Below are 144,179 nucleotides of genomic sequence, written 5' to 3'. Positions count from 1 at the left end.
TTTTAAAATAGGCAAGATGAAATCATAATTTTAGGGCTACATGCATTTGTTATTGTTATGAGTTGAATTGTTCCCCACAGAGTTCCTCTGCTGAAATCCTAGCCCCTGGTACCTCAGAATGTGACCTAACTTGGAAATAGTTATTGCAGATACAATTATTTGAGGTGAGGTCATACTACAGTAGGGTGGGCCCCTAAACAAGTATGACCAGTGTCCTTATAATAAAGGAAAATTTAGACATAAACATATAAGGGAAATGTCATGTGAACATGAAGGCAGAGATCAGGGTGCCATAGCTACATGCCCAAGAACTCCAGTGATTCCAACAAACCACCAAAAGCTAAGGCAGAGCCATGGGACAGATTCATTCTCATAGGCCTAGAAAGAATCTTGGCATCTTGGCACCTTGATCTAAGACTTCTAAGACAATGGTATGAAAGCAATATGCATTCAACGGGGAACTATACTTCACATTTTGAATATTGATTTTTTTCCAGGGCTAGTGGCATGTGATTCATACTTTCTTGTGAGGCAGTGGCAGTGAGCCATAGCTGTCAGTCAATCATGCAATCATAAGGGAGAACAACTGATACACTATAACCATTCTGTATCCATATAACCATTCTGTTGTGCACCTTCAGCACAGTTTTCAATAAATTATATGAGATGTTAAATGCACTATCATAAAATAGGCTTTGCCCAACTGTAGGATAATGTGTTGGGCACATTCTGAGCACAGTTAAGATAGGCTAGGCTAAGTTATGATGTTCCGTAGGTTAGGTGTAGTAAATACATTTTTGACTCTTGGTATTTTTTAATTATGATGGGTTTATTGGACATAATGCCATAGTAAGTTGAGGAAGGTTTGTATATACATTTTTATATGTATAAAATTCTAATATATTTGTAAGACTATTTTTTAATTCAATGACTTTTGGGAATTTTATTATGATAAATTATTTATAAATGATTTTGAAACACTTGTGATATTATGAAAAATTTTTGCTCTATACCAGAAGAGAAAAATTTGAAAAGTAATATAGATGTCTATGTAATTGAGATAATAATTATAACCATCTCAGAGTTTTTTCATGATTAAATTAGTTGATGTAGGTAAAATACTCAAAAAGTGCTTGAAATACAGTGCCAGAAATACCTATTAATATTATGTGTAACAACCATAACGATTATTATATCAGAAGAGAAAAAACACAAAATATTTTCAACTCTCAAATTCGTAATTGATTCCATGATATCATATAATATACAAGCCATATTCAAATATACCTACTCATGAAAGGATATCCTTTGAGCCTATTTTTTTCATAAGGGGACCTTTTCAAGCAGGGGGTTTCCTGTGTTCTTTTGAATACCTGAACAGTTTTTGAGTACTTCTTTACTTTTGGCATTAAAAAAAGGTCCCAGAAAAAAATAAATAAATAAAAAATAAAAAATAAAAAAAAATAAAAAATAAAAAAAGGTCCCAGGATCAACTTCTGTTCAGGTACACACCTGGAATCCATTATCTCTCTGTGAAGCTCTGGTTTGTTTTTTTGAGGAAAGCACTTAAAAACGGTGATATGGAGACTAAATTTGCCCATTGCTACTGGACTATCATTACTTCTAGACCCTTTTGTGGACAGAATAGACAAATATACATATATTTTAAAGTCCTGATTGAATTACATTTCCACCCACAGTGAAGTAACAGGTATTGGATGTAACCTCTACCTTAAACAACTATAAAACCGAGCAAAGTATATGACATAACTGCTTTTAAGCTTTGGATAACAAACAGCATTCATTTGTGATTCCATGTGACAAGGGAAAAGCCTGAAGTGAGCCTGAAGTACCCAAGGGCACTTTCCAAATCACAACAGGGATAATGAAACCCAGAGAACAGAATTTTTCTGGACAGAAGAAGCAAAGCCTAGTGCTTGCCAAAAAGAGAATGGATGAATCCTCATATTAATATAATGAAACTCGACGAGTAAAAATGAATAAACTTCTGATACAGACAATGTAGGTATCTCTCACTGGCATATACTGAATATAAGAAGCCAGACATAAAATAGTACATATGCATGATTCAATTCATTTGAAGATCTGGAACATACAACAGTAATCTATGATCATTGAAATCAGAATGATGGTTGCCTATGTTGAGAGAGAATTGAATAGTAAGATGCACAAGGAATAAGGAAAATCCATGCTTTTCTCACTATAAGAATTACATGTTGCAAAAAAAAAAAATGAAAGCAAAAATAAAATCCTGAGTTCATGTTGAAATCTCCAATTCAATCTAATCATCTAGAGTTTGTTGCTAATTTTTCTTTTCCTTCACTTCATATCTTCTACGCTGAAAACCGTATTTCCCTAAATCACAAATATATATATTCATTTTCTTTCTTCTTCAAACACAGATAATACTTTCAGAATTACCAGTTTCATTAACAACATTAAACTTACTAAATTAAGTTTGCCTTTTTATTGAGATTATTTTTGTCCTTGGAAGATATCTTTAAAGGATTTTGTTAGACTGTAGGATACACAATTTATTTAAATTAATAGTTGGGTGATTTTGTGTTTTTCTTCTAAACTTTGAAGTTAGTATTTATTAAAAGTTGGCTGTGTTTATATCTATTCATTTTATCTTTTCTCATTTAATTTTGTTCTTTTAATATGTGATACATTTATTTCAAGTCAACTTGTAAAAACATGTACTCAGAAATGTCTCACTACTGTCCCTCTCTTCTCTAAACTACAACCCCAACTATTCTCTTTATTATACTTTTTTCATCCTGTTCCAACTTATCTTTGTTGTGTTCTTTTTTCAAAAAAAATATTTTAACATATTTATAAATAGTTACATGTTTCCTACAAGGTATATTCTCACAAAGTCCTATAATTAATTTAACAATTTATTTTCAAATTTGTACTGGACTAGTTTATACTGATCTCCCACAGCTTTTTCTTTTTTCCAGCTGATTGCAATCTATTGGATGGATGTGTCTTAGTTTAATCAACCAGTCTTTCCTAGACGGACATTTAGGTTGCATCAACTTTTTGCTAAAGAAAATCATGTTATAATAATTATCCTTATAGATATATTATTTTGTATGTGTTGATTATATTATCAGGAAAATTCCTTAAAATGGGATATAGATTGTAAAAGTAATTGCATATGTAATTTGGTTAGGTATTTTAACGTTCCTTCAAGGAGCTGGAACATTTTGTATCCTATCTGCAATGTATGAGAATGCCCATTTCCTCTACAAAGTACATTGTCAAGCTTTTTAATTTCTCCACAGCCAGATTGTAAGGGGAGGATTTTTTGTGGGTTTTTTATCGTTGTTGTTCTTGTTGTTGTTTTTTTTCTAGCACTTGCACATCTTTATTTTCTACTCATTTAGAGTTTTTTTCTGATGTCTTGTGCAAGAAAAGGATCTAGATTCTTATTTTCTAAAATGGTTATCCTCTGGTCTCAATACATCTGTCATATTCTTAGTCATTTTAGATTCAAATTTTATCATATATTAAATATACATATGTACTAGAGTGTATTACTGGGCTTTTCATTCTATTCCAGTAGTTTATGTCCCCCTAATACACATTTTACTTACAATCATTTGATACAGAACTTTACTCTCTGGGGGAGTGATTTGTCTCCACACTCCACCACTGTTCCCCTTTCTAGATTTTCCTAGCTCTTCTTGGTATATTAATCCCCATATGAACTTTAGAATCAACTTACTCAGTTCCACTAAAAGGTACTGACATTTTATTGATATCTTATATCATATATTAACCTTAGGGAATTGGCATCTTTATGATATTGAGTGGAACTGTTCAAGAAAAAAATGTGGGGCAACCCTGGTGGCTCAGCGGTTTAGCGCCGCCTTCAGCCCAGGACCTAATTCTGGAGACCCAGGATGGAGTCCCATGTCGGGCTCCCTGCAGGGAGCCTGCTTCTCCCTCTGCCTGTGTCTCTGCCTCTCTCTGTGTGTCTCTCATAAATAAATAAATAAATAAATAAATAAATAAATAAATAAATAAATAATCTTTAAAAAAAGAAAAAAAATGTGTCCTGTATCTGTTGAAAACTATTTGTGTGCTTTATGGAAGTGTTTTAGAATTTCTTCACACACATTTTTCATATTTATTCCAATATGTTTTGTTGCTATTATAAATTATTTTCCTGTTATATTTTCTAAACAATTATTATTTGTATATGACCAAATAATTTGCATATTAATTTTAACATCCTACTAACTTAGTGATTTTTCTTTGTGTTCTTATCATACAATTTCCAGATACATAACAATACCATCTGTAAACGGTAGTTTTCTAAACCATCTTATTCTTTTCCAATTCTTATGTTGTTATGTTTTTATCTCATCCAATTTCATTGGTTAAAGCTACTAATCTAGTGCTTATTAACCCGAAGTGGTTTCATTCCCCAAGGAATATTTGGAAATTTCTGGCGACATTTTTGATTGCAGGGTACTGGTGCTAATGGCATCTTGTGGGGAGAATCCAGAAATGCTATTTAACATCTTAAAATGTACAAGAAAGCCCTCATAACAAGGAATTATCCAGCCAAAACTTTAGTAGCATAAACTAAGAATTTCTGCTCTAATATAATGTTAAACAGTAGTGAAAATATTGAATATTCTTATCTTGTCCTTGACTCCATGGGAATGCCTTTGTGTTTTTCTATTAAGTAGAAACTCTGACTTCATTGGTGCTATTGTTGTCGTAGAAAGTTTCTTTTTTTTTCTATTCTCTGGAAGAGTATAAATATCATTTGGGATTATCTGGAAATTGAAAGTTTAGTAGAGTTGCCCAGTGAAACCCTCTGGACCCATATGAACCAAATGTTAATATCTCTTGGAAATCTCCCTAGAAAGTAAAATTGTAGGGTAAAAATTGAGAACAACTTAAGATTTTCAACATCTAAAAAAATAATTTTAAGTAAGAAACTATGACCCGGAGTTTTACTAGGCCCATTAATCAAAGGATATGTGTATGTGTGTGTTATACATAATAACTGTATTACATACATATGTAATTTAACTCTGCATTTGGACAGCATAGCCAATGATACAGAGCTGGATAGACATGTGTCTTCTGTGATTCATGGATACTAAGAGACTTTTCTTGTTTACAATAACACTTGACTAAACTGTTCATTTTATGCCTGAAATATAACCCAAGAAAAGACTCGTCGATTAAACTAAGACACATCCATCCAATAGATTGCAATCAACCAGAGAACCCAAGAGTCCCTAGTATCTTCACACATCAGAGGATTATCTCTTATAATCATAAGGCATAGTCAGCATCATTATTCAGCCTAATTAGGGAAAGTCTAATCCTTTTACCAAGTATTTCTGAGAATCCTCAGGATGTCTATTTATATCAAACTGTTGTTCTGAAGATTACACATATTTTTGAAGATCAAACTACTTAAACCCCATGAGTCTGTTCCAGATGTTATTAATGTAAATTCAACCATAGAAAGTCATTGCTATGAAAACATTAAAAATCTAAAATTAATTTCTTCTGATTTTTGTATATTACACTCAATATTGATAGAATGAAGACAATGGGGTATCCTAAACGTCCACTGAGATATCAAATAAAGACTTGATAGTGCTCGAAATAGTTTACATTGTAAAACATTTTATATTAATTATTTTAATTATTACACATGGTAAATTATATGTGAGAACTCCATATAACTGATGAGCATCAGTTATATGCATCAGTTAAATCAGGCAGAAAAGCTAAGAATTTCGTTCAGTTTTTAAGGCATGAGATGCATTTACAACCAATATTTTCCATGATTTTTCAGTAGTCATGTACTTCAAAAGTTAGTAGAAAAAATGATGTGCAGCAATAATATGAATGCATAATATATGCTACCCTGTTTTATTTTTGAACCTCTTTCTTTAGCAGTTATTTGCCATGTCTTGATAATGATGCAATAGAGTGAGTCTAGAAAAATCTCCATCTACATTTCATGTATTATTCATATTAATTTAAAAAGCAACTAGCTTTCAAAGGGTTAGCTCCAGAGAACAAAATTTTATGGTCACCTTTAAATTATATTAACATAGCCAGGAGCTAAGGACTTTAGTTGTATTAAACACAACCTAAAGCAAATTCAAATCTGTTTGATAAATGCCTCATTTCCTCGGTAAAAGCCTTTTCTAAATCTCTTATGATATTTCAGAATGCAGATAGGGGGACTATGACTTCAAAATGGATAGAATGATGCTAATGTCCTTTCATAATTTTCCTCTGCACACCCAAAGAAAGAATGAGATCCTAACCTAGTAATATTTTAAGCGATCATATGATATAACAAATTACTAAATTGCGACTATTTAACTTACTTGAGAGAGACTATCTTGAAAAATGTTCTGTATAAAATGTTTTAAGGAACTTTCTTCATCTTGAGTGGCAAGTCAACACTGGATTGGTAATATTTCATTTGATTGAGTCCTAATTTCTTAAAGCTAATAGTAGTTTATCCAACTGGAGATTAAACATTGCTGTGCATGCCAGAGTCACTTAATGAATATTTGCTAGTTTATTAATGACAATATTTTAGGGTGAAATGTTTTATATATGGGTTTAAAACCAGGCATTAATAGATCGTTTAAGATCCTTGGCTGCAGATAATAGAAAACTTTGCCAAAGAACAAGCCCTAAACAGAAGAACAAGGCTGGCTTCGGCAAGCTCCATTTGGTTTCAAACTCTATTTTTGCTATTGTTTCTCCTTCTGGGTATTCTGTTTTCTCTGTGCTGGCCCAATTTTGAAAAACTTTTTACTGTCAGGCTGCCATGCTACTTTCTACTGTCATGCTACGGTCATGCTACCAAGACATCCTAAGTAATATCCTTTCATTTTTACATCCCTTCATTTATTAATCAGAAGTGAGTCAGTAGGTCCAACTGTACAGAAGGGACAAACATTACAACAGGGCATGAGTAAGAGGAGGGAGGAGATTTGAGAGCCTTTAAGAAGCTAGACAGCCATTAAGCCACAGAAACTCAGACCAAACAGGAGCAGCCAGAGAACTCTCTGTGTTGATGGAGGTATGTGAAGATGATTGCTGTGTGCTGCACAATAAAGTCTTCCCCTTTGCACTGAAGTGTTAGGAAGAAAGAAAAAAAATTATTAAAATTCTTTAATTGCACATTATTCTGGCAATTCAAGGAATGGCTTCTGAGTGGAATACTGGTGATTCTTCTTTTCAGGTATTTATACTTTTCAAATACCACATAATATGTATGTCTTATGCTTTCTTTTATTTTTTCAGAAAAAAAACTACATAAAACTCTTAAAATAACATTTAAAGTCAAAGAAATTACTTTGTGTCTCATACTTTGGCAGGTGTTAATTTATCTTTCATATTCTTTATGTGTATATGCAGGCTATACACTTTGCTTTTCCATATGTTTTCACATTCAATGCACACAACCAATTTTTTTCATCCTTGGGTGAGGAAACTGAGACCCAGAATGTTTAAAGTCGCCTAAGGCCACACAGGTAGTAAATTGGAATGTAGGGTAATGGATTTCCATCCTTTCTATACCCACTCTTCCCATCATTTTAGGCAGTAAAGCACAATATTAAGGCATAAGTTCTAGACTCACAACTTAAAGGTCTAAACTTTGTTCCAATATTTATTATCTTTAACAAATCTGGGCAACTTACATGACTCTCTGTGTTTAAGTTTCTCCATCTATAAAATGCAGGTAATAATAGTACCCATTACATTAATTACATTAAAAACAAAACAAGATGGTACTTATGAAACACACAAAACACTACCTACATAATAAAATGTAGATTTATTATGTATTTATAACACTAAATAAATCTAAATCTCTTATGATTTAGAACACTAAACACATAATAAATGCAAGCTCATTTTAGGATATTATACTAAGGGCATTTATTTTTCTCATTTAAAAATTAAAAGAAAAACAAAGGCAGGTAAAACTATTATTAACATATTAGAGATAAGAAAAGAGAGAGTTAGATAAATCACACAAATAGCCTTAAGTTGTATCACTGGCAACCAGTTAGCTAGGATTTGAACCCAGGCAGTCTGAATCAGGAACCTCTAGGCTAAACTAAACTATTAGCTAACTAATAGCTAATTCTATTAGCTCTACTTGCCTGGTGTCAAAATCCTTCTTCTTTTCATTCTATTACATTGCCTTATCATCTACATGACTTTCACTTGTTCAAGTAGTCCATGACTTATTTCATCTTTAAGGTATCTTATTATTATTTTTGTCCTCATTTTGTAGGTCCATTTTGTAGGTAGAGAAACTGAGATTCAGTTAAATTAAATGTTTCCTCAGCTAACCTAGTTCAAATGTAGCAGAACCCCAGGCTTCTGAAACTTTGCAGAATGACATCCTTGCCTTGTACCCTCATGTTCAAGTGTTGGCTGAGGTGTCACCTGCCTCCTAACATGGAAAACCTTTGGCTTCTTCCAGGGGGATCAGCTTGAGTGAGAAACAGATGGAAAGAGACAAAAACAGACTGACATATAAAACAAAGTGGCTGTGGGATCCCTGGGCGGCGCAGCGGTTTGGTGCCTGCCTTTGGCCCAGGGCGTGATCCTGGAGACCCGGGATCGAATCCCACATCGGGCTCCCGGTGCATGGAGCCTGCTTCTCCCTCTGCCTGTGTCTCTGCCTCTCTCTCTCTCTCTCTGTGACTATCATAAATAAAAAAATAAAAATAAAAAAATAAAAAAAAAAAAAAGTGGCTGTGTGACTAAACTCAGTATCCGGAAATTGCTCTTTCAAACGTCTGCTGGAATTTATTACATTACAGCTTAATTGAGTCTCATACTATATGGCTGAGTTTTATGACTGAACAATCACAGGACACAGAGGAAGAGTGTTGAAAAGGCTAAAAGAGATAACACGTGACTGAAGATCATGTTGAAAATGGAGAAAGAGCTTCCATCTCTCAGGAGGTAAAATTATTTGATCTTACCACATTTTTATTAAAATAATCTACAGTGATGGCTTTCATTTAGGAAAACATGGTGCAGGTGGATATTACCCAAACCCTCTTCTAGAGCCTACAGGATATAAGGAAGAGGCCTCTGTCCATCTCATTTCTCTCTGTAAATGCTGATGTCTTGAACAATTCCTACCACATAGTAGGTACCCAAATAACTATTCATTTAATAAGATAATTAATTCATCTGAAAGTTGTGTGCAGGCCTTTTCCAATTGTCTTGTGGTTAGAGAAGATTTCCAAATACTAACGCATCCTTGTTGTCAAGCTGGGAGACTGTAATTTGCTCTAATGAATTATGTATTCTCTGCCAAATCAAAACCATGTAGAACAATTCCTTACATGTCTATTTTCATTACTTTATGCAGTTATGAAATCTTGGTTAAATCACTTGATTTGTCTTAGTTTCCCACTTTAAAAAATAGTAAATACTTTTATTTGTATTAAATCTAAGAGTAAGCATATTATGAAATGAAACTAATGATAGCACCATTTCACAGAGTGATCCTGAGGATTAAACAAACTAATGCAGGTAGAAGCAATTAGAGCATTGCCTGGCAGACAGCAGGCACTCAATCCACGTGGATTATAATAATATGATAATCAGTATGCATTAAAATAAATTATTATATCCATTAAAATGAACTTTTAACATGCAAAGAATTAAAAACAGCAGGATCCAGATAAGGATTTGACAGCATGGATATTATTTTGTCTTATTCTTTGTCCTACATGTGTAGGACATAGAATGTGTAGGAATATATTCTAATATATATCTTAGAATATTAGAATATATTCCCCTCAGAGACATACATGCTTTTGCTATACTTTTAAACCATTTAGCAAAGTATCTTGCACGTAGATATTCAGTACATATTTCCTGTTTAGACCCTTAACTAGGAAATAAATCTAAAAGTAAGTGATCAAAAAAACCTTTTTAATATCCGAAATACTCACTAGCACAATGTTAGGCACATGACACGTTCTCAATATATTCAAGCTCACTTTCTTGAACAATTATCTCTATTTATATATAATATGAATTGACTTAGTTACATGAGAAAATGAAAGAGGCCTAAAAGCATATTTATATTAAGTAATGAAAGGACTCTAATTTATAATGAAGGTCTACTAAATGTCAGTGACCATACAGTTGGGAGTATGAGGGGAAAGAAAGTGAGCAGCCAATGACATAAAACCATAACTTGTTACTGCTAATTTAAAATTAGCTTCCATGATCTCTTTGTACTCAGTAGAAGAAAAACATTAGACCTGGGGGTGGCAATGAGCACCAGGCAAGTTTTGAAAAATTAAAGGTACAGTGGCAATTGTGTCTTTCTTCAACTTATAATCCATAACACAAGGATTCTCATTACTGTATGCCATGATGTTGATGAGAGTCAATACTGGTGAACCTAAAGCCCTTGAAAATCCAGACTTTGATACTGGAAAATAACTGGTAACTCACAATTCAATGCAATTTATTTGGAAGAAGAGGTGGTAAAGAATACTAGACTATGTTATAAGAGCCTGGGCAAAGAAAAACTATGTAAAGCCATAGACACCTACGCAAATTTTATTTCAGCAAAGGCTGAGTCTAACATCTTGTGAGTTCTTGTTTCAGGGTCTGTCAATATAGTGCAACTCAAAACTATCTGTGGTAAAAGATCTTATGTGTATGTGCTTCATTCTCAATCCATATGGACCTATATATTGTCCAAATGTCCATGATTTCTTCATAGTTTGTACTATGTAACTCATTATGTATACTGAAAGTAGTTTATATCTAGATCAATGAGATAGGGGTAAGGATCATATATTTGTATGTCCACGAAATACCAAATTGTTATAAAAGTTTTTATGTGTTTTATCTCAATTTCTGTAATTATCTCATCATGGACCAGTGAGTAACATGGAATTTGTGGATCAGGACTGTTTCATGAAGCACATTTTCAGTGGCACTGTAGTAGAGGACCTCTAGTGCTATGACCTGGGCAAGAGAATTGTGAGACAGAAATTAAAACAGGAAAGTCAGAAATGTTTGCAGGTTACCATGAATGCAACAATGGAAAACACACTATGATAGAAATTCTTGAGTTTAACTTCAGTCTTGGGGTAAAGTTTGTTAAAGCAATGACAAAAAATCTAATATTCAGGGTTTAAGCTAAGGAAATTATGCCATAAGTAAGTATGCTTAGTCCATTTATCTATGCACAAACGCATTTTGGATGTCCATTCCATGGATATCATTGATCAATTGTTAAGAGAGCTATAAAGAACTGTGGTAATCAGCAGTGGTCTTCAAGGTACTTAAAAGTAGAGCTAGAAGATAGAAAATGAGTGTTTAAATAATAATATAAGAGCTAAACACTGCCCTTCATCAGGCTCCCTCACTCTCTCTCTCTCTCTCTCTCTCTCTGTCAAATAAATAAATAAAATCTTTTAAAAAAAAAGTTAAGTACTAATACCAAATTAATAAAATATATAAGAAAAGACTTTTCCATATGACATTTGAGATTACTATCTACTGGAGCAATTAGATGTTTAAAGCAGAGATTGAAAGAGGAAGCATAACCAAAGGAGCAGAAGTGTGTGTAAAATGATGACCAGACTATAGCAATGATCACAGTAATCATTATTTATTGAAATAATGTTATATACATTCTTTCTTTTTCCATATTTCCTCTGATTTTATTCAACATTTATAATACAAGGTACCAAGCTATCTCACATGGTGAAGGGACTACAAACACAGACTATTGAAAAAGAAGTAAAAAGCCCCACTGGATGGAACATAAGTGTGAGCCAGTCACCAGATGCCCAGCCTTCACTGTTAATGTGACAAGTAATATATCAAGATATTAGTATTACTTTTTATTTCTAGTTTCTTTTCCTTAAGTATAGTTGACACACGATGTTACATTAGTTTGAGGTATATATGTTATATATATATATATATATATATACACACACACATATACATATGTGTGTGTTTCCCACTAAGACTATTACACAAGTATTGTTATAAATACTTTAGAAGAATATTTTATTTAAATTTATAATAATGTAGAGAATTAAATGTTATAAGCCTCATTTAAAACTGATGCTTAAAGAACTTAAGTTGAAGGCCATGCAGCTGGTAAATTGTGTAGACAAGAATTGAACCCAGATATGTTTGACTCACAGCTATTATTATCATAGCCATGAAAAAAATTATATAGGAATCAAAATATATATTCTAAGGGTAAAATAAAACTTGAGCTGTTAATTCCAGGAGCACTTGTATTTTTGAATTTATATGTGGATACAAGTAGTTATACTTGCAAATTGAAAACAGCAACCAATTATAAGATCATGCTGTAAAACTTAACTCAAATGAAAATAGAAAGTTGAAGAACTTAATCACACTTTCCTTTCTTTTGATTTTCTTTCAGTTAGAATCAGTCTTAGACATTATTCAAATGTCACATAAAAGAAGTCTGGGAGCAGACATCTCAGTGGTATTGTGGTTCTATGGCTATTAAAGATCTATTGATTCCCAAGTTCTAGCTGCTAGAACTCCAGCCATCATGTATGAATTCCAGAAAGCATAAAGAAACTTAGTTAACTCTTTTTTAGATGCTTTCCTCAAAGTCCCACCCATTGAATTCACTTTTTTCATTTCATTGAGTTAGGAACACAGACTTGCATAGCTACAAGGAGATTGAAAATGTATCTTAGGTGAACATATTTGCTGTCCTGAATAAAATCAGGATGACTAAGAAGAAAAAAAATTGCTATGAGTAAGCAACTAGTTTTTTCTGCTATAAACCTGCCTTTGTTTTCTATTTCATTGAGAGAGAAATAACATTCTAAAGTATCCAGACTCATGTATTCACTAGCATATTAGTTATCTATATATTTCTGGGATTTAGACCACAATGTTGTTCCCTTATTTAAGTGTTGGGTTTCAGTTATTTAATACTAAGTGAAAATGTCAAATTTTAAAAAGATGGTATCCATAGAGATATGATTCAACAGCCTAATTATGACTATACAAAAGTAAAAAGTAAGAATAGCACCGGCTTGTTATCATTCAGGCTTTTCCTAGATGATTGAAAGTTGTCTGTCCTACCCTTCACCCCATGAGAAAAATTAAAATGATAAGCCTTGCAGGCTCCATTAGAAGGAATATCTGAGTATTAATTCTGCAACATTTTAGTTACATAGAAATATTTTTATTAAGAAAGGGAGAGGAATTTATTTGTAAGTTTAAGAAGATCAAAGAAGAGGTGGCTAATTTACCAGTCAAAGACAGAGAGGAACTGGCTATTATTATACATGCCATGTATGTTGACATGATAGAAAAAGAAAAAAAAATGATTTGAGACTTTGAAACAGTGCTTCTCAGTTGTAAAAAAGGATTTTGGATTAAAAATGGTTGGAGACCCAAATAGTCCAAGATCTATGGCAAAGACTCTCTCTGAGCTGTCACAAACAAATATTAGAGAAGAAAGAGCATAGTGTGTGAATACAAACATACTACAACATCAAAACAGCTCCATAGAGAGCACTTTCCACAAATGACAGGTGATTTGCTATATATCGAGAAAAAATAAAATTGTTGAAAATAGTGAAGAATAATGCTGAGGGAAGAAATGGTCTAGAACGAACTTGTCCTTTGCCTCCTTTATTATTCATTATTACTTGTATTAAATGTTTAGGAAAGTAGAACTTCATCCCCTACTGCCATAAAAATCTAGGAAATATACTCATGTTTTTAGAAAAATAAGTAGGAAAGGGAGTAAAATAATACATTAAAGGGTCAAAAATATTAAAGTATAAAATTAGTAGGTTCATTATGGAAAGTGCTAGATGAGAAAAAAGGTAGGGAGGTAATTCAAAAATAGTAAGAACAAATAATTATGCACTTTCTAGGGGAAATTAGCAGGTCAATCAAAAAGAAATTTTAAATTTTAAGATATGGCTCTATAATGATTAAAATGTGATTCGTGAACAACCATCACCTACTTGATGAACTGGACATAAAAGATAAAACTATATCCTTATTGAATATGTTTAATGTGCAATACAAACCAGGTAGCCTACAAAATGAAGAAGCTGAGACTTTCTACATAGTATTCTTAATGAGCAAATTATCTAGAAGGGTTCTAAATTTGTTACAATTATGTATAAGTAAGAACATATTAAAAATATTCACATTCCAAAATTTAACATGAATTAGAATTTATTTTTTTAGTGTTGTGTTAACTTTAGGAGGAAAAAAATTACAGAATAGTGGTAAAACCCCAGGTTCAAAAAGAAATACCATAAATTCATACCATTTTAGAAGATGAAGCACACAATGCCTGTCATGACTTGAAACTACTATAGGAATAAAAAAGAAAAGTAGGAAACAAAGATAATTGAGAGAAGAAAAAGAGAAAGACAAGTATCAAAGTTAAAACAATTGTGGAAGCAGACTGTTTTACTAGCTAATGAAAGCAGGACATTGCACAGTGAAATGTGATAGAAATTGGGAAACCAAAGATTGGTATTTTGCACTGATTCTGAATTTGCTACAAAGCAAATAGCAACCACTGAGTTTGAATTCAACAATAAATTCAACAATATGGTTGAAGTTCAACTACCTGTGAACATGGTCCTGTCAGGTTGAAGACCCATATGGAAAAGTTATCCATGCTAACTAAGGTGTTCACAGTCACTGAAGGAAAAAATGACAGGTTGTTTTCTCTTCTTGTTGAGGAGAGGGAGACCTTTCGTATGTGAGCATGTATTATTTAGTAATTTTGAAATTTAAATCTTTGATTTATCTGAAGAAAATAATTCACTTTCATCATCAACTAAAGATATTTTCTTTTGACTAATTAACCCCGAAGCCTATGTTGCCAAAGTGAAAAACTAAACGATATAGACGTTTAACACACCTGTAAAGTGTCTTGATCCTTGCTGACCATTTGACTTCACCTTTACCTTTCACTTAGATGTATAAAATCACGTATCCCTGGTCTCTTCCTTTCAGAGATTTAGTAGTGTCTAGAGGAAGTGTTTAATGTTTGCTTCACTTCGTTTAATGCCCCCATTCTGCTCTATTAATTTCTTGATTTGTCATGCCTTTGTTTTCTCTTCCTGTATCCATATTCTCGTTTCAATATTTCTTTAAGTAGTGCCCACTACTTAAAGCCATTCATCGACTGGCTAATCTCTTCCACTGGCCCTTCAGTCATTATACCGCTTGTTCTGCAATTCAACCAATTACATCTGTTCTGGTCCTCGTATCTTGGACTTTTTTCCAGGTTTAGGAACTCTTTGGCTTCTACTCTTGCTGCTATGTGAGGACCACAGCTTTTATAGACAAGCTCCTTGAATTTTGCAAGAAAGGGTTCTTAGAGTAAAATAAGTGTAGAGAGAATCTCTGGATGTCCAGCCTCTTTTCCATTACCTGAATTTATTTACATTTCTCATTTTGTCTATTTTGTCTATTTTCCTTAAAGTACTACACTGACTCAATGACTGCTTAATAGTACAACTTTATTAAGATACCCTAAGTGCAAAATAATTTGAATGCAGAGCATTGTTTTTTCATGGGAACATTTGGCATTAAGAACACTTTACTGTAAGATAACTAATACTTATAGAAGATAATGAGAGAGTCTGTTAGGAAAAGAAGATCAAGAAATCCTTCCTAAAAATAATAAATATTTCATTATTTTAATGATGTAATCATATGCTTATTTCTCTAGCAGGCTACCAGCATTCAATTAATTATGAGAAACACTGATAATAACCTGGTCTCAAGTCTACTATCGCTTTTAGAGATAAAATAAGCATAACACATGAGGTATCAATTTTTCTAACAATTGGAATGCTTTGATGTGAATATATCATCTTGGCATCAGAATTTTTTCAGTTACTTTTCACATCAAGCATACATTATTCTCTAAAAGATAATGTACTAAAACAAAGCAAAACAAAACCCTAAAGCCCTTAATTTAGAAATCCAAACAGGTATTGGACAATGTTAACAGAAATAGGTTTGGAGAAGGATCAATGGGCTGGGTAGTTGTCAGGAGAACCTGGTTCTAAGACTGAGCATTGCCCACTACACACTAGTTTTATAATTTTAGGCAAGTCATAGCTCTCCACCCTCAACTTTCTCATCTATAAATATTTTAAGGATCCAATGACAAGATAAACATGAAAGTATATGAACTAAAATGTATGACTTACAGATGATATTGAATGGTAGGCAATCAGAGGGAAGAGAATCTACCTGTCTCATCTGTGAATCCTCTGCGATGCTGATTATAATGCCTTCTACATGGCTGGAATTTTAACAGTAATCGTTGAGTTTAATTGTTCCAGCTATCTCTTAAAGCTGTCATTTCTCATGTGTTGCAAAAGCAGTTGCTTACCAATGTACATTTTCTAAAGGCATGAGAGAGCAATAATAAATGCAGAAGTCTGAGTCATGGGCCACTGTACAATACCAAGAAGACCTCTGTTGACCTCTCTGCAGGCCAGCCAGCTAAATTCCAATGTTAGGCTGGCATAAAGGTATCCTTTCTGGGCCTACGTATCACTCTAGATAAAGCAGGGATGACTCAGAGGAAAGCTTCCTAAGAAGCCTCAAGCCATGCATAAGTGAGTATCTATTCATCAAATGTGCCTTCTATGAAGAAATCCTACAACTATAGGATATTGTATCAGGTTATTTTAGCCATGCTAATGAGGATGACTTAGGAATTGCTGGGAAAAAAAAAAGCATCTAGTGCCAGTGCCACAGTGGTTGTAAGATTGTACTGGGGAGGTAAAAATTTTCCCTTCTTCCTTTCTAAGTTAGTGGGCTGGCCTGATAATAAAATTGACATAAGACCAATTAACAGGAGTAAACAAATGTAATTACATATGTAGGAGAGCCCCTCATCAACGAGACACTCAAACATAGGCAATTGAGGTTTATATAGCATCTTGAGCTAAAGGAGAAGGTCTAGGGCTTCAAAAGGGAGGAAGACAATCCCAGGAAGATAAGACCAAATGTTTGGTAAACAAATGTGTGCCATATCATACGGATAAGTCTTTCTGACATAAGGTTATTTCTGGAAATAGCCTTTTTCCTGGTACAGATGCACCATCTAAATTCTTTTAGGCAGTTAAGGAAAAGTTAAAAGGCTTTTCTGAGTCTGCTATGTCTTAATGCCTTCAGCTCAAAACACTCCACAGGCTGAGATGGCACATTTTGGCATGGCCGACTCTGCTCCCCTTCAACCGTGATTTTCTGGATGTGAGAAATAATTATTTTTTAAAGGTGATAATGAAGCTTCAAAAACTAGGCCCAGTGACTTTTGAAAGCCTAATGGAAACTGGACAATTGGTATTCAATACTTGTGTTGCATACTCAGTAATAAATGGCTCTAAAGATTACATATGCAGAACTAAACAGTTTAATATATGAGGTCAAAGGGGAAAATAACAAAAGGGGAAAGATTAAGAACAATTGAACTAGACACTATTTCCAATAGCTAAAAATTCAGGTTTATATTCAAAATACTGAAAAAGAGTCAAGCTCGTATTACATTATTTAGCAGAAGCTAATACAGGCTTCCAAATCCCTTGACATAAGGAAGGAAAAATAATGGTCAAAAATTATGTGATACAAATCCAGAAAATGTACCTCATATTTAGGTTAGATATCCCAAGACAGCTCAAAATCCAACTTTGCTTATCCAACCCTGGTTCTGCAGCTGGTAGTTCCACACCAGTTACTAGCAATACATAGATCGTCAGTCTAATTTATGGCTAAGGGGCTTCATTTACCTCAATTGAGCATAAGTAATTTGTGGGCAGGAATTTTTCTGGGCTTGAACCATTTGCTTCTTCATCTTCAAGGTCATGGTCATTCTAAAGGGATGGAGCAGATTGCCAAAGATGCTCTGAAGCAGATGCTGAGGGAAAGCTGACTTATTCAGACTTACCATGTTCCTCATCACCTGTGTGGCTCCACTTTCAAATATATTCAGCACAGTGGAATTATTTTACTATGGTGAACACTTAAAATCCATGAGCCAGATTATGCAAATATGTATGTAATCTCTAGTTTTTAAAACTGAATTCAACTCTGCTCTGGTTAACACCCATCTAAAATGGCTAACTTGCACTATTCCATTCCTGGCTACCCAGTCTAACCCAATTATATTTTAGCCAGATTCAGGTAGCAGTATTTTAGACAGTGTACATGTGACTGTTCAGGCCCTTCTAGGAAAGGAGTCTTTCAGGAGTCTTTCAGTCTTTCAGTTTCTGCACTTTTCTAGGCTGGTGCTTCCTTCTTGCAAAGATCTGAGTTTTGGAACTGGTGGGGAAAGAGGCTTTGCCCATGTTCCAGGGAAGGAGCACATATCTGGTTCTTCCTGGTCTCATTCAATCGTCTCTTGCTGATTGATCTGAGTCTGTTGACCCTGTGCTGGTAGATGTGGAGGTAAAACTGCCCCTGCCTGCACTTTGGAATATTGTGCTGCCACCTACTACTGATGATAGAGGGGGCTGCCACAGTCTATGATCTTGGGAGATCCCTCCATTTCACAGGACTTTTTTTTTTTTTTCCTCAAAAAAACCTCTTTGTGGAAATAGTTTATCAACAATGACTGTTAATGTCTCAGAATACTTCTAATTACAATTTTGGAGAAATGATTGAAGATGCACATACACTTGTAAAAAATAACTCGAAGAGATTATTTGTATGCTTTTCCTAGTTTTCCCTAGGGGAACATTTGCAAAACTATAGGTTAATATCATAATCAGAATGTTGATATGGAAAAAAAAAGAATGTTGATATGGGTATAATGCACCAATCTTACTCAGATTTACCCAGTTTTACTTATATACATATGTGTGTATATATTATGTTCTATAAAATTTTATCACCTGTGTGGGTTCATTTATCTACCACCAGTCAAGATGCTAAGTAGCTCCAAAATCATAAGGACTCTTGTATGTCCTTTTACACTACACCCATTTTCTTCTTGTCCCCATCTTCCCATCTCTAATCTCAGGTAACCACTAATCTGTCCTCCATTTCTAAAACTCATTATTTCAAATGTTATAAAAATGGAATCATAGATAATAGTTTCAGGTTTTGGGGCTGTTTTGTTATTTTGGTCAATAATATTCCCTGGAGAGCGAGCGATTCAAATTGTTACATGTGTCAATAATTTGTTTCTTTTTGCTGCTAAGTAGTATGCCATTGTGTGTGTACAACATAGTTTGTTAAACCATTCATCAGTTGAAGGATAGCCGGGTTGATTGCAGTTTTTGATTATTACAAATAAAGCTGCTAACGATATTTACATAAAGCTTTCGTGTAAACGTAAGTTTTTATTTTCCTGGGGTTCATGCCAAGAGTACAATTTCTGGGTCTTACCCTACTTCCACGTTTAGTTTTTTTTTTTTTCTAAGAAACCGTTTTCGAAGTGATTGTACTATTTTACACTTCCACCAGCCATGTGTGAGTAATTCAATGTTTCAGCTTCTCTTGCCAGCATTTGTACTTACAAGCTATTTTATATTTTAGCCATTTGATAGATATGTAGACCTAGATCACTGTGGTTTTAATTTACATTTGCCTAAGGACTAACGATGATGAACATCTTTCCAAATGCTTATTTGCCATCTATATATCTTCTTCAGTGAAATTTCTATCCATGTCTTTTGTCCATTTATAGCCAGATTGGTTCTTTTTCCTTTACTGTTGAGTTTTGAGAGTTTTGTATATTCAAGATCCTACCCCTTTGTCACAGAGGTGATTATCCTATACTATACCTTGCCATTCATCTTCCTCACATGGGCTTCCATATAGCAAAGTTTTTAATTTTGTTAAGGTCAAATTTGCTGACTTTTCCTTTTATGGGTCACAGTTGTTTTTGGTGATATGTCTAAGAACTTCACCTAGAGTTGATTCTGAAGATTTTCTCCTATTTTCTAAATTTTTACTTAGGGAATTTTACTATATTTTTATAGGCTTACATTTTGCACTTAAGTCAACAATCCATTTTGAGTTAATTTTGTATAAAGGTGAGGTTTCAGCTTTCTGGCCAATGGATTCCCAGCACCATTTGCTTGAAAAGTTTATCCTTCTTACACTTAATTGCTTTTGCACACTTATCAAAATCAGGCATATTTTACTGATCAATTTCTAGGTTCTCTGTTATGTTGCATTGATGAATGTGTCTATCCTCCTGCCAAAGCTATACAGTTTTGGTTACTGTAGCTATATATGAAGTATTTTTTATATGAAGTATTAATATCAGTGCAGTATTTGATCCCACCTTATTCTTTGTCAATATTGTTGTTTTAACTACCCTAGGGCCTGTACCTTTCTGCCTATATTTTAGAGCAAGTTTGTCTATATCTTTTAAAAAATAAAAAAAATTCTGGGATTTTGATAGGAATTGCTTTGAAACCATAGGTCACTTTGGTGAGTTGACATTTTTACTATGTTGAGTGATCCAATCTATGATTCTTTCCATTTATTTACTTCTTTAATTTTTATCAGAATCTTTTATTTTCAGCAAACATATTTTGTACATGTTTTGTTAAGTTTTGTTAAGACTCTCATATCTATAATAAGTCTCATTTGGCTGAAGGTATATAATTATTTTTATATAATGTGTGATTCAGTTTAATAATATTTTAATGAGACTTTTTTGCATCTAATTTCATGAACAATAGTGTCCATAATTCTATTTATTTTTTTATACTGTTTTTGTTTGGTTCTTAGAATCAAGGTAATAGTAGCCTCATGCAGAGTTGACAAGTTTTGCCCCTTACACTTTCCGGAAAACAATGAATAAATTGATGTTATTTTTCCTTTAAATGTTTAGTAGAGGGGATCCCTGGGTGGCTCAGCGGTTTAGCACCTGCCTTCGGCCCAGGCTGATTCTGGAGACCTGGGATCGAGTCCCAGGTCGGGCTCCTTGCACGGAGCCTGCTTCTCCCTCTGCCTGTGTCTCTGCCTCTCTCTCTGTGTGTGTCTCTCATGAATAAATGAATAAAATCTTAAAAAAAAAAAAATGCTTACTAGAGTGAAACAATCTGAACTGAAAATGTCTTTTTTTTTAAGTTATTTATTTATTTATTTATTTATTTATTTATTTATTCATGAGAGACACACAGAGAGAGAGAGAGGGAGAGAAAGAGAGAGAGACACAGGCAGAGGGAGAAGCAGGCTCCATGCACGGAGCCTGACCTGGGACTCGATCCTGGGACTCCAGGATCACAGCCTGGGCAGAAGGCGGTGCTAAACTTGCTGAGCCCCCCGGGCTGCCCTGAAAATGTCTTTTTTGGGGGAACTTTTAGATATAAATTCAGTTTCTTTCATGGTCATAACTATTTAGATTGCTTATTTCACCTTTGTTGAATTTTCAAGGAATTGGTCCATTTCTTTTATTGTCAAATTTATGAGCATGAAGTTGTTCATAGTATGTCCTTATTACCTTCTCAATGGCAGCAGGATCTGTAGTGCTAGATCCTATTTCATTCCTAATATAGGTGATCAGTATCTTCTCTCATTTTATTTTTTTTTGTCATTCTCACTGTAGGTTTATCATATTTATTGAATTTTTAAGACTTTCTTCTTTGTTTTTTACTTTGTTTTCCTATTCGATGCCCTTGATTTCTGCTGTTATCTCTATTATTTCTTCCTTCTGCTTGAATGGGTTTATTTTGCTCTACTTTTGTTGAGGTACAGGACTTAGATAATTGATGTGAAAATTTTCCTTGTTTCTAATGTATTTAGTGCTACAAATTTCCTTCTTAGCGCTGCTTTAGTTGTGTTCTATAAATTTTGATATGTTGTATATTCAATTTTATTCAATTCTATTTATTTATCTCTATTGAGGTTTCTTCTTTGATCTCTGGATAATTTATAAGTGTATTGTTTAACTTCCACATGTTTAGAGATTTTCCTATTGTCTTATATTCTTAATTACTAGTTTGATTCCCTTATGATCAGAGACCACATTTTGCAGTTTCAAACCTTTTAAATTTTTCAAGGTTTGTTTTATAGCACAGCATATTTTCTATTGTGAAAAATGTTCTATGAGCACTTGAAAATATATATATTCTAGGTCCTGAATGAAGTGTTCAATGTATATTAGTTTCCACTGGTTGGTTATGTCATTCATATTATTTATACCTTTGTTGATTTTGCCTTGTAGTTCCCTCAATTTCTTAGGGCCAAGTGCTAAAGTCCTCAAGTATATATACATTTTTTTGCCTCCTTTTAGCTCTATTAGTTTTTGTTTCACATATTTTGAAAAAAAAGCGTTTTATATATATTTAAAATATCGTTCACATATGAAATATATTTTTTTGTTTTAGAGTCTACTTTACCAGATATTACTATACTATTTGTGCTTTTTAAAAAAAATTGTATGTGCATATTGTACCTTTTTCCATTCTTTGGCTTTCAATCTATCTGTATCTTTATATTTGTAATGAGTTTCACAAAGATCTCATTCGGGTCTACTTTGCTAATCTTAGTCTTTTGTTTTGTATTTTAGATAATTTTCATTTAATATTTGATATGTAAGCAGTTAATATATTTTATGTTATTTTTTGTTTTCTATTTGTTTCTGATGGTTCATGTCCCTGATTCTCTTTTTTTACCTTTCCGAAGAGTATTAGAACTAGTTTTGGCATCTGATCTTGATTTATTCTTCATGCTCTGTATAGTTTTTGTAGTGGCAGTTTTGGGTACTTCAGTATTTTTTCTGACTTAAAACTGTCTGCTAGTATTAGCATTTTACCACTTTGAGTGAAGTATGGAAATCACACTTGCTTTTTGCTCCCTTTCTTACCCATTTTTACATATTTTCGCCCTAAGTATTGTCTGATGTTATAATATTTGCTTCAATCATCAAGTGCAATTTATTAAACTCATTAAAAAAAAGGCAGTCTATTGTATATTTTCATAATTCTGATCTTTCTGTTGGTTTCTTCTTCCCTGATGCTCCAAAACTTATTTTGTTATTTCATTTATGTTTTAAAAATTTCCATTAGCCAATCTTTGAGGGTAGGTCTGTTAGAGATATTTTTTAATTTTATGTAATTAGAAATCATCTTTATTTTATTTCATTTCTAAATGATTAGTTACATAAGTTATAGGATTTGTTTTGACATTTCTTTCAGCACTTGGAAAACATATTTTACCTTTTCCTTCTGGCCTTCGTTGATTCAAATGAAAAATACACTGTCATTTGATTTAGCATTTGTCTACAAGTAATGTACTGTTTCATTCTGGTTGCTTCCAATATTTTTTCCTTATTTTTAATTTTCAAAAATTTACAGATGATGTATCTTGACATGAATCTCTTTGAGCTTAACCTGTTTGGGGTCCACACAGCTTCTTGGATATGTAGTTTTGTGTGCTTCACCATATTTGGGGAGGTAGTACCCATATTTATTCAAATGCTCTTTCAATCCCACCCTCTTTCTCCTGTCTTTCTGAGACTGTGATGATATAATTTTTGGATCTCTTATTATTGTTCCACAAGGGCTTGAGTCCCTCTTCAAGTATTTGTTTTTGTTTTTGTTTTGTATTTGCTTTTATCATCCATTTTCTCTCTGTTGTTCATATTAGTTTATCTGTGTCGTTTTGTCCTCATATTCATTATTCTGTTGTAGCCTCACCAGTTGGCCACCGATAAGAGTGAGTCCCACTTAGATAACTTTCTGAGGAGTTACTACCCGCTTGAGCAGGTCAACTTCATCAGAGTGGGTGGCCATCTAACCAATCTGCACAAGATAAGGACCCCCAAAGCTGGCATCACAGAGTACCTCTTTGACATATTCACTCTGGATGATGGCAGTGAGAACTGAGACTGGACCACTTTCCCTGTAGCCACCGAGCAGCATCATGGTCACCGTGCCAGGCATGTATATTGCAATACTGCCTTGCAAAGTGTTTACTTAAGTTTTGTTTTGTTTTGTTTTGTTTTTTTGCTATTTCTTCCAATTAAGTTATGTGGCTCCAAGATTTGAAAAACAGAAGTCTCCTACTGAGCTCATCCAGTAATTCTTTTTATTTTTGTTATTTTATTTTTCAGTTCTATAATTTTCCTTAGGTGATATTTTTATTACTTTTCTGAAATTTTAATTTTTTCATCATTTCAAGAGATTTTATAATGTATTGTTAAAGCAACATTTTAATAGCTGCTTCACAATCCTTGACAGATACTTCTAACATCTAATTCATCTCAGTGGTGCTATCAGTTGATTCTCTTTTTCAAGTTTTTGTTTCCTGGGTTCTTAATACGTTAAGTGATTTTTATGGCATCCAGAACATATTGTCTATTACTCTTTGAGGGTCTATGTCCTATTAAAATGTTTGATTTTAGCAGGAAGTCTCTCTGTTTAGGTGTCACATGGGACTCGAGGTCTTGACCTACTTTTGTTCCGAGGTTCCAATAGCAGTTTAATTTTCAGAGTTCTTACAGTATAATTTCGGTCTGCTTATTTTATTTTATCTGATACTGCTAGAGCCCTTATTGGTCCCTGCATAACGGATCAGAAAGGTTTGCCCAGGCTGGGCCACCACTCCCAGAGACTGCTTGGATGTGTGGATTCAGCCATATTGAACATGTTATGAGACTCCAGGTATTCCAAGCTTTGCTGAAGGACTGAGGAGAGAGACTACTGCTCTTTCGCGTCCCTAAACTTAACTGAATATTTCCATCACCTAACCATTGGTTAAAACTTAGAGGAGGAGGTAAGGAATACAACAAAGATATTGCCAGATCCTGTGCATTCCTGCCTTTCTTTCCTCCTACCTACTTCTCCCCCTTCTCCTAGTTCTTACTTTCCTAGCAAACTGGTGATTATAATACAGCCTTCTCCTTGAATAATAGCAGAAAGGTCAAAAATGAGGCTTGACTCTATTTTTACCTTATTGGGGCTCAGACATTTGATTGTTTTATAAAATCTTTTTTCCAATAAAATCTCATTTTTGCAAACCCAAAGCTTCAATCCTCATAGATGCTTAAATATGAGAGACCATTTTGTAAGGCAAAGCCAAATATTTAATTTCTTGTTCCAGTCTACAGCTACCTTTTTCCTGAAGTCATAAAAACGAGTGTATTTCAATGGGTGCAGAGCTGGATGATAACTAGGAATAATTAGTGGATTACTGGAAATGAAAATACTTTGGTTTAATAAATTCATCTTATCTCTGTGACACATCACTGAGTCTTGTAGGAATATTTTCCATTCATCCTTATTTATTAAAATGTGCCGGACAAACAAGAATAGAGGTTACATTTTAACCCTGTTTATTTTTATGACACAAGCTAGATTTATCAGGAACTCTAGAACTGAATCTCATTGATTTCTCATATAACCATGTGAGATCCTGAACACAGACTGTCCGGTGTAGCAAGGAGGTGTTGATTGATTGTACACATCTCCCAAGATAAATGGACATGGAAGACGCACTAGAAGCATGTCTTTTAGAGGACACATTGGCAAACTTTCTTTAACAGGTCAGATAATAAATATTTTACAGTTGTGGGCCATAATGCCTCTGTGGAAACTACTCCACTCTGCCACTGTGGCGCAACAACAAAGCACAGACAAGATATAAGTGAATGGCTATGGCTCAATGCCTATATAACTTCATTTATAGACACTAGAGTTTAAATTGTATATAATTTCCACATGATGTGAAACATAATTCTTCTTTTGAGTTTTTTTTCAATGATTTAAAATTTTTAAGTCATCCTTAACTCCTATGCTGCACAAAAATAGATGATGGATTTGGTTTGACCCATAAGCCCTAGCATGCCAACCCCCAGTCTAGAGCCATCTAGCACTGGCTTTGTACTCTATCTCTGTAAGAACTATTAAAGCTGTATTTCGAAGGAAGTAATATGTCTTCCATGAGTACTTTAGCCAAGTTTCTTTATCACATTAGAATACAAAGACACATATACAAGAAAAAAGATGTCTCTTACTAGTTAAAACATTTTCTAACTGACTGGCTAAGAATAATGCCTATGTCAAGGGATACTGAAATTCAGTTTTAATGGTTTTATTATTTATATGCTATCTTAGTGATTCTTTCCTTTTAAGTTCTTAAAATAATAAGCTATAAACTTTTGTTATTAAGAAGTAGACAATGAAAATTAGATTTTGCCTTAACAAAAAATGATTGCAAAATTTCTTCACTGTTTCAGCTATCCCAATAAAACACTGATGTTCAGTAATCAGCTTCCTTGAGAAATACATCTTTCTCTTTAGTGAAACCCACCAGAATCTCATAAACCAACCCATAATATAATTCTGAAATTTAGAGTGCTTCCTTTTAATTGCTAAACTTATCTAGTGACTACTAAAGTGCTATACACTGTGCTAGCTTCTAGGATTCAGAGGGGAAGAAAGAGCTTCTGCTTATACTGAGTTGTGTCAAGGTAATTTGCCATATAGATTCATAAATACATACATTCAGAAATACAGAGATTCACAGTCAGATGCAGATATAATACAAAACAGATATAGGACTAAGAAAGTGAGAGAGTGTTAGGGAAGCATGCATATACAGAACTGTAAAGAAGGACTAAATATTTTCAGAATGAACTAGGGGAAGAGCCTTTGGGGTACAGCAAAACAGACTGACCAAGTCCTGGGAATAAGGAAGTTTGATATCCTCAGGGAATACTGAAGGTGCTATCATGGTTAAACCTAAGTGCACTAGTGCAGTTTTAACATACTCCAATGACAAATCCAAATCTACCCAATGTTTTTGTAAACAATGTTTAAAAATAGTTTTAGAGAATGAAATAATATGGTATTTGTCTTTCTCTGAACTTATTTCACTTAGCATTAGATCTTTTAGGTCTATCCACGTTGTTACAAATGGCAAGATTTCATTCTTTTTTTTTTTTTGTGTGGCTTAATAATATATATCACATCTTTATCCATTCCTCTAAATTTCTCCTCTCTCCTCACATAATAGCACTGGTATCCTAGGGTAGATATGAAGATGACTCAGAGAACTTTATCCCCCATTCTGGTACAAGAAATCTTAGCACTGATAAAAGGACTCAATTTAGGATGTAAAATTTTAAATGTTAGTGTACACAGGTTCTGGGTTTCACTGTATTAAATTGGAGATATTAAACTAGTTTAAGCTCTAGAAGAGAATGCAGGAATGAGGCATTGTATGTAAATATCTACTTAGACTTCAAAAACATCAGCAAAGATAGAAAATATGGTCTTTGAAACTGTGAGCAGCAAACAGTTATATGTTGCTTTAGGGGATGCATGGGTGGCTCAGCGGTTAAGCATCTGCCTTTGGCTCAGGGCATGATCCTGGGGTCCCAGGGATCAAGTCCCACATCAGGCTCCCTGCAAGGAACCTACTTCTCCCTCTGCCTGTGTCTCTACCTCTCTCTCTGTGTCTCTCATGAATAAATAAATAAATAATCTAAAAAAAGTTATATATGTTGCTTTAATCAAGAAGAAAAAGATAAGAAAATTATGGGAGAAAAAAATTTGTTTTCTTCAAACAGCATGGTATGATCTAATAAGAGTATTATCTTTCCAATGAGACAAACCTGGGCTGGAAACCCAACTCCACAACTTATTAAATATGATAACCAATAAACATGATAGTTATTTATCTCTGTGCCTTATCTGTAAAAATATCTACCTCATAAACGTGTACAACTTAAATGTGTTTATTGTGTTTATGAAATAATTAGCACAGTAGATGGTTAATAAATAACATTTACTACCACTCAAATTCCTAAAAATGTACAACCCACAAAATCCGGGGATTAATTAGAAGAAGAGCTCAGACTCTAGCTTTGTCCTAGTCATGCAGAGCTGAACTGAAAATAGGGGATATTCTCTTAGCTCATTAGGAGGGTCTATATTAAAAATATGGTGGAAAATCACTTAGAAAACCTTACAATGTTCCTTTGTAACCCAAGATTCCACAATATTCCAGAGCCAGAAAATGAGGGAGCCTTTCACATTATGTTCTCACAGTTATGTCTTTGCTGTATTCATGGTTTGCTGCATCAAAGATGGAGAGGTTAAAGGCCTGGCAGCACAGTTCAGATTGATGGCCAGCCCTGGGGCAGAAGTCTGACTTGTCAGAGACGATGTTCTCACCTAAGTTTGGAGATCAAATTCAAGTCTAGATGTCTTGGTTTAAAAAAGATCAATAGTACCTGAGAGGAGGAAGGGAAATATAGTTCTCCTCAAGATTCTTCTTCCTCTTTTGGAATTACTGAATTTTCATCTTGTGTATATTTTCCACTTGTCAAAGTGTTCATACAAAAGGCAAAGCAGGTGAGTTAAAACAACCACTGCCTGGAGGTTTTTCCAGAGAGACAGCCTCTGAAACAAGCTGTTCATAGTTGAATAAAAGATTATTCAAATAGTTCCATCCCCACCTCTCAACACTAACCAGCACTGCATAGGGGCCTGACTGCATGGTTATGATGCCTGCATGGATAAGGAGAGTCACATGTCTTTGCTTTCAGCAAGGGTCAGATGACTGCTTCACTCATGTCTCAAAGAAATTCCAAAAACATTTAAAGATGTATTTATTTATTTGAGTGAGAGAGAGTGGGCAGAGGAGAGGGGCAGTGGGAGAGAGAGAGAGAGAGAGAGAATCTCAACCAGACTCTCCACTGACTATGGAGCCCAACTTGGGGCTCAATGTCACAACCCTGAGATCATGACCTAAGATGAAATCAAGAGTCAGATGCTTAACTGACTGAGCCACCCAGGTGCCCCTCCAAAAACATTTAAAAGCTCAACAGTCAAAACTATGAAATGTAGGACTTAGGGGGTATACTAATGCTTCTGAGTAAACAGAGTATTATCATCAGAGTCTAGTGGAAAAGCCTTGGTTCACTTCTAGGCTTTACCAGCTAAAGGACCTTGACCAAACAAATGAAAAATTGAAGTGTCGATTTCCTTACCTGTGAAACACACAACCACGATTTTCCTACAAAGTTAATACAAGCTACAAACTATAAAAAAAGATTTTGATTGGCACTGACTCATGAAATATAAAAGGCAGTAAAGCAAGAATTTGCAATAAGCAGAAAACTCATGTCTATTTCTTCATTGTAATACACATACTTGCCATACCAAATCAAGTGGTATCAAGCTCAGCTAAGGTTGCAAAGAAAGACATGCGTCCTACAACAGATGAAATCAGTCATCTTTTTTTTTTTTTTCTTAAGCGATTCTTGGTAAATCAGTATTTCCATCTACATGGCCAGTGGAGGGTGTTTCTCATATAGGCTTTGAGTGAAACAATGAAAAATTCTAGTGAAGTAAAATGCTATCTCCCTGAATTGATAGGGTCCCCAAAGGAAGTTGTGCCTGCATTATAATAAAATGTATCCAAATGAGAAACTAAAACTATTAATCATCTAGACTTTCCCCAAATGACATGTGATCTCTGAATAATAGCACTGAAAAATATTCAGATTTTTGCAACTATTTGTAGAGTGGAAATATAGTGAAGAATGTATCAAAATCAAACCAATAGCCAGAAATGTGCAGTCATGTTCCAAAATGTTTAGTATACTAGATATACTGGATGAGTGGCAACAATGCAGCACTCTTGATCATCTAGTAAAACCAATAGTGTCATGGGTTTGTCAAATACCAGTTGGCCAATCTATATCTTCCAACTGTCTGCTGCATTCCTAGTACACGAAGTGAGACATGTAAGTCCCAGAGAACAAAGAAATGTCTAGCATGTTTCATATGATGCTAAAGAAAAACCTAAAGAGCTGATAATTTTGATAACTCTCATGTCACCAAAGTAAAATGAGTACTGTGAAATATTTATCCACACCTCTAGTGACAAATGCAGCAAATAGGACCAACTTTCTTATTCGGGCCAAGGTAGGGAATTGTTTGGTGGCCAACTAAACTTGAACCTAAAATATATTATTCTTATTTTCCTACAAAATAGCCATGGCAGGCTCCTGTGACCTTGTCAAAATTTCTTGGTTAAATTAATGGAATCATTCTTCCAAGGGAAATCCCCATGATATGTGCTTGAGAGGGAAGAGAATTCTGATCCACCAAGCTGCCTATCATGTCTCCTCCTGATGCTGAGTAAGCAAATGAAAGGAGATGGCCCTTGTGTCTGACACAAGTGACAAAGCTCAGACCCCTGCTGTCATGTCAGACTGCTTAGATTTATCCATCTCTAGCAGTGAGACTGAGTCAGTGTGAGACCTCTTCTCCACAGTTAGACAAACATCCCGGTTTGTTAGACACCAGGGTGTGTTGGGGAAGTAGCTACAGGTAAAGAGAGGTCAGGAAATCATCGTTTGGGCGGGGAGGACAAAGAATGATAATTATGACCTGAGTGCCCTACACATCCTGAAAACACTAACAAATTGAGGGCTGCCTGGGTGTCTCAGTCAGTTGAGCATCAGATTCTTGGTTTCAGCTCAAGTCATGATCTCAGGGTCATGAGATCAAGGCCTGCATTGGGCTCTGCACTCAGCGCAGAGTCTGTTTCAGACTCTCTCTTCCTCTCCCTCTGCCCCTCCTGCTCATGCATATTCTCTCTCACTCTTTTTTTTTTCTTTTCCCCTCTCTCTAATAAATAAATATATCTTTTAAAAAACCACTTTCAACTTGAAAGATTGCATATATAAACCCTAGAGGAGGAATATAGAGGAGACTTAACAGAGGCATCAGAGGCAGAGAGCTTCACTTTAATGAAAGATTGTCTGCAAAAAGATACACCCTTCAGGTTTCCATTCAAAACAGAAAACAGATCCGTGTAATCCACCTTTGTCAGAGTAGCAGAACTCTGTCCATTTCCCCCTTTGCATTTTAAGTCCTGCTGTCAGACATGCCCCAACTGGGCTTGTTAGCTTTTAATTTGCTTTAGAAACCATCTGCTATCTTGACCACTTTAAAGACATGCTATATCACAAGCATGGGTTTCCAATTAGCTGGGATGCTGGATCAGATTCAACACCCCCCCCCCAAAAAAAAAAAAAATCAATTTTACATCTGCCAAAGCCAATTGCTGGGGACAAGAGGAATCTGTATGATTTAAGAATTTTATAGTATTTGTAAACCCTGGAAAGTTTACAGCTCCCTTTAATTGGCCAACCTTCACTCTTCACCAAAGTGAAAATGATACATTTAAAACATGACATGGAGGGCCGCCCAGGTGGCTCAGTCAAGTTAACATCCAACTCTTGATGTCGGCTCTGGTCACAACCTCAGAGTTGTGAGATTGAGCCCCAAGTGGGGCTCTGCAAGAGGCCTGGTTGAAATTCTTTTTCTCTCCCTCTGTCCCTCCCCCACCTCTCTCTCCCACTCTAAAAAAAGGAAAGAAAAAACATGAAAAGGAGTATTTTCCTTCTAAAATATCGTATAAAAATTAGTTGAATAGATTTATCAATATACATATTTTTCTGAACACCTGTAGATTAACACACAGTAGCTGAAAACTGGTTGGCGTGATAGCACTAACATGAACCAAATATGTGATAAGTTCTATGATTAAAATTCACTAATGTTTATTATTGGATTTCCAGAGACTACAGCATCTATACAATATTAGTATATTTTAAAATCTATAGTATGATTATATTGAGTTTGATATTTTTACTCAAATTTATAATCCTCAAAGTAGGGGCGCCTGGGTGGCTCAGTGGTTGAGCGTCTGCCTTTAGCTCAGGTCGTGATCCTGGAGACCCGGGATCGAGTCCCACATCGGGCTCCCTGCATGGAGCCTGCTTCTCCCTCTGCCTGTGTCTCTGCCTCTCTATGTCTCTCATGAATAAATAAATAAAATCTTTAAAAAAAATAAATAATCCTCAAAGTATCTCCATTGCTAGAAAAGTAGAATAACACTTTTATATCACTTTTTTTTTTCATTTAGTGATACAAGTGGCCTAATTAGGACTTAAAAGGATTTTAACTAACTTTTTTCCTCTATTCCCTGACTTGCAGCATTTCCCCTAAATTTGAGGCGCCTTGCCCACTACAACAAATTTCATTTTGACTTGTGGAAACTCTACTGAACTTCAATGATTAACTTAAGATTTTTTAAGTATTTCTTTTTCATTAAAAGCTTATCAGAGTAACTACCATAGTTTTGCCTATGTGGTATTATTATTATTTTATTAATAATAACACCATTTTCCATTTAGAAAGGAAATTTTAAATCTATAATATCAACGTAATATTTTCTTTCTACAAGAGACTCACTTTATTATTTTCTGTGTGAAGTTTAAGATGTATGTGCGATAATTTGATACACGTATATATTGTGAAATGATTACTGCATGGAGTTAGTTAACACCTCCATCACTTCACATAATTACCTTTTTAAAATAAAAACATTTAATATATACTCTATTAGCAACTTTTAAATATATAGTACAGTACTGTTAACTATAGAGACCATGGTGGACATTAGATCTCCAGAATACATTCCTCTGAAAATTGGAAATTTGTACTCTTTGGCCAATATTTCCTCATTTCTTCCACCTGTAACTCCTGGCAACTACCATTCTACTGTCTCTATGAGTTTGATGGTTTTGGATTCCACAAATAAGTGATAACATACAGTATTCGTCTCTCTCTCTCTGGCTTATTTCTTAGCATATGCCTTCCAGTTCCACCTATGTTGTTGCAAACGTCAGATTTCTTATTTCTCATGCCTGAATAATATTTTATATATATATAAATTATATTATATAAATATATATATATGATTTTTTAATTAAATGTATTTACACATAAAATAATTCTGACTGGTAAGGACCTTTAATTCCATTTAATTAATTGTTTTCTGGATGTTTTATAGTTCTTTTATTGCTGTTCCTTTATGACTTAATAATTTTTTGTAGTGGTATGTTTTGATTCTCTTTTCTTTATCTTTTGTGTATTACTGTTGGTTTTTGCTTTGTGATTACAGTGAGGCTTACATAACACATCCAATAGATAAAACAGTCTATTTCATACTGATAACAGCTTAACTTTGATGGCAAATGAAAGCTCTATACTTTACTCCCCTCCTTCATATTTTTGATATCATAATTTACCTCTACTTTACTTATATTATGTATTTATTAAAAAATTATGTAACTATACTTATTTTTAACACTTTTGTCTCTTAACCTTTATACTAGAGTTATGGGTTAACACACCATCATATTACAGTATTAGAGTATTACTGAATTTGACTATACACTTATTTTTGCCAGTGTGCTGTATACTTTCTTATATTTTCATGTTACTAACTAACATCCTTTTCTTTTGGCTTGATGAACTTCTTTCACTGTTTCTTGCCAGGAAGGTCTAGTGGTGATGAACTCCCTTACTTCTGAAGGACATCTTTGGCAGGTGAAGTATTCCTGGTTGGCAGTTTTTTGTTTTGTTTTATTTTTCCAGCACTTTGAATATATTATCTTACTCTCTCTTTGCATGGTTTCTGCTGAGAAACCCATTAAAATTAACTTTTTTTGGGGGGGGGGGGGCTTTCCACTTCTGTGAGAGAAATCTCTTTCTTGATGCTTTAAAAAATTATCTTTCTGTTGGTTTTAGGCACAAAAATGATCTTTCTGTAGGTTTTTATTATAATGTGTCTTGGAGAACACAATTAATTGAAATTTTGGAATGATCTGTTGTTAGCTTTGTGAATTTGGCTTTACAACACTTTCCCCAGATCTGGGACATTCTCAGACATTGTTTCTTTAAGCTTTCTGCTCTTTTCTCCTGGACTCTTCTTCCTGGACTCCAGGAATTCACAGATTGTTTCTCTCACTGGTATCCCATAGTTCATGTAGGCTTAACAAATATATATTTTATCTTTTTTTCTCCTCTAACTGATATTTCAGAGATCCTGTCTAGTATTTCATAGCTTCTTTCTTTTGCTAACCCATTATACTGTCAATGCCTTCTATTGCAGTTTTCATTTCGTTCATTGTATTCTTCTGCTCCAGAATCTGTTTGATATTTTCTGACGATTTCTATCTCTTTTTTAAACTTCTCATATTGCGTATGCATTGTTTTCTTGATTTAATTGAATTGTCTTTCTGTATTTTCTTGTATGTCACTGGAACCACCATAAAACAGCTACTTTGAATTCCTTATCAGGTAAATTGTAGATCTCCGTGGTTTGGGGCCTGGTTTCTGGAAAATTATCGTTCCCTTGGTGGTGTCACATTTCTTTGGTCATGTGCCTTGAGGTTTTGCTTTACTGTTTTCACATTTGACATAGCACTCATCTCCTCTAGCATTTGACATAGCACTCCTCCTCCTCCTCTCACTCATCTCCTTTATCAACTTTGTTAAAACATTTGATCTTGGATTATTTTTGCTCCAACAGTGTGCTGGAACTTCCACCAGACTCATGGATTTTCACAAAGCCTCTCTCACCCATAGTGGTTGTCTAATTCAGTGTTCTTCAGGGGCTTCTGGACCATGGCGAAGGGGACTGGAGACAGTTTATGGGGCAATTCAGGATCTACTGTCAGGATAGAGATCTGTATGCCTATTACTCAACATACAGGTGGGCAAGACTCTTCCTGGGTCCCTTTGTATATAGTGCTGGCAATAGACCAAAGCCAAATGGGACTGTAGACCAAAGCCAAATGGCACCTCAAGGGTGTAGAAGTGTCTTTAGGTTTATCACTGGGACAGTGGTTGGCAAGTCAGCAACCTAGATGCAGATTTCTCTTCTCAATATTGCTCTCCTCATTCTTGGACCATACTGGGGGTTCCTATCTGAATCCCACAACTCTCACAAAAGCACTTTTGTCTGTAGGTGGATGCCAAATTATTGTTAAGGGGGGCATATGAGCAAAGGGGGCCTCTTTCAGCTATCTTGTTGACATCCCTCCTCAGATGTAATGCTTTTAAATTCAACCTCCAATGATATAAAACTGAGTTAATACCATCCCAGGGACTTGGTGCTGAATTGGCAATTGAGACAAAGAAATCTGAAATGTTAGTGAAGATCATGGGTAAAATCAAGTCAAAGGGCCTATAGGGGCCACATATTGCCCCCCAGTCTTCCCATTAGATTATTCTGTGTGGTGTTAAAAATATGAAATTGAGAGTATTGGAAATAGCACACTCTGTCACTGTCATAACTACCACCACTACTTATGTTAGTTTAACTCACCGTGGTTAGTCTATAAATATTAAACAGATTTTCTTATCAAACTGAATTACCATGTATTGCCAGAGACATGACTGTATAGATTGAGAAGAGTCATCAGAGTTTTCAAATGACTAAATCAATCATATGGTGAATTATGAAAAAATTGACTATGAAGTATTGTACAGCTTAGCTACACATGAGACAGCAGTCCTTCAAGACTAACCTTGCAAAGTGATATTCTTATTCCAATGTAATTTTTATTGTTCAAACTACTTTACTCATTCTCCTTTTGGATTTGCCTCCAAAGGCCACTTCACATCCAGTCCTATTATAACTAAATCACATCGAGATATTCAGTCACCTGGCAACTTCCGAACCTGATCTCCCATCTTATAAGAGTGAATCCTTAAAGTTTTTGGCAATTTGCTGTAATCGTAGTCTCCCTTCCTTATTAACGTGTTTTGGCCTCACTGACTGTATGTACACTGCTCCTTGCTATGTATCTGCTCCCGTCCCAAACATGAGGCATGTGAAGTTAAGGTCAAAAGGATGGAGTAAGAAAAATATGTTATAATATATTGACTGAGCCTAATATAATATATTATATTATATAATTATATATATAATATAATATATTAACTAAGTTATAATATATTCTGACTGGAATGCAAGAAAGAAAGATTCAAGCAACTTTTATTTCAGTATCAGAGACTAAAGGAAGCACCTTCTCTGACTTGTCATTTTGGTTTTTTTTTTTGTTGTTGTTTTTTTTTGACTTGTCATTTTGGAAAATAAAAACTAGAAGGAATTCCTTTTTCTCTCTCCCAGATCTGTTGTGATCCTGTTGCAATCAAGAGTCTGACTCAAAAATGCCTTGGGGAGAGTGTTCTTTGGAATTGCCATGAATGCAGCAAATGCTTATTCTATACTGAATCGAAGATCAGGGGTTTAAAATGAGAGAGGGACTCAGCGCCTCTGCTGTTTTCCATTATGACAGATAACAGGGTTTAAGAATTCCAACACACATAGCTTCTGCTTCTCTCTTATCCAGTAGGCCTTTTATCCCAAGCTAATCAGGGCTTCCTCTATGGGTGAAAACTGATCCTTAATTATTTAGAAAAAAGAATGACTATCAGAGATAATTCCTCCACACAGAGCTTTTGAAGATTGTTCAAATTTAGCATAACATTTTGGTCTTATCACTGAACATTTTCAGACCAAAAATTAAAATCCCAACATCTTCATGTACACTATTGCGGAAGTAGAAACATCTTCATGCAGTAATTGTGAAAAATATACGCCATAGAGATATTTTCAAAATCTTTAGAATAATAGAAGCCCCACAGGACTAAATTTCTGAGGTGACTTTTAATGACAATGAGCAACCTGAGGAACAATCATTAGAAGATATGTCATATGACCATATATTGTATTTTTAATAGCACTCATTGGTTAAAGACACTCTTATAATCTCACTCAGTGGCAGGTAATCATTTTGTGACTTCTTCTTTGTCAGCAAACACAGTCACACTGTGGATGAAAGTGATCATTGTCCACTATCATCATTTGGGTGGAACACAAAACCAAAATAAACTACTTATCCTGCTATGTTTGTATAAATTCATAACACTGAGCTGCCAAAATTTCCTAAGGAGATACAAAATAAATTTTGAAGGAAATGAGTTTTGTTCTCATATTTTCCCTTACAAGCAAAATAGAGAGACAAACAGATAATCCATCCGTACCAGCATTCCACCTCTTTTATATCATCAAGTGTCTCCAGATTGCCCCCACTCCTTAAGGTTTTTTTTTTCTTCTTTATCACTTATTAGCTGTTATGATCCGTGCACATGCTAGAAAGAGTTTTATTGTATAAAATATACAGAAGCACATTAGACCAAGAATGTTATTGATCAAAAATGTGAGTATGTACAAAATACTGGCAAGCACATGCATAAGAGCTTAAGATTTAAAGCCAAGAGGATGAGTACCAAAGGTGAGTTTACTCATAATAAGGAGATGGTTTCTGTGCAACTGCCATTGTCTCACTACAGAGAACATGTCAAAGGATGGCATCTAATCATTCAGATATGTTTATTGCCCCCCCTACCACCACTATCTACTAGACTTGACCCAAGCCCCAAGCCCCAAGATAGAAAGCCAGAGTAGAATTTGGAAAGCCTTGGTTATACTGTAAAAAAAAAAAAAAAAAAAAAATGTTAATAGCTAACTCTGTTGCCATACTCCTCTCTCTCCTTAGGGATATTTGTATATGAAGAGAAAACCAAGCTCAGTCCTACCTAATAGGTAGTACTTATTAGGTACCTAAGAGGAGTGGGCTCTATACAATAAAAAGAAACTAGAGAGAGAATACTTGGAAGAAGAGTGTCTCTAAACTTTCCATAGTATCTTAATTTCACAAACACAAATTGAAATGCGAAAAATAAAAATTCAGAAAAGAGCACCTACCCATATAAGGATCATAAAAAGAATAGAATACATTTCTGGGCTCATGTCTAAAACAGAGACACAAGCACAAAATCATCGTGAATTTACAGTACTTGTGCCTGCTGCTAAACTTGTCTGACCATCCCTGTCCTTCTTGCAAAACAGAAGTAATATTATCTAAAGCATATGTTTGTGTTGAGGATTCAGTAAGAGAATCCACGTAGGGCACTTTGTGACATAGTAAGGACGCCGTATATGGTAGGGAAGAGAAAAAGAGGAGGAAGACACCAGCAGTCAGGGAAGGAGGCGGAGGAACAGGTGACTGGCAATTCAGAATGAGGCCATTCATGTCTGCACAAGATCTCTGTCTGTCCCACTCTTGAACATAAGCTTTTTTCCCTCAATTCTGATTCCAGAGATTCACAGCCCTTAGCTGTCTATCAGAATCACCTGGGAAGGCTTAAAATCCTGGTGCCCCAATTGCACTCCAAACCAGTTAAATCAGAAATGCTAGGAATGCAACCCAGGCAGCAGGAGTTTGTGAATCTCTGTGGGTGATTTCAATATGAGCTAAGGCTGAGAACAATGACTCTGTTCCATTCTTCATCTTCATATTCGTAGCCACTGCCAGCTGTGTGTCTGCTGGCTCTGGCATAGCACTTTAAGCCCAGTAAATCCAAAACATGCTGGAAATGAGTTTTTAAAAATGAGTATATTCATTTGGCAAAGGAGAATAGGGTGTATTAAAATGCATACTCTTAAAACTCTCTGGCGTTGTTCTTATGTTAGGCTTATTTTTAAAAAAAGGAATGAAGTTATCCCATAACATACTCACAAATAAAAATGTCCTGCCCTATTTGGAGAAGAATATATGATGTGTTGTCAAGCTCAATGCTGGCCTCCTCTTTAATGCTCATGTGCATTTCCAGAAGGAAAAGTTTCAAAGTCTGGACCGATTTTTCCTAATGCTCCTTCAATAAAGCCTTGCTCTGAATGACTCAAATGCTTGAATGGAAAGTGGCTGTTTATGGTAAAATTATGTGCCATAAAATGTACTTGTAAAATTACACGACCAGGCAAGAGTTCTCAGAATCTCCTCTCAGAAATACCGTATGCAAATTTTTGTTTCGCTTGATGCTGATTTGAGTAAAATTTATTTCTCTCATCAATTAGAAAAATGCAAATAGATCTGTTTTGAAAGGATGTTAAAAAGGAGAAAAGAAAAAAAATCACCTACCTGAGCATGAAGGAAAAAAAAAAAGATTTATGTTTTCTTACCACAATGGGAAAATGGTTACAATTATGAACAAGCCATTTAAGGTAATAAATGAATTTTTCATAAGACGTCATTTTTCCTAACTGTTATAATCATCTTCTCCTTATTGTGTTCTCAAACTTGCCAATAACATCATTTTAACATTCTTATGCAACAAGCCATGCTCCACTATGTGGCCTAATATTTCACTTTAATATCCATTCCTTTTCAACAGCTCAGGCTCTCGAAGGCCTTCCAGAAGCATTCTGTCTCTGGTGAGATGTCAGTTTAAGTGTGATGTATTATTCAGCTTGGTAAAGGAGGTGTAACCACTCAGTGGCAATCATGGGAATCACGGGGAAAAAAGTGTACAAACATCTGGAACCCGAAAGTCATTTCACCGGCTAATAGTGTCTGGGCCTTGCTAATGGATCCTATTTAAAGTGCAGGACACTATTTATACATTTTTTAAAACCCTATATAGCACAACTAAAACGACATTCTGTTTCAATTACAGTATTGTACATAGTGAAGAAAGCAAGGCCCCCAAAGGGAACTATTGGTCTTTCTGAAGCTGGTATCGCAGGGAGGTTGCCAGGATCCTCTCTGATCACAATCCAGATGCTCAGTGTGCATGCTAACAGGTATAGGTGACTGTCCAGGCTATTGTCCCCACATGGCAAGAAGACAGTAGAGTGTTAAAAACACAGGCTATAGACTCAGAATGCCCAAGTCAAAACCTAACCATATGACAGTGGGTGAATCTCTTAAGTGTTCAGTGCCTCATCTTCCTCATAGGGCTCATGGTACTGTTGCTTAAAATATTTGCTGCTCTAAAAAAAAAAAAAATTGCTGCTCTATCTGGCAAAGAATTATATCCTCCTGCCTCATTGTCTCAAGTTCGCATGTGTGTCTTGCTATACAGTTATTATAAAGTCTGGCACATGGAGAGCATTTAGTGTTAGCCGTTGTTATTAATATCACAAATATATCTAAGTCCAGGATGAGGTTGTAATGACAATACCTCCCCTTTACGAATCTGATACTTTTATCCCTCTTCAAAAAACTCACAAACCTGGGTTAGATCTTATCCTATCTGTCCATACAGAAATTGTTAATCCATTTATATTCATTCACTGATAAAACCACCTTTGGGGACTAGATAGCGGTGGCATATTTAGCAAATTACAATACAGGATCACTGGTTGTGTTTTAAGTTCGGATAAACATTTTTTTCAGATAAGTATGTCACAGCCAAATATTATATAGGCCAGATTTATTAAAAAGAAATTTTCTATTTATCTGAAACCCAACACAACTGGTATCCTCAATCATATTTGGCAACTATAAACTGGAAGAATGTACATTCCTGGTTTGAAGAGTCACAATATGCCCTTTTTCACTCTTTTTTCTTTACACATTTAGATACTGAAATATGTAGAAAAATTCTTTGAAGCCATAGATACATTTGTTTGTTAAAATTTAACTGAGTCAGAAGGGTGCCCTGAAAAGAAACACTGAATCAAAGACTAGAATATTTTGGTTGTAATCTGAGCTCTGTCACTAAGTAGTTTTGTGTTCTTAGGTAAATCATTATACTTCTCTAGGCTTCAATTTCTCATTAATTAAATTAGGTAAGTTGGATTTTAACATTTCTAGGATTTCTTTTAACTTAAAATTTTAATAATCTTCATATTTACAATGAAAAATTTCCTCTAAAATTATAGGAGTTCTCCTTAAATTATAGGAATATACTAAATTCCATATCAAATTGGAGTTCTTATAAGGTTTTCTATGTTTTAAAGGCATTTATTTATTTATTTATTTATTTATTTATTTATTATTCCTTTCTTTATTTTGACAGAGAGAGTGTGTGTAAGAGCCAGAGGAGGTGAAGAGGGAGAGACAGAGAGAATCTCAAGCAGACTGGTCAGGGAGCCCAACACGGGGCTTGATCTTGCTGGGCAGGGAGCCCAACACTGGGCTTGATCTTGATCTCACAACCCTGAGATCACGATCTAAGCTGAAAGCAATAGTTAGATGCTTCATTGACTGAGCCACCTATGTGTTCCATCTTATAAAGTTTTCTAAATAAAAAGTTACACAATCATGCCAATTAAGTCCTAGACCACTATGATCTGTTCTCTTTACCTATGTACTATAATTAACAACTGCTTCAATGGGGTCTTTCCATGCCAGGCACTATATAAATATTAACTGATTTAAACCTTCTAATAAGTCTATAAAATAGATATTGTCTCCATTTTACAGATGAAACTGAGACCAGAGAAACTGAATAACTTATATAGGATCTTGATACGTAGGAAACTCCAGAATTTGAACTTGAATCCAAGTTATCCAGCTTTAGCTTCTCTGTAGGATAATATTACACAATCTTTTCACCTAAGCATAAAAACAGACAAATAAATAATAAGGGCAAGCCTTTGATAATAATTAAGTTTGATGGTGAGAAGAGCGGATACTTTTTAATTTGAACAACTGACCTTCAGTATAATTGAATCACACCAAGTGACAAAGAAAGATCTGGAGTTGTGCTTTGTTCTGGGCATTAAACGAATGCTGACAGATGAACATTTCAATCAGTTAACAAGGCAGCTTATAACTTGGGCTGATTTCCACCCCCCCAACTCAGAGTCTTTAATCTTTTTACTAAGTTGTGTAGAAACCTTGAAATTTTGTAGAACAACTTTACATGGCAATTATGGTGTATCGTATGCAACGGTGCTAAAAATGAGTTTTTGAAAATTCTCAAAGGGACATCTATTCAGAATCAGAGCCCATCTTTAATTGCATTTGAGCCATGAGCATCTGAAACCATGGCCACTAGTTTTGTTTTCTGCCTCTCCAGGTCTATGAGGCCAGTGATAGAGACACTTAGTATCAATGCGTATTTATGCTAGCTTGCAAAAGGCCAAAGCTCACAGTGAGATTGTGATACGATACACATGGAAGAATGGGGACACTATCAAAAACTGAAGGAGGATTATGGAATTTAGGGACACTCCTGGAGGATACATGGTGGCAGCAAATGAGGGTGCCTTTGTGTAAGTCAGTATTATTACTGTGGAAATGAAATTAACTCTACATTTCTCATGAATTCATCTCATGGGATGGGTATCATGCTCTAAGGTGGTGCATATGTGCATCCTGAGCGCTGTTAGATCTTGCGGAGTCTGTGATCCAGGCATCAAAGATTATCTGTATCCTAAATACATCACCTGTCTCATACACATTGTTACAAATACTTGCATTCTGTTCATTTGCATGCTGTTGTGGTTAATGAAAGAAATATTAAAATTAAGTTATTTAGAGAAAATATTAAAATTAAACTACCTAACATTAAAAATAAACTTTTTAGAGAGTTTAGGGAGTCATTTTCCATCCAGTTTTTTTTTTTCCCTTCCACCCATGAATACTAGTGCCATGTGGAGATCTGATAATTCTCTCACTCCTAAAAAGACAGAAGCAAGACTCAAAAGCACCCAATATTAAAGATCTTTACTGTGTGCTCTGTTGTGAGACATTTCAAATAGGACCATTGTTCAAAGATGGTCCCCAACCCAGGTGTTTGAAATTTCACCATCAGAGAGCTTCTTACTGCTTCTTGGTGACATTTTGGGGGCAATCAGATTTAAGGGATTGCAAATTTTCTTTAGAGAGTCAGGACACATGTATTATAACACAAGTGTAATTTACAAGTGTAAATTTTGTTGTTTTCTAACAATTTAAATAATGGGTTATTATACAACCCATTTCATGCCCCCCCTTTTTATAAGGAACTCATGTGTGTGCATGTGTAATGTATTGTTGCAAAAGATGTGCTTTCTAAATACCCTAGTCTTTTTTGACTATCTCACATTTGCCAAGTGGTTTCCGAACCAATTCTATCAAATCTTGCTAAATTCCATGAAGGAGTAGATGTTAACACCTTCATTTTACAAACAAGGATAAAGAAACAGAAACCAAGTCTGGCCCAAGGCCTTTTTGGCTCGGTGATAGAATCAACATTGACCCCAGAGCTCTGAACTCCTTCATCTTTCCACAATTTACTAAGGCAGAAATGGGCTGAGGGCCATACCCAGCCCACTATCTTTTTTTTTTTTTTTTTTTTAAGATTTATTCATTTGAGAAAGAAAGTGTGTGTGCACACAAGTGGGAGGAAGGGCAGAGGCAGACTCCCTGAGCATGGAGCCCTGCATGACTTGAGGCTGGATCCCAGGACTCTGAAATCATGACCTGAGTGGAAATCAGGAGTCTGATGCTCAATCAACTGAGCCACCCAGTGCTCCCCACTATCTATTTTTGTGTCACCTGCAATCTAAGTATGACGTTTGCCTTTTTACATAGTTGTACTTGAAATGGCTACCGAACTACATATCTGCCATTCTTTTCTCTTGGTCAGTAAATATCTACTGGCTGGCTCCTTACAGAAAAAATTTGCTTATTCCTTATTTAAGGCTGGAGAGTTTCAAACAGCACTGTTCCTTAGAAATACAATATGAGCCACATAAGCAATGCTTAATTTTCTGGTAGCCATATGTTTAAAGGTAAAAAGAAACAGATGAAACTAATTTTAATCCAGTATACACAACATGCCATGATGTCAACATGCAATCAATATAAAAACAATTAATGTGCTATTTTACGATTTTTTTTTTGCATAGTAAATCTTCGAAATTCAGGGGTGCATTTTACTCTCATAGCACATGGCAGTTTGGGCCAACCACATTTTCAAGTGTTCAGTGTCCATGCCTGTCAATGACAGCTATATCGGACAGAGGAGATTTAGACGTTATTACCACTTTGTTCTCACTATTCCTCCTTTTATCAGTAAGGATATTTTCTCAGTTTCTCCATTAAAATTTTGATGCCAATAGGGAGCCAAATATAACACTAGCATTTCCCTGGTATCATGCTATTGTCACATTCTCTCAAGTGGGAAATATTTTTGTTACCATTTCTTTTGTGTCAACTTGAATAGAAATTAAATGATTTTACTAACGTTCTTTAAGTTGGTGTTTAAGTTTTTTAAATAATGAACCCAGATTATCGTCTGATTTTGGTTTTGGGGACAAGATTTATAAAGCCCATTAGCCACTCTCTATTCCTTTACCCTGTTTTAATTTCTTCTCAGCACCTTCCATTTGGCCATATGTATGTATATTATGAAATCTGAGTGCTGTTGTCTGACTTCCATTGGAATGTAAACTCCTTAACAGCAGGGATCTTTAAGGTGTTGTTTGCTTCTATATTTCTAGAGCTCTACAGGCATAGTTCCTGTTCAAAAATTTTATTTTTTGACAAATAAATTATAAAAAGGATCACATATATAAAGGAAGATAAACAAAAGATATCTCTGGAAAGAGGGACATGGTAAGGGATTAGCACCCTAGTGTGAATTGGTTTACTTCGTCAGTTTGAATAAAACACAGACTCACTGGGAAAGAAAGAATTTTAAAAGGAGAGGAAGGGATCCCTGGGTGGCGCAGCGGTTTGGCGCCTGCCTTTGGCCCAGGGCGCAATCCTGGAGACCCGGGATCGAATCCCACATCAGGCTCCTGGTGCATGGAGCCTGCTTCTCCCTCTGCCTGTGTGTCTGCCTCTCTCTCTCTCTCTCTGTGACTATCATAAATAAATAAAAATTAAAAAAAAAAAGGAGAGGAAAAACTGACATTAGCAGTAATTTTGGGGGTAAATCGGTTTGGTAATCTTCTTTTTAAAATTTCATTTTATTTATTTATTCATGAGCAACACAGAGAGAGGCAGAGACGTAGGCAGAGGGAGAAGCAGGCTCGCTGCGCAGAGCCTGATGCAGGACTCGATCCCATGACCCCGGGATCACTACCTGAGCGGTAGGCAAATGCTCAACCACTGAGCCACCCAGGTGCCCCAAAATCTTTTTCTAGAGCTAACCAGCCAGTATGTCACAAAAGTAAAAGATTCCAAAAATAATACTGGTCTCATGTTTATGGACCGCTGGCATCTATTTTTAATTAGATTAACAAAATTTCTACCATCAGGTCCTTCCATAGAACAGCAGGTGGGGAGAGAGCTCTATTTTTTTGTTTATTATATTCACCAGCTATTTCTTTTCCTATAATTTCTGCTCGCACTACATGGTGAAGTTAGACTAGCAAAATGGAAGTTACATTTCAATACCCAGGAGAAAAGCCTTGAGAAAACTTCACAAAACAAAAAGTTTAGTTTTCATTATATCCACCAGGCCTGCAGGTTCACCTAAGATTCCCCAACATCCTTGGAGACCTTTTAAATGCAGTAAAATGCCTGCCTCAGGTAAAATTGGCAACACTTTAGAACAAAGGTTTCGTAAGTGGTGGTTTATAACGCATGTAGGATTTGGAAAGTACATTTTTCGTTGTCTTGAAGATATGTCTTATTAAGATGGCGTACCCCCTTGGAGGCAATATTACTTTTTCAATAGTTCAAGCTTGCAATAACACTATTTCTTGCGAGGAAGCTGGAGTATTTTTATCTAGAATAGAATGATGCTATTTGAACAAATATTATTTCAGGAGATTGCAGATTTGCAGGTAAAAATTGCTGGTCAGATTTTCAGCACAGGGCTGTGCTAAAAAGTAGAGAAAAAGGAAAGAATCTGTTAGACCACTGACAGCAACACTCTATGATGAAAGTCAATTAAAAACGATGCCCACATCGGAACTAAACCTCCTTAATGCTAACATTTTCTTCAGGATTCTCCTCACTGAAGCTCTCATGGATGTGTTTGAATTTTTCTTAAACAGCAGGTATGAATCACATAATAAGTAAAAACTACCTACCAAGTATGTTGGCAGTTCATTCAGACTGCCAAAGGCTCATTTACTTATTTATTTGAAAGGAAAAAACAAAAACAAAAACAAAAACAAACAAAAAAAAAAAAAAACAGGATGAGGGGTAGAGGGAGAGAGAGAGAGAGAGAGAAATCTCAAGCAGACACTGCACTGAGCCAGGAGCCTGATGCAGGACTCGATCTCAGGACCCTGAGACCATGACTGGAGCCTAAATCAAGAGTCATATGCCTAACCAACTGAGCCACCCAGGTGCCCCTCATCCTAGAGAAGCATAGCCATTTTTAAGAATCTGTGAATCCAGATTTTATATATGTTTTATATCATATATTTATGATAATATATCATGTTTATTTATATATATGAAAGTATTTATGCATCTGATGCCTCTGTCTCAATGAAGTAAAACTTTGAATATCGCATTATAGTCAGTTGGTGTACATGTATATATGTCTATATTATATCTCCACTCCACTTCAGCAATTCCTTGGATCTTGTCAAGTGCTGGTAATAATCCATCTTAGAAACCTTAATTTCAAATTTTTAATATCATAATAACATAATTAAGATATATGTATCCCTTAGGAAACTGTGCAGTTAATTTTTCTATCTAATTACCACTAAATCTTTCAATAAACTTCTGGTTTTATTTTATTCTTTCTCAAGTAAAGATCCTATATATGGTAAACCTGTCTTGCCAGCACCGTCCATTCCTTTATGCCTTTGTCCTTCCATTGATCCAAACCTAAAAACCCTAGGAAATCATCAATCCACTCACCTTCTTTCTGCATCTATTATTGTATTGATGTACATAGCTGGAGAAATGCACAAGAAAATGAGCAATTTGCCCCACCAGACTTTTGATATCTAAAGCCATCTGGGTTCTCTGTTTTGTTGGTCAGTCCCAGTTGTCCATGACCAGTTCCAATTATCATTATCCCCAAAATCATTATAATCATTCCTCTCATTTCTTTCAGCCCCATGCCTGTGTTTCCTAATTTATAGAGAGAATGGGCACTATCATACAAATGCTCTCAACCTCCTGCCTCCATTTACAAATATGTTAACACTTGAGTGTCTGTTTAGATCTTTACTCCTATTTCCTATGCAAAGTGAATTATTTTGTCTATGTCCTAAACATTCCTTTTGTTTACTCTCCATTCATTATTTTATATTACTTTCTTTTTTCATTTTTCTTTGGCTCCATATCTTTCAACATAAAAACATGTTTATGTCTCTTTCATCATTTAATAATCATGTTGCCTGGAACTATTCAGAGCCTAGGTACTCACTTATTTCTTCAACAAACATTTTTTGAGCATCCATTATGTGCTAAACATGGATGTGTATCAACCTTTCCTTCAACCATGCTTTCAAAGAGTGGTTTATCTCTACCTTGCCTATCTTGCCTTGTATCCAGGCATTCATACCACCTAAAACTATTCTTTGGTCCCCATCATGGTACTGAAACTATTCTGACAATGCTCAATACACTGAATACCTTTTAATTTGTTGACTTTAACACTATCAATTACTTATTTGTCGACATAAAGAATAATCTTTCTCCTCTTCATTCTAATTCTCTGTTCACTCCTTCTCACATTTCTTTAAAACTACTTCTCCTGCACTCCTTAGATATTATTACCCTGATCTTTGTCTTCCATACTTTTCCTCCTCATTTTGCTACTCATCATAAGCAACATTTTCAAATACTGTGCCATATTGATTAGGATTTTCAAAGCTAAGACTCTGCCTATTTCCTGAGCTCCAGGTGTGTATGCACACTGTCACAACACTCAAACTTAAAACCAACATCTTCCACCTTTTTCTCCTATTTAGTTCAATGGAAATCTCATCCACTGAATGCCCAAGCCAGAAATTTAGGACTTTCCTTTAGCCCAACATTTACTCTATTTCTTAAAAAAAGGAAAAAGAAAAAAGTAAATCAACCAGCAAGTTATATGGATTCTACTAACTAAACTGCCTCTCAAATTGTTTCTCCCACCTATATTCAAGTCCTAGCTTCAGACTTTCCCATCATTTGGCTCCTGAGTTACTGAAACATCCTCTTCATTAGTCTACGTCCCATTTAGCCCCTCATAATCTAATTTGTCTACTAATACAAGTTAAATACTTTTAAAGTGTTAATCTAAGCATAATACTTCTCTATTCACAGACTTTCAAAAGAAAACAAAAATCTCTTACCATTCCTTTATTCATTCAGTCACTAACTACGTATGAACAGTTAGGAACCAGAAACTGAACTAGGCACTGCATATGCAGTGGTCATAAAATTGTACTGGTCCTCACCTCAGGAAAGTATACATACTGGACCCTGCAAAATTCTCCACGGTTTTTTTTTATTTGTTTTCATTTTAAGATTTTATTTTTTTATTCATGAGGGACACACACAGAGAGAAAGAGGCAGAGACAGGCAGGGAGAAGCAGGCTCCCATGCAGCCTGACATGGGACTCGATCCCAGGTCTCCAGATTCAAACCTGGGGTGAAGGTGGCGTTAAACTGCTGAGCCACCGGCCTGCCCAAAACTCTCCATTGTTAATGCCTGACATTCTCTTCCACCTAATTAACACTCCAGCTTTACCTCAGGCAAAGTTCTTAATGCATTTTAATGTGTGTGTATGTGTGTGTAACTTCTCACAGACTACAGCTCCTTGAGAGCAGTGAGTTTATCTTTTAATTGTCAAGTAAGTCTTTCTTTAGTTCTCTGAGTCCTAAAAGTTCTGTACCCTTAACTTCTCTTAAAGCCAACATAAGCTATGATTAGCTTAGTGCCTGAATAAATAAAAACACTCGTTAGTCCAGTGATCTCTCTCAGTAATCTTTAAAAGTATTTTGCCTATCGAAAGGAAGACCCACAGTTCTTACTTCAGATACTGATGCTTCAAAGATGGAATTTCTATTATTTGGTCCCCTCAACCAGGTGCCATAAGGAAACCAAAGGAAGTATTAGATATGTAATCAACAATAGGGAAATTGACAAGTGGGGGAAAAAAGAAAGCCCAGTTTATCAGAAAAAAACATGAAAGCAGGTTCATTGTTCTTTGATGGCTTTGATTTTTATGGTAATCAGGGCGATTTGATTCTTACACTAGGCTTCTCCTGTCTTAGATCTGAGTTCTACCTTGTAGACAGAATCAATCGTGCATCTCCTCTGTCTTGAGATCCTACCAGACTAACTAATTGGAGAAAAATATTGTAAAGGAAACAAGGAAAATGATTAAAATGTACGCATGCAAAATCTTTTATAAGAACCTAAAATATGATAAAAACAAAAAAATTAATTGAAGAAAGAAAAGGCAAAGATTTGGATAGGCAATTCAGAGTAGAGGCTATCCAACATTCTTAGGGAAATTAATATTAAAATTGAAAGTGAAACTACTCTTTATCATGGTAGTTTCATTCTTGGATTATCTACTCCACTATGGAAAAGAGTAAGTCAATACAGATGTTCGTATAGAATGTATATTATATTGTTTTTAAGGGCAAAAATATAAGCAAACTAAATGCTCATTAATAAGAAAATGAATAAACCATATATACATTGAAAATAAAAGGCAAATTTTAAAAATGAATTAGGTCTCAGGGCCATTTGTGTGGCTCAATTGGTTAAGCATCCGACTCTTAATTTTGGTTCAGGTTATGATCTCAGGGTTGTGAGACTGAGCCTGGCATTGGGCTCCACACTCAGAGTGGACCCTGCTTTAAGATTCTCTCCCTCTCTGCTCCTCCCTCTGCTCCTCTCTCTCTCATAAATAAATAAATCTCTTTTTTAATATTTTGTTTATTTATTTGAGAGAAAGAGAGAGAACAAGCATGCGTGTGCACAGGTCAGGGGAGTAGCAGACTCCCCACTAAACACAGAGTCAGAGGCAGGGCTGGATCCCTGGACATTGAGGTCATGACCTGAGCTGAAACCAAAAGCCAGATGCTTAACGGACTGAGCCACTCAGGTGCCCCAAATAAATCTTAAAACAAACAAACAAACACACAAACAAAAACTAGCAATGAATTTTGCAGCATCCGTTGACTCTTCTTTTCACAATCTCTCTGCAATGACATTGCTGTTAAAAGCATTTTCCCACAGTAGAACCCTTTCAAAATTGGAGCCGATCCCCTCAAACCCTGTCACTGCTTAATCACCTAAATGTATGTGATATTCTAAATGCTTTATTGTCACTTCAATAATCTTTACAGCATCTTCATCAGGAGTAGATTCCATTTCAAGAAACCACTTTTTTTTTTTGCTCATCCATAAGAAGCAATGCCTCATCCATTAAAGTTTTATCATGAGATCGCAGCAATTCAAATGTAATAATGGAAAAGTTTGATATATTGCAAAAATTACCAAAATGTGACACAAAGACACTAAGTGAGCAAATGCTGTTAGAAAAATGGTGCGAACAGACTTGCTCAGTGCTGGGTTGCCACAAGCTTTCAATCTGTAAAGACATAGTATCTGCAAAGTACAACAAAGTAAAATGTATGAAAGGGAGACCACCTAGATGCCTAGATTTATTGTTAAGTGAGAAAAGCAAGTTACAGACAAATGTATAGAATGAGATCCAATTTTTATAAACAAAACTAAATATGCAAAATGAGAACAAAATGAGAAAACAAATCTGTATAGGTATGATTGTATGTATGACTAAGTCAGCCTAGAAAGAAAGGTAGTCTCATCAGGTAGTCTCAGATGTGAGTGGTAGTGAACCCAATGAAGTGGAAAAGGATGCAGGGCTGAAGGGCCCACCAGAAAATCATGTTATAGATTTAATCTCATTTAATAAGAAGAATAATAAATAAACTAATAAATAAATATAATCCCATTAATATAAAATTGTGTGTGTGCTCAGAGAGAAATGTATGGAGAGTGCTAAAGAATATGTTCATGGTGCTATATTTAATTAGCAAGCTTTCAAGGAACTTTGATTTCTTCTTTAAATTTTTCTGTATTGGCCTGCACTGTTTTCACTTTTTTTTTTTTTTTTTTTGGTTTTTACATTGAATATGTGTACAATTAAACAAACAAATCAAAACAGAATGTGGGTGAACCTATAAATGGACACCTAAAAATCGTTACTGTCAGTCTATGTTTGGTAAGTCAAAGCAAGACAACATATGGGGAACATTCTCTCCATTGCCTAGAGATGGTCTGCCCTTCTTGATACTGATAAAATGGTACCAAATGTTTTATTAATGCTAGAGTAGAAAATAAATCCATCTAACCATTAGAGAAAATCCAACATGAGTTAAGTCATTGAATTTCATGGCATAGAAGCAAATATCCAGAGGAATAAATTTATTTACCAAGGGCAAAATGTAGAATGTTCACAAAAGAGATGGAAGTATGTGAAGGTGAGGATCTTAAGGCCACATTCTGTAAGGTTTTTTTGTTCTAAAATTTGCTAAGATTTGGAATTTCTATTCGAATTCTTCAAAATTAATGGCATATTTTTGTATAAGAATAAGTAATTATATGTACACTTTCAAGCCTAGAATGCAGATCACAAAACTGAACCCCCCCCATATACATTACCATATATTTAATCATTCTTTATTCATGAGGGTGAAAAACTAACTTGAATAAAACATTAAACTGATAAGCCTTTGAAGGAGCTCTTCATTTAAATCCTCTTTCAAAAATTGCAAGACCTAGCTCACCATCACAAAATCCAAGATAGAACAAATAAATACCTAGGGAGCAATCTTTCTAGCCTTAAAAAACTATGTTTGTATCAATTACTGACATAAGTCACCTTCAACACTTCATTACAGGAAGTATTCATTTCTGTGCATACTGATCTCTGTCAAAGGGTTCAGTTCTTCCTTTAGGATAAAATACAAATGATACTGAATCTCTTGCAAGTCTCTAAGCTCATTCATTATGTCTGAAGGACCCGGGGATTGGTCTAGGGGGAAAAAACAGCCTTGGAAAGAAGTGCAGGCTGTTATGGCTGGAATACACTATATTCATCTTCCCCTTGTGGTGTATCCAATGACAGGGAGCCGCTCCTTCTCTGGGATGTCCACGTTAAAGGAAGGATACCATCTTTTATTATAAAGAGAATGGCTAGACACATAGTCAGATTATAGACAAATGATAGATGATGATGATGATAGATAGATAGATAGATAGATAGATAGATGATAGATAGATGATAGATAGATAGATAACGGAAGGAAGGCAGGCAGGAAGGAAGGAAGAGTAAAATCAAGAAACAGCATTTTTTTTCTCCTGTGGGAGCTTATAATAGCATTATCACTTTTTGTAACCTTTATTTACATATTCAAAGCAATCTTGCAATTTTCAATAAGGCTATAAACTTCCTGCTCAGTTTTTCAAGTGTCTTTGGTTTTAAATGGGTCATTAAAAAGTTACTTTTGCTTTAATTAAATAAACAAAGTACTCATTTCATTCTTACATGAACCTCCAGGATTTTCAATTAGTTATTTCTGCATTAAGCTTGACTGAGTTGCTATGCTAATGTGCTTTTATCATTTTGCCAAAAATAAACATGTGACTGGTTTACAGGAGGACGGGATGCCTCCGACTTTCATGTCTCCTGTCATTGGCATTCTGGATATAAGTACGACTTCCACTGCTCAGTAAACACCATTAATCTGCAGCTTATGCAAATCAGAAACCTATTATTTTAACTGTTTTAATAAGCAGTGAAATCAGAGCTATTGTTATCCCACTTATCTTGAAGAGAAGTGTTCTGTAACTGTAAAATATTATTCCACTATTATCAATGGCATTGTTGTTATTATATTAATAAAATATTACATGATATAGAGAGATTTCTGTATGAAGTAAGATTACACCCAAGATGATGTTCTCTTTCAAGAGCAAAGGTAAAGAGGCTACAGTGATAATGTCACAAACACTTTGTTTATTTAATGCCTTGTTGTTTGTGGCTTATTAAGACATTTTATTTGTCTTTCTTTCCCCCTCATTATTTCTGATTCATTCCATTTTTTGGAGTGGACAGGAAATGAAAAGACAGAAAGAAAAACTTTAGTTAATTATTATTTTTTTTTTTACTTTAGTTAATTATTATGTAGAGTCTGGTAGAAGACAAATATTGCTTACAATGAAATCATTGGACCATCAAGAGACTTCAACTGCTATATTGCAATAATGGAATATTGCCTGAGCACTGAAACATTGCTATCCTTTCATTTATGAAAAATGTAACAGCAAGCGATATGCTGAAGATGCCCATGTGTGGCCCATAGATCCATAGATCCTTAGGACATTAACAAATACATCATTGCCATTGAAAACAAAATCATTTCTCTACTCAGAATAACATGGTAGATGTATATTTGACTGATAAAGTCCATGACTATGTGCATTTCAGGCCTGGTGTTACATAAGATATTCAGTCTCCCTCCATAGATCTACTGTGTCTGGCTCACTACCTGGAATGCAGGCACTCAGCAAGAGGTGAACTTAGGGAACAGCTAATCCAAATTTAGCTTCAGGTCCTCTGAATTGCGTGAACTCTTCCAAGGGCCTTACCTACCCGTATACTTATAACTATATATTTTAAATTTGGTATTCTTTTTTTTTTAAGATTTTATTTACTTATTCATGAGAGAGGCAGAGACATAGGCAGAGGGAAGAAACAGGCTTCCCGTGGGGAAACCAATGCAGGACTTGATCCCAGGACCCCAGGATCATGCCCTGAGCTGAAGGCAGATGCTCAACCACAGAGCCACCCAGGAGTCCCGAAATTTTGTATTCTTAAGGACACCAAAAATGTATGCTCTTCAGATCCATAAAGTCTGGGTCCATTTCTAGACTTGATATTCTTCAGTGCCTAATTAAATTGATGGATGAATGGATCAAGATGTCAAGCAATGAAGATAATATTTCATCTCTCCACCATCTCATTTGGAGTCATTCTTTTTTCTCTGAAAATTTTGGATAGCTAAAATTTCCTAGTGCTAACCTTCTCCTGCTAATCTGTAACTTCCTGGACATCACTTCTATCATTTTTCACTCAATCTGATAAATCCTCTTTCCCCTCATCTCCTGGAAAGCAATAGGCTGAAAATCTTTCCTATGTTCCTAACGATCTGTTGCCTTTTTAATTCATTTTAGCAATCTTAGAAACATAGAGACACTCTTTGATCCTCCACTTAGTCAATCTTAGGTCTCTGATTCCTCCTGAAGAAACCTATTAAATGATATTGAGAGTCGGACTTAAATTTTAATATATCCTTTTATCCATAACTTGTTCACCCCCTAGCTAATCCCTCATGGTACTATTTTAAATCTTGTCCAAATGCTTGAGACTCTAACATTTCTACTGACCCCTCACTCTTAGCTATTGATTGCTTCTCTCAGTTTACAACAGGTATCATAGTACTTTGAATAGAGGAGGATCCAGCATCTGCAGGTGAAGTTGAAATTACTGAATCTGCTTCCACTTGATGGGAAAGCCTTCAATACAGAAATTTTCAGATGGCATAGGCTGTGGGAGAAAAAAAAAAGAAAAGCAGAAATACTATTTCCATCTTATTAGGATTAATGCCATCCCCATGAAGAAAGGTCTTTAGTTAAATGAAAAAGAAACGTTAAGGAGACAGGTCACTGAAATGTTATCAGAAATTACTTATTAAGAGCTTAATATCAGTGAAGATTTAAATACTCCAGAGAAACACATAAATTATTACTAACTTCTATGATTTCCAATTTCAGAGTACATTCCATATAGTGTTGTTATGAGGCATATTTATGTGTTCATGGCATTCCAACATATAAATTAAACTTCACAGTAAAAGGTTCAGTGCTGATGTCAGTGATAGTTTGAAAAAGAGTAAAACACAGGCATTAAAATTCTAATGAGAACTTTAAGTTTAGAAAAATTGTGGAAGAATTTTTATTTCATGTAAGCAGACAGGAGCCTCATTAAAATTGTCATATGCTTCTTAGCTTCTCACAAATTGAAAGTATAAAAAAAAGTTTTGCTATAAAAAAGGCACAGCTGCTAATGAGAAAGGACTTTAATTAACAGATCCACTTGGAAAAAGGTAAACACGTTGCATTTCACGAATTTAAGAATTTTGTTGCCATATTTGATGCATACTAAATATTTTGTCAATTATAGACTAACTGATGCAAGATATTTCCATATGGATCATTTGAATAATAATAACTAACATGTATTAAACTCTTTACTCAGTGTCCAGTACTATTCTAAGTGCTATTTATATATTTGTTGTTTATGTCACCAAAACTAATCAGGGAAATACTACTTACCTTCACCTCGTGGATAAGCAAACTAAGCTCAGAGAGGTTAAATAACTTATTCCTGGTCACACAGGGTTAGGATTTGAGCTGCAGACATATGATTCAAGAGTTAGTTCTCTTACCTACCTCTCTGAAGGCAAATATGCAGAATTTTTTTTAATCCTTTCACTTTATTGGAGTTCAATTTGCCAACATATAGCATATCACCCAGTGCTCATCCGGTCAAGTGCCCCCCTCAGTGCCCGTCACCCAGTCCCCCCCATTCACCTCCCTTTCCACCACCCCTTGTTCATTTCCCAGAATTAGGAGTCTCTCATGTTCTGTCTCCCTCTCTGATATTTCCCACTCATTTTCTCTCCTTTCCCCTTTAATCCCTTTCACTATTTTTTATATTCCCCAAAGGAATGAGACCATATAATGTTTGTCCTTCGATTGACTTACTTCACTCAGTATCATACCCTCCAGTTCCAACCACCTTGAAGCAAATGGTGGGTATTCATCCTTTCTAATGGCTGAGTAACATTCCATTGTATATACAGACCACAGCTTCTTTATCCATCATCTTTCGATGGACACCGAGGCTCCTTCCACAGTTTGGCTCTTGTGGCCATTGCTACTATAAACGTTGGGGTGCAGGTGTCCTGCCATTTCACTGCATCTGTATCTTTGGGGTAAATCCCCAGCAGTGCAATTGCTGGGTCGTAGGGCAGATGTATTTTTAACTCTTTGAGGAACCTCCGCACAGTTTTCCAGAGTGGTTATACCAGTTCACATTCCTAAAAACAGTGCAAGAGGGTTCCCCTTTCTCCGCATTCTCTCCAGCATTTGTTGTTTCCTGTCTTGTCAATTTTCACCATCCTCACTGGTATGAGGTGGTATCTCATTGTGGTCTTGATTTGTATTTCCCTGATGGCCAGTGATATGGAGCATTTTCTCATGTGCTTGTTGGCCATGTCTATGTCTTCTTTGGTGAAATTTCTGTTCGTGTCTTTGCCCACTTCATGATTGGATTGTTTGTTTCTTTGCTGTTGAGTTTAATAAGTTCTTTATAGATCTTGGATAGTAGCCCTTTATCTGATAGGTCATTTGCAAATATCCTTCTCCCATTCTGTAGGTTGTCTTTTAGTTTTGTGGACTGTTTCTTTTGCTGTGCAGAAGCTTTTTCTCTTGATGAAGTTCCAATAGTTCATTTTTGCTTTTGTTTCTCTTGCCTTCATGTATGTATCTTGCAAGAAGTTGCTGTGGCCAAGTTCAAAAAAGGGTGTTGCCTGTGTTCTCCTTTAAGATTTTGATGGATTCTTGTCTCACATGTAGATCTTTCATCCATTTTGAGTTTATCTTTGTGTAAGGTGTAAGAGAAAGGGCTAGTTTCATTCACCTGCATGTGGCTGTCCAATTTTCCCAGCACCATTGATTAAAGATACTGTCCTTTTTTCAGTGGATAGTCTCTCCTTGCTTTGTCAAATATTAGTTGACCATAGAGTTGAGGGCCCATTACTGGGTTCTCTATCTATTCTGTCCCATTGACCTATGTGTCTGTTTTTGTGCCAGTACCACACTGTCTTGATGACCACGGCTTTGTAGTACAACCTGAAATCTGGCATTGTGATGCCCCAGCTCTGGTTTTCTTTTTTAATATTCCCCTGACTATGCGGGGTCTTTTCTGATTCCACAAAAATCTTAAGATGATTTGTTCCAACTCTCTGAAGAAACTTCATGGTATTTTGATAAGGATTGCATTAAATGTGTACATTGCCCTGGGTAACATTGACATTTTCACAATATTAATTCTTACAATCCATGAGCATGGAATATTTTTCCATCTCTTTGTGTCTTCCTCAATTTCTTTCAGAAGTGTTCTGTAGTTTTTAGGGTATAGATCCTTTACCTCTTTGGTTAGGTTTATTCCTAGGTATCTTATGCTTTTGGGTGCAATTGTAAATGGGATTGACTCCTTAATTTCTCTTTCTTCAGTCTCATTGTTAGTGTATAGAAATGCCACTGACTTCTGGGCATTGATTTTGTATCCTGCCACACTGCTGAATTGCTGTATGAGTTCTAGCAATCTTGGGGTGGAGGCTTTTGGATTTTCTATGTGCAATATCATGTCATCTACAAAGAGGGAGAGTTCAACTTCTTCTTTGCCAATTAGAATGCCTTTTATTTCTTTTTGTTGCCTGATTGCTGAGGCTAGGACTTCCAGTACTATGTTGAATAGCAGTGGTGAGAGTGGACATCCCTGTCTTATCCTGATCTTAGGGGAAAGGCTCCCAGTGCTTCCCCATTGACAATGATATTTGCTGTGGGCTTTTCGTAGATGGCTTTTAAGATGCTGAGGAATGTTCTCTCTATCCCTATACTCTGAAGAGTTTTGATCAGGAATGGATGCTGTATTTTGTCAAATGCTTTCTCTGCATCTATTGAGAGGATCATATGGTTCTTGTTTTTTCTCTTGCTGATATGATCTATCACATTGATTACTTTATGAGTATTGAACCAGCCTTGCATCCTGGGGATAAATCCCACTTGGTCATGGTGAATAATCTTCTTAATGTACTGTTGAATCCTATTGGCTAGTATCTTATTTAGAATTTTTGCATCTGTGTTCATCAGGGATATTGGTCTATAATTCTTCTTTTTGGTGAGATCTTCATCTGGTTTTGGAATTAAGGTGATGCTGGCCTCATAGAATGAGTTTGGAAGTATTCCATCTCTTTCTATCTTTCGGAACAGCTTTAGCAGAATAGGTATTATTTCTTCTTTATACGTTTGATAGAATTCCCCTGGGAAGCCATCTGGCCCTGGACTTTTGTGTCTTGGGAGGTTTTTGATGACTGCTTCAATTTTCTCCCTGGTTAGCAGCCTGTTCAGGTTTTCTATTTCTTCCTCTTCCAGTTTTGGTAGTTTGTGGTTTTCCATAAATGCATCCATTTCTTCTAGACTGCCTAATTTATTGGTGTATAGTTGCCCATAATATGTTTTTAAAATCATTTGTATTTCCTTGGTATTGGTGGTGATCTCTCCTTTTCTATTTGTGATTTTATTAATTTGAGTCTTTTGTCTTTTGTTTTTAATAATACTGGCTAATGGTTTATCTATCTTATTAATTCTTTCAAAGAACCAACTTCTGGTTTTGTTGATCTGCTCCATAGTTCTTCTGGTCTCTATTTCATTTAGTTCTACTCGAATCTTTATTAACTCTCTTCTTCTGCTGGGTGTAGGTTTTATTTGCTGTTCTTTCTCCAGTTCCTTTAGGTGCAAGGTTAGCTTTTGTATTTGGGTTTTTTCCAGTTTTTTGAGGGATGCTTGTATTGCAAGCATGTATTTCCCTCTCAGGACTGCTTTTGCTGTATCCCAACGATTTTGAATGGTTGTATCTTCATTCTCATTAGTTTCCATGAATCTATTTAATTTTTCTCTAATTTCCTGGTTGACCCTTCATCTTTTAGAAGGATGGTCTTTAACCTCCACATATTTGAATTTCTTCCAAATTTCTTCTTGTGATTGAGTTCTAGTTTCAAAGCATTATGGTCTGAAAATATACAGGGGATAATCCCAATCTTTTGGTATTGGTTAAGACCTGATTTGTGACCCAGTATGTGGTCTATTCTGGAGAAAGTTCCATGTGCACTTGAGAAGAATGTGTATTCAGTTGTGTTCAGATGTAAAGTTCTATAAATATCTGTGAAATCCATCTGGTCCAGTTGTTTCTTTGGAGATATTATGCTTAGAAGATCTGTCATTTGCAGAAAGTGCCGTGTTGAAGTCTCCCAGTAGAAGTGTATTATTATCTAAGTATATCTTAGCTTTGGTTATTAATTGATATACTTGGCAGCTCCCACATTAGGGACATAAATATTCATGATTGTTAAGTCCTCTTGTTGGATTCTTTAAGTATGATATAGTGTCCCTCTTCATCTCTTACTACAGTCTTTGGGGTAAACTTTAACTTATCTAATATGAAGATGGCTACCCCTGCTTTCTTTTGAGGACCATTTGAATGGTAAATGGTTTTCCAACCTTTTATTTTCAGGCTGTAGGTGTCCTTAGGTCTAAAATCAGTCTCTCGTAGACAGAAAATAGATGGGTCTTTCTTTTTTTATCCAGTCTGAAACCCTGCGTCTTTTGATGGGATCATTAAGCCCATTCACATTCAGAGTTACTATTGAAAGATATGAATTTAGTGTCATCATAATACCTATTCAGTTCCTGCTTTTATAGATTGTTTCTTTGGACTTCCTCTTTCTTCTACAGAGTCCTCCTTAATATTTCTTGCAAAGCTGGTTTGGTGGTCACATATTCTTTCAGTTTCTGCCTATCTTGGAAGCTCTTTATCTCTCCTTCTATTCTGAATGAGAGCCTTGCTGGATAGAGTATTCTTGGCTGCATGTTCTTCTCATTTAGGACCTTGAATATATCCTGCCAGCCTTTTCTGGCCTGCCAGGTCTCTGTGGAGAAGTCTTCTGTTAACCTAATACTTCTCCCCATATAAGTTAGGGATCTCTTTTCTCTTGCTGCTTTAAGGATTTTCTCTATATCTTTGGAATTTGCAAGTTTCAGTATTAAATGCTGGGATGTTGAATGGTTTTCATTGATTTTAGGGAGGTCTCTCTATCTCCTGGATATGAATACCTGTTTCCCTCCCCAAGTTAGGGAAGTTCTCAGCTATGATTTGTTCAAATACACTTTCTGGCCCTCTGGCCCTCTTGGCGCCCTCTGGAACCCCAATTATATGTAGATTTTTCCTTCTGAGGCTGTCATTTATTTCCCTTAACCTTTCTTCATGACCTTTTAATTGTTTTTCTCTTTTTTCCTCAGCTTCTTTCCTTTGCCATCAACTTGTCTTCTATGTCAGTCACTCGTTCTTCTACCTCATTAACCCTCATTGTTAGGAGCTCCAGTGGATTGCATCTCATTAATTTATTTTTAATTTTGGCCTGATTAGATCTAAATTCTGCAGTCATGAAGTCTCTTGAATCCTTTATGCTTTTTTCCAGAGCCTCCAGTAGCTTTATTATTGTGCTTCTGCATTGGCTTTCTGACATTGAATTGTAATCCAAATTCTGTAACTCTGTGGGAGAGAGGACTGTTTCTGATTCTTTCTTTTGTGGTGAGTTCTTCTTTCTAGTCATTTTGCTCAGTGCAGAGTGGCTAAAAATAAGTTGTGCTGGAATAAGGAAGAAAAAAAAAAGGGAACAAACAAACAAAAACAAAAAAACAAGGTGGGTATCCTCTGGCTCTATAGTCTGTAAATCCCTCGACTTCCCCTGGAGCTTCCCAGTGCTACTGGGTCAAGAACTTGTTCTTACCCTGTCCTTCTAGCTGGTCTTCTGGGGGCGGGGCCTGTGGTGCTGAGTCTCAGGTGTGTGCACCTGAGGGAGCTGCCCTGCCCCCTGCCAGGTGCACAGCTCAGTGGGAGCTGTTTATCCCATGGGGCCTCTGCTCCTTGGCAGCCTGGCTCCATCCCAGGCACAGGGTGACACCAGGAGGAACAGCAACTGTGGTGGCGGCCAGCTCTCCAGCCCTAGAGTCAGCTCCTGCAGTAACTACCGCAGCTACCCGTCTTCAGGGGCCTGGATGCTCCCGGGGCAGGGGGCCCAACTGCACAGCTCAGGGGCCATTGGGGGCAGGAGCGTCCTTGCGGTCCTGGGCCCTCCCTTCCTCTGCCTGTCCCGGGGGGAGCACAGGATGGGGGCTGTGTCCCCTGGCGCCTTGGGCTCGGGGGCCTGTGCCCCTGGAATCGCTCTGGGAGCCACTCAGCCCCCGAGCAGCCTCCAAGCTCCTCCCAAGGCCCTGCCAGGCCCGGGCTCCAGCACTTTAGGGAGCTCGGCCCGCAGTGTGGGGCGCTCTCCCCTGGGCCGCACCTCCTCTGGTAGTGACCCCAGGACCTGGGGCCTCCATTGCCCCTCCAGGGATCCTGCCCGAGCTCCCTGTGAGCGCCTTTCCCTCCGGGAAAATTGCTAAAGTTCCCACTTCTCCAGGCCTGGGCTCTCCTGTCCTGGAGGCTCCCGGAGGGGTGGGGGGGCCTTAACCCGTCTCCTCGTGGGGGCCCCTTCCCTTTGATGCTTTTTTATTTTTATTTTTTTGTCTTCCTACCTTGTTGGAAGCCGAACTCTTCTCACTGTAGTAGCATCCCAGCTGTTCTCTCTTTAAATCAGGCCGAATTCATAGGTTTTCAGGATGATTTGAAAGTTATCCAGGTAAGTTGGTGGGGACAGGTGACTTGGGGACCCTACTCCTCCGCCATCCTGCCCCGCCCCTGAAATATGCAGAATTTGTTCTGAAGTGTGTGCTGTCTTAAGTGAACAATGTTATTGGAGTACCTTACATTGTATCTGATATAGAAAAGAGTCACTGTGACCAGTGGCCTTATCATAGACAGCTCAGTGGTTGGATTGATTTTATTGGCAGCTACAAGATCTGCCCGAAAGCTCAAAAGTATTTGAAATCAGACAATTTCAGATTCCAAACTTCTCTTGCCAGTCACTAGCTGAGTGGCTGTGGGCAAGTTTCTTAGCTTTTCTGAACTTCTCTTTACTCGTTTGTGATGTTTGGGTAACAATGCCCATTTTTTAGGTCTTGCATAATTATAAAAGTAAGCTATGTGAATGAAATGAAGTTATTTGTTCCCTTATAACCAGAAAACAGATAATTATTTACCACTATTGGAAGAAATAGAGTTTTAGAAGGTAAATATTTCTAGTGTACACTGTATACTTGAAATTCATTTTGATGCTTCCAACTCATTTTAATGCAGATAAATAAAGACTTTCCTTCTTTTTTCTAAAAGAGGATGAATCCTAGAAAAAAATTTAAAACAATAATACAAATATAAATATTAATTCAAGTTCTATAACAAAAAAGAAAAGAAATCCCTTCATGCAAGAAGTAGCAGTCCCTGAGAAGTCAGGCCTTATCTTAATATATGGACTCTAAGATCTTGCTTGTTTTGGTCAGGAAACTGGCAGGGAATTTCGATCTGAAATCTATACAATAATGGTTGTGGAGTTAAATATTTCCTACTAACATGGGGAAAGATTCCCACGTTGAGAAATTAAGAAATTTTAGTTTCATGTGGCCTGAAATATGAAATACTGGGTCCCAGAATAGAAGCAAGAGTTACATTTGGCAAGGAGGGTTCTACAAAGTAGACCACACAACAGTCCCATAAGGAAAAATAGGCCTAATGCACAATCACAATAGATGATTGTGCATAATCAAAATATAAAATGCAAGTAAGAAAAATCCTCCCAAAGGAAAGAAAGTAGACACTACTTAATATTTCTGAGTTTTATCTTTGAAAATACATTTTTAAATAATGCATCATGATTTTTGGTAATTATATAGTATTTTATTGTATTCATATGTTTATAGCAGTCAGAGCTTTCCAGAGAAAGAGAACCAATAGAAGATTAACACCCCAGTTTAATAGGTAGCAAGAAAGGAATCTTACCTTCCTCCACCTTTTTGTTCTATTCAGGTCCTATCCTCAAAAGATTGAATCGTGCCCACCCATACTGGAGAGAGCAATACACTCTCATCAGCCTACCAACTGAAATGTTCTCTCTTCTGGAAATATCCTCAGAAATATATCCTAAAATAATGTTTAACCAGCCATCCCCTTAATCCATTCATGTTGATAACATAAAATTATCTATCAACATGTCAAAAGTATTGAAATAATCTGAATGTTCCTTGATTTTCAGGACTAATGGCTTCTGTAAAAAAGAAATTATTATTTCAAAGATATAATTAAAAATAAGACACTGTATGAGAGAAATACTAAGGTTCTTTTGTGGTCAATATAATTAATAATACTTATAAACATTTTCCTAATCATAGAGTTCAAACAACCATAATTCAGGTTTTCCTAAGTCACATTCACAAGAAAGTACAATTTAATTCCATATGAAAAACTATATTTATACATAACATACATTTACAGCACAGTGTGGACTCTATCATTGACATTTCAAAAAGCTAAAGCATTCTGATCTGTGTTAAATTCACAATTTAGAATACTCTCACTTTCAGAATTATCAGAACGCTTTTTTAAGAGATTTTATTTATTTATTCATGAGAGATGCAGAGAGAGAGAGAGGTAGAGATATAGACAGGAAGAAGCAGGCTCCCCATAGGGAACCTGATGTGGGACTCGATTTCTAGACCCAGGATCACGCCCTGAGAGGAAGGCAGGCACTCAACTGCTGAGCCACCCAGGTGCCCCCAGAATTATCAGAATGTTTAAACATGAACTGATGACCCAACATTGACCAAAATTTACCTAGGACACGTGAATGGGAGGGACTGTGGGATACACTATCCTGTAGTGTTCTAATTTCTCTTCATATTGTGTTAACTCTGAAGAACAGTGTATCTAAGTTACAAAATGACTTTATAAAAACATCAGTGACAGATTGTCAGTTTTTTACAATGTAACAATATAAATGGCCACTCCAAGAAATGCTGGATATTTTGAAAACTAATAGTTCAACATTTTGTTCTCTACATTGGTTACAGTTTGTTATTTAAAGATACACATGAAGAAGCTAGAGAGACATGACAAGAAAGAGTCCATCCCTTCAGATAAAGCAAGGTGCTTGTTTTCTGAATTTGGGTATATTTACTTTATTTCCATTTTCCAGTTTCACTTTTTAAATTTTCACACCTAATTATTCTTAACTCATAAGTAATTAATATTTGATATAATAGCCTTCCCATTGAAAGCTGGTGGTGATTGTGTGTCTACGCCTTTGTCATCACCCTTTCCTATTAAAAAGAGAATTAGATTATTTCACAATGAACAAGGAAGCACACAGTGTCATTAAACAAAGTCAAGCTTTTTAGAAAAATAATACCTCACTGCTACCAGCACCATGAATCTTAAAGTAGCTACATATTCCTTTTGCTAGCACAAATTTGCATATGTGGTATACAGTTAGAATGTGGAAATTCAAAATGTGGAACTCAAATCTTTCAAAACAGAAATAAAATACAATGCATGAATGATGTCTACAGGTTTTCCCCCTCTTATGTATTGTCAGCATGCCAATATCTCTCATCAGTCTATGATTCAACTGGGATGCAGAAGGAGGCGGACACAGGTAGATTAAATCTTTGACAGTTCCCGTCCAGTGTTATACTCTTTTAATAGAGCTTCAAGAGGCAGCAGGCACACACAATGCATGCCATGTATGATTGATAGAAAGTGTAGTTTGCTTACTCTAATACTTGACAATGAGAAGCAACACCTACTCTGGCGTTACAAATTTGAGCACTGACAACCAAACAGGTGCAGCCTGCCTGCAGACTTTCAAGCCACGCACAGATTTAATTCTCATCCATCAAAAAAAAATATAGATTTCTCTGAAAAACTTTAATGCATCTCATTTTATTAACAAATGATGATTTTAATAGAATCTAGGAGTTTTCTCTTTCTCAAATATAAAAAGGTTAATTCAACAACCACTTGAGCATGCCTCTGATTTGTTAATGTTTGGAGCACTAAAGAGATACAAGTCCCCCATTCTTAAATTGTAGGCAAAGAGTGGGTTCAGGGTGGAGATAAAAGAAGTGTCAAATTATTAAAATACAAGATAAAATATATTCATGTTTCAAAAGAATGTTGGTTCATCTCTAATATAACAAGATGAAAATTTTCAGAGTTTAGCTTCATCTGGTGCAAAACAATTGCTTTACATCTAAAAAGCAGTAATCATTTTATCTTCATATATATGTATTCTTGAAAAAAATCACTGAAGGGAGGTAACTGATTCCATTTTACAAATGGGGAAAACTTATTCCAAGAAACAAAACAAGAAACAAAGCTAGAAAACATACAACTTGGATCAAGGTTTGGACTCCCAACTTCTGTATTGCTTGAAAAAATAGCATTGGTTGATGTAGCAAGGATTTGGAACCCCTGATCTTGGTGTTGATGACAGAAACTAGAACATGCATGGAAGAGTGATGGGGGCTGGTTATTTAAATATGAGGGTGGTAATGATACCAAAGGAGAGAACATAAAAAGAGAAGAGAATAGAGAAAAGACATTCTGAAAAAAAAAAATTTAAATAGAGTGCAAGTTAGGAAGAAAAAAATCCAAAAAAAAAAAAAAAAAAAAAACCAAACAAACAAAAAACAAAAAAATCCTAAAAACAAAGTGGTCAAAGAATATTGGGAAAAAAGTAGAAAAGTATCATGATTACTACGAAAGAGAGTATCATAAAAAAAATTGGTCAGCCATGAGTGAAAACTGCTGTGTCTCCAAAGTCACCACAGTGTCTAACACTGAGTATATTCTCAATGACTGTTATTTAGATTAAAGGATATTCCTAATCTATATACATTGACTTTGACTATCTTTTCACTCAATCTTCCTACTTGGACTTAAAATCTTGAATATGAAAAACAGGATTTTGTCCTTAATTTTATCTCTTTAGCTCACAGTAACTCGATACTGTCTTTATACACAAAATACCACCCTTCCAAATCATGATCTCAAGCATGTTAGCAGTTGTGGTTATAATTTTATCACAGAACTGACTCGACTCCTAGTCTTGACATATCTTGATCTTTTTTTGTCCTTATTCAACCTTATCCCAACTAATAGGAGAACACAAGTTATATTCAGCAAAGAGATATATACTATGTATTTAGAAACAGACATTACAGAATTATGAATCCATATTTCTAACTATCACATTGAGCTACCTTACTTAGAGTCATTTAATAGCAAGACTGGTATAGAAAAATATTTTAAAACAAATATTTGAAGTTAATTCTCTTTGTTCATAGTCAAACCTAACCATATTTAACTTTTGCCCTTCAATTTTTTTGGAAAGTGTTTTTCTCATAGGCAGTCCCATGTCAGGACTTGAAAAGACAGAGATACTTAGGCTCAAATACCTCCTAGATTTGTCTTCTCCACAGTACCATTTACTTCAGTTCCCTTTTCAGCTGAAATTTAAGAAAAAAAAAATGTTGCCTTGTTTTATAGCTAGAGAAGTTCTAATGGTACAACTTAGAATGCATACATCACAGTTTGGTGTAAGTATTATGGACTGTAAAGATACCAGAAATTTAAGACAATACTAATTTTCTCATGCTTTAGACTGTCTTTACCCTCAAATCTAGAGGGACTATTAGTTATTTTGAATGTCCACTCACTCATATCGTAGTTTAATTCCATCAAGTTATTTAATGTTTCAACTCAAGAGGTGATTCTAGTAAATTGAATTTTGGTCAACTAGATTGAATTAACATCACATCTTTTCAAATTTAGCCTATGCTTGAAAATGGTGATATTTATGGTTCTTGTGGAAAATAGTCTTGCCTTAAAGTAAAATAGACATAGTAGACAACTAAGAAGGTATAACCAGCAAGGTTAGAAGGAGAACACCTTCAGAATGTGTGATGGAAATCCCTATATGATGCATGAAATTAACAATCTGGATGCATTCTCAGAGGCAAACATAAGATGGGTCTTTATTGAATGGTGAGTTTTTGAATATTGTAGAAGTGTCATGCAGTTGTCATGGTGTGTTGGAAATATGGAAATCAGAGGTTGAGGGTCAACAAAAGTTTAATAAATGGATACTGTGAGTTGATTAATAACTAGAGGAGAAATTTGATTTTAGAAAATAAATGTATATGGTATAGCTAGTGGCATCACATAGTGGAGAAAAGTAAACTGTCAGGTTCAAACAAGTAGAAAGCATTTGTAATCTTCCCCCAAGGATGCCTGATAATATCTCCAACAAATGTGGTGTGGGTTTTTTTTTAACTTTATTGAGAAATAAGTATGTATCAACCAAGCAACTTTCTGCTTTGTTTTTTTGGCTTACTGAGGGGATCCATTCCATTTTATGAACTATAGCTTCAAGAACCAAGTACTTGGATAGCCTGCTCCCAAGTAGCAATTAGCTTTCCAGTTAGCATCATTTTCACACTTGGTTAGTAAGAGCCTGTTGTAGATTCTATGCCCTTCAAATTCACATATTGAAATTCTAATCCTCAATGTCATGATATTAGGAAGTGAGGCCTTTGTGAGGTTTGCATGAGGTCATAAAGGTAGGGCCCTCATGAATGAGATTAGTGCCTTTATAATTAGGAATGATTCTCTCCTCTTCCTCTCCACTCATCCCTTGCTCTCCCTCTCCTTTTCCCTGTCCCATGAAGATCCAATAAAAAAAAAAAATAGCTATCTGAAAACTAGGAAGATGGTCTTCACCAGATCTACCAGTTCCTTGATCTAGACTTCCCAGCCTCCTGAACTGTGAAAAAAATAAATGTTTGTTGTTTAAGCCATCCAACCTATGGTATTTTTGTTATAGAGGCAAAATGAAACAGAGTTTTTTTGTCTTGTTTTGTTTTCTTTGGGACAGGTGATCATCCCAGCATGAAATCAGAGTCCAAAGATACTCTTCCCTAGGAACCTTCCAAGGATCAGTTCACCCCAAAAGTGACTTTATGACATTGTGTATTTTGATGATGTTCTTAAAGAAATTGTTACCATTAGTAGTATAATAGCAAATACTATTTACTATATTTTACTATAATTTACTATATTACTTATATTTTAAGCCCATAAAATAAATTCTAAACTAAGATCCCAATACCTAACATCTCCCAATTTCTTACTCCAAACTATATTTCTAGCATGGCCTTTATTCTCCATGTACAGTAAGCCCTAAGCTTTCCCTCCCATGTGAATTTATTACCAAAAATGCATCTGCAATAGAGTGAGCAACCTCTCAAGTGTGTCTGGGACTGAGGGTGTTCTCAGAATGTGGGAATTTTGGTGCTAGAATGATGAGAATCCCAGACAAACCAGGAGGGGTTGTTAGCCCACCTTCAAGGGTGATTTCAAATGCTACTTTCATGACAAGTCTTTTTGTCTCATCACGTGATATCACTACTGTCTCCTAACCTCCTCTAATGGCACAACATAAACTTTTCCATTGCCAGGTGTTTCGGTTCTTCTTGCTATTACCTAAAAACCCAAAGGAATTTCCTTCACAGGCCTTGTTATTCACTCTTTCTGACCATTTTTGTACATAAATATTTCTCACTCCACCCCCCCACCTTTGGATAATGAGGATGAGATTCTTGCTGAAAAGTACTGCAAAGGTGCTTTTATTTCTGATTCCAGATGATTGACCAGGCACACATATTTACCTTTTGGCCTTTCCAAAGACTCACTTATAAATAGCAAAAGTCATATCCAGAAGAAAAACACATCCCCGGTAAGCACTGGATAACTGAGCAGTTTTCAGCAGCATCACTAGAGCAGAAATGTTGAAAAGTGTCTGCAAGATACAAAATAAGTTTTATGACAACATAGCAGCCCCAGCCCTGCAAGACAGGAGATCACTGAAGAGCAGGAGAATAGCCCCTGGTATTGGAAAACAGGCTCAGGAAGAAGAAGGGGCTCCACATAGCCACCATAGGGGAAATTAATTTAAAAACTGGAGAATAGTAGGACTTATTTTCAAAGCAGCTAAAAGTAGTATTTGCTCTCAGGCTAAAGACAGGAAAAAATACTTTCTAAATCAGACATCTCTTCTACATAGGCCAGATAAGATAAGCCCTAGAGGACAGGAAAAAAAAGGGGGGGGAATGGGATGGCAAAGTAGGTATCCTCCCAAGGAAATGGAATCTGGGACACAGAAAGCAGACTTGTTGAATCTCCGAGTACCTCTGACCACAACTTACCTGAATCCAGGGAAATGATAACTCCCAGTGTTCTGAAAATTGCAATCAACTTATCAAAACTAATAAATTAGTTCCTCATTTATAAGCATGATATAAACACAAACAGTAACCAAGAATCACCAAGCATTAGGAGAAAATCATTAGTGTAAATAAGATGAACAACACCAACCTAAAAGCAGAAAAATAAATACTGATGAAAACATTTAATTCATAAGTCATAAAAGAACTTAAAATTATGAAATTAATATCCTTGTAAATCTTTTATAAAATATGATATTCATAAGAGAAGATCACATTTCTATGACAAAAGAATAATCACAGCACAAGAAAGAGTTCTTAAAAATTAACAGAAGTTATTAATGTTATTGATAGAAAGTCTAAATAAAAGTGAAGAGTGAACTAATAATATACATGATTGAATTATTTAATTCTCAGAGAATATAATGTAAAGGGATAGAAAAAAATGGTAGAGAAGATGAAATAAAAGACAAAAAGGGTAAATTCAGAAAATTCAACAATTATTCAATAGTAGGAGGGCACAGAAAAATATAAAAACATAATAAAAGGATATTTTGGGGCTAAAAAATGAATATTTAGATCAGAAACATATTAAGTTCCAGAACCATATTTTCATAAACATTGGTGAAGATCCTGCCACTTGACTATTTAACATATATTTTTCCTTCTTTACAACATGGGTCCACTTATTTTCCAGAGTGGTCCTATGCTCAGCCAACAAACTGTTTTCCAGCATTCCTTGAAGCTGTATATGAAATAGTAGTGACTAACGACACAAAAGCAGGAATTACTGTATGGGACATCTACAAAAACATCTTTAAAAAGGTATGTTTTGCCCTCTGCCATCTCTTTTCCTTTCTATCTGGGATAAAGATGCAGTGCTGGCACCAATACTAAGTTAGGTTAAACATGAAGATAAAGTCATAGGATAGTAAAAGCTGAGCAGAAAAAGATAAAAGGGGCCTGAGTCATTACAGGTATTATAAATCTACGATACAAATTCTGAACAATCTATTTCAGACTTATTATATGTTATAAAATTAAGTGTCCTTTGGTTAAGCCACTGAGATGAGGTTCCTATTGCACATATTAAATGCAAATCCCTAAGTCGGGGTAACAATTCTGAGAACAAAAACAGAGTGGTTAAAATAAATCACTTAGTACAGGAGTTTATGTAACAAATTGAAAACAGCTAAATAACAGAATAGTGAACAAAATAGTGAATTGGGCGATTTACTCAAAGATCTGCCTCGGAATTCATCAAGAAGGGATAAAAAGAAAGAATCAAAGGAAGAATTGAGAGCTATGAAAGCTAGAGATATAGGTCAGTAGCCATGCACTAGGAGTCTAAAAGGAAATGGGGGCGGGGGGGGAAATGAGGTAATATTTAAAGGAATATTGACCAAGTTTTTCCCAGAATTAAAAATTTCAAAAAACCTTAGGATTTAAAGACTAAATAACAAAAAGGATGGAGAAAATAACTATAAATGCACAGATAAATGATAACTACAAAATTTAAGAGCATCAGATGCAAAAGAAATTGTAAAAATTTATTAAAGGATATTGGAAGGGAAAGTGTAGCACCAAAAAGAAATATGAATCAGATCAACATCAGCATGCTCAAAGCAACTTGATATACAGGAAAATAATGAAATTATCATTGCAAGTCTTGAAGGAAAATAAGTTTTCAGGTATGCAAGGGCTCAAAGACTTACCACATGAAGCACTTTTTAATAATATTCTTAGAGAAAGCATCACAGCAAGAAGAAAAATCTTGGTGGAGTCTATAAGATATATAGGAAGTAAGGCTGCATAACTGACTCATCATGCATGTGGTTACCGAAATAAATAAGAAACTAAAGACAACAAATCAAAACAAACAAAAGGATATAATCAATTCAGAATGAAAATCCAGTCTCTGTTGTGGCCTCATTAGTACACAAATTATTTTAGATGTCTATCTCAGTTATTGATGTGTCAAGCAGGAAAAATATGAAAATACTTTACATTATCTAATGGACATAGATAGGACCCTACATCTAACAATTAAAGAATATACATTTTTTTCAAGTACACATGAAAATTTTATTTACATTAGCTACATTTTAAGGCAAAAAAAAAAACAAGTTATAATAGATTTCAAAAAAATATACGTTCTATATTTTGGACCACAGGGCGATTAAGTTAGAAACTAATAGAATAGATAACATAAAAATATATGTTTAGAAAATTTATACATTCTAAATATCTAATGAACTACAAATGGAATTAAAACATATCGTAGGAGTTATTGAGACCTGAATGATCTTGAAAATGACCATATTGTCACTTACATATTAAAGCTAGACTATTCCTTACATGAAAATTTAGAACCTTAAATTCATTCACCAGGAAAGAAGAAAAACTGAAAATGTGTTAAATATCCAACATAGGAGTTAGAAAAATAATCATGAAGTAAATCCAAAGCAAAAAATAGAAGAGAAATAAAAATGCTCAGATATGAGAGTAATGAATTATAAAATAATGAGTCAATGGAGAATAAAACAAGTCAAATCTGCCTCTTTAGTGTCTAGTAGAATGAACAGAACACAGGCAAGAGCAATCAAAAGAAAAATAAAAATACACATAGGTGCCATGGTTTCTCATAATTATGACAGGGTCATTTTTTAAAGTGTAACAATATGAAAACAGAGAGGCATAAAGGAAAGGAGTATATCACTTTCCTAAATAAAAGCAATTGGTTTTGCTCATATAGAAAGAGGAGAAAGATATACTATTCAACATTTTTGGAAAATAAAGGCCAAAATACAATTTTCAGATGATACACTTCCTTACATCAAAAATTCAAGTTGCTCAGCTAAAAAAAAATATATATATATATTTAATATAAATGTAATAAAAATAATTTATAAAATAATAGAAATAAGAGTTTTATCCATTTGCCAAAGAGTCTTTTTTTAATCCTACAAAATATCTAGAAATAAATTTATAAGGTTAATATATACAGCTCAGCTTGGGGTCATATCATAATAATAGTCATAATCATTTCAATAGAAAGCTTCATTAATGTAAATATGATAGTTTCAAAAGAAAGATTCATTAATGTAAATATGGTCATTCTCTTAAATTTAATGTATATAAATCTAATGAAATTCTAATCGGTGTTCCAAATTAAATTTTGTAAAAGATGAGTAATACATAGTTTTTTGTGTCTGGCATCTTTCACTTAGTGTAATGAACACTTTGTATGATTTCTAGTGTTAAATGTGTTAGGTATATTTCATGAACCGGCACATGGTCTATTTTGGTGAATGTTCCACATAAGCCTGAGAAAAATATATATTCTGGGTGGAGTGTTCTATAAAAATGCCAGTCAGATCAAGTTGATGGAAATAGCTACTCAAGTCATCTATATCCAGATCTTCCAGTTTGATCTATCAATTATTAACACAAGGGTGCTGAGGTCTCTAACAATAATTTTTTCAGATATATGTGTCAGTTTTTGCCACATGTATTTTGCTCTTGTTGGGTGTACAACCATTAAGACTGTTATTTTCCTAGAGAATTGACCCTTTTATCATCAAATAATGTCCCTTTTTATCCTGGATAATTTCCCTTGTTCCGAAGTCTACTTTGACCAAAATTAATGTAGCTATACCAGCTTTCTTTTTCATCATTGTCATATCTTTCTTCATCTCTTTAGTTTTTTTTTTTTTAAGATTTTATTTATTTATTAGAGACACACAGAGAGAGGCAGAGACACAGGTAAGAGGAGAAGCAGGCTCCATGCAGGGAGCCCAACCTGGGACTCGATCCTGGGTCTCCAGGATCACACCCTAGGCTAAAGGCGGCACTAAACCTCTGAGCCACCAGGCTGCCCCCATCTTTTTAGTTTTAACTTAAGACTTTAAAGTGGGTTACTTACAGACAACCTATAGTTGTGTCTTATTTTTATCCTCTCTAACAATCTATCTTTTAATTGGTGTACTTGGACAATTCATATTTTAAGTGAGTATTGATACAGTTGGATTAATACCTACCAGGACTGTACCTTTCTATTCCTGGCATTTATTCTTTATCTCTTTATTTCCACTTTTTTCTTCTCCCTTCTTTAATTTTAATAGAGCATTTTACATGATTCAATTTTATCTCCTCTCTTAGCATATGCATTATACTTCTTTATTATTTTTAGAGTTTACAATATCCATTTTTAACTAACCTAAGCGAAACCTCAAATAAACTATACCACTATATATATATATATATATATATATATGTGTGCAGGGAACTTGTAACAGAGGAATTACATTTCTTCCTTATCTCTTGTAACATTACTGCCCATTTATTTCATTTATCCACATCCATACACTATAATCATGTAAAATATTGTAACTATTGTTTTTTAAAACAGCTGTTATATTTTTAAATTAATTAAGAATGAGAAAAATAAAGAAGTTTATTTTACCTTCATTTCAGTGATGCCTTTCCTTTCTTTATAAAATCTTTGCTTTCTCAGAGTGAGGTTTTCTTGTTTTTTAACATGTCTTATACTTTCTTGTTGAAAACTGGATATATTGTATCAGGTGATAGGAACTGAGTTAAATAGTCTCTTAGTGTGAGGACTCATGTTAATCTTTCTAGAAGTTAGACAACCTTAGACTATCTTTTTTTCAGCTGTGGGTGCCAGAGACTTTAAGTTCCTCTAGTATCCTCAATTTTGTATCCTTTGGGGTTTCCTAAGAACTGCTCTTTGAATACAGTCTGTACCTTGAAGATCTTTAAACTGCAATCTACTCTTATTCTAGAGCCCTGTTGGCATGGTGCTTTCTATAATCTTCCAATTAAATTCCAGTCTTTTACAGAGCCTGTGTCTCGGTTATGGGACCATCACAAGGTTTCTTTATTGGTATAAATTTACTCTCTGCCCCCTACTCCTTTCCTTGCCTGAAGGATTACTAACCTATTTCAATGAAGTAATGTCCTTTACTGAGTATTTTTCTCCTTTGGTGAGGTAGGAAAACCAGAGGGAACTGGAATAAGGAGGGATTCCCTTTCTCCAGCTGAAATAATGTATCAGAATTGAATTTTGGCAGTCTTTTTACCTAGAGAGTGGGACTTTGTTATAAGGATGACTCTGGTTATTCTTCTCTTTCCCTTTCCAGAGCCATGAGGGACTTTTTCTCAGATTCTCACAGAAAGAATCTAGTAAAGTTCCTGGGAGGAAAGCTCAGGAAAGTTTTGTAGACTCTCCTAAGACATCAGCTCAGAAGAGATTCATTCTCAGGTTAGTCCACACTTGGGTCTAGGAATTCACCAAAGTTGTCATTTAAATGTTCCAACCAGTTTATGGCATCAGTACATTTTGACCCAGGTAAGTAGATCTTGATTTCTCTATCTATCATCTATCTATCATCTATCTATCTATCTATCATCTATCTTTCTATCTTTCTTGCTTTAGCTTAGACTTCTGAATGCATCTCTCTCTCTCTCTCTCTCCAGATTTCAGGATGGCAGACTGCTGTGTGACCCCAGTTCTTACCCAGGTCTTTTTTTAAAAAAATATTATATTTATTTATTCATGAGAGACACAGAGAGAGGCAGAGACATAGGCAGAGGGAGAAGCAGGCGACTCAATCCCAGGACCCAGGGATCACAACCTGAGCCAAAGGCAGATGCTCAACCACTGAGCCACCCAGGCGTCCCCTCACCCAGGTCTTGATTTTTAGTTTGTCCACCCTTTCCTTGTTGTAAGATTAAGAGTAACAGCTTTCAAGATGTTTATGTCAGAGCTAAAGCTAGAAGTCCCAATAGTGAGATTTTAACTATTTTGTTTTCATTTTTTATACTATTCTCCATTACTTTTATAATAAATTTAAAAAATCATACTTGAAAATGGAATTGGTGCTTGAGGAGGTAAGCAACAGTTGTCTAGAAAATTTATGTATACACAAATCCTTGTTCTCTAACAATGCTGGAATGAGTAATGAGGTGCTTAAAGTATAAAGATTTCAAGAATATAGCAGATTACCTTATACAAAATTATTTACCACCTGCACACTTAAGAGAGTCACTTCAATTGCAAAGTGCTTCTCTGGTCTCTTAGCTTCTGTTTTTACTCCTGCAATTAGAGAACTCAAACAGGTCTAATTTGCATCATAGTTTGTGGTATTTGAGCCTATCTACTCCATGAGATAGTCTGAAATTGAATTTCTGTATTTCCTAGAGTGCAGTACTTTGCACACAATTGGCTTTTTTTTTTAATTTTTATTTATTTATGATAGTCACACAGAGAGAGAGAGAGAGAGAGGCAGAGACACAGGCAGAGGGAGAAGCAGGCTCCATGCACCGGGAGCCTGACATGGGATTCGATTCCAGGTCTCCAGGATCACACCCTGGGCCAAAGGCAGGCGCCAAACCGCTGCGCCACCCAGGGATCCCCACAATTGGCATTTAATATATATTTTTAAAATGGAATTGAAGCCAAAGACAAGAAATTTAACATTTTGTTTTCCACATAAGTGTACTTTATAAAATGTGACATAATTGGCACCATTTTTTTTATTCAAAATTTCCTACTCTTAGTATGAAGGACAAAATCTATAAATGGTCTAAGAGCTCATTAGCCTGATTTTCAGAAATACCAAAGTTTGACCCCCATTTTGGTTCCATAGCACTCAGTTAAGCAATGACTCTAGATCCTGGAAGAGTTGAGACTGATGAAAAGTTTGTCCATATCACTTTTATTGTGATCTAACTCCTAATTATATTAAGCATTTGTGCGATTCTTAGATGGATGAAGCAGCCCTGGCCTGGCTGTGGTCCTTGTCATTTACCCAGAAAGCCTATGTGCCAAAGTCTTTGACTTCACTAAAAATCACCATTATTCTTCCAAAAGCCTAAAATCACCCCCAGCCAGTTAGATGTTATCATCTGCTTCATGTGGCCACTGAGATACTAGCACAAGGACACTTCATATGAATTTTAGAGGGACACAAACATTCAGTACATAAAGTAGATGAAATCTTAGAAATTCTCTTAGAAGTGATATTTTATGATCTGCCAACTTTTCTTTCCTGTACATCTTTTCTTAAGAGTACATAAAATTAACAACCTTTAATACATGAAAAATCTAATTATTTATCCCTAAATCCTATACACAGACTATTGTTTCTCAGTGTCAAAATAAGTTTGCATAACCACCTGCTTCTGAATCACCAAGGATGCTTGTTAAAAATGTAGATTTTCTGCTAAACTCTCACCCATTGGATCAGAATAAATGAGAATATATCACAATCCCCTCAAAAAAGCATTTTCACCTAACCCCCTCTTTGATTCTTTCTTACACTAAATTTTGTAAACCACAGCTTAGCTTTTAGAAATAAATACAAACAAAATGCTCTTTAGAATAACTTTTTACAATATTCATTTTTATAATTTCATTTATTTTATTTTTTTCAATCCTCTCATACTTCTATCTATCCTCACAAATTTCTAGCAGCCTTGAGCTCTGACTCCATTCATTTAAATTCTGTATAAACTAAAGATGTTGTTACTGCTAAAGGCAGCATCCTTATGATGTGTCTCCTTTTCCTTCAGTTCTTAGTGGATCTCTTTTCTCTCATTTTGTCTTAAAGGTGACTTAAGTGGAGGTTTTTTGTTTTGTTTTGCATTTTACTTCAAAAAATATGTAGTGAGTGCTTACTAGGGACTATGCCAGGCACAGTTTCTTTACCATCATGGAAGTTTCTTGAAAATAAATCTGAAGGTAGTTGTCATGCCTCATATTGGGTGGGGCTCAGAGCAACTAAGTTCATCTCAAACAACTAGGAAAAAATAAACATCATTTTGACACACCATTTTTGTGGATTTACATAGAATGGTATACTTTGGGGAGTATTCCAGCAATTTATATGCTTTTATATGCCAGAGCAGTCACTCTAGGGTGCAATGTTTCAGATGTTAAAAGGCCAGTATTTTAAAACAAATCTTCAGTATGACATTGTCCTGGGCCTATAAATTACTGGCAGTAGAATCATGACTTTATGTTACTCCTAGTTATCTTCTAAACACAATGGTGAAAATACTAATATGCCTCTCAAGATGATTTGATATGGGGCCCACAATATAATTTAGATGTTTATCACCAGAGACAAACATGTTATTATCTTGACAATTTTGCCAAAGTCTGACCCAAGGCTCTGCAATAGCAGCACTGGAAGCGTATCCCCATTTCTCCTCATTTTATTTTTAAAGATTTATTTATTTATTCATGAGCGACACAGAGAGAGAGAGAGAGAGAGAGAGAGGGCAAACATAGACAGAGGGCTAAGTAGGCTCCATGCAGGGAGCCCAATGAAGGACTCGATCCTGGATCCTGGGATCACACCTTGAGCTGAAGGCAGATGCTCAATCACTGAGCCACCCAGGCATCCCCCCAACTCTCTCCTCGTGATCACAGACTTCCTCCAGGCTTCCCTGGATTCCATTAAAATTGATATGAATCAAAACAGAAAGTTTAAGATTATATAAAGAGGGATCCCTGGGTGGCGCAGCAGTTTGGCGCCTGCCTTTGGCCCAGGGCACAATCCTGGAGACCCGGGATCGTATCCCACATCAGGCTCCTGGTGCATGGATCCTGCTTCTCCCTCTGCCTATGTCTCTGCCTCTCTCTCTCTCTCTCTCTGTGACTATCATAAATAAATAAAAAATTAAAACAAAACAAAACAAAAAGATTATATAAAGAAAAGATCTGCATAAAGCCTTTTCAGAATAGAACCAAATACCTACTATGGTTTTCCCAAAGGATTGCACTGACTCTACAATGTAGAGTAAAACTGAGTACCTGGTAGTATTTGGAGGATCCTTAACTGTAGGTCATAGTATATACATTCTCATATTTGGGCTAGAGAGATAACTACCAAATTTAACTGGGACCAAGTTCCTGTTTCTAAACTTTATGCTTTCCAAAATAATTAGCATCCTTTGTTTCATAAAAGAAGCAAGAATCACAGAATTACAAAGATTACAATAGATTTTTGAGGTGACATTCCAGATTTTTCAAAATTTCTGTAAAACTTGATAAAATTCCTAAGTCCTTATCAAGGATCATTACTCTTTAGGTGTCCTATAAAACTGTTGATTCTTTGAAAATTGAAGGTTATTTCTCTCCAGTTGTATTTTGTTTTTCATACCAAAAATATACTTGCATTTTAATATACTTCATGAACTATTTTCTCTGAAAGAACACATTTGATCCCAAATGCAATCATGTTAATGAAATACATAGAGCATCTTCAGAAAGTAAGTAATAAAAGGAAGTAAACAGTGAAAGTGTTTCAACTTATGAATATGGAAATTATATTATGTATGTCTTGTGTATCTAGGGGGTCAAAACAGGAAAAAATAAGTTATGTGATAATATCTATTACATGCTGTACCTTGCTCACAAATGCTTTATCATCATCGTTTAATAAGGGATGCTTTTTAAAATACATCATCAGCCAAAAAGGTATCTAATTCTGTTCTTCACTATTAATTGCTTCTTAGATTACAGAAATTGTGCTTTCCCTAATATAACCAGTTTAATTCTTTTTAATTAAAAACATTTCTTAAAAAAAAATTCAATCCATTTTGTTTCCCTACTACTAATATATTGGACACTATTATATTTAGTGGGCCCAATATCCATTTGACCCCCTTCTTCTTGCCTAATCAAATTCACAGAGCTCCCATCTCAACAAAGACATATAGCTCAGGGGAACATGACGCCATCTTGGAGAGTCCATGTTGTCTAAACTAATCATAATAATTCCATTCCCCTTGATTGGATTAGAAATGAGCATGTAAACCAATGCTGCCTAATGAGGCATTTAGGCTAGTCTTCTGGGTGACCTCTAGGAAAATGGTACAGAATGAGGTGACTTCTTCTAGGTATTGGTGTACCTAGGTGAGTGATGTGGAACTGCTACAGCAATCTATATAGAAGTCTTAGATAAGGACATAACATGGATTAGGACATATTCCAGAGAATCTAGAAGCCACCCTACCTCTGTACTTCAGCTTAAGACAGTATAAAACAGGTTTCTTTGTTGTCTAAGTGGAATGCAACTAAAACATCAATCATCCATAAAAATAGACAATAATTGTGCAATATTTGAAGACACCTAGATGAGATTCCATCATTTTCAGAGATTGAGAACCATTTACCTAAAACCAATTCTTCCTGGACTCTAACCCAATCTTGCCTAATGCTATAAGTCACTATGATTATTTTTTAAGATTTTTTATTTATTTTAGAGAGAGAATACAAATGAATAGGGATTGGGGCCAGGGAGGGGGCCAAGGGAGAGAGTGAGAATCCTCAACCCCACTCCCTGATGAGGGAAGAGCCTATGCAGGACTGGGTCCCAGGACCCTGAAATCATGACCTGAGCCAAAATCAAGAGCCCCAGACTTAACCGACTGAACCACCCAGGACCCAGTCACTATAATTATTTTCGACAACCAGATAGAAAGAGACTAAAACTCTATTAGAGGCAATACTGTTTGATTTTCAAAACATGTTTATTGAGCATCAAACAAACAAAAATAAAAACCCAGGAGGTAGCCGCTTTTTTTAAGCTAAGCATGAAAAAATATATATTATTAGACTTAAATATGAAAAAGAATGTCTAGTTCCTTGGGGAGCAAGCACTCTTGGACAGAATCCTTTTGTACTGTTTGCAGCTTATTGATACAAAGAATCCTTTAGTAGATGTAGAATAGTGTGAATTCAGTAATTTTTTAGAGAAGATATCATCACACTGATGTGTCAGAGTAAATGAAAGCCCCTCAAAAAATATTGTTTTCACTAGTAATCTTATAATCAAGATATTTTGCTTCCACAGACTGTGCTGATATTAAATGTTGCAATGTGGAGAGATTGAACAAGCATCTTTGCTAAAAATAAGATAATGGAAAGGCAAAATTAATAGTGGACAGGCTTAGCCTCCCCTTAAACTTTTGATAGAGAGAAGATATATAATCACATTGTTCCATACCTTATTTCTCTGCCACTCCCCTCTGCTCTGTTCTGGTACTTAACTTTCACCTTCCAAATACTGATTTCAAAGTGAGCCCCATACTTATAAATACCATGAAGTAACACACTGGATTGCTAAAGAAGAAGAAGAAGAAGAAAAATCAATAAGAGGAGGGCAAAACAACAGAGAGCCATCAACAGAACAGAAATCTTTTGAAGAATTGTTGAAAGATATAATCCATGAAGAAATAAAAACTTCAGAAAAGCATGATTAAAATGTCTAAAAGTATTTTATGAAAATAAGAGTGTATCGGGGACTTCTGGTCTCAGAGTATAGAAAATGAACACAAGAAAAAGAAAGGGTTACTAAGATATCTATGATGGTGATTAATTTGGGAACTGCACTTGAAGCAGCCAGGCCAGGTGGCTGAATAGTGCAAGTGCAAGGACTTGTTCTATGCCTCAGGCACCACCAGCCTTTGCTCTTAGGCTGGACCTGTGAGTTGAAGATGGAGAGACAAGGTCATGTCTGTGGTAACAACTGACCATAAAAAAGATGGGATATCTCCACACATTTTCATGAGCTGCTGGCCTGCCATTGACAATTGGCAGAGATATTGCTGGAAACAGAACAACCAGATCCACTAGGATCTGGAAATCAAAATAGATAGGAAGATAACAAGTCTTCCAAAACCATTACCTTGACATAGAAAGATCAAGCTTAACAAACAGAATCTCTATTCTCCAAAGAAGCAAAAATCCTGTGGTAAAATCTCAGAGCTTGAAAGATAAGAAGAAAACCCAAAAGATTTTTAGAGATTAAATAAAGAAAATCAAACTGGTATCCAACTTTTTTTTATTACAAACACTGGACGCTAGATCACAAGGGAGCAACAACTTTAATTGCTAACAAAAACAAAAATGAAAAACCTCAAGTTCCTCAACTAAGTTAATGTACAAATGTGAGGAAAAAATAAGAACATTTAAGAAGTTGCAAAGACTATGTATGAAGAAATTGCTTAAGACTATACACAACATATAAATATGGATTCAGGGTAGATAAAAAATATAAAATACAACAACTATTAGTGAAAAACTAAATCCTCTAATAAATTAATGTTTAAATAATATGAAGAAGTAATAATTGGATAGTAAAATTCCATGTGACCAAAATAAGCAGTAAGAGAGATAAGATGGAAAGAAAAGCAAATTATGGAAAATCTGGAGGGTTCCCAAGTGTTTTCCATCGTTTGACACTTGGAACTGCCACAGGTACTCACACATTGTCAAATCCAGATCAAATCAATGACTTCCTAGAAAAATGAAAATTACCAAAATTGCCTTAAAGAATAGAAAGAAAATATGAAACAGTACAACACACCTAGAAGCAACTGGAGATTCTAGATAAAAATCTATCCCTGAAATAGGCATCAGGCTGACTCACTTTTAGTGTCTAACAAAAAGATGATTCTTTTATTTTACAAACCATTTCAGAGAATAAGGAATAAAAAGGTGGAAAGCATCCCTGCACAAACTCTGAACCTAACTTCACCATGATCTCAAAAGCAGACAAGAATAGCATATAGATGATAGATAGATGATAGATAGATAGATAGATAGATAGATAGATAGATAGATAGATGATAGATGATATAGATATACTGCTTAGTTCTAAAATTATAAAAATTTAAACAAAATATTGGAAATCATACTAAAGAAATTCTTAAGAATGTCATATAGTCTCTCCTTTAACTTATTTAACATTTTAAAACGTTATTAAATTAACTCATTGCATCAAGATAGTAAAAGGAAAAAAAATCAACTTCATGGATACAGAAAAGCTATTCTCAACCTGGATGCAAAAAAAGCTATTGCTAACCATACTAAGACAGAAATAAATGGGAACATCTTTGAAGTTATTTAAGAAACACCTACCGAAAACAATGGTTGATATCATTAACATTGGCATATTAGAGACTTAATAATTAAAAAGGAAAAGTATAAGAAGATTATGATTAAAAAGAAGAAAAATATCAGAATATATGTTAGATACTATGACTATTTGATATTTCCACTCTATCTTTCATGTGCTAAATAAATGAAAAAGAAGAACATAAGAGCATCAATATTGGAAAAAGAATAGGCATCTTACTGTTCTAGGTGCTATTAATTTCTGCTTTGGAAGTTGAAGAAAGAGATTGAATGCAGTTTAAGTTAAAGGAGAGACTATATGACTGTGAACAGATACATGATTTACTATGTGGTTTTGTGCCAGCAGGATGCATTTTGAAAAATAAAAATAAAATATTAGACCTCTACTTCACACCTGTTGTAAAAAAGATATCATAAAATTTAAAATAAGTGGCAAACTTAAAAAACATATTTGGAAACTAGTTAACACTAAATAACACCAAATTAGTTTTTAAAATTAAAAAAAAAAGCTAGCTGAAGAAAATGATTAAAGAATACAAATAGGCAACTCAAAGACAAGAATTTAAAATTGCCAACAAATATGCAACAGGATGGCAAACACAACTTTTCTGTCCCAAAGTTTCCAAGAAACTCAGGAAACTATGACAAAACAATAGACTTCAAGTATCCCTCATTCTAAACAGAGTGCTATGAAGAGATGTGCAAAGGCGTCAGGCAAAAATGTGTTCCCACGGGAGACAAACACCCTTCTCTGGTCTGTCCAGAAGTGAATTTGAAGAAGCCTCAGGGGAAATTTCTCTGGAAAGAATGGTTAGTGCAATTTGAGTAGCTTTTCAGCAAGTTAGGAGAGGCTGTCTTTTCTTTACTTCAAATAAGGTGAGAGGCTTCCAGAGGTCAGTAGAAGTGGATCATGGGAAGGAGAATCAGACTGGGATTACCACAAAAGGAAACCTACAAGCTTTCACTTAGGATAGGTTATTCTGAGGTAGACCATTGAAGTCATCAAAAATAACTAGAAAAGCTGGATCAAATACAAAAATCACCTGATTAAGGGCGTGAAAGAACTATAAAGGCAGCATAAATATGAGAGGCTGAGATTCCAGGTAGAAGGGAAATTCCCTGAGGCTGACCATACATCCCATGATAATTTGTAAACAGCAGTAAGGGTAGAAAGACTAAGAAATGGAGAGAGAGAGAGGGACCCCTGAGTGGTCAGTGGTTGAGCCTCTGCCTTTGGCCCAGGGCGTGATCCTGGAGTCCCAGGATCGAGTCCCACATCAGGCTTCCTGCAGGGAGTCTACTTCTCACTCTGCCTGTGTCTCTGCCTCTCTCTCTCTCTCTCTCTCTCTCTATCTGACTGTCTCTCATGAATAAATAAAATATGTAAAAAAAAAGAAAATAAAAAGAAAGAAATGGAGAAAGAGAGAGAGAGAGGAGCAGCTGCCTTAGGGTAGAACATACTGACAAATCAGAACTTTATGTCCATGACCCAGGAGTGAGGCAAAGTACAGAGAAGGAATCTGAAAATCTGATCATCTTTCTCCTCAAAGCATCATGATTCTTAGGCAGCTCAGGAGAGAGGGAGAGAAGCTGAAAAAGCAGCTGGTAAGAGGCAGAGAAGGTAAGCAGATTTATGGCAAAAATCTGCCATAAATGGAAGAGAATACCTGGTGGAAGAGAATAAAATTGAATAAGGAGATGGCAAGATGGAGAGACCCTTGCGAAAATCTCAGATTTTCAGTTTGGATCACTTAAAGATGATCCTCTAAGAGTAAAAGCAATCCTGAAACAGAAAACTTCTGAAAATACTTAATCACTGCTTGTATTAATGAGATCTGATTGTGTTCTAACTGCTTAGCAGAAAATAAAAATAATATTCTATGATGGAATAAAGAATAATTTAGACTGTTTACAGTTAATTTATAATACTTGACATTCAATCAAAAACCAGCAAAAAAAAATAAAAAAAAAACAGCAAGTATATCTAAAGACAACATGAGACAAAACCAGGAAATAGAGATCTTCAGGGTGATTCAGATATTTCAGTTATCAGATATAGATATCATTCAAGAATGATTACTTTGTTTAAGAAAAGAGATAATAATATAAATAATTTCTCAAAAGAAATATAAACTATAAGAGAACTAAGATTACATTAGATATGAAAAATACTTGACTGGAATTAAGAATGTAATTGATGGAATTAATTCGTGCAAGGAGGATTCGTGCCCCAAAGATAGAGCAACGGAACATATGCAGACTGAGTACGAAGAGGAGAAAACAAGCAAATATAATATAAAATATATAAATATATAAATATTTATATAAATATTATATATAAATATATAAATATAAAAATACAAAGAATATAGAAAAGGGTTAAAGATCTCAAAGTTACATAAGACAAGATGAAAAAATTCTACATAGATATTACTTGAGTCTCAAAAAAAATTCAAGAGAGAGAGAGGCAGAGAATTAATATGAAAAATCTAATAGCTTAAGAATTTGCAGAATTGATGAAACATACCAAGTCACAGAGTAAAGAAGTATCATTTGCTCCGAAGAGGATGCAAGCAAATAAACAACAACAACAAAAACTATACTAAGTATATCAGAGTAAAACTATACAGAACCAAGGAAAGATAGAAGAAAAACATTTGCTTTAAAAGGTGCAATTTTGCAACTAAAAGCTGACTTCTTAAAAGAAAAGACGATAGAGCACAATAAAATGATTTTGCTAAAGGCCAACTGAAAGTCAAATATCAAATAAAAATATTCCCAGATAATAATGAGACATAATCAATTATCTTGCCAATCAAACTTAACAAGATGAAAGGATGAACAGGATTTCTTCATCCAGAAGGATTACAATGCTTGACAGACTGTGGAAATTCAGGAAAGAATGATGTAACTCCATAATTAAAATGGTGACTGGGGCATGTGGGTGGTTTAGTGGTTGAGAATCTGCCTTTGGCTCAGGGCGTGATCCCTGGGTCCTGGAATTGGGTCCCACATCTGGCTCCCTGCGGGAAGCCTCCTTCTCCCTCTGCCTCTCTCTCTGTGTCTCTCATGTATAAATAAATAAAATCTTTAAAAAATGGTGACTATATGGGTAACTGAAGGTGAATACAAATTCTAAAATAATAATATACTGAGGGATTTAAAGTAGAAATAAAATACATGAAACCAAAAATACAAAGGCAGGAGGGCTTGAATGGAATTAAAGTTTTTTGAGAATTAAGTGTTCTGCATTACTCAGAATGTGTAAGAGGTAGTAAATTCCTGAAGCACTTGAAAAAGTTTGTGCCTGTTGTAATCTCAAAAGTAACCAATTAAAAAATAGTAGTAGAAGAATATGAAACTGACAACATAATAGAAGAGGAAAATGGAATAACAAATATACTTGAGTAGCTGAAAAGAAAGAGAGAAGAAGAAACATAAAACAGCTGGGATAGTTTTAAAGAAATCAGAAGCTGATAGATTTAAACTCAATATATGAACAATAAAATTACAAAAATAACATTCTGGATAACTGAAACGAATGGCAAGACTATTAAAAATATGACCAAACATGCTGCTTTAGGAAGATGTGGCACAGAGGTTGAAAGTTTGAGGGTAGAGAAGAGTGTGTGATGCAAACACTAACCAAAGGAGCGCTGCTGACCCCATACTAAATGAGATAAAGAGGGCTCTGACATCAGAAAAATTATTAGAGATAAACAGGTAAAACTATTTACAAACCAAGGCAATGACTATGTTAAGGACTGGCCGTCACTGGGAAAGGGCAGAGAGACGTCTTCTTGTTCAGATGGCAAGGTTCTATGTGTTCATCTGAGTGGTAAATACACAGATATGTTCACTTTGGGAAAAATCCTAAAGTTGTACATTTAAGAATCTACTTTCCTGTGTGGCCCGTGTGCTTTAATAAAATATTACTTTAAAAGGGGGATTCTTCTTCTCAAAAACAGCCTGAGGATGCAAAAGGGAAGGAGACTCCGAAACCCAGAGCATGGAGAACAGGTGTCACTCAGGTTCAGGAAGCCGGAACAAGGCGGCTCGATTCAGAGGGAAATACCAAGGACATGAAAAAAGCCTCCCACAGAGAAAAACAAAACAATTGTGGTTTTTATACCCATTGCCAAGAGAACACTAACCAGAGATTTTAAGTCTACCAAGATAATGGAACTGTGTCTTTTTTCCTAATCCTCTTTCACACTAAACTCAACCTTTGAAGGGCTAGAAAAATTGATTGAGAATGGGGGAGACAGAAGAATGAAGAGATGAGTTAATAAAATATGGCCCCTCGACCACTAAAGATCTCTAGCTGGGAGAGAGGAAGAGTTTTAAAATGAGTAACAAGCGTTGGTGTCGATCTTATACAACACAGAATTTCTGAAACTACTGAGATGAGAATGTTCTGAAAGAATAACCCAGAAAATCTATGTCACTTACTCCAGATTTCATCCAGAGGCAAAGAATGATTTCAAGGACTGGTCTCAAAAAGTCGGCTGCAGGAAGAAGAAATAGAATTGGTTCTGTATTGCATCATCTTGACTACAGTTCATCAAATAAATGTTTTATGTTTGAAAAAATGTAGCCGAATATGAAGGAATCAGGGAAATGTAAATTAACACATTGACATCATTTTTCCTACTTCAGATTGGCAAATTTCAAAAGACTGATAAAATCCATTTTTGTAAGGAATAAAGGAAATGAGAACTCTCCCACAATGTTGATAAGAATGTCAATTGGTAAAATAGTTTTAGAAGGTAATATGGTATTTTTTATACATTTAAATGCAAAACAAACCGTTTGACTCCATACTTTCAGTCCTAAGAATTTATCTTAAAAGATTCTCACAAGTTTGTATACAAATATTTACACAGAAATGTTTAAAAGCTGCATGCTTGAATCAGTCTAAATTTTCATCAGTAATTATAAAGAGTATATGTATTTGTGAAGTATTATGGAGCCATTAAGCAGAATAAAGTATGCGCAGAGAAGATGCTAGGGAGAGAGACAAAAGACAGAATCAGATTCAGAGCTACAAAGATAGGCATAAAAACAGATATGCCAAAGTCTTCAAAACAAGTCTTATTAACTTTTTAAAAAAGTATGCTATTTATTTATTCATGAGAGACACAGACAGAGATATAGGGAGAGGGAGAAGCAGGCTTTCTGTGCGGAGCCCGATGCGGGACTCAATCCTGGGATCTAGGAATCAGGACCTGAGCCAAAGGCAGATGCTTAACCACTGAGCCACCCATGTGCCCCAAGTCTTACTAACTTATAAACAAGATAAAAATACAAATTTTGAACAATACAAGAATGTACCATCCACAGGGCACCTGAGTGGCTCAGTTGATTAAGCATCTGCCTTGGGCACAGGTCATGGTCCAAGATCCTGGGACCAAGTCCTGAGCTGGCTCCCAGCTCAGCAGAGAGGCTGCTTGTCCCTCTACCTCTACCCTTCCCTGCAACCTATGCTCTTTCTCTCTCACTCTCTCTCTCTCTCTTTCTCTCAAATAAATAAATAAATAATATATTTTTTTAAATAAAATCTTTAAAAGGAAAAAACAAGTGTACTATCCACAAAATCAGAAATACCCTAAAAGAGAGTTTGAAACATGGTAGGCAGTCTCTAAATATTTGTTGAATGAATAATAATGTCCTATTTATGTAAAAAATTGAAAACAGAGGGGTATTTAAGTATATCACTTTATACAGTTTTATATTACATAAACTTTTGGAATAAAAAGTTTAATCATGTCATACTCACAATAAAATGTTCAAATTAAAAAGTACATGCTTCACATATGCTAGTTCTGACATTCTCTAGTTTACTGACCTTGGACAAGTGTACTAACCGACTAATTTACTGACATCCCCAGACATTTTTAAAACAAAGATAATAAAATACAATTAATGGGATTTTGTGAGATAAACAACATGTGAATAACAATTAACCAACTGCTTGATGCATTGTGCAGTCATTAAATGGCAGCAGGATATTATTTATCACTCTCCTCACCTCCAATGTAACCTACTGTCCTATGCTGACCTTTTTTTAATCTAAGTTTCTCAATGGTGGACCCCAGCCAGGTCTGACATAACCAACTATTCCATCACTTTAAAATATCCTCTTATTCATTAGAGCTATTTATTAAAATTTTGTTTCATAGAGAAAAAAATAAAAACAAATAAAACAAAACAAAAAAGACTTGGATGCTTACCATTTACCTCAAGTTATACAACAAAATATATTATAGCAAGATCAAAGGCTAAATGTAAATATTTTAATAATAAAAAAAGAAAAACATAAGCAATATTAATATGAACCCTAGTTGTTGCAGACATTTTTTTAAAAATTAACCATAGTTAGATCAATAACAAAGCTGTTAATAGATTTGACAAAAATGAGAAACAGTATTAATGCTATAAACAAAATTCAAAGCAAATATAAGGCCTAAAAATTTTTCAACAAAGATAGCAATCACAGATATAAAATGGTCTATTATATCTACTATAAAGCAAAAGACCTTCTAAAGATATCAAGACAAAAGATAATATAATTCACTTCCCCTTAATTTCAGCGATAACTCAGTTTTTAAAAAATATATTAACTGCTTTTTTATTGAAATAATGTTATCCACATTTTCCCAGTGAAATTAACCAATATATTAAAACAAAAATATACAATGCACCCTCATTCATTATTAGTATTTTGTTACAATCTTTCCAATAAAAATTTGGCAATGTGTGTCAAGAACATTACAAATAGCTGTAATGTGTGATTTTATCATTTCACCTTTAGGAATTTATTCTACAAAAATCATCTTAAGGGCATCAAAGGATTCACAAAAAAATATGAGGTGTTATTTGTCAGAGTGAAAACAGTGGTTAGAGCATAAATTTCAACCACTCATAGAGTGGTAAAATAATATTGCAAAGCCATTATTAAAGATGTGGAGAAATATGATATAACCTTAAAAATAAAAAGGCTGCAATATTAAATGCATAGTATATCTGAAATATTTATTACAAATGCAGATATCTCTTACATATGCATAGTAAGAGATTAGAAAGAAGTCAGTCAAAATATTTATCACTGGGTTGGGACTGAGACTCACTGACTAATGTGGGGAGGCTGTATTCCAGAATGAGAAAGCATGACATTTGGAGGTAGAGTCATGGGCTTTTAAGCCCAGTTCTGAATCCTTGAGGAAGTTGCTTAATATTTCTGAATATAAACCTCATCATCTGTTCAAAACAAAAAGTACATATATGCATAATTTGTAGTTTTTAGACCATTTGTGAACTAAAATATGTAAAAGAATCCAGTCTAATTCCTGGCTCATGGAAGGAGCTGAACAAATATTAAAACTTTTAACTTTACATATTTTTTTTTAATATTTTCCAATTTTCCTACCAGTGAGCTCGTAATTGATTTTTTGGAATTGGAAAATTTTCTGAATATTAATTACCCTTTTCCCTTCTGTTTTCCATTGCACCTAACCTAAAACAAGCAAAACGTCACCTATACCTTGATTCCATTAATATTAGTTAACAGCCCAGTAAGGGAAAACAACAACACATAAGTCAACTTATATTAGTGTTTATATGTTGGCTAAATCTATTAACTCTCTGGAAATATATAATTTAAAAGACTTTTCTTATGTCTGCCCTGCAAGCCTTGCAGAATGAAAACTGACTCTATTTTACCTCCCAACACATAGCACAGAACCAACATCTAGATATTCATAAAAATCTATGAACCTAATGGGTCTGCAGATATGAAACTCCAGGCATTTATAGCAGGTAATGGAAAATATTTCAAGGGCAAGAGTCCTTCTGGTATGCTATATTTTAAGTCAAGCAGGAAACCACTTAGTCAACTCTATCAGTCAAGATCCAATCAGGAGGCAAAAAAAAAAAAAAAAAAAAAGAGAGAGAGAGCGAGAGAGAGAGAGAGAGAGAGAGAGAGAGAGAATGGCACAACAAAGGGTTTCTCGGGATCCCTGGGTGGCGCAGCGGTTTAGCGCCTGCCTTTGGCCCAGGGCGTGATCCTGGAGACCCGGGATCGAATCCCACGTCGGGCTCCCGGTGCATGGAGCCTGCTTCTCCCTCTGCCTGTGTCTCTGCCTCTCTCTCTCTCTGTGTGTGTGTGACTATCATAAATAAATAAAAATTAAAAAAAAAAAAAAAAAAACAAAGGGTTTCTCTAGTAGTGAGTAAAAAAAACTAAAAAAACGCAATAGCATAGATACAGAGAATATCCATGGAAGGGGCACAGACATATCCCACCAACACTGTCAGGGCTTGAGATACAGATTGGAACATTCACTAAGTTAACACATTCTCAGAACTTGAAATGCCAGGAAAAGTCCCCCCACAGGGAGAGATTGTACCTCAGAACTGGGGGCAAAAGTGTCCAAGGGAGTGACAGGGAGACCACTTGCTGCTAGATACTGATGGTCACATGTGCAGGAGGCCCCGGGTCCTAGAGAAAACCCCTGCAGGACAGGAGCTGATGATGCTCAACCCGCAGTTCAAGAGCCTGGTGATGGAGAAGTGGTGCACACTTTGGGAGCCTGCCAAGAGAAGCACATCAGAGCACTCTTCTGCCCCAATGTCCCTCCACTGATGTGCCCTCTCATGATAGCTAGCAAGTAAATAAATAAATAAATATTTACAGGGCTCATCCTCATAATCACAGAGGAATTATTGAAGGTGAATCGAAAAAGGACAGACAGTTCACAATTTGGCTACTCAGCCTCCATATTCACATTTCCACACGTGTTTCTTTGCAATAACAAAATTCTTCTATATTTTCTAACAAGATAAAAATATTCTCTTTACAAGTAAAGAAGCTCTTGCTTGCTCCCCAAAATAAGGAGAAGCACAATTTCAATAGTCATTATATCCATTACAACCTTTAATAAATACTTCCCAAATTCTATCACAATTCCAGAAAATACTCTGTTGCCTAAGACTAAATTTTAAAATTAACCTCCAACAACATGTATATAAAATAAAAATTAAAAAGAGATGAGAGAAAAACATTATTAGAATATAGCAATAAACATATATAACAAACAAAAATATTTATATAAAGCTAATATATTCCTCATCTCTGTAATTCCTCACAAGAATATAATTCATATATATTGCATCTGTTTTCCACTACTAATTTTATATTTCCCTTCCCTTAGCCAGAACTTCAGTTGGTCAAGATTCTTTACCTTGTGGAGTGATATAAATCTTTTTTTCCTGAAAGATCTGATTTCTCAATCATGCTGCCATTTAGAGGGGTGGGGTGCTACTGTAGTTTCCTCGTTAATCTTTATTTTGGGACATGGAAGTACTAAGAAACACCTTAAAAGATCCTTAGAAGAACCTCTGGATTTCAGATTTAGTCTTACTTATCCCATTTGTGTAACAACAACCCAATTTCTCTTCGGTAATTGGAGTAAATCATTCCATCAAACAGAATAACCTCTTTTTCTACCTGTTGGCTCTGTGGCATAAAAAGACTAAATTGGCCAGGTAGCAGTCTCATCTTCTAATTCAATAGAACCAACATTATGTCCCATAGTTGAAGCAAGCCCAGCCTAAAGACTAAGGTTTCCAAGCCAACAGAGTTCAAGGTTGTTGAGTCAGGAAGCAAATATTCTGCAGGGAGATTACTGGCTATGTAGTGAGAAAAAACACCCTCATTTCCATCCTTGATTCCCAGGTCCATGTCTTCTGGCTATGGCAGATACAGCATCATGTAAAGGTCTCTGCTTCCAAATATATACTCATTCTGTATGTCAGAAGCACATCCTCCCAGGGTGTTGTCTCCCAATTGGCACTGGAACTGAGTCTTCAGTAAGCCATTCCACATATTTATTAATTCTGCAATTTCTGGTTGATGAAGTACGTGGAAAGACTAGTTAATTCCATGGGCGTAAGCTGTTGCTATACTTCTTTTGCTATGAAGTCAGTTTTTTGATCAGAAGAAATGCTACAGAATGGCATGATAGTGGATAAGGTATTCTCTGGCCCCACAGATGGGGATGCTCTCAAAAGCAGCAGGAGAGGAAAATCCATATCCAGAGTATGTGTCTATTAGAATGAGAACAAGTCTCTACTCCCTCAATGACGATGTTCCAATATAATCAATCTGTCTGGCTGATCCCCTTGAAGAATGTACCATGTTGGGGACCAAATGTTAATTTCTGCTATTGATATATTATGTAGTAAGCAGTTCATTAGTCAGGTCATCACTAGAAAGAAAAACTCCATGCTGTTAAGTCATGTGTAGTCTATCCCCATCACCATGATAACTTGATTCAAGAGTTAGTTGATAAGCACTAGAGAACATACTGGAAAAGGTTATCCACAGAATGTATTGTTCTGTCCACCTGATTATTAAGATTCTCCTCTGTGGTGGATGAACTTTGATCTGTATTCACATGGATTTCACAAATATTTTCACAGTGTGTTCCCATTCTGAGAGGTCCATCCTTTTCTTCCATAGACTTCCTTATTGCCAATTATTAAATCTGGTTTCTTTCAAGTCCTTGACCATCCAGCTATAACATTAGTAATTATTCATAAATCAGTGAAAATCCTTAGCTCTAGCCATCCCTCATTACAGGCATAGTGGACAACCATAGGAATTGTGTTAGGGCTTTTACAGTGGGAGGAATTTCTTTCACTCTGGCATACAGAGAGCACCCCTAAGAGGGGCTATAGCTGCCCAGTTTGAGCAGTATCAGCATATGGGTAATTACTCATATCTTCAGGACTTGTCTTAGTTCAAACTCTTATAGATCATTTTCTTTTAATGACATATTACTGCTGAGCATGCGGAAATTTATGGTATGTCAGAAAACATCCAGCTTATGATGGCACATGGGGTTACCTGATGTCTCTTGGTTAGGAATTCAATCTCTATGAAGGCCCAGTAACAATCCAGTAGCTCTTTCTCAAAACAACTGCAGGAAGCAATACAGATTTTCTCCAAAATCTTCGGGCTTTGAATTAGGGCTTTCCAAAGATTCCATACAGCATTTCCATTTGCCAAAAACATGACAAATATGATTAGATATGCTGGACCATAGGAAGGCTTAAGTGATAATGTGGCCTTTACTAAAGCCTGGACTCGCTGCAGAGAAACTCTGGTTTTTCTTGAGACTTGAATTCAAAGTTAAAGGACTCGAGCTTGTTTTTATTTCATTTTATTTTAATTTATTTTATTTTATATTTTATTTTTGTAAATACTCAAGGAATCTCAAAAGGATTCATTTTATACCACAATTCTTATGGAGATTATTACTGCAATAATGGTTATAATTGGCATATTGGCTAAACACAAAACAAAATTTTAGCATATCTATTTTCTCCCAATAGGCTAATCTCCACTGTTAAACCTCAAAGTGTTCTTTCAAAGTCAATCCTTGATTTAACCCAGCTTTGTTTTTGATAAAGCTTAAATCAATTGAGAATGATCAGGGTGCCCTTGGCACTTTCATGTGGATTAAATATCAGTTAGGCTCATTAGTTATGATTTTATAACAGCCCCTATCCCACTTTTAGATCATAGATTTGATAGAACATGGATCCCAATGGCTATTGTAGTATTTGTACTTCAAAGCACCAGAGACCTGGAAGCCCAGGTGTGTTTTCAAAACGTTGGGAAAGTATTTGTTCTCAAATTCTGAATAGAAAAGAAAAAAAATATATATTTATTAAAATGCCTCCAGTGCCTTTGCCTCTGTTCTCAGGAAACATTTCATCACTCAGTGAATGTGTAGTTTTTTTCTCTCTATTCTTAACCATTTAATAAGGCAGAGTGATTGACTTTACTCTGGACTAACATAATCCACAAAGAGAATATTTCTTTTCCTTCTTTTAGTCTTTAGATGAAAACAAAAATACTTCTATTTGACAGAGATAAATTGGGGCAGAGGATGAAGGTGAGACATTGTTACCAGTTTGAGGAAAGATATATCCATTTTCACTCATCTTCTCACTGAAGTGAAGACCTACAGGAAGAAAATGATTATAACTTTATCTGGGCCACTGAGGAAATAGAATCATTAATAACTAGACAGTGTAGTAGTAGGCTCAACTCTAAACCTGACTCCTGGGAAGCACTACAGGAAGAAGAAAACTATTGGAATTAAGAGAAACATCTTCTCTTCATCTGTTTTTATGGTATTTTAAAATATCTTACAACAACAGAAAAAGTTCATAAGTTTTATCCCAAAATAACATGCTCCTATGCTGACACAACTATTCATGAAATGTTTCTCTTTATCTCAGTAACATTTCCTTTTAGGGTGTAGATTAAAAAAAAAAAAAAAAAAAACCTTCAAAAATGTTTGAACTCTCCTACCTTTCTACATCCAAAGCAAGAGACTGAGTAACCTATGTTATCACTAACTCTGAGCCAAAAGAGACTTCAAAAGCAATACGTACCCAAGTGACATCTCAACAGCTTCTAGTTGGAATAGCTATGTAACTCAGAATCACACCAGGAATGTATAGTTCAATAACAACAAAAGCAAGTCAGTCGTGAAAATTTAAACATGATTATCTTTTATGATTGTTGTTTGGCAAGCAACTGTAAACCTCATTATTTAATAAGGTTTACATTTAAATTTATTTTTCTCCAAAAAGTAAGAAAATTATTGCGTCCAAGCATTATTTATTAAATGTTGCAAATGAGCTGAATTGCATACAAGCACTTTGGAAAAAAAGAAAAAGATTAGACAGTTGAAGATGACACAAACAAATGGAAATATATTCCATGTTCATGGATTGGAAAACAAACATTATTGAAATGTCCATACTACCCAAAGCAATCTATGGATTTAATGCAATCCCTATCAAAATGCCAAAATTTTTTCCTTTTTTATTTAAATTCAATTTGCCAACATATAGTAGAACACCTAGTACTCATCACATCACATGCCTTCTTTAATGCCCATCACCCAGTTACCCCATCCCCCCACCGACCTCCCCTTCAGCAACCGTCCATTTGTTTCTCAGAGTTAAGAGTCTCTCATGGTTTGTCTTCCTCTCTAATTTTTCCTCTCCTTCCCTTATGGTCTCTTTCACTATTTCTTATATGCCACATATGAGTGAAACCATCTGATAATTGTCATTCTTCAGTTGACTCATTTCACTCAGCATAATACCCTCCAGCTCCATCCATATCGATATAAATGGTAGGTATTCACCTTTTCTGATGGCAGAGTAATATTCTATTGTATATATAGACCACATCTTCTTTATCCGTTTATCTGTCGAAGGACATCATGGCTCCTTCCATAGTTTGGCTACTGTGGACATTGCTGCTATGAACACTGATGGGGGAAAGGTGTCTCATCATTTCACTACATCCACTGTTTGGGGCAAATACTCAGTAAGTGCAATTGCTGGATCTTAGGATAGCTCTATTTTTAACTTCTTGAGGAACCTCCACAGTTTTCCAGAGTGACTGTACCAGCTTGCATTCCTACTAACAGTGAAAGAGGTTCCCCTTTTTCCGCATCCTCACCAACATCTGTTGTTTCTTGTCTTGTTAATCTTAGCCATTCTCACTGATGTGAGGTGGTATCTCATTGTGGTTTTGATTTGTATTCCCTGGTGGCAAGTGATGTGGAGCATTTTTTCATGTGCTTGTTGGCCATGTCTATGTCTTCTTTGGTGAAACGTCTGTTCATGTCTTCTGCCCATTTCTTGATTGGATTGTTTGTTTTTTGGATGTTGAATTTGATAAGTTCTTTATAGATCTTGGACACTAGCCTTTTATTTAATATGTTATTTGAAAATATCTTTTCCTATCCTGTAGGTTCCCTTTTAGTTTTGTTGGCTGTTTCCTTTGTGATGCAGAAACTTTTATCTTGATGAAGTCCCAATAGTTCATTTTTGCTTTTGTTTCCCTTGCCTTTGACATGTGTCTTGCAAAAAGTTGCCATGGCCAAGTTCAAAAAATTTGCTGCCTGTGTTCTCCTCTAGGATTTTGATGGTTTCCTGTCTCAGATTTAGGTCTTTCATCCATTTTGAGTTTATGTATGATGTAAGAGAATAGTCTAGTTTCATGCTTCTGCATGTAGCTGTCCAATTTTCCCTACACCATTTGTTGAAGAGACTCTTTTTTCCATTGGATATTCTTTTCTGCTTAGTTGATCATAGAGTTGAGGATCCATTTCTGGGTTCTCCATTCTGTTCCATTGATCTATGTGTCTGTTTTTGTGCCAGTATCATGCTGTATTGATGATCATAGCTTTGTAATAGAGTTTGGAGTCAGGCATTGTGATGCCCCCAGCCTTGGTTTTCTTTTTCAACATTCCTCTGGCTATTCAGGGGTCTTTTCTGGTTCTATATAAATTTTAGGATTATTAGTTTCAACTCTGTGAAAAAAGTCCATGGTATTTTGATAGGAATTGCATTGAAATGTAAATTGCTGTGGGTAGCATAGACATTTCACAGTGTTTATTCACCCAATCCATGAACATGGAATGTTTTTTCATCTCCTTGTGTCTTCCTCAATTTCTTTCATAAATATTCTGTAGTTTTTAGAGTACAGGTCATTTACCTCTTTGGTTAGGTTTTCCTAGGTATCTTATGGCTTTTGGTGCAATTGTAAATGGGATCAATTCCTTAATTTCTCTTTATTCAGTCTCAGTGTATAAAGACACAGCTGATTTCTGTGCATTGATTTTGTGTCCTGCTGTGTTGCTGAATTGCTGTATGAGTTCTAGCAATTTGGGGATGAAGTCTTTTGGGTTGTCCATATACAGTATCATGTCATCTGCAGAGAATAAGAGTCTGACTTCTTCTTTGCTAACTTAAATGCCTTTTATTTCTTTTTGTTGTCTGATTGCTAAGGATAGGACTTCTAGTATTATGTTAAATAACAGTGGTGAGAGTAGACATCCCTGTCGTGTTCCTGACCTTAGGGGAAAAGGACTCAGTTTTTCCTCATTGAGAATGATATTCCCTGTGGGCTTCTCATTGATGGTTTTTATGATACTAAGGTGTGTTCCTTCTATCCCTACACTTTGAAGAGTTTTAATCAAGAAAGGATGCTATATTTTGTCCAATATTTTTTTCCACATCAATCAAAAGGCTCTTGTCTTTTATTAATGTGATCTATCAGTCTGATTGATGTATGAGTACCACAAATATCCTTCACAGAACCTAAATCCTAAGTATGGAACCACAAAAGACTGCATAGCCAAAACAATCTTGAAAAAAATAAAGTTAGAGGCATCAAAACTCCAGATTTCAAGCTATATTTTAAAAGCTATGTGAATTGAAATGGTATGGCACTGGCACAAAAATAAACACATAGATCAATGGCATAGGAGAGAAAGTCCAGAAACAAGCCCATGATTATATGGCCAATTATTCTACAACAAGGCAGGAAAGAATATCCAATGGGAAAAAGAAGGTCTCTTCAACAAATGGTGTCGGGAAAACTGGACAGCTATGTGCAAAAGAATATAACTACACTACACCACTTTCTTACATCATATGCAAAAATAAACTCAAAATGGATTAAAAACATAAACATAAGACCTGAAACTAGAAGAGAGTACAGGCAGTAATTTCTCTGACATCAGCCATAGTAACATTTTTCTAGATGTCTCTGAGGCAAGGGAAATAAAAGCAAAAATAAACTATTGAGATTACATCAAAATAAAAAATTTCTGCACAGTGAGGGAAACTATCAAAACTAAAAGACAACCTACTAAATTCGAGAAGATATATGCAAGTGACATATCTGAAGGGTTAGTATCCAAAATATATGAAGAACTTATGTAGCTCAACACCCAAAAAAACAAATAATTCAATCAAAATGGGCAAAAGATCATAGATATTATCTTTTTTAACATATATATATTAACATATATCATATATGTATGAAACATATATATATAATGGACTATTAATCAATCATAAAAAGTAAATCTTGTTATTTGCAACAAAATTGGTGGATCTAGAGTATTAGGCTAAGCAGAATAAGTTAGTTAGAGAAAGATAAATACTATATGATTTCACTCATATGTGGAATTTAGGAAACAAAACAAAGAGAAAAAAAAGAGAGAGAAACAAAGAAATAGACTCTTAACTATAGAGAACAAACTGATGGTTAGCAGAGGAAGGTGGGTGGGGGGATGGGTGACATAGATTATGGGGATTAAAGAGTACATTTATCATAATGAGTACTGAGTAATGTATAGAATTATTGAACCACCATATTATACACCTGAAACTAATATAACACTGTATGCTAACTATACTGGAATCAAAATTAAAAATTAAAAAAATAAATAAAAGAAACCCAAATGTCCATCAATAGAATATCATTCAGCAAAAAAAGGAAGTGAAATATAATATATGTTACAATATAAATGAGTTTTGAAAATTTACACTAAGTAAAAGATGCCAAAAGACCACATATTATATGATTTTATTTCATTTATATGAAATGTCCACAGCAGATAAATCCATAGAGACAGGAAACAAATTAGTATTTGCCTAGGACTATGGATTGGTTGAGAGGAAATGAAAAATTGTTATTAATAAGTACAGGGTTTATTTTTGGGTTGATGAAAGTGTTCTTAATTCGATTGTGGTGATGGTTGCACAACCATGTGATTATAATAAAAAGCATTGCATTGTATACTTTAAATAGGTAAATTGCATGGTGTATGAATTATATCTTAATAAAGCTGTTAAAGAGAAGTGGGGGGGAGAGAGAGACTTAACCAATTGCAATGTATAGACCTTCTTTAGATTCCTATTTGAACAAAGTTTAAATGAGGGAAAGTTGACCCTACTATTTAATAATATTGAAGAATGACTATTAAATTTTTGGAGTGGAGGGCAGCCCCGGTGGCTCAGTGGTTTAGCGCCGCCTTCTGCCCAGGGCGTGATCCTGGAGACCTGGAACGAGTCCCACATCAGGCTCCCTGCATGGAGCCTGCTTCTCCCTCTGCCTGTGTCTCTGTCCCTCTCTCTCTGTGTCTCTCATGAATAAATAGATAAAATATTAAAAAAAAAATTGGGGGGGGGAGAGTGGAAGAAAAAAACCCCTAGGAAAACCAACACTTGCCCCATAATTAATTGGAACTCAATGAGATGGCTTCCAGACCCCTAATAGCTGAATCCTGTGCCTTTCTGTAGGCATTTTCCATCACTGTATACTCATAAGCCTTCCTTATTGGCCTCACCCCTAAACCTTCTTTTGGCCACAAAGATCTTAGAAATTCTTTGCAAGTGTCATGCCATTTTAATTCCTCAAGTCAAAAGATATACCAAAGGGCCAATCAGTGTTTATATCTAAGAAGACTAAAGCCCCTAGATCACACTGGTAGATGGGAATGGAACTGGAACTATTACTGGGATATTTAATCCCAATACAACTCCATTTCCATTGTCTGCTTATTTAAACTTAAATACCACATAATTTAGAGAAGTATTAACTTGATCTTTACTACCATGAATTTTCTCAAAAAAATGTCATCACTTTGGAGACTATTTGAAATCATTTACTTTCAGGTATCAGCAGTCTGATGTTGTAGGATGTATATGTAAAAAAACAGAGACAGACAGAGTTGAGAAAAAAAAAATTTAGACAGCCTCACATGGAAAAATGAATATAACCAAAGGTCAAGTAAAGTTTCAGTTTGTTTGTTCACACAGGCTCTAATCTAATTTAGAAGCAGAATCTCACATCTGAGGAAATGAGACAGACCAGAAAGCCTAAGATATACGTTTGTTTTGCTTGTAAGAGGGTTTTGGAGAAAAGAAAATATTGTGGTAGAATTGAATTTACCTTAATTTGATTTTGTCAAGATAAAAAAAAAGAGAAAGAACAAATCACCTTTACAACTCAGAGTTTAAATTACATGCTGAGTGTAGACATCTGTGCCCTTAATAATTTGTGTTAATCTCCACAGTGGCCCATCCTATTTCTGAATATCACATAGAAGTCCTCAGCATCCATGTACCTAGTTCCCAATACCAGCATGGACCTCTTGCCTGGCATGGATAATTCCTCATTCCGGAAGACAATTTCAAAAATCACCCTTAACAGCATATCTATCAAAATGACCTTTGTTCTCTTTCTTCTTAATGCTTCTAACTTTTTCTCTTCTTTCTTATTATACATATGAAAGTCATTTCCAAGGATGATGTCCCTGAAAATGACAGACTAGGGAATTTTAGAACAATTTCTTCCACCAAAGCAATAAGTAACCTGGCAAAAACTGTCAAAATCAAATGTTTTGGGATCCTGAAATCTAATAAAAAATTTTAAAAGAACCAAGAATGTGCTTAATGAAGAAAAAAGCCACTGAAATTACATGAGAAACCATTTAAACTTACCTTTCTACCATCCTTCCCTTCCCAGCCGGTTGGTGGGAATGACGTGGCAACCCACACTTCTCATACAGTTTGTTGATGCCAGAGGGAACAATATAGAGCTTGTTCTCAAAGATTATTGTTGTATATTTTGACTGTATGATGGCTCCCTGAGAGCTCAGCTCTGGAATACTCCTTTGTCTTACCCACCTCAGAGCTTACAGGTACCCCTGAAAAGGGTTTTACTGAAAGCATGGAAAGCAAATATACTCCACAGATCCATGGAGCAACAGATAAAAGGCAGAGCAAGAAGTAAGAAAACCAAAAATAATGAGAAAGGAAAGGTTGTGAAAGAGGATAAAGAAAAACTGAATAAGATCTTCAAAAAATTATTGCATACACAGTAGAATCTAGAAAACCAAAGCCGGACACATGTCCAGGATAGACTCAGAAGAGACATGGGAAGATATGTTTTTACCTCTGACTGACAGGCACATGTAAGCAGGAAGTGAAAGCTAAGGCAGAGACATAAACAGCCAGCCTAAGCATTGAAGGAGTGCCCTAAAGCAGAACCAATCTATACAGACCAGAAGATTGTTGTAGTTGTTTTTGTAGTAGTTGGTATTGTTTTGACTGCAGCAACTACTACAGTTTGACTTTCCATTTAAAGAAAGTCTCTGAATAACTGGCTAACTACTCTGCTGATAGAAAATAAAACTGAGTAGCTACACATGATAAAGAATGCAGTCCTTACAAACTGTTTAGAAAAGTCACTATATAAACAAACTACATGGGATGCCTGGGTGGCTCAGTGGTTGAGCATCTGCCTTCAGCTCAGGGTGTGATCCCGGAATCTGGGATTGAGTCCCACATCAGGCTCATTGCAGGAAGCCTGCTTCTCCCTCTGCCTGTGTCTCTGCCTCTCTCTGTGTGTGTGTGTGTGTGTGTGTGTGTGTGTGTGTGTATCTCTCATGAATAAATAAATAAAATCTTTAAAAAATAAATAAATAAACAAATAAACTACAATCCACAACAAGTAGTAACAACAGGCTCTTGGGGGAGAGGGGAATTGAGTTCAAAATTTACCACACTAAAATATTTAAAGTCACCAAATCTCAAAAAGAAAAAAATGCAATGGAATAAGAAAGTATGGCCCATACATGCACATGCATACACATACAAACTAATTGACAGAAACTTTTGAAAAGAGCCCAGACACTGGATGTACTAAACAGACTGTAAATCAACTTCTTAAATATGTTCAAAGAAATAGAGTAAATCACAAACAAAGAACTAAAGAAAATAAGGAGAACAGTGTTTTACCAAATAGAAAATATCAATAAAGAGGTAGAAAGTATGAAAAGGAACCGAATAGAAATTCTGGAGCTAGAAATCATATAATAATAAAAAAATTGCTAGAGAAGTTCAATATCAGGTTGCAGCAGGCAGAAGAAAGAACCAATGAACCAAAAACAGATCAATTTAAATTATCCAGTTGGAGGAGGAGAGAGGAAATTGAATAATAAAAATGATCAGTGCCTAAGAAAAATTCTGGGACACTATTGCATGCACCAAACACATAACGGGGATCCATAAAGAAAGGAGAAACAGTAACTGGAAGCTATAAAGAAATAAAGATCCCTGGTAAAAGTAAATACTTAAGCAATACCAAAACCACATTATTGTACTTTTGGTTGGTAACTCCACTTTTTATTTCCTACATGATTTTAAAGAATATGCCTAAAAATAACTATAAATCTAGGGACCCCTGAGTGTCTCAGTCAGTACCTGACTCTTGATTTCCACTCAGGTCATGATCTCAGGGTCATGAGGTCAAGTCCAGTGTGAGGTTCCATGCTGGGCATGGAGCCTGCTTAGGATTCTTTGTCTCCCTTTCCTTCTGCCCCTCCCCACCTCTCTATCCCTCTCAAATAAGTAATCTTAAAAAATAATTATTATAGATTGATATTATTGGGCAATGTATAATGATGTAATTTGTGACAATAATATTTTAAAGGGGAAGACAAATTATCTTCTCCACCTATAATGGAATGAAGCCAAACATCAATAACAAAAGGAAAACTGGAAAATTCACAAATATATGGAAATTAAACAATATACTTCTAAACAACAAATGGGTCAAAGAAGTCACAAGGGAAATAGGAAATACATAGTGATAAATGAAAATGAAAACACAACATACCAAAGCTCGTGGGATACAGCAAAGGCAGTGTTCAAAAGAAAATTTATAGCCAACATACCTACATGAAAAAAAAAAAAAAATTCCAATCAATAACCTAACTTTTCAACTTAAAGAAAACAGTTTTGCAGTTCCTCAATACATTGAGCATATATTATTACCATATTACTCAGCAACTCTACTCCTAGATATATATTCCAAAGAAGTGGAAATGGGTATTCAAATAAAAATTTGTACATAAAGGCTTATAGCCCCACTATTCATAATAGTCAAAAGCTGAAAATCGCTTAAAAAGTCCATCAACAACTGAATGGATAAACAAAATGCAGCATGTCCATTCAATGCAATATTATTCCACCACAAATGAACGAGTCACTGATACATGCTGCAATATGAAGGAATATTGGAAACAATGCCAAGTGAAAGAAGTCGGATACAAGAAACTTCATATTGTATGATTCTATTCATACAAAATATCTAGACTAGAGAAATCCATAGAGAAAAAAAAAGAGGTTTATGGTTTCCACAGTCTGGGGAAGGAGGTATATCAGGAGAAACTACTTAATGGATATGGGGTTTCCTTCTAGAGCTTCACAGTGGCGATGATTGCATTACATTGTTAATGTAAATGCCACTGACTGTACACTCTAAAATAGTTAAAATGGTAAATTTTAAATTATGTGAATTTCACCAAAATAAAAAATTCACATTTCCTCATTAATCAGAACATTTTGTGTTTGTAACAATTGTAACAATTTAATTTTTACAGATATATTTCAACTTGTCTTATCTCCTGCTAATTCCATGACCCTTCTCTATTTTTAATCATTTTCTGGCTAGCATCATTTACTTTTTCTAGGACAGCTCTCTTAAAGTTCTTTATTTTTTGGATGCATATTATGACCGGAGAAAAATTGTTGATTGTTACATATCCAGGAACAATTAAACCAAGGTCAATGTCATTTTCTTTTACTGAATTGTGCTGATTCCTATCTTTAAAATCTTAACAAGCCTCAATTAGTGTTTACCTCCTCTAAAAAAAAATTCCTTCTTAATGGAATATTTCTTCTAATTGAATTCTCTGTTTACAAATGGGAAATCAGTGAATTGCCAATTTATAAGGACATCTTTGCATGATGACAGCTAATTCCAATGAATCACTATTCTCTGTGATTCGTGAGTAGGGATTGATGCAGTATGATTTGCATGCATCCTATTGACCTTTACAAATGATAGAAAGGGGACACTTGAAAGATTCATGATTGGATTAACCCAACTTGGGAGCTATGGGAGAATCTTCACAAATTCCAGATTCTACGCACATGGCCATGCCCCACCTCCTATCTCAGAACACAATGGGTTTAAGTAAAATAAAACTGCAAGCTCTCACTAGAGAGAAAAAGCCAGAGGCAACTTATAAAGCGTATTTGCCATCTGAGGTGGAACTCTGTCTACGTAGAACTCATCCCCACTTCTGAGAATGCCATCCTTCACATAACTGCCCTTCACCTCTTATTGGTCCTAGAGACACAGAAAGTGTCAATCTGACACCAGCCACAGGAGTGGGTATATGGCGAAGGCCTGCCAAAGATCTCTGCACAGAGATGTGGCTCCAAGTGGAAATGCATAACATGAGATGGAACAAAAGTATTAGAGCTTTCAGCTAAGTACTGAAAGAAGTTAGTATTTGATCAGGTAAAAATCTCAATCCAGGTAAAGGGAAAAAATATATATATATTTATATATATATATTTTATATATATATATTTATTTTTTTATATATATATTATATATATATATATATAATATATATATAACTAAAGACTTCAAAGCAGAAAAATATATGCTAGTGGGAAGAAGTACTTCCCAGAGAGGATAGTTGAAATCAGCAATGTGAGATAGGACTAGAATTTTGAGGCTGTAGGGAATCTGGTGGAGAAAAATCCCAAAGTTGTTGTGAAGAAACAGCTCTAGAAATATGAAAACCAAAGTTTGAAATTGTTTCTAATAGTTCATGTATTTTGTGCTTAAGCTGCAATGACTTTGGGGCATGTGCTCATGGTCACTGGGGATATGAAAGTTTAGAGAGTCAAAGCAAAAGTCATTCTCTGCCTTAAGGATGTTTGGGTCTATGCTCAGTTCCGTTAATTTAAGTGCTTCACTTTTACTAGTTCACTTAGTAGAAGTTGCTGTTTAAAAAAACACTGAATCTCAATTATTATATGACCTTTTGGGGATTTAAAAGACAGTCTTGTCACTGGGTTCAAAAGCATTCCTTGCCCTTTTAGGAAACTTTTTCTTCATAGAAGGAAAGGCTTCCCTCTCTTTATTCACAGTTGTGTGTTCTCTAATAAGTGCGCCTTTTCCTTTAGGGCTGACCTGCTTTTACTTCAGTGCATGTTGTTTTCAAAGAGCCATTTGATGTACAAGAAACCTTTTGCTTAAAAATAAAAAAAATAAAAAATAAAAAAGGAAACTGGAAGAGTGAAATAGAAAGAAAGGGATAAGGGAAAGAAAAAATCATTTTGTTGTGTTGTTTTTGTATTTGGGATGGGTGGAGAGATAAATACGATGTAGAATTTTCCACTAAAATGTTCCAATTTCATTAAGTTGTAAATCTCAGATATGTATTATTTCATTCTTACTTAATTCTGTGCTTCACTTTGACCAAACCAGAAGGACACAAAATAGACAAATTCCAGAAAAGCAACTTTTTCTATTGAAATGAGAGAGGAAAAGAAATTATCTCTTCATTATCTATTTATAGAATTCAAACCCTCTTATATGACTTTTGGAAATCTTCAGAAACATCTGGGCCCCACCCAGATATATTTCCCTTATCATGGCCTCTGAATCTCAACAACCTTAATTTCTGGGATCTCTGCTCCAGGAGAGTTGACATTCATATTGTATATAAATGACTTGCTTTGCTCTTATTACGGCTTTTGTATAAACCTGTCTTAACTTCAAAAATATTCTTCCATTTCTTTCCGTCCTTCCATCCACCAAATTAATTTATTCAAGACCTATCTTGCTTAGGAGACCTTCCTTATTTTACTGTGTCTCTAGGAACTAACTTTATTTTCCTCTTTAACAGAACTTATAAGCTCCAAGTTTCATATTCTATATACTATAAAGCGTATTAAGTATTTTTAATTTGTATTATGTATTTGTTTTATTTGTCCAATTAGATAGTAAGTTCTTCAAGAGTAGAAACAATGTCATACCACCTCTGATCTCCTTTTGCCTAGCCCCTATTAGTTTATAGCTTGTTATTGGTGTCCTCTATATTATTAACAGGAGAGAAACTGGTTAAATATATCTGGTTAATATATTTTTTAAAAGGCTTAGGTCGACCAAACATAATTCACTGGCACAAATACACACAGACCACTGAGCCTATAACAAATCCTATGTGCTTTCAAATTCTTAATAAAGTATATTTCATACATTGTTCCTTTGCAAAATCATAATCCAGGCTCACTTATGTAAACATTTGTATCCCCTACTAAGGATAGCAAATAAATCACTTCTCCCACCATTCTGCCTATTGTTGATCAACTACTTTGTGTGTTTTATTCCCTGTATCAGCAAGGATTATATTTGGCGGCATATAAAAGAAACTAATAAGAGACACTTAAGCAAAAAGAAGCCTATTTTTCTCAGACAACAGAAAACCTGGAAGCAAGTAGTCCAGAAATAGTCCAGAAACTCAAAGAAGTGATAGAGGGACCCATGCTCTTTCTATCTGCTAAGCTCTCTTTGCCTTTTATTCTGATGACACTATATGGCTGCTATAGTTCAGGCACTACATGCCAGGTCCAGGCAAGAAAGTGAAGAAAGGACAAAGTAAAGGCATGGACTACCTAAATCTGAATCCTTAAGCAAGAAACTGACAATTTCCCTAGAAGATCCATCCTACAGGTATTCATTTCCACCCTACTGGTCAGAACCAAATCATGCTGTCAACTCTAGTTGCTGTAAATCCTAAGATTTTGTTTGTTTTATTTTTATCTAAACAAATTACGCTAAACAAGGTCAGTTTTCTGCTAGTGAAAAAAAAGTAATAATCTATACTAAATTGGTCACCCGTAGTCTATTCCACAGTGCTGAACTTGTAGAGTATAGAACAGTGCCCGTTGCAGAGTACACATTCAATAATACAATGAGTAAGTTAATGCATCAATTAATGAACACTTATATTGATTATGACAGTGGGCTTTTAAATGCCTTCATCTACGGTATCTCATAGTCCAATTGAAGGATCTCAAACAATAAGCACTTAAAAAGTTGTTTAAGACTTTATTTTTAGCTCACATAGTGCAGCGCTACGTGTAACTAGACATTAAACAAAAATCTTCTAAATGATAATCATGATGAAAATCCCAAAAGAAATTAATTTCTTTCTCTTCAAACCTAACTCAGTAGCTATAGACCGCATCTACCAGGAAAAGTACTCTCTCTTATTCTGTCCTGCATCACAACTTCATCTCCAGCCAAAATCAAGTACTTTATTCTTCACAGAAGTATTTCAATCTATGCAATGATTACTTATGTCTCAGAAAAAGACATTCACTATTTAAATGGGAAAGTATGATTTTCTGTTGCTTAGAGTAGGCAGTTACACATCTATTTGTTGATACGATATGTCACGATTCTTTAGTCTTGAACACTTAGGTTAGTTTACATAATCTCTTGGCAGCTGGGGATGTTTCCCATTGAGGGAAACTATAGATCTACTACTGAGGATAGAATGATTTAATTTGGATTATCCTTTTAAAATTTTTTTTTTAAAAAAGGAAAAAGAAATTTAAAGAATTTTTTTTAAATAAAGAGAACGTACACATAACACCCAAATTCACAACAAAGGAAAGTAGAGTCAGAAATAAAGCATGAGAAAAATCATGGACCAGATCCAGAAAGGTAATTCACTTGTTTTTGTATAACAGTAATAATAGGTGTGCATATAAGATTTACAGTGTAAGGTAAAGTATAAGATAAAATATAAAAGATAAGATGAAGTCACTTCCTAATTCCCTCCCACTGGAGCTTTCTAGCAAGACCTCCAAGAATCCAATACATCTTTAGTTTATCATTTTCTCATGTCTACCGACTAAGGACTATTTAGGTTACTGGGTTTCATGGATCTCAAAGAATTCTCTGTCACATTTGAATGCACAATTTTACATATATCACCAGGCACCATTTCAGGTGATTACACATATTACCACATTTAATCCATATGCTCCTGCAAGGTAGGTACCATTGTTATCATTATTTTATCAGTTGGGGAACTGAGGCTTACATTGCCTGCCCATTTGCCAAACGACAATCTTGAATGCAAACCGAAGTGTCTTGCTCCAGAACCGAAGTTCCTAACCACTATTCGCACTGCTTCAACATGCCTCAGTGATGCAATGCTTTGAGGCACCTAATTTGAGAAGAGTCACATCTTTCAAATAATTGTTAATACTTTATGATAAGAAGAATAAGGCTAAGTGAGAGGAAACACAAGTCAAAAGAAACAGCATCAGGTATTAGAAGTCGACTGCTTCTAAAGGAGAGCCATAAAAGACATCTTGCTCCCCAGGGAGCAGAGACTTAGAAATTATCTTAATGATTTTGCATGTACTATCTACATTTCTCTCAAATAGTCACCAATTCTATTTACTGCATAATGGTCTTTCTGCTAGAGGATAAGTTCAGAACACTTGAAAATGTTCTCTCCTTTGAATTCTAAGAGAATATAACAGATATTAGAAAGTTTAGAATGAACAATCTAGGACAGAATTGAGAGTGTGAGTATTGGTATAAAAGAATAACATAAAAGCAGCTTTAGCAATCACCTCCCAGCTCTGAAGTTCTCAACCAGTTTTTCTACCCCAGGTAAAAATGCAAGAAAAATCTCTTTAGCATCCCACTGAGTGTTTAGCCTTTACTGTTTTTAGTGTTGACAGGTATGTTGGTGCATTGGGTTAGCGGTCTACTCAAATTAATTAGATAGAGACAAAGGGAAGTCTAATGACAGAAAAATTCAAGCACACCTTCCTAGCCATTAACGGTAAGGTGTCGGCATGGATTGAACAATGTCCTCTCTACCACCTTATCACTAGAGAACTGAATTAGCAGAATTAGTAGATTGATTGGCACAGGCCTTGGATGGAAGTGAGGAATGTGAACTATTGTTGCTCCTGTGAACTCTGATGAGTCAGGGGTGAACACTGCTGCAGAGCAGCCTGTTGGGCACTTCATATATAAAATAGCTCCATCACTAGGTTCATCCTTCTAGACATTCCTGGACAGCATTCCTTCTCTTCGACAAACACTCTGGAAGAAATTGTAGTTTGGATTCCAAGTATGGCAACCATTTATACCAGTTAAGGTTTTTGGAGTATAGTCAAAAGAAATGAATTCCAAGACTGGAAGAATCCAAGGTAATTTGGGAATTGCCTAGGAATCAGAAATTATAAGTCTGGCCACAAATCCACCAGGGAGAAAACACAGAACTGCAGTTATCAAAAGTCTTTGCTTTCCTTTTCAATTACATAAATGGGACATTTACTATTTAGTGGAGAATGTGTTAAGAGCCTCTGTTCACTCTATCAGGCTATGTCAGTGTGAAAAGGAATCCCCTCAAGGGTAAATCTGGCTGTGTATAAGGAAGAAAAATGGTGGTTAGCTAGTTAGGGAAACCAACTGGTGTCAGCCTGAGGTTTTTCTGGTTTTAACACAAAATATCCCACATACCAGGAAACCCAGTCCCAGGCAAACTGGGATGGTTGGTCACCATAAGGCTAACTTATTATACACACTCCACGCATGCACACATATGTTGGATTGTTCTGATGGAAAATTTACACTAAATTCCTCAGAGAAAGTTGTAAAATCAGGTGCTAACCTAGCTAAGAGGCAAAGCCTATAAAGAAGCACTTTGTAAGTCTCTGCAAATATAGACAGTGTCATTAAAAAAAAAAATAGGGTGTGTGTGATGGAGAGCACATGAAGTTTAAAGCAGAAATAACAAAAGGACATTTTAGTAAGGAACAGAATAATTAAAAATCATTGTCATTAAAAGGCAGCCATACAGAAATGAAATTATTCAAACTTAAATAAGAGACAAGGACTCTCATAGGTTCCTTTAATTCTCTATTACCCCTCCTTTCATTCCAATGACAAAACAAAACATTGGAACTTCCTGCTGCATATCAGCTTGCAGGAAGGAAACAATAGAGCAACAGAGAGTTCTCTTAAACAATGGGGTGTCAAACCACATTGCAGATGAACTATTTTCTTAAAACACACACTTCTAACTCAATGAAACCATAAGGGCTTGTTTTTTCCATTTCATTTTTTTTCTTATACTGCTTCGCACTTCCTAAAACACAGGTGCAGCTGAAGAACAAAACAAATACTTGAATTTTATTTCTTTTGGTGAATTTCAGACACAGAGGTAAATCATTTTCTTTGCAATTTACAGCTAAATAATTATCATACCTATTTTTGTTTTCAAGCTGGACCATGCATCTGGATTTAATTAGATAAGCAAAAAAAACAGCATCTGGAGAGAATCAGGCCAGCCTGGTGTTTTTGAAATTTTAGAAACATTAAGAGTGAAAATCTCCTTTATGCCAATACTCCCACTTTAGAAATAAGACCTCCTAAATGAAGTCATAAAATGTTCCACTCTGGCTAATATGACATTAATATCTTCCATGATGGGTATTATAACCCATAAATGCCTCCATTATGACTTTTCACAATTCTATCTAAATGCTCAGAAATTTCTTCTTTAGAAACTCAAGTCTGTAATGATGACAGAGCCAAATGTCACTGGCCTGTGGACTGAAATCAATACACCCCTCTCTCCGTCCAAGCCTAATGCTGCCACTGCTCCCACTCTTTTCTCCCTCTCTAGGACTTCTTTCCATCAATTATCTTCTTTTCCTTCCATCACAGCCTTTTCATCCTGATATTTTTTTAAGCACAGCATACAATTATTTTCAAATACTGGCCATTTAAGAAAACCTTCATCATCGTTTCCCTTGTCCTGTCACCCTCTTTCTCTTCCCTCGTGTGGGCAAACTTTGAGCAGAACCAGTTAACCCTTGATGTCTTCACTTCCTCACCTCCTGTCCTCAGCCTAAGGTCTGATTTCTGCTATTACCAAGCTACAGAACTTCTCCCTGGATGTGGCTACTTACTCATGTGTTTCTCAAAATCAATAGTTCTCTGATATTTTTTTCTAATTGTGGTGGCATTTAATACTGTTGTTTATTTGGTTGGGTTTTGGTGGGTTTGGGGTTTTTTTGTTTGCTTGTTTGTTTTAATATTTTATGTATTTTTGGTAATCCTGATTAAGATGACACTTCTAATTTTCCTCCCCTTTGTCTTGCTAAATTTTATTCCTCATACCCACCCTTAAATGTTAATATTCCCTAATGTGCCATCCTTAGCCTTCTGCTCTTGTCACTTTACGTATCTTCCTGGGTCACCCCTATATTTTCACTGTCGATTCTGTGAACTTTTATCTAATTCATATCTTAGCTTCTAACTAGATATCTTCATTTGAAGGCATTTAAAGCATATATCCAAAATTTCCTTTCCCATTCAAACTTGATCTTCTTTGCCCTTCCCTCCTCCATTTTTTTAGGAGATAGGTTAAGATGAGACCGTATCATCACACAAGAATGAAATATGGGTATTATGATAGACTTTCTATTTTCCTCTCATTTCTTGTTTATCCATTGATACCAATTTATTTTCTGCATATCTGTTTTCTGTTCCTCCTCTAATTATCTTTATAATTCCAATCATGTAAATTGAAACATGTCACTTCCTGCACTAAAATCTTTCAATGAGTCACTTTATTTGAAGGATGAAGTCCATACTCCTGGCCATTACATAAAAGGCTCTTCATAATTGGACACCTGCTTAGTTTGCCAGGTAAACACGTATCAGTTCCCCACATACAGCCTAAAGTCTAACCACATGAAGCTATTTGAAAGCCCCTGCCTATATCTTGATCCTCCATACCCCTAGGCGTGAGTGTCCTTTCTTATACATTACCTCTGTCTGCTCTTACCCCTTCTCCATCTGTGTATCTCCTTCAATACTCAATCCAAAGCCCACTGTCTCATAGATATATACTTTGACACTCACTTACCCTCCTCAGTGCTCTCTTGTCACCATCTAGTGTAAGAGTTGCCCATAATCATTCTGACAGCACTTGTTTTTGTTTGTTTGTTTGTTTGTTTGTTTGTTTTTAGGTGAAATCATTTTATTTTTTTTATTTTATTATTTTATTTTATTTTATTTTATTTTATTTTATTTTATTTTATTTTATATTTTATTTATTTTTTATTGGAGTTCAATTTGCCAGCATATAGTATAACACCCAGTACACATCCCGCTAAGTGTCCCCCTCAGTGTCCCATCGCCCAGTTACCCCAACCCCCCACCCACCTCCCTTTCCACTACCCCTTGTTCATTTCCCAGAGTTAGGAGTCTCTCATGTTTTGTCACCATCACTGATATTTTCACTTATTTTCTCTCCCTTCCCTTTATTCCCTTTCATGAATTTTTGTATTTCCCAAATGAATGAGACCACATAATGTTTGTCCTTTTCCAATTGACTTATTTCACTCAGCATAATACCCTCCAGTTCCATTTACGTGGAAGCAAACGGTGGGTATTCGTCCTTTCTGATGGCTGAGTAATATTCCATTGTATACAAAACCACATCTTCTTTATCTATTCATCTTTCGATGGGCACCGAGGCTCCTTCCACAGTTTGGCTCTTGTGGACATTGCTGCTATAAACATCGGGGTGCAGGTGTCCCAACGTTTCATTGCATCTGAATCTTTGGGGTAAATCCCCAACAGTGCAATTGCTGGGTCGTAGGGCAGGTCTATTTTTAACTCTTTGAGGAACCTCCACACAGTTTTCCAGAGTGGCTGCACCAGTTCACATTCCCACCAACGCCACATCCTCTCGAACATTTGTTGTTTCCTGTCTTGTCAATTTTCACCATTCTCACTGGTGTGAGGTGGTATCTCATTGTGGTTTTCATTTGTATTTCCCTGATGGTCAATGATGCGGAGCATTTTCTCATGTGCTTGTTGGCCATGTCTATGTCTTCCTCTGTGAAATTTCTGTTCATGTCTTTTGCCCATTTCATGATTGGATTGTTTGTTTCTTTGCTGTTGAGTTTAATAAGTTCTTTATAGATCTTGGATACTAGCCCTTTATCTGATATGTCATTTGCAAATATCTTCTCCCATTCTGTAGGTTGTCTTTGAGTTTTGTTGACTGTTTCTTTTGCTGTGCAGAAGCTTTTTCTCTTGATGAAGTACCAATAGTTCATTCTTGCTTTTTTTTCCCTTGCCTTCATGTATGTATCTTGCAAGAGGTTGCTGTGGCCAAGTTCAAAAAGGATGTTGCCTGTGTTCTCCTCTAGGATTGTGATGAATTCTTGTCTCACATTTAGATCTTTCATCCATTTTGAGTTTATCTTTGTGTATGGTGAAAGAGAGTGGTCTAGTTTCATTCTTCTGCACATGGTTGTCCAATTTTCCCAGCACCAATTATTGAAGAGACTGTCCTTTTTCCAGTGGATAGTCTTTCCTGCTTTGTCGAATATTAGTTGACCATAAAGTTGAGGGTCTACTTCTGGATTCTCTATTCTGTTCCATTGATCTATGTGTCTGTTTTTGTGCCAGTACAACACCTGACAGCAGTTTTAAAAAGTGTTTTCATGAATCCCTGCTAGTGAGATCCTCACTAGAACTGGTCTAGTTCTCCTTTTTAGACTCCTGGTCATCCATCTCTTTCTTGAATATATGATGACCTGAACTCCTTGCAACAAATTTATCTTTGCTTAGAATCGGTGAATAGCAAAGGCTAGGTAGTATGATGATATGATTGGCCTAGTGTTATTAGCATGATCTTGAGCAGGTTATTCAACTTCTTTAAAATTTAAGTATAAGGTAATTAGCCCAGCTCCTGATCAGTGCCCCATAAAAGAGATGCCTGTGCTTCTCCTGAGGGAGCACTTTGCTCACTTACACATAGGTTTTGCTGACTGCCTTCTCTGTAGCCTGAGCTCCTACTTGCTAACAGTGTTTGTTACATAGTACATACTCAGCAAATGTTTGATGAGAAAAATTAACAAAGAAAATGACTTTCTTAGTGATTATCTGTGTTTGGTTCTCCTGTATCTATTTCCCCCTCTTTATTGAAAAGTTTTCCTAAAATTTTTTTAGACAATCTTCTTTCCCTGATTTTTAGTCATTGTGGCTTGATCCCATACCCCAGACCCCAGAGATAGGCCCTGATTGGATTAAGCCTATCAAGTATCTTACTTCCCTGACTGCAATGATTCATAGAGCAACACATAACTGAAATAAAGCAAATAAAATGTGAAGAGACATTTATCAGGGAATTCTGGGACAATCACTTCCATAATGCTACCATTTCTTTCTGGCTTTTTTGGTGTAAAATATGAAATTTGGAATTCAAACTTCATTGTGTTAACATCTAACAGGGTATTGTTAGTTGCCATGGTCATTCATAGGCAAGAAAAGAGATAAAGAAAAAACAGATCATTTCTGAAATCTTTAGAGCTATAACACCAAGTCTTGCCTTAAACCAGGCAATTTATGAACTATTCAGTTATGGAAGCTGATGAATTTCTTTTTTTATTGAAGCTGCATTCAATTTTTTCCTCTTATTTGCAACATAAAGAAACTTAACTGATATAACTTATTTCACCCATTTTACTAGCTCTGTATTTTCTGGTAGAATCATTTTCTCTAGTAAATGTTTCTGCCTTTGGCAAGTCACTAAACTCTGATTCCCACTTTCCACATTAATTTGCTCAGTGGCCTGTATTTGACACATTAGGAAAACTCCATTATATGGATATTTAGGGGTACATTGCCACTTTCATATGGTCTTACTCAGATATATTTTTTCTTCTCTTTTAGAATCATATTTCCAAAACTGAAAATTTTCTTCAAGATTACCTTAGTCAGTGACCTCATTTAATATACAAGGAAGCTGAAGCTCAGGAGGTTAAATATTTTTTCCAAAGTTCTGCAAAATACATAGTGAAGAGAAGTCTATGGCCACATTTATGGTAATTAATCTACTGTTTGACTTGAGTAAACTGGTCATTTCTTACAAACAACTAATTTATTTTTTCTACAGAATTATAAAGATTCTGATGACACATTTTCTACCCACAAGTCTCTTACTCCTGTAAAGAAGATAAAATGATATTTTACATTCGTGACCAGGTGGGAATGAGCAAACATCATAGAATTTGGAATGGTTGATCCCTTCTAACTCTTCATTCATTCATTCATTCATTCACTCATTCATTAATTTATCTAGCACATATTTGTTGAAGATTACCTATTTTCCATGCTTTCCAGTTACTAAAGAATGCCCATAGATCAGGTTAAAATTTAACCGAAGCTTTAAAAACAGATTTAATTTTTATTTAAGCAAACAGGATTAAAAGGCATTCTTAGGAAAGAGAACTTCTGTTAGCAAGGACTCAAGAAAGAAAGAAAAAATCACTCATATTCACAGAAAAGAAAGCAATGTTATTTATCTGGAATTTATAATCAGAAAGGAAACTGACTGAGCCAGGTGATGAAAACCTAGAAATAGTGAGTGGGTGGTTCAAGCTTTCAGTAGATATTCCCAGCATGCATAGAACAGGAGCATCATAGCTGGGTGTCTTAGGCTTTACCTAACCATGAACAATGAGCTCTTAGGTGAATGTGTGCTATGTGCCACTCAGCCAAGTTCGTTTTCATGTCACATCTCACAAATGTGCATAGCAGTACTATGAAATAAACATAAATTTAATATATATACAAAACTCAGGAAAAATGAAGTATTCAAGTATGTTTGAACTGTGATGCATTCTAAAAGCTCAAATCTTTTGACTCAACCTAGCTATGACAAAGAAAAGCTAGGTACCAACTAACTCTTATTTATCAAAGAGTTACATGTAGGGAAGGAGGCCTCCCACCTTTAGAGAGAAAGATCACTTTCCTATGACCAGAAGTAGACCCGAATTAACAATACCGGTGGGTTGATGCCCTTGTACATGTTAGATTAAATGTACCAAACATTTTTCCATTGAGACAGGTTTTGACCCATTCAATAGTGGTGTCTATATTTCTCCTGGCTCTCATTCACTCGGAGGACTGACTAATATTTTTCCAGGGAATATTGAACATTATACCAATGGTATCACCAATTACAGCCATAATCAATTATGCAAGATTCTGCTTATAATTTCCAGAGACTGTTTCATATTTATTGCCTCTGCATGAAGTCAGTGCTAAAATGACACCCTGACGCCTGATCTGCAGGGAATACTGGCAAAGAAACATCACATTGCAGCAGACTCGAGAAAAGCAGAGCACACTGTGCCTAAAGTTCAGTGAAAATTACAAGATGCGATTCCTATCACTTAAAGCTGTAAAACTAGTGGGGAACCTATGAATAGAAAAATATCAATTTGCAATAATGGTCACCAGTGTTAACATATACCAAATTCATATCCCCACTGTTTTCAAAACTAGTTAAAAGACATGAACTGCAAGAGATCAGAAAGTATATATATTCAAACTTGGAGAATGTGACCGACAGATTGCACTGGCATACACAGAAATTCACACCGACCTCCCTCACGACAACCCACAGACGTGGCTCTCTCCACGCTACTGAATTAATTGTGGCTTCCAACTCTCTCAACAACCCCTTCCTCACTTTACAATTCAATCCCTTTTATAATTTCAACAAAATAATATTAACTTCAGCATTCTGAAAGACAAAAATTCTTCTAAATCACGGAAAGATCTAAAGTCTGCATGAAAATTTTTGAAAGAATTTAGGTTCTAAATTTGGATCTCAACTACACAGCAAAGATCTTGTCTCCCAGCAAAACAAATGTATCTCAAGACTTAAAGAGAAGTAATGACAATCTTTTCTATTTGCCTGCTACGCAACAGGCTTTTCAAGCAGAAGGCTCTATAATTGCTTTGAAAATTAAAAACATACAAATACCAAGCTGCTGAAAGATTACCTAAGTCCAGTAATTTGCTGTTCTACTTAGCAGACAGGCTGCTTAAGGGCACATCACAAGAACATACAATTTGTTGCATAACGGTAGTGATATTTTCAACCATCATTATTGCTAGAGATAAAAGTCAACCAAATGTGTTATGTCAAACACTAAGGTGGTGATGGTCTGAATTTTAAAAGCATATTTAAATAAGAAATGGTGAAACGATCATGAAGAAATCCAGTTTTGCCCCTTAGTTTAATAGCCGCACATTTGAGTTAACAAGCCAAGCTTAGCATTTCACAGGTACTAACCTGAGAGTTTATTTCCCATTGACAGTTAATATAAAATGTTTTCATTTCACATTTATAGAACATCCATATTATTATACTATATGCTAAGCTATCAGACGGTATGAAAAATAATTTTTGACATAACAGTCTCAGTAATTCTCCAAGTTCATGCTGATAAAATTTTAGAAACCTTCATGATTTTCCCATCATTTTTGTTAACGTCAAAATCCTGGGGCTTACTGCCTAATTGAGGTGTGTATTAACACAATAAAATATCTTGGATATGATTGTACTTATTATACACTATCCATTGGAGGCAAGAAATATAGTCCATGTCTCTTTGTCAATGGATAGAACAATAGTAGCTAACATCAATTAAGACTTTTTTTCAAAAGTCACACACTACCGAGTTGAAGACTTCATGTTAACTACCTCACTTAAAACTCAATACAACCATATGAGGCAATTCTATTAGGATTTTCATTTTATTGGCAAGTTAATTTAGACATAGAAATGTTACAATTCCTGTCAGTAGTCACACAGGTGCTAAATGGAGAAACCTAATCGAGACTAAGTTAGCTGAATTACACTATGTCAAAGGTAACACATATTCATTCATCCAACAAATATTAACTGAGTGTTCTGACTTGTGTCTTCTGCACAGAAACTTTGGTGTCACTGCACTGGACACTGGGTAAAAATATTTTAAACAAAACAATTTCTGCTCTCATAAAGTTTATAATCTATGGGAAAAGATTGATAACTAGGTGTGTGAATACAAACCATGCTCTCATTACATGTATTTGCACTTGAGAGAGTTAGTTAATATTATGCCTGTCTTTCACATTTAAAGATCCTGTGGCAAAAATCAGACCTTGCAAACTCCCTTTTTAATATGCTTTGGTATATTTATAGAGACTCTGTAATGATACAACTGTTGTTCTGCGAAAACTTTGGCTGTAACCTCAAAAATGTCAAAGAAAGAAAAGGGTCCTAGGGGGAAAAAATAGGTACTTAGAACCTGGGAATCCTTATGGATCAGTCCTGTTTTCCCTCTCCAAAAGCACGGATTCCTCTTGGGATCATTTATTTCTATGTTAATTTTTATAGCCATAATCTTGTTCTGTCACATGCTTCATGAACCAAAACGACTATATAGAATTAATGTTGATTTGCTTTATTGAAAGTATGTGAAGAAGGTTTTGGTTTTTTGTTTGTTGTATTCAAAGCATGACTAGTTCGAATCACAGTTCAGAAATAAAAATGGCCTCCAATGTTTGTAGTTAAACATTTTAGAAGTCAGGGTTTTGAGTATGACCTTTCTCCATCCAGCGTGCCAGAGCTCTCTGATTCTGGTTCTTTCTCAGTGTGTGCCCTCCATAAGCACTAGCACATGTACCACAAACATTCTCTCATCTTTCTCCACCGTATCAATCATCTGAGTGTATTCCATTCACTTGGAAGCAGGTTCAATAACTATCAGTTACTTCACCAGGGCAATCCATTTACATTTTATCATGGATATCCAAGGTGTTAAGGCCAAAAACAAGAAACATTATGAATTCTGGGCAAGGAGATAACTTGGAAGATAATTTGAAGTAGAGAAATCTGTTAGTAATCCTCAAGTCATCTTTTATGGATATAGGCAGTAGTATGCTGCTGGAAGCTCATACCTGTACATAAGAGCCAACCCTTCAATCTTCAGGAATTTTGTAACCCTGCTCTTAAACACACCCATTATTAAAAGTAAATAAAAATAAATTACATAAATCCATAATTCTGTAATTTTTAATTAACAAAATTAATACTCAAAACTCAGGCTTTCTAAGTATTTTACTATTATTTATACTCTTAAAGTTTTTTTTTTATATCTGTTGTATCTGGATGATATAAATACTATAGATCAACATGCTACCATTCATCTCTTCCCAACACTAGTAGTTTGAAATTGACCACAGTAGAAGGAAGTACTTATACCACAAAAATGGAAAATACTAAAAATCAGAGCCCTTTTTTTTGATTGCTCAGAGGGACTGTTTTTAAACTTTTACTGTTACATCACTGAAAATAGGTTTTCTTCACCTAGACAGATATTTATTTGGGGGTCTGAAAACAAGCGCTACAGGAACAGAAGTCCTTGAAATAGATGTTTTGGTGTTACTGGCTTTTAATCACAAGAAACAGGACAATCACTCTGACAGGAAAATGCAGAAGAGGAATATTTTGGATAACATGTAGGAAGTTTAGCACCAAACTGAATATTGTCCTCAAAATCTCTCCCTACACATACCCATATCTGAATGCTTTTTCTCTTTTGGCAAATTAGAATGCTCCCATCTCATTCAGTACTACGACTTTCATTAATAAGATCTTCTTCCACAGAAGTTTGAGTATCTGTTCTTCTATGTGTAACCTCTGTTTTTATCATGTATTAGCCATGGAACAGAACTTAGTATGTTATCTCATTTTCCAAAATCAAATAAATTTCACAAAGCATTAATGAATGTTATAGATTCAAAAGAAAAAAACTGGAGGAGGGAAAGGAGAATATTATAATCCATGTCACACAGCAAATTAATTATTAGATATTTCGGTCTTCCCCAAATCCTAATTGCATTGCAATCCAGTCTTCATTGTTTTGTTTTGTTTTTTTAATTGACCCTTCCTCTGTCCAATCATCAGGTCTTTCTACCCCAATGCCCTTCATCTCAATCCTATGTTATGCAGAAATTTCAACTAAAAGTCCATTTCCTGAGAGAAAAAAAGTAGTTATGTCAGCTGCTAAGAAAATATTTTCTCCATAGTTTATACAATATGACCTAGATCAGAGTTTCCCAAAATATCTTGTAAGATATAAATAGGGAACAATCTTAGCCTATGGTTAATTCAGTTTGGGAAGTAATGGATTCAAAATTTATTTTTAAAGATAACCTTGTTATTTTTTACTGTACACTTCTCAGAGTCTTCTCTTTGGTAATATACGTACTGTATCTCTAAGAGGAAATTTTCAACAAATTTGACTTTGAAAACCTGGTTTTTATTTTTAAAGAAGATATGTTGTGATACTTCGCTTATACTAAATGCACTTTAATAAATGCAGTACTGAGATTTCTAGGCTGAATAGACAGCAAGGGAGCTCTGTGGACTCAGGTGCTCTTTGATACTGGAAATAATGGTTTCACTAACATTCTCCTTAACTGAATTACACCTTTGGCCCCTTTCATAGGAGTGAAATTCACGTGGAACAATCTAACTTCCATGCAAGAGAAAGAGTTATGAGGCCCAAGAGAGGGGAGAGAGATGTGAGGGAGGAAGTAAGCAAAGAGACCTAACAGGTTGATGAGAAAACCAAGGAACACGTGGATAAAAGGGAGAGAGAGAGATCGAGAGAGAGAGATGTTCAGTGTTGTCTTTATTGTAAAAATCTGTGGCTTTCAGCACAATACACTATAAAAATGAAAATAGAAAAATATAAATTGAGACTGGTCCATTCAAGGAAATTTAAAGACCTCCATTATTCTATATGGTTTCTGGAATACGATTTGAATTTCATTTTGTCTATGATTTTTACAAATAACAAGGTTGGACCCTTGCTTTCATTTAAACTTTTGAGAAAATTTTTGAGTGTGTGTGACAGCAAACGTGGGTGAGTATGCTTTTCTTAGCATATCACATTCAATTCTTGAAATAAAAAGTTTTATAAGGTTGGTATCATTATTCCAATTTTAATTGAAGAAGCTGAGAATCGGTTGACTGGGTCACATAGCTACAAGGGAGCAGGATCAAGAGTCTGCCTGGCGGCACCAAGTAGGATTCAAAAGTTCTAGCAATAAATAACCTGGTAGCAAGAATATAGAAGACTGGGAGCATTGTTTTAGTTTCTAGGAATTTTTTAAGCCTTATTTTTGAGTATGCAGTTGCTGTCAGTTTTTCGTGGTTTATGTTTCCCATGTTAACAGAATATCATCAAACATACTAGTCTGCATTTTTTAAAAGCATTAACTTTTAAGGGCACAAGAGACACAAAGAAATAGCCAGACAAAAAGGACATATACACTATTTTTTAAAGTCCCAGAAAAATACAGTAATGTGTCAAATGAATAGTAAAGGAATTAAATACTATAGGAAGCAGGCGAAAATGAAGCTCAGCAGTAGAAGAGACTGGACATGCACTGAGTCCGAATAAGGTGTAAAAGAAACAAATGGAGAAGAAAAAGAAGAATATATACAGAAATTAGGGAGAAAGAGAATAATGTTAGGCACAAACCCATGCTTAACTAAAAAAGTCATTCATAGCCATAAAGCTAATAAACCATTATTTTAGAGGGGTCCCAAAGAAAGGAAACAATAATAGATGTGCCCGCATGAGGTTATCTAGGTCTAACTAAAATGGAAATTCCCGTAATTGCCTTTTCCTCTTCTCATGCCCTATTGTGCATATTTTATCTTGTTTCCTCTGTTTATTTTCTACTTTTCTTCATCCTGCTCTGAGGCAGAAAAGTCTGACCTCAGTAGACAATATAAACCAGGCTCTCATACCTTCTGGTTTCTGTTTGAATTTAGCCAAAGGAAGGCCCCAGAAGAGACTGGAAGGTGTGATGAGAGAGAGATCAAGGGGTTTACTCCCAGCTCCTTCCTTGAAGGCTGTGGTTTAGCAGTGACTTGAGTTCTGCTACCTAAGCCTGCAGTTAAACACAATCAGCTCAGCTGCTACTGGGTTCTTATAGGAAAATGAAATCCATCAAGAAAGCTTGTGAACTTGTTAGACCAATCTCCTCCTATCTTTTTGCAATTGCCTCTATCTTGTATACCGTTGAGTATAAATAGATCTAGATTTAATAAAAAGTGAGGGGGAGGGAAAAAATGGAGGAAGAAAAATGGCATAGAAAAGATGGATAATGGAAAGAAATGAAAGTAGAATTGAAAGCTAAAAGTGTCCCATTGACTGACAACTGAGGTAGAAAAAAAAAGAAAAAGAAAGATTTCTCATTTGTACCTTCTTTCTAACCCTGCCTTCTTGGCTTACTGAAACGAATAATCAAAAGAATGAATTTCAAAACCCTGAGCAAGGTGCCCCCATTGGGTCAATCTGAATGTCCACTTGTCTTTAATAGAAGACCTATCACTCATCCTGAAATTGGGGTTATCAGACTGATGAGAGCCAGAAGACTTATCAGGCCAACTGAAGTTCAGGATGCCCAGGAGGAAAAGAATAAAGAAAGACTGATACATGTGACAGACAAGTTAAAGATAGACAGTATAATTTTATGTCAAAGCCAGCCAGTGTCTCCAGCCTCCTTCACCCTCAACTGGCCTGACAATTACTCCTGTCCCTCTAAGCAAGAACACATGTTTGACCTACAAACAGAAATCAGCTCCTTCACTCGCAGTTTAGTTGCTTTCCCTTTTGTCCCCATGCCCTCAACTTATCATATTTTGTAGACATTCTTAAGACATTCTTAAAGCTCACTACCTATTAAAATTGTAAAAGAGATTTTGTCAAAAATAACCAAATCTGAGATACTTAACATTTACCTCTTTTTAAAAATCTGGTGTCAAGTGCAGACTTGCCATATGCCACTGGAAAGAGGACTTTATTTATTTATTTTTGTTTCCTGATCATTAACAAACTCTACTTTTTTTTTTTTTAAATGGATGTCTTCCATTCTCAAAACCTCAAACAATCCCAAGTCATAAAGATAAAAGAGCATTGGGCTAAAGAGGGGAGTCTAATGCTGGAGAGAAGTCTGGCAGAAATAGGACAAAGTTGATCCAATCCCCACAAATGAGAGAGAATGAAGAACTCTTCAAATAACCCAGAGAGGATGAAGCCAAAGGGTACCTAGAAAAGCTCTGATATGCAAGGAAAAAAATCATCAATCCAAAATAGTGGTAAAATATTACAGACCGATTTTAAAAATCATCAGGGCTATTTGTTCCAAGTATCCATTTGTGTCCAATTTTCCATAAATCTGCATAATGTGTTGATAAGCCCCTAAGTCCAAGTATGAAATATCAAATCAAGTTCATTAATTAGTGTGGCTGACTAGAGCTGAATCCAAAATCAATATGGTTAGCTCTCAATTACCTGCTTTATTGGAGAGAAACAGCACTGTGGGGGATAATCCCCTAAGCATTTCTTTATGGCTCTGGCATGTATTCTAAGGCTGGATTTTTGTTGGATGATTTCTTATTTGTTTTTAACAATGTTTCTTCCCAGTTATTTTTACTTAAGTATAACAAAGTCATTCATCTTCCCAAAGCACAGTTGGCTGACGGTTAGCAAGCACTTTGAAGCAGAGCCATGTGTAGCATTGGGTCGGAAGAACATCTGAGCAGTTACCTCTACCCCTTTCTGGTGCTGCATCCTCCAGCTCATGAAACTGAATCTCCAGGTTCTCCAACGGACACACTGCTACTTCCAGGACTTTCAAAGTCATCACAGGGTCAATGAGACCGAGTTCCCAGCCTGTCCAATGATTCCTAACATTTAAAAACTGTCAAGGCAAGCATTTGATAACTCCAGGGATAAAACTTATTTTTTTTTAGTAAATTTGGGTGCACGTTAATTCTTCGTTTAATTCTTCTCTTTTTGAGCTTCCTTATCCTTGAAGAATTCTGATAGAATATGGTAAATGTTAACATTTTTCCTGGGAAAGTCTGTTCTAGTCCAGATGTTTTTACAATAGGTGATGCCCATGATAAGTTATCTATCCCATATTTTGTTCTGTAAAGAATCAATAGCATGATCTTCAATAATAAATGGCATTTTCCATGTAGAATATCAACATTTTAATATAGTAACAGGAACTTCCACAGACCAAGTCTTAGCCAAAAGGGTGGTACATTATATAACCTTACAGAAAAGATGACTGAAGACAGTATAAAAGGATAAAATAGGTTTCTTATATTATTTTTTATGTTTTTACTTTGTATATATGGCTTTGTGGTACTTAGAAAACTCTCATGTAGGGCCCCCTTCCCCCCCACCCATTCATCCAAGTGGTGATCCAGACAAGGGAAAAGGGGGAAAGTGGTTTAGACTGGAATGTAGATCTCCAATCCTCAAGCATGAAGCACAAGTGAGATCTGATGTTAAACAAAGCATGGAAAAAGACCAGTGATAAATACGATAAATCTTTCTAGGCAATTGTTCTAATTTAAAGATGTTAGAGGTGAAATAATTGGTAATGAGTAAGTCATTTAAAATATATATGTATTAAAATGCACATAAATATTAAAGTTAAAACTCTAAAGTTATAACATAAATGTAGTAATGATTTGCTCTGTTTTAAAAACTACAATGGCCTAAGGACAATGACCAATGTACTTAGCATGGCCCAGAATGCCCTGAATGCTACTTATACCTCTTTATTGGCTCCTGAATAAGCATGCCATGCTTATTCTTAATTCTTAATTCCTTAGTGCCTTTGCGCATGCAGTTTCTTTTGCTTAGAATGATCTTCAACCTTATGGTAAACTCATTAAATCACTCAGATCTCAAGTTAAATATCACGGGCCCAGACATTTGAGGAAGTGTATCATCCAAGGCTAGGTTAGATATTTCTATTATCTCTATCAGAGTATTCTGAGCCCTTACTTCACAATATTTATCCCAGTTAGTGATAATAGGGACAGTAAATTTACATACATATGTTGTATATATGTGTTCTTGACAATGTCTTTAATATCTATAGCCTCCACTAAACAGAAAACTTCTTGAAGGCAGTTGCCACATTTGTTTAGATTATCTTTTTAATCTTGTAGACCTGCACTTAGTACACAAACAAATAATCATTGAATGAATAAATTCACAGGTACCATAGTGCACACCAGTTCCTATTTCCCAGAAAACAAATCAAAGTACATGCCTTATTGCTAAATGCTCAGAAGGATAATTCTCCCATATAAATAATAGATAGGTCATATATCTCAGGTCATTGTAATATTGACAGACTCACAAGTCCACGATGTTATTGTGCTGTGGCTGCCATAATAAAGTATCACAAACTCAGTGGCTTAAACAACATAAATATATTGTCTCACAGTTCCAGAGGCTAGAAGTTGGAAACCAAGGTTTCAGGAAGGCCATACTCCATCTGACAGTTCTAGGAAAGGATCTGTTCCCGGTCTCTCTCCTGACTTTGGGTAGGTCCTTGATTTATGGTAGCATAACTAATCTTCACAAGGTCTTCTCCCTATGAGCATGCCTTCTTTTTATAGTGTATTTTTTATAAGGACATCAATCACATTAAATTAGAGACTCACACTATTCCAATATGACATCATCTTAATTAATTACATCCACAACAACTCTTTTTAATGATAATAAATGGAAGTCTTCCATTCTGAAAACCTCAAACAATCCCAAGTCATAAAAATAAAAGAGGATTGGACTAAAGAGGGGAGTCTAATGCTGGAGAGAAGTCTGGCAGAAATAGGACAAAATTGATCCCTCACATTATGAAGCACTGAGGGGTTAGGACTCCAAAGTAGGAATTTTAGTGGGACACAATTCAACCACAACATCCAGTGAATGTCATTATAGTCAGAACTTACCACAATGCTGAACATAAGGGAGTCAGTCTACTCATTTGTGCTTTTCTTCCCTACCCCCCCATATCTTCACTATCTCTGGGAAAACAAATGTTACTTTAGAATGAATTATCCAAAAAAGTAAATAAATAAAAGTCACCCTTGAATGCTTTGCTGAGGGATATAACCCCAGATTCACTTACATCCATCCTTCTATCAATTCTTAAAAGGAAAATTTCCACAAATGGACATAACTTAGTAAAGGCATGAAGGTCCCAAACAAGTCCAATGTATGCTTCTAAACTACTTAGTTTCCTCACAGTATTTATAAGGAAAGCAAAGCAAAGCAAAAGTGCTTGATGTCATGGATATACTATATTGTAAACTGGATCCTTATATGCTGTTAAAATTTTAATTTAATTATATTCTTCTATAAAATATTTTGGATTTTCTATACATATACATCATATCTTCAGTGAATAAAGCTTCACTTCTACTTTCTAATTCTCACAATTACACCTATTTTTTCATTTTATTACATCAGGACTATAGTATAAGTTAGATAGAAGTAATTATGGCATCGCTGCTTCATTTCCAAACTCAGGGGAAGGATTTTAATGTTTTATCCTTAAAAAAGGTGTTTTTGTAGTTGTTTTATGCAACTCAACAAATTACTGTAGTATAACATTAGCAGAACCAGAGACCTCACCATTTTGCTCTTTAATACTCTCTCAGAAGTGGTTTTATTATGTTCCATTTCTACCTAAGTTCTAAAGTTTCTATCTAAGTTCCTCAGTGTATATTTTGGTCCATAGCAGCTGACTAATACAACAGTCTCTCAATATTTAAGAAGGCTGGGTCAGATATTTTAGATATTTTTAAAATATATATTCTAGACTTGACATGCAAATTGGAAATATCCATAATGACATGGCAAGGTTATACCATTGATTATATAATAGATCTTATCCCCTTTATGCAACAATAGCTGTATAACAACCCCTGTCTCCAAAACTTAGCAACAAAATCCAACGATAATCATTTATGTTGATCTGTAACCTGAGATAATATGGGCAGAGCTCAGGGGATGCAGCTTGTCCCTGCTTCCCATGGCATCATCTGGGGAAACTCAAAGACTCTTCCACAGCATGTCTGGTGGTTGATACTGACTGATACAGCTGGAACTGTTGGCTAGAACACATCCATGTGTCCTCTCCATATGGCTGACTGGCTTTCTTACAGCATGGTGGCTGAGTTTCTAAAGTAAGCAACTCAAGAGAACCAGGTAGGAACTATACTGTCTCTCATAACCTAGCTCTAGATGTCATATAACATCACTATTGCTATTGTTACAAGTCTGTCCTATTTTAAGGGGAATAAAAAAAAACAATATTTCCCAATCTTCCTATAGGAAAAGTATCAAGATTTTGTTTTAAGTGGTGTACAGGGGATGGAATAAAATAGTGTTCCCATTCTTTAATAATACAATCTGCCACAGATCTTTTCTTGAAAATTTATGAATAGGGCAACTTTCTGAAAATACATCATATCTGAAGATTAATAATGTGTGTGTTAATTTTCTTAAAGGCTCTAACAAAAATGTTTAGTTAATGCTTACTAAAGCAAATCAATATCTACTTTTCCTATTTTCTAGAAATGGGACTTCTAATATTTAACTTGGTTAAAGTTTATACATATGTCTCTTATCTCTAATAAGCTCTTATATATTTTATTATTCTACCTTTAGTTACACATTAGTCATATTCTTTTCTAACCAGTTTTTCTTAAGTGACACAAGTTATTTTAATGAAACCTGTCATTGGCACTGAGTGTTGAGAGCATTGCTAACCTGCTTCAATTGTTTTATATCATTTGGATTTTTCTAAGTATATCTACCTCTAAGTATCTATGAGCACACTGCATTTACTCTCAGACTCTGAGATGTACACTTAAGAAGCTCCATGTAACATCTTTAAGTTCAAAAATATCATCTGGCCAATAGTTCTTTTTTTTATAATCTCTCAAAAATGCCTACTAAATACCTTCAAAAACATTCACAATGAAGGAAATTTTCTAAATCTAAATATAGGACTGTTGGACAATTCCACAAAAGATTCATAACAGTAACAGTAGATTATATGACAGAAATATAAGGAGCCATCACAATCTTCAGGCCACGGCATATCTTGGTTTCCACTCACAAGATGAAGAATGCCTGACAAAAGGAGGGTTGTTGTCTTCTTCCATTACCATATGTTCCCCAAATTCTAAGACCATGGGATATGCTAGTGAGAAAAATTGTAGTCATCTCTACAACTCTTGATTGATACTATTTGGAACTGTTAGCGTGTGGTCTTTTGCCCTCTCTCCCACTTCTAGCAATTATTAGCTATATTCCTGGAAAGTCCTCTCAAAAATATTATGAAGCAGAAAAGGAAACCAGATTGGTGGTAGCAGTCCAGTGAGTAAAAGAGTCAAAATCTCTATTTTAAGGGGGGGGTCAATGTGGGAAAGAAAAACAAAAAAAAAAACAAACTTAGAATCTAATGAAAATAGTAAATTTCCAGCATAAATTGGGGGTAGGAAGGTAATGCCACCTCAGTGGATCAGAAGTACACTAGAAAGGCTTTAGAATGGTTGATTGCACAAGAAACATCTTCAAACATAGCATTTAACTAAATTACAGAGAGTGGAGACAAATCTACCAATTATCATAAACTATAGACCAGATCTTCCATCTCCACTTATAAGTAAAAAGTTCACCAACAGTAATTAAACAGCCTGAATAATTCATAAGCCAAAGTAAAATGTACAACCGCAATTACAGGTAAAGGAAATGTACCTACAATGAGAAAACTACATATGGAAAATCATTAAAATTATAATCAGACAAGTAAAAATCTGAAATTATTTTTAAATAAGGAATGAATAAATGTAAAAGTTTAAATCACAAATCTAGAAAAATAATTAGAGGTAAGTGGGAAGAATAAAATAATAAATATAATGCATTAGGAAAAATTCAAACTGAAGAGCTGACTTATTGAAGATTTTCATAAAGTTCTGTTAGGTCTAAATAAGCAATTGCAACCAGAAATAAAATGGATATTTTCCTAAGGAAAAATATGTAATATTAAATATACATTACTATAATATATATGATATTCATATAATATAAAATATATGCATATTATATATAATTAAAAAGAAATATGGATAAGAATATGAATGATAAGATGGATGAATGGTGAGAAAAAGCATCTAGAAATATATCTGTCAAGTTGTCAGCAATTATCTCCACTGAGTGATAAGATTAGAGTTGAATTTTATTTTATTAAAAATAATAATAAATTCACTAAAAATACAAAAGCATCCAAATTAAAAAAGAAATAGTAAATTATTTTTATTCACAAATGACTAAATTCTACTTTAGAAAATACAGAAGAAAGGGCACCTGGTTGGTTCAGTCAGTTAATATCTGCCTTTGCCTCAGGTCATGATCTCATGGGTCCTGGGATCTCCTAAGTCTGGCTCCCTACAAGTGGGGTGTCTGCCTCTCTCTCCTTTTGCCCCTCCCCCACTCATGCTCTGTCTCTCTCTCAAATAAATAAATAAATAAATAAATAAATAAATAAAATCTTTTAAAAAAAGTAAAGAAAGAAGAATATAAGAAGAATACTAAAACTAAAAGTGAATTCAACAAAGCTATATGGTACAATATCAATACACTGATATCAGTTAAGTTTCTGTACACCAGCAATAAGCAACTCAAAAAGGAAATTAAGAAAGAAATCCCATACACAAGGCCATCAAAAATCGTAAAATACCTAGGAACAATTTAATCAAGAAGGTGAGACTTGTACCACTGAAAACTACAAAATATTACTGAAAGAAATTAAAGAAGGACTGAATAAATGGAAAGAGATTTCATGTTCATGGATTGAACAACTCAATATTGTTAGGATGTCAAAACTACCCAAAGTAACCTATATATTCAATGCAATTTCTACCAAAATCCCAATAGCCCTTTTGCAGAAATGGAAAAGTCAAACTTCAAATTCACATGAAATTACAAGGACCCTTGAGTACTGTAACAATCTTGAAAATAAAAGTGAAGGACTCACTGGTCCTTATTTCAAAACTTTCTACAAATCTACAGTAATCAAAAGAGTATCATTCTGGCATAAGAATGAACATATAGACCAATGGATTTAAATTGAGAGGCCATAAATAACAATACACCTATAACCACCTAATTTTTCAACAGAAGTGTCATGTCAATTCACTTGAACAGTCTCTATTTACAAGTGGTGCTGGGGCAACTGGATTTCCACATGCAAAAAACATGGAGTTGGACCCCTACCTCATACCATATACAAAAATTAACTCAGAATTGATCAAAGGCCTATTAAAAAAAAAAAAAAAAAAAAGTAAAAACCATAAACCTGAAGAAAACATAAAAGTAAATCTTCCTAACCTCAGATTTGGCAATGGATTCTTAGATATGACACTAAAAGCATTAGTAACAAAAGAAAAAAAATACATAATTTGAACCCCATCAAAATGTAAAACTTTTGTGCATCAAAGGATATTATTAAGATAGTAAAATGATGATCCACAGAACAGGAGAAGATATTTGCAAATCATATAACTAATAAGAGTTTATTAGTCAAAATATATAAAGAACTCCTGCAATTCAACAAAAATAAAAATAACTTTAAAAATAATGGACAAAGGACATTTCTCCAAATAAACAGTTCTCCAAAGAATATGCAAATGGCCACTAAGCACATCAAAAGATGTTCAATATAAAGAGTCATTAAGAAAACATAAATCAAAGTACAATGAGATACCATTTCACACCTACTAAGATGGCTAGGATCAAAAAATAAAAAATAACAAGTGTTGGCAAAAACGTAAATTGAAGCCCTCTGCATTTCTGTTAGGAAAATAAAATGATATAACCACTGAGGAAACATTAGTGTTTCCTCAAGAAATTAAACACAGAGTTACCATTTAACCCAGCAATTCCACTCCTGATATATTATAGGGATACTTACACCAACATTATCCACAAAAACCAGAATATGGAAACAACCCATGTATCTGTCAAAAGATGAGTGGATAAATAAAACATAATGTATACATAAAATGGAATATCATTTAGCAATAGAAAGGAATGAAGTTCTGTTAAATGCTACAATGTAGATGAATATTTAAAACATTATGTCAAGTGAAATAAGCCAGGCACAAAAGAACAAATATTAGATGATTCCACTTATATTACATATCTACAATAAGCAAATTCATAGAAACAGAAAATAGTGATTACCAAGGCCTGAGAGGAAAAAGAAATGAGCAGTTGTTGCTTAATGGTGATGAAATTTCTGTTTGAGGTGATGAAAAACTTTCAGAAATACATAATGGTGCTAGCACAATGCTGCGAATGTAACTAACATCACTAAATTATACACAAAAATTACTAAAATGGCAAACTTTATATATTTTTATTGCATGCATATTGTTTGTTCTATATGTTTATATAATAGATATTTTAAAAATATTTTATTACTATTATAAAATAACATACTTATCTAATGTATATATAATATCTGCTATATATAACATGTTTCTTACATATATTATTTATAATATAGCATATTTGTTTTAAAGTATTCTATATATGATATTTTATTTATCTATATGTTATATATACATAATTAAATTAAATAAAATGCTTTCTCATTTCAGATGGGTCTGGGTTTAGATTTTACCTCTTTTTGTGTAATCTTGAAAAGTTTTTAACATCTCTAAGTATGAAATTCCCTTCTCTTTAAAATAATAATACCAGCATCATACCTCCTTCATAAGCCTCTGGTGGTTGTTGGCACCATTGGGTACATTTGTTATCCTTCACACATACTCAAGGTGGTTGTTATTAATACTGTAAGTCCTCAAATCTGAGATATATGTTTCCGCTCACTCTAAAATCATATTGTGTTTTACAATTGACAAACACATGTAAGAAAATATCTTTTCCTAAAAAATGTTATTAGATATTGCTGTAAATTTCAATTATTATCTTATAATTGAGAAAAGACTATATTTTTATGTACATCTGAAATTTTTTCAATGAGCATTAATACTTTGCATAATCCAAATATTGTTAGAATTTTGAAATCATGTAAATAAATTAAAATATGGGGACTATAAAATAAAGAGATTAATAGCCTAGAGATTTTTGTAGGCAATCTATAAATTGCTTTCTAGAAACAATATGAATGCACTATTCAGGGGCTAAAAATTAGTTTTTTGCAAGCACGTTTAGTATCATGGAAACTGATACCTGGGGAAAAAAGATTAGCAAATATTATGTATAGTATAACTCCAAAACAAAATATTAATGGTGATGGGTTGCCTTTGCCTTCCTCTTTTGCTTCTCTGTATTTCCTACAATCATTATTATTTTTTATTTTTTATTATTCTTTTTACTCTTTCACTCAAAATAATTACTGTTTTTCTATTATGCGGCAATCACATAGATATTAAGCTAAAAGTTACTTTGGCAATGTTAAAATGAATGAATAAGTGAATGAAAGCGAATTAAAAAATAAATAAATAAAGAGTAGATTTCCTGGATGGGCACACTTCATCCATTAAGTATTTCCCTAACATTTAGTAAGTTGGTAGGTGAATTTGTCCCACTTGCCCCTGCCTGGTGTTCTGGTCCTATCTTTGAAAGGTCTAACCTTTGACAGATCCTTTATAGAATCTGCTGACTTCCCCTAGTTCCCAATTTGGAATTATCAGCTGAACTCAAAACTTAAAAATCTATTTCTCAATGACTGCAATTATCTTTTGTGTGTGAAGAAAGGATCAGCTTTCTCTACTTCTTCCTGATTCTCAGTAAGTGATGCTTGCAGTGTTCTTCACCTCAAACTGTCTCAGGTGCTTCCCAACTGGCCAGTAAAAAGTCAATGGACCTAATATCTTTCTAAAACAGCAAGAATAAACATATTTTATAACCTACACCTTAAATAATATTATTCTGACTGCCCTACAAGTGAAAATCTTCTGGATTGAAACATCTTCCTGATTTTTCCATTGGTTCATACAACAGATGTGGATGCACCATTGTAGGAGACTCTAAAGCCAAAGGTTGGCAAGAAATTCCCTTGTCTAGCAGACAACATATAGACATGCAAGTTTGCATCTTTTATGAATTTCAATCCGTGTGCCTCTAGCGTACCATGCCTAAGATAATTCTCTGAAATCTGTTACATCTAAAACATATGTTCTCACTTATGGAAAGTATAATTTGAGATGGCAAGGATCCTTTGCTTCATCTCCGCATACAGTTCTTTTTTCAAAGATATCATGGCATTTACTTCAAAGTAATTACAGTAGAGAACTTTTAAGAAATTCAGAGTTCAATTTAAATAAAAGAAAGATACTCAGGTAAAGAATATTCCCTGATCCTAGTCCTATAGTGCTTTCAGTTAGTTATAATTTCTACACAGCTTATTCATTTGTATTCTCATTTATTAGTATCTTTCTCTTGGGACAAATAGACAAGGATCCTTTGTCATCTTGGCCCCCAAAATGTTGGCTCTTTTAATTAAGCAACTTGTTTGGGTTGTTTCATTGCCAACCTGAGGTTGTTTTGATCCACTGATATTTCCAGAGGGATTATGTAAATTTTTTTCACCTAATTGTTTTCTCTCTCAAATCGGTGCCACCCTAGATTTATACCCGTCCTTCCCTGATATGAGAAATATAGAATTGAGAGAGAACTAAAATTACCTTACTAAGGAATTTCAAGCTTAAATGCCTTGAGAGCTAGGTAGAAAATATAAATGTGTGAAGCAGCAAGTTAAAAGATTAGAATAACAACTCTGTGGAAACTTGAAGAACAGCACTCTCATAAAGCATTAAAAAAATTAATTAACACTCTTCTGGCCCAAATAAATCCACATTTGCTAGCTAGATTAGTCCCAAAGCTATTAAGTTTTCAGTTAATGCAATCTCTCATTGTACAATTGCAGAAAGTAATACCCAATGATAAGTGACAAAACCATTATGAATTTTGTAAAATAATTATAAAACAAGGATTCACTAAGTGATTATTTTTTTTAAAGACCAGCAAGACCTGTACTTTCTGGCCCGCCCTAACTCTCCAGGTTTATCTCCTATTTTATCCACCTGTTAATCTCATGCTTGCAGTGATCTGCTTTGGCCACCCTGACTTCATTCCAACCCCATATTCTGTCCCTGTCACCTGCCTCAGGGCCACACTTAATGCTACTTTTTTACTAAGGTAATATCTTTTTTTTTTTTTAATTCTAAATTACTTGAGTTTGGGAAGTTGAACTATCTATGGTTTTCTTGTCAAATTGATAGTACATTTTTTTTTCCCTCACCCTCCACTCCCTCTGTAATGTGACTTTGCAGATCCTCATACTAAAAGAGCAGCCTGTTAACCCACTCCTTGACCTTGGACTGATACCATAACTGGATGTTAATAGATGTGACACAGGCCCAGGCTAGAAAACTCTGGGCATATGTGCTCTCTCTTGCCCTCTGCTGGTATTATGAGAGCAGGTCAGCCTCCAAGAGGAAAGGCAAGAGACATTTCAGTTTTCCTAAGTGAGACCATCTTAGATCAGCCCCCAGCCTGATGACCTGTAAACAAATCCAGCCAACCTCACCAGCTCTACCTTGCAGGGGCACAGCCAGCCATAGATGCATGAGCAAGCACAGGTCAGATCCCAGGGAGCAGACCAGATCAGATGAACCCCACAGACCCAGGAGCTAAATGTTTTTATGGTTGCATACCACTGGGATTTTGTGATTCTTTATTAGATAACTGACGCAATCCCTTCATCATTTCTGAACCAGTCCATCTACAGCTACCTTTAGTTGAGTCATGTTGACAGGCATTCAGATAGGTCCAGGGCCAGTGAGATACAGGTATGATAGACAGCCAGGTGAACACCTGCTTAGGTTGTGAATAATTTGAAGGCTCAGATGGCTAGTGTAATTAATTCAGAAATGGTGTTTAATTGATAATTATATTAGATCAGAAAGCAAGCAGACTCAAGACTCAGGACACGCTTAGGCTATGGTCAAATTAATGCCAACCAAATGATGAGAAGTCCTCATCAAAGGTAGCCAGATAAATAAAGCAGGGAAAACATATTTTACCTGCAAGTAGCATGAGCTATACTGGTATTAACTGGTTATACCTATAAGCTAGATCAATAAACTCATTTTTAACCAGATGAACTCAGGATAGATTTTCCAGATAAAATACAGGATGCCATATTAACATGACTTTTAGATAAACAACAATAAGTAACATGAGTATGTCTCAAATACTACATGAGATATACTAAAAATCATTATAATTCATCTGAAATTCCAATTTAATTGAGCATGATGTATTTTATTTGCTAAATCTGATAACCCTAACCTGAAGTCCTCCTAGATGATGTTCAAGGTAAAGCTTACTAGATCTCACATGACCACACTTTCTGTTTCTTCCAGAACACTGGCAGAGGCAGAGTTCCTCTCTGCCATAGGCCAATGGATAACTTACTATCCTCCAGATGAGTCACATCTCATATCAAAGTGTGTGTCAAGATAATATTGTTGTAGGGTATCTCATGTGTTCATTTCTAGGCTATTGCCTTCTATCCCTGGGTTCTTTCCTTCACTCAGCATCTTGGGCATTCTTTGCAGCAAGGAAGTGATGACAGCAGAAATGATGAAGGAAAATAGGCAGTCAAAGGGATAGACAAAGTTTGCAGTGCAAAAGCAAAAGATTGAAGGTAAGTGACCGGAAAGAGAAATGTTCTCTGCCAATAAAAGTGAAAAAAGACCCCCACGTTTGAGATAATGGGGACAGTTGGATGGCATATGGGAAAGTAAGAAATTAGCTTGTAGGTCAGCAAAGAGGGAATAAGACCTAAGCAGAGTCCTCAGAGGAGTCAATTCAGACCCTAGAGACCACCAGGGCCCCACGCCCCCAAAAGGCAGATGGAAGGTGCCAATGCTTACCACCTGCCTGAACTCCTGCTATGGGTAGAGTATATCACCTGTACCCAGGAGTATGGGAGCTTTACTTCTTGTTGGCTCTAGGGAGACTCTTCCTTTAAAATCATACCTTCTCATCAGGCAGACAGGCTACCAAGCTGTGTGTGCCCTGAGATTCTTCTTGGGCTGCAACCAGCCCTCTCCATGTGGATGATTCCCTGAATTTCTGAGGGCTGTCTCCAGATTAGAGCCAGGGTTTCTTTACCTGGAGAGGAGCTGGTGATCTGGAAAGCTAAGTCAGACAGACTTTAACCGAACTAGTTGGGGGTGGGGGTGGTATCTGAAACAAGGGCAGTGGTAAAACATGTCCAACCTACACATGAATACCCCTTTGTGAAGTCTCAGTTCTTCTGGGACTCTAAAAGAATCCTTACACTACAATTCAGTTCCTAAGAATGTGGATTCTGATGTAACACAGACCTAGATTCAAATCCTGGCCACTTACAAGTTACTTGACTACGGGTAAATTTATTAACTTCTCAAATCCTAATATTCTCATCTATAAAATGTGGATCACAACCTTAAATGGACTGCTAAATAAGATAATGCATCTGACACAATTCACAGTTCAAACAATGCCCAGCACATTATAAGTGCTCAAAAAATGAGAACTAAAAATAAAAACAAAACAAGAGAGAAAGGGAGAGAGATTGAGAATTAATATCTTAATGCTATGGCTGGGATGGCAGCACTGTTACCTTCATTTTTTATACTAAAGTAACACCCTATATAGGTAAATCTTCAAAATTTTCTCCACGACATTCTTTTCTTTAAAGGCAACTAAGTAGGGCCTAAGCTTAGCACTACTTATATAACCGTAAGAAAGTCTCTTAGTGGGACACCTGGGTGGCATGGTTGAGTGTCTGCCTTCCACTCAGGGCATGATCCCGGGGTCCTGGGATAGAGTCTTACATCTGGCTCCTTGCAGGGAGCCTGCTTCTCCCTCTGTCTGTGTCTCTGCCTCTCTTTCTGGGTCTCTCATGAATAAATAAATAAAATCTTTAAAAAAAAAGAAAGTCTCTTAGCTTGATGTTATTTTTAAATATTACTATTCAGTAATTATTCAAGAAATGTTCCCTAAATGCCCTTTTATGTATATAAGACATTTAAAAGGTACAAGATGCATAATACATGGTCACTGCCTCTGAAGGGCTCACAAGCCTGTAGGGGAAATGGGTAGGTCCAGAAATAATAGGTCTTTGGTCCTGTTGGTCCACCTGAACCATGATGGATAACAAGCCCAGCACCACTTCCACCCCCCGTCGGTCAGAAGTGTGGCAAGGAGTCCTGATGCTAATACTTTGCAAGACATGGGACATTTCAAAATAAGCAAGGATCATACCCTAAACATTATTGTTGCTCCTGTGAGGATCACTGAGACAGCAAGCATTTCAGGGAGCCAGGAGAGTGTAGGAGAATAGCACTGTCTTAGAATTCAGACAAGCATAACAGTACATCTAGCTGTGTGATCTAGACCACATTACTTTGACCTCTCTAAGCTTTGTTTCTTGATTTGCACAGTGGAAATAATTATGGCTGTTTCCCAGGGATGATGTGAGAAAGTACTAAGACAATCTATACCAACCATTTTGCAAAACATTGGCGAGTACTTTTAAGACTCAGTAAATGGTAGCTATTATTAATATTTTCATAATCATAAAGTTATACATAATAAACTAAGGAAAAACCATAATCTGTGTAAGCAAAAATTTTCTGAGGAGAAAAATTAGAAGAAAGCAGGAAAAATAGCTTGTTAATTGGAAAGCACAAAGTCAATATAAGATTACATATTGTAATTGTAAGAGAGACATAAACAGAAATATTTGAATACTTATTAAACTCTGCCTTCAAGTCATCTCTCAACCAGCATTGTTGAGAGAAAAACACTAATGAAAGTCTTTGCATTTGTTTGGAGAAGTATCTTAATTCTTAGAATGTAAACGTGATAGAATTCTTATTATCTTATTTTTTTTAAACCTTCTCTATCCATCCTTTTGGAGACATGTTTATGGATTTCAGTTTCATTTGTCAGCTAATAAAATCCTCTATTCTATATTTTTGGTGTTCCTATAATAACAAATTCTTTCTGGACCCTTGAGAAAAAAAAAATGTAAAATAGATTCCAAAAACATTTTGACTGTCAGTTATGTTCTGAGAAAGGACAGATTAATCCCCACAGACCTCACAGTTGACAAAGTCCTCATTTAATGTGTTTAGCTATAGTGCTAAGAGGAATTTTGATAACAACACCCTGGATGCCTCATTGCTGTTACATGAAATAATTATCACCCTGGGGTACTGAAGGTAATCAGATACACTGGGTCCCTGATCCTCAAGAGAAGAAAAGGGACAAGGATGATTATCTGTCTATAATACTAACACCTATTATGTGTCATTTCTTAAATTCATTTTAATAAAATGACACTGTTTTTGTTTTCCTTAAGTGACCATTATTTTTCCCTAGTCTCTACTTTTTTGTTTCATTTTGTTTTGTTTTCAACATGAAGAGAGCCAATTTGCTATTCACAAATTTGACTGTGAAAGAGGAAACCCTGGTGAGTACATGGGACAAGAGGAAGTCTCCTACACTGCCAGTGGGAGTACCAAGGGTTCAAAACACCTGGGAAACATTTTAGGATTACCTAGTGCTAAAAAAGAAACGTCAGGTCCAAAGTGGAGTCAGTTTTCCTAGTCCCCACCAAGACTTCATCCTGAACCTAACTGTAGCTTCAGCCTCTTGAAGGAATGGAATTTTAAACCAGTCTGGAATTTCCTGATCAGCACTAGTGAGATAAGGACAAGATACTCTGCACTTCCCTCTAAGGTAAGGTCACGCAGTGTGAAAGAATTCTTTTTTTTCTTTTGCTAATTATCTCCTTGCTTTGCCATGTTTCTGCCTATAAAACCCTCCCATTTTGTACAGCTCCTCACAGCTCCCTTCTATTTGCTAGATGGGATGTGCCTAATTCATGAATCATTGAATAAAGCCAATTAGAACTTTAAATTTACTCGGTTGATTTTTTTTTTTTTGACATAGTAAATTTCATGATATGCATATCTACTCCTAAGGATATACCCCAAAAAGGGGGAAGGGGGTGCTATACATGTACTCCAAGAGACAAATGTGAGAATAAGGATGAGAGTATTATTCATAACGTCCCCACATTGGAGGGAAAGTGTCCCATCAGGAATAGATTCCATTATTTGTAATTACATTCATCATTTGGGGTGTTAAATTGCAACTAAAAGGAGTAAGTGCAGATGATGTATGCAACAGTGTGGAAAACTTTCAAATATGTAACTTTACATAAGAGAAATTAGACCCTCAAAAATACATACCGGGTGGCTCAGTCCGTTAAGGTTCCACACTTTGCTTGATTTCTGCACAGGTCATGATCTCAGGGTTGTGAGATTGAGCTCACATTGGGCTCCATGCTAGACGTGGGGCCTGTTTAAAATTCTCTCCCTCTCCCACCCTCTACCCTCCACTCCCTCTTCCTTCTTTAAAAAAAAAAAAAAAGGAAAGAAAGAGAGAATGCATACTACCTGTTTCCATTTAACAATGTTCAAAAACATGCACAAGTAAACTTTAGTGTTGGAGGTTTGCATTCTTAGGCTTTAAACTCCAAGAAAAGGAAATTACCATGGAAGTCAAAGTAGAAGTGACTATTTGAGAGTGAAATGATTGACCAAGAATGGGTCTGCCAGGAACCACCAGTGATGTTTAATTCTGGACATGGTACTCAATGTATTAATTTGTTAGTCAATTCATAACAGTTAAGCTGTACGGTTTTGTCTTATGCACTTTTCCACTTCACAATAAAGATGGTTGTTTTTGTTAAGCAATTTTCCCTAAACAGAGGAAAAGGTATTGACACTTACTGGGTCCTTATTGATCTTTCATATGTACAATTTTTCCTAATTTTAATGGATTGTAATAACTCAGTAAGGGAGTTATCATCTTCCTCACTGAGCAGACAGGGAAAGCAGCTCATGGAGACTCTGGAATTTGCCCAGGGACACAGAGCCAGTGACAGCAGATTTAGTAACTGAACTCAAAGCTTTGATCCAAAGTCCATGTTTTTTATACTCCATCATGCTGATTATATCCACACTCTGCATAATTTTATCAATAAAAATTTCAGATTTTCTAATCAGCAACCTAACTAAACACATACCCAGGATTTGAATATAGATGAACAAACTTATCTTTAAATATTTTAAGTCAAATCCAAGAGATAATTATTTCAAAATATATGTAGCTAATCCTGCTCTAAAGTCAGACCATTCTTTAGAGTAAATATGTTATTTATTGGGCTAAATTATGTATATATTGTTCCTGTTCAAATGGTAAACAATTTTATGAGTCTCTCACTCATACAAAGAAGGTTCAGGAAAGAAGAGTGCAAAGTCAGAATCTCAACTTCTATTCCAACATCTTCTTTATAGTCATTGGCCAGAGAAATAAAAGAAACGAAGACAGAAGAAAAGCTGAAATCTTGTACCCTTGTCAGGCTAAGAGAGGCTCCAGATTTCATTAATTTATTCCATGCATTCTTACTGAGTGCTTACTGTCACAATTAGTTCTCGGCCCTAGAGATACAATGACGAACCCATGTGCAAGGTGCTGGTAATTATATTCAATGAGAGAAACTGAGGATAAGCAAGTAAACATGAGGAATCTTCAAGAGTGATAAATGGATATTCCAAAGCAAACAAGAGGTAATAGGATAGACAGAGATCGCAGTCACAATGCAGGTGGGTGGGTAGGTCTGTAGCACTAGCCAAGTCCTCTTTCAAGAGGCAATACAGAGGCCAAAGCCAGAAAGAATACTACCCAGGAATAGAGGGGGAATACTTCAGGCAGAGGCAACAGCAAGTACAAATTCTTGAGTTCAAATTATACTTGATGTTTTCAAAAACAGAGGAGCACAGTACAACAGAAATATGGTATGAGGATGTATCAGGACTTGATTCAGCTTCAAATAACTAAAGTTCTAAAGTAACAGTAGCTTAAATAAAGATCATTGGTCTACAATTGGAAGGGCAGCTTCACAAAGCCATCAGGAACTCAGGTTCTTTCTACACTGTGGCTTCAACATCCTCCTTGTGATCTAAAATGGCCAAGGGAGAGTTCCAGCCCTCATAACTGAATCCCAGTGATGCGCAAATAGGAGGAATGAAAAAAAATGTGCCCTCTCCTTTTAAGAATGCTTCCTGGAAGCCAACACAACACTTTCATATATATCCCCTTAGCCAGAAAAAAAAAAAAAAAAAGTCAAATGGCTAATTTAATGGGAAAATCCCAGCAGGAAGCTAAAAATGTTTGCTTTGGTTTGGTTTGGTTGGTTGGTTTGGTTTGGTTTGGTTTTTTACTAAGAGATAAAAGGAAATATATATTTTATATGACAAGAAATTTTGTCACAGAAGAAGAGATACAGGAAATGAGTATGGAGAGGTAGGTAGGGATAACTCACTTAGGTACTTGTAGAATATAGTAACTGGAATAAGGAAAATGAGGATCTCTTAGTCCTAGAATAATGCCTTGCTTGAAAGGAGGGGTACGAGGGAGAGTACTAATCAATTCAACCAACATAGTATCTCTTGCATAGAGAATTGGAAAGCTTAATAGAAATATGAAATTTTGAGTCCAATGACCACCTCCAGTGACCTTCAAGCATGAAAGAAAAGGGACAAAAAAAAAAAAAAAAAAAAGCTTTGTTTTGTGTTGTGGGTGTAAGAAGATGGGTTGAATTTCTAACCCCAGTACCTGTGATGGGGACTTATTTGGGAATAAGCTTTATTTTTAAAGCTACAATAAAGTTATGATAAGGTCATCCTAGATCAGGGTGGGCCTTAAATCCAATGACTGTTGTCTTTATAAGAAGGTCAGACGAAGACACAGAGCCATAGAGACACAAAGGAAGAATGCCATGTGATGACAGAGCAGAGCCTGTCAGCTGAAGGCCAAGCATTGGAAACCGCCATCAGGAGCTAGGAAGAAACAAAGAAAGATTCTCCCTCAGAACGTCCAGAAGGAACCAACCTTTCTGATACCTTTGTGTTGGACTTTTAGCCTCTGGAACTGTGAAAAACTAAAATTCTATTGTGTAAGCCAACCAGTCTGTGGTATTTTGTTATGGCAGCCCTGACAAAGTAATACCGAATTTGGTTGAAAACTAGGTTGAGAATTTGATTCTGTATTCTACTTTATTATTTGCTAAGACCTTCCAGGTTAACTTTGGGATCTAATAAAAGGATCTGGCATTAAGAGGAATAATCTGTGTTCATAAGCTTGAGGTCTCTGTTGGTTTTTGAGTAGATCATGTCCCACATCACAATATAAGTCCCTCATCACATTAGTTTCTGGACAGATTCCTCTTAGCAGTGGCTTCAAAGGGAAATCATACAGTAAATTCAATCTGAGTTCTCCATTCAAAGCCCTCCACCCACACCCGTAAACTGCGTATGAAAGAGAAATCAGGAGCAACTGAAAAAGACACAGGGCAAAAAGACACAGGCAAACTGGTTCTCCTCGGGCCCTTTGGAAGGCTGGTTTATTGGCTTAGCATTTAAAATCTTGAAGGAAATGTTCACTCTTGACTCACGTTGCTTAAGCTCCATCATAAAGATCTTTGGGCAAACTTAACTGACTGCAGAGGGATTTCCAAAGATAGTCGTCCAAAATTAGCCTAATTTACATTGGTTCTGAATGCACTAAAATGCCCATCCTAGCTTCATGTTTTAAAGGGACAGTGAAAATCACTCTACTTTCACTTACAACCATGATTGGAATCATGCCCTCCAGGTACATACAAGATATATCATACATATCTCTCACACAGCAGGAAAAATTCAGGATCACTGATAGAAGCAAGAGAAGTTAATGATTCGTTTTAACTTGGCATTGTCTTTGTTCTCACTTCAACCACCCTTCACAATATATAAAGTGTATTGTCAGGTCCAGTCATTTGTTTTCATCCTTATGCCTCTAGAATCTGCTCTTTCCATTTCATCCCCTAACAACTTGCATCCAAACCCTCATCACATTGTATCTAAAATTATGATTCTGATCTAATTGCTTTTGAAAAACTACTACTCTCTCAAATGCCTTTTTATTCACTTTTCTTATTGCTTTCCATCCATCATCTGAGTTTTTGTAGACTCTATCTCCCCACAACATTTCCAATTACAAAGTCTATACATCATATATTTGGAAAATGATGCTATGTTTTTCCTTTTAGTTACTGACATATTTTATCCATAAAGCCTCTGATGACTAGAATAGAATTAAATAAATGACACCTTGGTGGTTGGTGGTTGGTGGCCAGAGCCAATGTTCTGAGGTCCTAGCAAGAATGTTAGTGAGAGCTAACCTTTTTTGAGTATTAGTCTGTGCCAGTTGCTATACTCAGCATTTCACATACATTCACTTGTATTTTTTTTAAGATTTTATTTATTTATTCGTGAGACACACACACAGAGAGAGAGAGAGAGAGAGAGGCAGAGTCACAGGCAGAGGAAGAAGCAGGCTCTATTCAGGGAGCCTGACGTGGGACTCAATCCCAGGATCAGGCCCTGGGGTGAAGGCTGCGCTAAACTGCTGAACCACCCGGGCTGCCCTCACTTGTATTTTTTTAAATAAGAAATCTATGAACTAAGTCCTATCTTAATTTTTATTTTACAGATCAGGAAATCAAGATACACAGAAAATAAGGTAACATTCACAATTCAGAAAATACCTTCAAATTCAAGCCCAAGATTTGAACCTTGCTCTGTCTGCCTTAAAAGTTAAAACTCTCATAAGCAAATCATGGGGCAGAAATTTTCCAAGGCAAATTTCTTATGTCTTTATCAATCCTTAAAAACGTGTAGTTACCCATACAGGGAAAAGTAGATAAAAGCCCTTGTCTAACAGTGAGGAAATGTGTTCTGGTGAAAAAAAATCTGTTCTGTGTTATTAGGGGCTAGTCACTTCTTGTTCAGCTTCAGTGTTCTTATCTGTGAAATTAGGGTATCAAACAATGTTATTGCTAAGGTACTTTTCAGTGATTCTTAGTCTCCCCTCCTCTAGTACATATTTTTGGATATATATCCTCCCTGCTACTACTAAATGTGTGTGTGTGTGTGTGTGTGTGTGTGTGTAGAGAGAGAGAGAGAGAGAGAGAGAGAGATTTTGAGAAAGAAATAGGAAATTGTAAGAAGAAGCAGAATGCTGGACATAAAATTTCATTTTTCCTTTTTCCTCTCATAATGACGGACAATTATTAGTGTGATTTAGTACCATAAGGATTTTGAGGGCCTGAATCAACATCTCTACATCTCTATACCTCGGCCACCTTGTCGTGATCTCAAGATGGATATTACAATAAGTAGGGGATGGAGGGAAACACTTTCTCAGGAATTCCCTAGCAAGATTTCAGTAAACATCTTCTTGGGTACAACTAGGTTATGTACTTACTCCTAAAAACCTGGGATTGGGTCTGGCTTCCTTGATATTGAAGAATATCTGAACAATCCTGGAATAGAAATAGTAGGGTAGTGGCTTTTGTGATAACCAACCAAATGTGGGCCCCAATCTACATTCTCACATCACAGCTGCCAGAGAAGTATTCTTCCAACATCTACATGGGAAGGTCATTTCACGTGTCAAATCCCTTCTATGGCTGCCACTTAAAGAGTCAACTTTTAGGGAAACACTAAACATTTTTTATAATGTACTTTCCTTTTCTCCAATATTATCAGACTATACTCCCTTAAGAGTCATCTTGGGAAACCGATGTTCTCTAAGCATCACATGTGAATTCCAGAGTTAAGAATCACCATCAAAGTGAACTTTGAAGGACAAATATGAGATCAGCAGATGCAGAAATGGATGAG

At 35.4% G+C, this 144,179-nt stretch overlaps 2 long non-coding RNA genes across 2 annotated transcripts; both read right to left on the bottom strand.

Moving 5' to 3' along the window:
• Nucleotides 1-44,835: 44,835 nt before the first annotated feature.
• Nucleotides 44,836-55,541, bottom strand: LOC111091178. Its single transcript, XR_005373811.1, has 3 exons — nucleotides 55,482-55,541; nucleotides 54,102-54,261; nucleotides 44,836-45,539 (listed from the first exon to the last, which is right to left on the bottom strand). It is a non-coding gene; the product is annotated as an uncharacterized LOC111091178 (long non-coding RNA).
• A 10,410-nt stretch (nucleotides 55,542-65,951) lies between these two features.
• On the bottom strand, nucleotides 65,952-135,637 carry LOC111091073. The gene is made up of 3 exons (XR_005373810.1): nucleotides 135,370-135,637; nucleotides 68,220-68,350; nucleotides 65,952-65,999 (listed from the first exon to the last, which is right to left on the bottom strand). It is a non-coding gene; the product is annotated as an uncharacterized LOC111091073 (long non-coding RNA).
• Nucleotides 135,638-144,179: the final 8,542 nt, after the last annotated feature.

This window comes from Canis lupus, chromosome 19, assembly GCF_011100685.1.
Source record: "Canis lupus familiaris isolate Mischka breed German Shepherd chromosome 19, alternate assembly UU_Cfam_GSD_1.0, whole genome shotgun sequence".
Lineage (NCBI taxonomy): Eukaryota > Metazoa > Chordata > Mammalia > Carnivora > Canidae > Canis > Canis lupus.
The sequence above is the reverse complement of the archived record's forward strand: the minus strand, read 5'-3'. Positions and strand labels throughout refer to the sequence as shown.